A 119,493-nucleotide genomic window follows, 5' to 3' on the forward strand; every position below is an offset into this window, starting at 1 on the left:
TGTAAGGGCTGAAGTTTTCATTCTCTCCCTGTCACTGGGGAGAATAAAAGCATCCTCCTTCAACCCCTCTCTGTCCTCACACTCCACGCATCGCTCCGTGCGACCCCACCACGGTTTTAGGCCCGCAGAGGCGAAGCTGAGGGAGGGGGGGTGGTTCAACCCGGCCGTCGCAGCCACCAGCTCCCCTCACTTGGCTGATCTTGCGCTGAGGGTTATGGAACAGCCACCCCCCTCCAGCCGCTGCTCCCGCCACCGAGAGTCCTCGCCCGCTCCCAGGTGCTCCCCTGGGGTCTGCAGCGCAGGGGGGAGCCCCAGGGGAAGGGGGCACCAGCTCTTCCTGCACCCCGGCGGAGATTTCATCTGCTCCTGCTGCACCGATTGCCAGGAATCCATCCTTGTCCTGAGAACAGCAACGGCGCGAAGCACGGGGGGAGAAGGGATTCGGAGGCTGCGAAGGCCCAACTGCAGTTGGCTCCCTGCAAAATGGCTGCCGGGGCATCGGGGGCACATTCCCAGGCAGAGAGCTGAGGAAGAAGAGGGCTGGAACACCGCACTGCAGGGGAGGAACGCCTTCAGGAAACACTCCAGGAGACGCCATGCTTCGCTCCCAGGAAGGGGTCAAGGAATTGGCACTCGGCTGCCGCAAACATTCACAACTCCCCTTCGGAAGCACCGACTCGTACCTCAGAAACAAGATGGCAGAGGCTGGAGCAGAGCAACGCAATTCCTCTTACAAGGGAAAAACTCCATGTCCAGTGGACAGCAAAGCTTCCAGCACAGCATTGAGCCAGGGCAACTCCACTTTCATCCTGCTGGACCCACACTCTGTCCTCAAGCACCCAGCAAAGCGTTGAGAAGCAGGACTCAAACAGGAGAGCCCCTCTTTTTCCAAGTTTTACACACCCAGCACCAGCTTTCTGGACAACAGGAGCTTCTCGAGATGGGAGGGAAAGGAAAAACTGGAATTTGTGAAGTAATACAGGTTTGGGGTTTTTTTGTTTGTTTCTTTTTTAGGAGGAGGACTAGTTTTTACACATCTGAACTACATCACATACCAAGTTTCTGCTGTGTGTTTTACAGTATTTTTATTTTGGGGCAAAAGTCTTACAAGAGAAAGTCGGGTAAGGCAGATCTAGAATGCACATTTTATTTAAGTAAAAAAAAAAAAGACAACAGGGATAAGGTAGACAAGAACTTTTTATATTCTGACTATACAATAATATTCCTCTTTTTTATCCACTGCCACACTACTATAATGGATCTGTTCTAGTCTAATTTTAAGGTTGTCCAGTTAAGTTGTCTGAAGATTCTTTAAACAAGTTGACCTTTACCTATTTAGAGTTTCTTCTCAGAAACATTCATATATTATACAGGATATACAGATTTTGAAACAAGACACTTAAAAACACACAAAACTATAGCCGCAACACTATCATAGCTGCATTGTAGTGATTACGTTGTTCAGCCAGCTGTAGACTCTGTATGTACAATTAGTTTTTATAGTGTTATTTACATAGATGGACTAAACGCTATCTTTAATCTAAAAGGTAAAGGCTCTTGTGTTTAAGTATGTGCAGTTTCATAGCCCTGTGAAAAAAAACCACGACAATTATATACACTGTAAACAGCACAAGGCATGAGAATCTCCTCCTACCCCAAAACAATCTCGCAGGAAAGTGTATGTGCACTAATATTCCTCTTCCACTTCGGCTCCCGCTCCTCTGGTCTTCTTATGAAGAGCACGGTTAAAGCTGTGGCAGGCAGGAACCCAGTGATTGTCATGAAGACCTAACTTACAGCCCGGGATGCCCTTCTGAGACCGGTGACAGCACATCCAGTACCCAGGCCCGTAGGGTAAAGCTTGACAGTAAGGTTTGGGATGCCACCGGCACAGCGATACGTCCCCTTTCACGTATTTTTTCTTGCACTGCTTACACGGATCTTCTCTGTAACGGGGATCACGGACCCAGCGGGAATCTGCTGGCCTGATGTTGTAGTATTCAATGATGAATTTGAAGTAGTAGCAAGTGCATTTTAGGGCAACCAGGCTTCTAGTAGGAAGCAATCCAAAGATCTTCACTATGATGTGGTGAGGCAAGAAGGCCATATACTGCTGAGGCTCCAAAAGCTGCTGAATTTTAAACCTGGTCTCCAGAAAGTCATGCGAAACCTGCCTTTTCAAGCAGGAAGCATCAAGTACTTGCAAAGCCCCTTCTGTCAGAGGAACAGGAAGGGCAGATGGCTCTGTAGGGACACCGCTTCTGACGCATGGTCTGTCAGATGCCAAAGCATCCTCATCCTCATTTTGGGCTACTTCTCCTGGCTTTTCTTGGGTACTTTCCTGTAGTGGCTGTTGCTCGTGAGCAGCAGGCTGGTCAGCTGGGAGAAAAAACAACCTCCCTGGGAGTGGATCTTCACTAGAACTGGAGTTAGAGAGCTTCTCCTTCCTGCATCCTTTCTCGGTCTTGGTGACCGATATACTGATGCATAAGGGCTCCTTCCTAGCAGGATGCTGACTCTGCCTTGGGAAAATTACAGGCTCTTTCAACATACAATCAACAGTCGTGTTCTTGCTCTGCAAGGAATCTGGTGGCAACCTGGCAACTGCCGGACACGCAGACAGCAGAGGTCTGGGAGGCTCAATTCGCGTTTCAGAATCGCTCCTGCCAGCGGTTACCGCCAACACCACGTGAGCAAGTCCTGAATTCACATTCCCCATCCGAGTATCCAGCCCAGAAGGAAAAGGCTGCCGAGCAGAGGCAGCGCCATCCCACAACTCGGTGTCACCCAGAGGACCGCAACGTCCTCCGTATCCAGCCTCTGCCACCCCTGCCTCCTCCAAGCCATCCCCCGGGGCCAGGACCCCCGAGGAGACCTTCCCTCCCGCCTCTCCCTCGGGCTGGGTGCCGTTTGCCAGGAGCACCCTCCCGACGTTTCTGCGGAAGCTGTTGTTCCGCGAGAGGCTCCCGGCCTCCCGCTCGCTCTGGCGCCTCAGGCACTCCGACTCTAGCTTGGCCACCATGTCCAGCACGCGCACAGGCTCGCTCGGCTGCTGCTCGCTATCGCTGCAAGGTCCCCTCTCCGCGTGTACCTCGCACGCCCCAGCCGAGGAAAAAAGGTCTGAGCTGGGAAGCACACCTTTAGGCTGAGCGCTCAGCCTCGTAGTAGAAGCAGGCGTGCAGGTTTTAGCACAGTCTACCAGTAAAGCACTTGCTCGTTGCTCCAGAAAGGCCACCATCTCTATCACCGAGAGGGACCGGCCCGCGAACACACCCTCACCGTTCTCGTTCACGTAATGCACCGAACAGTGCTCGATGCTGCAGGCAAAAGGCTCCGGCTGCGAGCACCTGGCATTCGCCTCCCTCATTCTTTCCAGTTGAATTTTGGCTTTTTTAAGATCTACCGATTTTTTCCTGCGTTTAACTGTTCTTCCATCGATATCCCACGTGCTTTTAATTTTCATGGAGCCTAGCCGGTTGTTGCTGCTGCACTGCTGGGCTGCAAAGAACGCAATCTTCTCCTTTGTGTTGCCAGGTTTCACTACAGCCCAGACATCCAGGGGCCCTTCCCCTTCTTCTCCCTGATGGATCGTTGCAGACAGGGCGTTCTTCTTTTCCCTTGCACTTGGACCATCCGCTGGACCTTTCCCATTCATATTGCACATAGTATTTGGATAAATAATCCCCAGAAGCTTTTGAGATGGAGTCACGAGGGAGGGTTTGGGGAAAACGCTCAGTTTGGTGCAGTTGTTGGTGTATTTTTCTTCTTGTGCTGATCTCTGATGGCTCGTAGGTGAGCCTCTCAGGGAATCCTGGCTTAGTTCTGGAGATCGCTCTTTCTTCTGTAACTTGAGATATGGCTTTAAGTGCATACCAGAAACCCTAGAAAAACAGAAAGGGAAGAAGTTATAGTTGCAAAATATGCCTGCCTGGAATTAGAGAAGGTGGCCCTGAGTAGGCACCAGTGTGCCTCCTGCTCTACGTCCAGCAGCCCGCACCTCAAAAGGGACCACGTGAAAAAGGAAAAGCAGCAACCAAGCTGCAACATCCACCTGTGGAGAACTTCTACTCACGTCTTGCAACAGGATTACAATCTTAAGGATAGCAGAAATCTTCCTGTTAGAGAAATGTGTTTCCAGAACATTTAAGTTCTATCCGTTACGCAAACATAGCTAGAGGTTTATTCTAAGAGTTAGAGCCATCCTTCTGTCCGTTCATTTCTTAATGCAGTTGTAAGGCACGTGTGGGTCCAAGGGTTTATCTTGACATTAGCTACCAGACAGATAGACATATATATATATATATTCTTTTCAGTAGATAAAGTACAGTTAAAGCTGAAAAGGGAAATCAGCGAGTGCAATTATATTCAGAGATCCCAGCAGATATCTGATCTCCTAATACCACCCAAAATGAAACCTACCCTTTAGTATATCAATAATGGCAAATTTGGTGTACTTTCCCATAAGGATCCTTATGCTATACAACAGATTTCCCCCCCCCCCCCCCCCCCAGTGACAGAACTATCACATACAGCTAAGAGAACCGCTTTCAAGGACGTGTTTTTACAGTTAAGAACTTCAGAGCTGTGAAGGAGACACTTGGATGCTGCTGACAGTACAGCAGCAGCACCACTCCTGCAAGTCCCAGGCGCTCGACTCCTCCTTTCTGTTACACCTTCGCAGTAATCTTCAATTCAAAGCTCATAAACACAAAAGCCCAGGGCTCTGCCACCTAGGATTCAATTATCAGGAGACTTCAGGCTCTTCTCCCAGGAGTATCACATAAGCATATTAGAGAACTAACTATAGATTATGTTTCCATGGTAATCTTGGAATTGTTACATTAAAAGGCCTCCTTTTTGAAACAGGGATCATCCATGCTTGCTAGTTTAAGAACAGCAGGTTCAATGCCACATTTATCGTGAGTGGATACGGACACATTCAGACACTGCATGTGTTTCCCTTGACAGCCACCACCAAAGCAGTTGCTTTGGTATTGCGTTTCTAGCCTAAAACCAGCTTTTAATTAAAAACCTCAAGCCATAACATCTATAAAGTGGGACAAATTTACAGCTGTAACACCTGCAGTTGTATGAGGCAGATGCAGCCAGAGTCCAGCTGGGCACCGTACCACAGTGCGATCAGGACACGCACCCACCTCGAGACACCCTCGCCGGTGCCGCGCAGGGTACCCGTGAGGTCAGCACAGGAGGAGGAAGGAATCCAGCACACCCCCACTCCTCGAGCGGACCCGCCAGAGCATGTGGGATGGCTGTGAGGGGGAAGAACGCTCGCGGATGTGCCGTACGACCAACCTGGAGCAGCAGCTTGGGGACCTCCCAGGCAGCCCAGCCCCACACGTCAGCCAGGGCCGTAGACCCCCAGAGGAACGGAGAGCAGAGCAGAGAGCTGAGCCAGAGCACTCTGGAGCCAGCCCAGGGAAGGCTTTGAGAGCAGGATGCTCCACTTCCAGCTGCAAACACCACACACACACGAGAATCACAGAATCATCTTGGTTGGAAAAGCCCTTGAAGATCCTCCAGTCCAACCATGAACCTCACACTGGCCGTTCCCAACTCCACCAGATCCCTCAGCACTGGGTCAACCCGACTCTTCAACCCTCCAGGGATGGGGACTCCCCCCCTGCCCTGGGCAGCCCATTCCAACGCCCAACAACCCCTTCTGCAAAGAAATCCTTCCTAAGAGCCAGTCTGACCCTGCCCTGGCGCAGCTTGAGGCCATTCCCTCTTGTCCTGGCGCTTGTTCCTTGGCTCAAGAGACTCATCCCCCCTCTCTGCACCCTCCTTTCAGGGAGTTGTAGAGGGCCATGAGGTCTCCCCTCAGCCTCCTCTTCTCCAGACTAAACCCCCCCAGTACCCTCAGCTGCTCCTCGAGTACACGAGGGCAACAACGCAGCCAGGCACCACCTGCGCCCATCCAAGCAGAGGAAGCCTCCAGTTTAGCCACTGCTTTCCCCTGAGGTTTTGATTCCTCTCTCTGGCCCCAGCGATAAGTAACGAGGGGATGGGTGACAAGTGAGGGCAGAGAGGTTTTGGGGAGGTACATCAAGAGGAAGGGCTCAGTTCACCTTCCTACGAGCGTGCATGAAAACTAGGGGATCCCTTCGGTCCTGTGCAGCGCTTTGAAGGCCAGGAGGCAGATGCTGCGAAGGATGCTGTTATGTTCTCTCCCCTCCTGATTTTCTAGGAAGATCATCACCTCATCGTTCCACCAGTGCTAAAACTATCTGCAGTTCACCTACAGCCTGTGGGGATAAGAGAGCTCCCATGACTGCAGATACACCCACCTAGTCCCTGGGTTAATTCTCTCCCAGTGCCTTCTGTTCGCTAATTCCAGCTCTTGTTGGAGTTGGGTCACCTCCCAATTTAGTCTTCTACACAAAACGTAACCGAGCTATTTTGTTTGCCTTCTCGGCTGGATGCTAAAAACTAAAATAATCTGATAAAAATAGAACTTCAGGGTGCTGAAATAGATGAATAAAAGAGAATGGGAAATCAAGGCTGCTGCAGTTTGCTTTGGCCTCATTTTCCACAGGGTCTGCCTCATCTCGGTGGCACTTTATAACTAACCAGGATCAGACCACCAATGTGTTCAGCCCAGAGCCCAGCCCCGAGGAGCAGGAGGCAAACCACCGCAGCAAGGTGCTGCAGAGAACTGTGCCTGCAGCCCTCCTGTCCCCATCCAAAGGGTGTTTGGGGGCCGTGCTTTTCAGACAGAAAAGCTCCCACGGCTGCCCACCACTGTACCCCGGGGAGAAGAGGTGAATACAATGAAATACACGATTCTGCCCGCTGAAATCTCATGAGCTAGCAGCAGAAGATCAAGTTTCATTCAGGAGTTTTCATGCCAGGGTGTTTGAAAGATGAGCTGAACGTGTTTTTAAAAGGCTTTCTTCAAGCAGTTTTCAGGAATCCAGCAAGACAATCCATTCAACACCCTTCATTAAGAGAAGCTGCAAACGAAGGTGAGACCAGGTATTATACGACTGAAAACAGGACCAAACTGGTTACCCCAACATGCTCAGAGGACATGTTTAGCCAGCAAAGTTGGTTTAGCTGCTCCCAGCTATTTCTGGTCTATGGAGAAAGACAAAGGACAGAGTTATGCCTCACCTATTACGGATTTCTCGTTTAAGGTTATATTTCCTCCTATGTTGCAGTTAGTCTCTGGCTCAGCCAACAATACCATTTAAGGTTGAAAAGTTATAATTTACATAACAAAATTATGCCTTAGTCAGAAGTTTTACTGCCAGAATAATTGCCTCATTTGAATTCAGCATTCAGTTCGTTGCACTGTTTTAATGGATCCAGATTTAAAGAAAACCTTCATTTAATAATTTCAGACAGCTATAAGGAGTACTGCTAACTCCACCTGACCAGCCCAATTGCAGAGCCACCTGCCTCCCAGGTTTTGGGCAGTGGGGAAGAGAACTTCCATTTTAAAAGGGATGTTAGCAACGGACTTTACTTGAAAGCATCACTTGGAAAAAACAAGCCCCCACCCCACACACACTTTGCCGTGAACGTTAAGAAGAACAAACTTTTAGGCAGATGTAGTTTCTTCCCTGCGCGTCAGCAGCACATCTCATTTCTAGCTCCTAGAATTAGAACAAGGCTTCCCAGCAGAAATTGCTTTGAAGATGAACCAGAGCCCAGTCCCCACCCACAGACTACCTTATTTCTGCAACATTTCAGTGCTGGCAAGCAGAGAATTGCGGCAGCTGCAGGTAAGTTTTTCAATGTTTAAAAACACCAAAAATAGTTGTTAAAAGGTGAAGTCACTGACAATTTCCCATGATACTTAATTCCAGAATAATTCTGTTTGCTTTCCTCCACCCTTTAAGTTATCAAGCTTTCTAATTTTATCTTTAGAGACAACAACTCTTCAGAAGTTCATGGAGTAAGCATAAAAGGTTTTCAGTCCCAAATGTGCAGTTCTGAATTGCTGATAAGAGATAATTCTGCCAGGAATGATCAGCACTGAAACAACTAGCAGTGCTGCCTTTATACTGTTATTCCGTCCTTAAGCTGATGAAATAAAAGGGCCAGTTTTTCTATTTCTAATCAGCCGTGTCTGAAAAACAGGATACTTACACTTCTGGAATGACACTGCTGTTTTTACAAGTCATAACTACAGCTTGTTTCCACTACAGTTTTATCAAGTTAGTTGCTACACAGGATTGATACAGAAATGTATGCCTTTATACACGCACAGACACGCACGCACCCCTCCTCTCCCTACTGAAGGCAAGACCCATAAGCTCCTGTGCCAAGCTGGCCAGAATCCTTCTGCATCCTTTTGTATTTATACATCATCTAAATCACAGCAGTCTAAAAAACTAATGTATTTGCTTTAGTGGAAGCTCCGAAGTTGGAGGAAAAACTGGTAGAAAATGCTCAATTTTCACAACTCCTTTCTAAGGTCTGCAGAGAGCCTAGATGCCCCTCGCTGCACCCAGGTCAGGGACTCTCACGATACCCTGTGAAGCCAAAAGATTTCCTCTGGCCAGCAAGAGCAACAACAACAACAGTGTAATCTGCTCAAACAGCATATTCACGCTGCAAGTTTTCTGGGCAAAGCACCGGAAGGTTTTATTAGGGCGAAAATTTCAATCAAAACCCCAAAGTTTCCTGTGGATTTCTTTTTGTAAACACTAAATCCAGTCGACAAAAGTTCCTAGCGTTGCTGACTGCACACGCAGTGCCAACTACAACTCTGAAAAAACCCTCAGGACATCCTAACGCAAGGCAGAAGCCAAAAAAAAAAAAAAAAAGAAAAAACCCAACAACAATAAAAACCCACACCAAGCATAACCTCTGGCAAGGCATTTCTCTTCCCTGGCATCCCATTTCTCTGTCTGTAGAGCTTAGCTCCTCTGTAAGGGACACTAACAATTAGGAAGGACTAAGTACTGAATGCAAGTTAAACTACGGTCAACCACTTGTTATTTCTGGAAGGACTTGGTGGGTCCTTTGGGCTCAATCTCCAGTACCATTTCCATCCCCTTTGCACTGCTGGGGCAAGGCAAAGCAGACGGAGAGCTGCTTCAAAGGCATTCCACGGATTCTGCCGGGGCGGGAAAGTCCCGGCCGAGCAGCCGGGATGGAAGACGCTCTGCTACTCACTGGAGCTTGTTCTGGCGCGTGGCAAGTGTCCAAGCTGGGAGAAAGGCGGGTTGGGAAGCACAATGCTCCAGACCAGGGGTGGGTTCGACTTCAGCAGCTGTGGAGGCATCCAATTTCTAGAAAACCCACTCCTCCCTTGCAGCAGTAACTTCACATTAAAGCAATGGCTCCTGACCCACCTCCCAACGCCTGCGCCACTGCCTCTTGCATCAATCGGAGAGCAAGCGAGGATTATTGTGGGCTTTGAAGGCAAACAGAAGGTACCAGAAGGTTCTCTGCTTGAGCAGCCAGCCTGGGGAGAAACAGGAGCAAGCTGAGCACGTGGGGCAGAGCTGGCCCAAAGAGCTGAGGAGCTAAATGCAAAGCAGGCACCTAACTCTTACCACTGGATCCCTCACCACTTGTTCACCCACGTCAGGTGTTCAAATAACTCTACTTTGGGGGAAATGACATCCAAATATAGCTGCACACTGGAGCAGCTATAAAACCCATCACATAGAATTCATCATCTTCACCAAGCAGAGGTTTCAGGGCACAGATTGCACAACCAAGCTCAACGCACAGACCAGTTTGAGGGCTCCCACCCATTAATAAGTTCTGAACACATTTTAAAGTAAACGCACACACATATACACCCCCCAGCATAAAGCACAGTAGCCTCAGCTACTTTCTAAATTTTACCCAGGAAGAAGTGCCATTGCTTTGCCAGTCTTTTGTAGAAAAGCACTTACCATGAAGTGAGTGACGTAGAAGCAATTCTTTGTGGAGCCTGAGGAAGCTCAAACCCATGCTCCCTGCTTCCCAACCATACTACAGATGACACAGGGATGACATAAAGCAGAAGGGAACAAAATAAACTGAAATATTTACTATTCGAGGTTATAAGCTGCTCCAGAAACATGTAATTCAGAGATGATGGGACAGCACACATGCCTGTGGTGGAATAGGCTAAGATGAGAAGAAATCACAGAAGGACAGTAAGAAAAAAGTGGTGTTTTATATGGCTTCTGCTGAAAGCTGCCCAGCGCAGCACAAATAAGTGACATGTTTCCTTCTGGAAATGTTTTGTCTTTCATGATTTGTTTTTTAATTTATTAACTGTAAGAGGACCAAGACCTTTCTTAATATCATGGCGCAACAAATTTCTTTAAACAGTTAACGAACCAACACGAAGTGATGTTATTTAGTCTTCATTTTTATGCGTGCATAATGAGAACACATGAAAGGTTCTAGAAATTAACCTTGGACTGCACTATCTTTAAGACTCAGAGTTCAACAGAAAAAATAAGTAACTGTAGGTCTGAAGGCAAGTTATCAGGTTGTTCTTTTGAAACTCAAGACTGAAAGGAATGGGTTCGTGAAGTCAGCTGCACTGTGGTGCAGAGGATTTCACTGCAGACAGTGCAACCCAGCAGGCATTTCCAGGAGTCAAAAGGTGTTTTTATTATTAAGAGCACATTCCAAACAAGAACAGAAGCAGCTCCAACTGAACACGTTCCTTCTTCGGGAAGGATGCAAGAAGCAGACAAGTTTCAAGTCACCAGGTCACATCACTTGGAAACTTGTACCCTAGAGATCAAAAAGTCTAGTAATAGATGTGAGAACTGATGCAGCATTAAGTCATTGCAAAGATATTTAAAAACAAAGAAATAGTAAAAGGTTCCTCAGTTTGTGAGAAAGGACAGGGCGAGAAACAGGGCTGGCAAGCAAGGTCAGGGTAGGGATTAAGAGCATCTAGGTACAGCACAAAATACCAAATCTGACTTTGCATCATTTTTAAAGAGGAGTGGTAAGGGTGATCATGAGGGCAAAAACCCTGGGGATTAATTTGAACAAGAACATTGGCGGGGGAAGATTAAAAAGCTTCATGAAAATGGTGAGGATTGGCTCATCTCAGTTTTAGAATTCAAAATAGACAGGCTCATAAACTGCAGGCCAAGAACCAAGATTTATAAATCTCTTGAAAGGCAACAATGTGAGTTAATAAAACATGTGGCACACTGAAGGTGGCACTGAAGGGGAGAAAGAGAAGGGAGAGAGATCGCAGCCTCTCCAGGGCTGGTAGTCTGACTTCAATATAAAGGTGCTTTGCAAGCAAAGAGGATTAGGAAAAAGGGGGAAGAGGGAATGGTTCAATATGCCAGACTAACCAGAAGGTTCTCCAAAAAGTGATCTTTTTAGACCAATGTACTACATCTTACTCACATGGACTTCCAAAGGCACAAGGAGATTTACTAGTTAAGACAGACTGGCAGAGGAATGGGAAAACGGACAAAGGAGCTGGCTTAGCAGCAGACAACCCCAGGTGACGCTGAATAAGAACACACCAGCCTGGAAACCAAAGACATGCCTCAAGAATCAGCCATGGGAACATCTGATTTTATTAGGAACGACCTCAGCACAACTACTACAGGTGCACCCACAGAAACAAAGGCATTTCCAAACCAGCAGAGGCACAAAGCCCCGAGCAACAGAAGCTAGGAGAGTTTTGAAACACAGATGGTGATGCACAAGCAAGCTGAACACCAAGAAGTTTTGGAGGTAACTGATATATTCAAGGCAGCAATGAACAGCCCTCCTGCCAGATCTGCTCTGGAGGGCAGCACACGCTTTTTGTCATGACTCAGAGGAGATTCACCCAGACTGAGAATGACGATGACAGTCGTTATTTGAGAAGCTACTATCTAACATTTGGGTCATTTAGCACAGCGAAACCACAGGTGAGGGTACACCACCACATTTTACAGAATACAGGAAAAGAGGTAAGCCACTGAAAATAAGAAGCAGCCCCTATGCAAAAAAAAAAAAGGAACACAAGCTCAAACAAGTTTATAAGCTGGCATTAATGTTCAGCATGGGAATCCAAAGAAGGTTCCTAATAGCACAGCTAGATCTGTCATCTTCAGTAATGGCTTAATCTACAGGAAGAGAGAAGAAAACGTAATTGCTTTTAGGCTAGACTTTTAAATTTACAAAGGGATTATGAGATACTGCTTGGGAAAGCAAGGAGCTGGGTCACCCAGGAAGTCTTTTCCAGCACTAAATTACCAAGAGACTAACAGAGCAAGTATATGCTGTCTACACAACCACAGAGAACAAAGGTTAAAGTTTGCTTTAAACCCACACAGCTTTCGGAAACCAGAAAGTTGGCGCTCTTCCTCCAGATTGAGGAAGCTTGAGAGTCTTGGTTTCAGAAAAAGAAAAAAAAAAGAGATACATATATTTTCGAGTAGCTTGAACTCAAACAAACTGCCATGTTCTTGCATTTGCATAAGGACAAGTTGTTCTGTACGGTGTTCCTATAACGAGACACAGTGAGAGGCGTTCACTTAATTGTCACATAAGCACAAGTGTTTGAAATCAATCGTGCATTTCTTCTTAATAAAGAGACACAGGAGAGCGAGCAATACAAAATCTGAGCTTAAACTAATCTAATTACTTACTCCGTAGTAAGACAAACCGCAACAGTGATTGCCAGTATTTCCACTTGCTTTAAGCTGACTGCATGTTTTAAAGCCTACTATGACAAGCCATTCTCCAATTAAGTTTTACTTCAAAGCCACGTTCCCAAATTAATTTGCAGCTGTTGCTAAAGCACCCAAAGATTTCTTCAAGTACAGTACCAGCTGTAGTGAATCTGCAGTTGTCATTATCAAATAAAAACGTCAAAGAACATTTCTACCCTTAAGCCATTACAACATTTCACTTAAACACTATCCAAAAGTAAGAATTTAGACCAAACGTTTGAGTGACACACAAGGCAACAGGAAAGTAAGAAGGCTAAATTGGTGCTAAATACTTAACTCTCAGCAGACCAGCTGGTCTGTTCATACCGTTTGACTTGATGGAAGGTGGAGGATGTGGAATTCAGCGGTTCCCTGTGGAGGCCAGCTCTGCAGGAACTCTTCATCGTAACTCTCTCCAGCTAAGGCACGCCGTCACAGCCAGTCCATCCTGGGTTATGCGCAAGGCTCCCCCATCAGCTTTCCTTGCCCCACACAGAGCTTCACCCTGTCTCTGCCACCTAGAAACTGAACAAACAAGAGGGAAATATTAATAATATTAATATTAAAAATAATATCACGTTCGAGTACAGCAGCAATCAAAGCACAGATGATCAGGACAAGGACTCTTCCCCAAGAGAGAGAAAATAAATATATATACACACATAGACATGCATATACATATATATAAATACATAAATATAAAAGAACTTAACATTAAGCCCTTACTGCAGCTGGAGTTTCTGAACACCATTAAAATACAAATAATCACCCCCCTCAACAGCCTGTCTGCTCATACAATGCTTCTGCACCTTATATACGACTGCAGCACCACCTTGGCACCTCCCGTGGAACACGCTGTCCTCCAAGCTCCGTGCAAACAGGACACACAAGATCTTTCTGCTTGTTAGCACCGCATCAGGCTTTGGAAGGAAATCGCTGCTAGCAGTAAGATTTGAAGCTGCCAGGAGTTACGTTAGCGTTCTAATCAAAATAACGTGGCAGATTTCATAAAGGACAAAAAACATGCCACCACGCAGCCTCAAGCTTTGTGAAAAATGCCCTGTCTTTGCATCACACACAGATAAGCCGGCAGATTTCACCAAAACAAAACTGTTCTGCAGTATCTCTTGTTCGCACTAGGCTGCCGCCTTCTACACCTTGTCCTTGGAGGAGACACAATTACCAGCGTAATTTAATGTACTTTGATGGTGAAAAAACAACCACCTTCGAGTGGGAATATAAAAGGAAAGAGTGACACAGCAGAAAAGCCCTGGAAAAACTCAAATACTCAAGCCTGAGTTGCCAGCAGATTGTTTTAAAGATCGTTTGCTTCCTCTCTAGAGGACCATGGACAATGATGCTGTAATAAAGGAATGCCATTTGAAGAGGCTAACTATAGAGCTGCGTCCCCAGGGGATTTCTGATTTAGTACAGCAGGTTGTTCTCTCCTTTTCAGCAGCTCTGCCCAGCGCTCCTACCGCTGCCCTGTTCCTACAGCAGCATTTCACTGTGCAGCCTGGCAGAGGCACTCGTTGGGAGGTTTGTGCTTGCCGGCAGCCAAGCTCTGGCAGAGATGGAGCCTCTCGCATCACCCCTTTCACAACACCTGCCAAAGAAAAAACTCCCACACAGCAGAGCACCTACCTATGCACGGCTCAGTTCATCAGTGCTGGACCAATGTAGTTTACAACTCAGAGCTGCCACTAAACACTCCTGGCCTGGAAAGCCCACTCTAACTTGGTAGCCACGCTCGCCAAGAAAGTGATGAAGGATGACTTTTCAGGCAGAGAAAACAGAAGCTGGTTTAGATCCAGTTGACTTGACATCTGCTACATCAATTTCACGATTCCTCTAGCAATGGTGAATGAGAGGTTAATCATTTGCCTACATTTGAGTAAGCAGGAGCCTAAAATAATATATAAAATGTTATATAAACACATTCCAGTCTTCATGAATAAATCTCTGCTGAGCTCTACACAAGGCAGAGAAACGTGTTGGATGGAGAAGATGGAGGCACTGCACCAGCAGAGCGGGAGGATGAGAGTATGCCCTCTACTCCTTGAATTCAGAAAGACAAGGAACTAGGCTGCCATGGTTAACAGCAGCAGAAATTGAAGCTTTGTAGTTAAACACCATTTTCATTAGACTACCCAGAGCCTGTAACAAGGACCTACCTGCAAAAGTGAAACCTAGGCACAAAAATCAGCCATTTCTGATGTTTTGTGGGCTGTAAAAATATATATTCACCAGCAACAATTCACAGAGAAAAAAGCATATGCCTAGTGCTTTATGAAAAACGAAAGTTAAACAAAATCATTACTTTCCCATGAACCATCAGTAAGAGGCACTGAAATTCTGACTTTTATCCAAGCTTTTGTCTGGCTTTCCTTCTGGCTTTACTGACACTAACATTTCAGACGCAGCAGGAATTGTATCACAGAAACATGATTATATCCACACCCAAATAAATGGAGCCGTACCATTTAAAGAATGCCAGTCACTTTTTTAATAGCTGAAACTCTTTCCACATATTCCTGGTCAGGAACACCAGATGTTTTGTCCTAGTCCTACTCCTTTGCAGATCAGTTGAGGAGTAAAGGATAAAAAGTCAGACAAAAAAAAAAATGGAAACCAAAAGATCGTCTTGTTTGCAGTAAAGAGCTCAAGAAGCAAAACCATCAAGCGAACCGGTTGAGATCAGGGGCAGCCACAACCCCGATCCAAGCACAGGCATTGTATGGCGGGATGTCATGCGTTTAAGGAGGGACTAGCACCTACTAGAGAGAAGCAAAAGCTGACAAAATAGACACAGACAAGTTCAGATGGGCACTGCAGCACAGCTCCAAACACAGCTCCATACAAAGCATGCTTTTTCCCCTCCTCCAGCTGCTGGGCTATAGAAAAGAGCTGAAATACACTATTAATGCCAGCAAGCTACTGACAAATTCCTACTGTGTAAGTAGTAAAAAACTGTGCTTGTGAATTTAAGAAAAAAAAAAAGACAAAAAAAATCACCATCCAAGCTAGCACAGAGATACTTACTGCCTTTTAACTACCACGGTGTGTTTCTTTACCAAGGCTGATCCTTATCAGTAGGTGCTTCAGCTGATTTGTTAGTTTTGCACAGAGTTGGGTACAGCCTGAAAACTGAAATACAGATGCACAGAGAAACAAAAAAGAAAGAGGAAGTTAGAAACCTAATCGTGTTTTTCTCCCTTTCTGAAACCACCCCCAAACATATGCCTTTATGCATAAGATGTGGGAAGGACTCAGATTTTTGGCAGCAGTAAGCATCATGTCCTCCCAGCAACGGACAGCAGGTCACCGAGTGGTCCCACAAATTCCCCATCTTAACAGTTCTGAACGCTGCTGCAGTTTAGGAAAACAAACGTATTAACTGGTGTGGATAAGCGGGGGGTCAAGGTCTCTTCATCTGTGCAGCTTTTGATATTTTGATAGGGAAAGCTTTACTGCAAGAGCAAGTGGGTTTTAAACAGTAGCAACAGTAACAGATAAACGAGTTTAGATGATGGGCACATCCTTTCAGAAAATTTGCTTTCTAGGAAGGAGGCCGTGGCCTCAGGACTGGTTCTGAGCAGCTATCACACTGCTGGTAAAAACACATTTGAGCACCCCACCTCCACACAGGGCCACTGCACTGGGTCAGTTGGGCAAAGAGCATCAGCACACCCCAGAAGAAAGCAATGGCAAGTATTTCAGAGGGGAACTTGGAAGAGTTAATACCAAAAAACAGTCATCACGAGGAACAGGTAATCCTTAAAAAAGAAAAGTGCCAGTGCTAAGGCCTTATAACAGATACCTCCATGTGGGTTTTTGTTTTCTTGTAGGAACAGGGTTGCCTGTCCATTCCCCCACCTCAAGTTTAAGTTGTTACATGATACTTGCCTCTAGAAGCGTGTTTCACCAGACATCAATTCTGCCACTTCCCAGCCCAGCCCGCCCTCCCTCCCTCCCTCCCCAAACACCCCCCAGGACACCTATAACAGTACCAGGCTCTCCTGAGCAAGAAAGAGGCTTTTGCAGAAAGCCTTCCCTACTCCCAACGTTCACACTTCATGGTAACAACCAGTTATCTGCGGCAGCTCCCAGACTAGGTCAGACCGCGAGACAATACGCCAGGTCCTCATACTCAGCCACTTAAAACACCTACGGGAACACAACCCTTTCTTTTTAACTGTTCTTCCTGTAATATCCACCCATTTTAAACACCTTAAAGAACTACCTTTTAACACTAAGTTCACCAGCTAGGTTTTACTGCTTTATTTAGAACAGTCTTAGGCAAAATAAGAGAAAACAAGCACATTTTATCTAAAGCTATCTTGGAGTTTCAGAGTGACCTCACATTTGGTTTCCATCCACCTGCAGCTGGCAACAAACCCTCACATAAAACTAGGTAGTTAGTAAACACACCATATCCAGCTTAGGAGCATTAAGAGATGCAGATTAATAACTGCAATCAGATGAGATTCTCCGAGTCCTGCTGAACTGCAGTTTGGCCTTTTCACCTGCAGCAGAAGGCTACAGGAGCCACCACAGACATCATTTGCCTTGTGAAACCTCGTGTGCTCAGCCTCCCCCCTGCTCAATGGTCAAAAGGTGTAACTTTGCATAGATCAGACATTATCTGACCTAAAAGCAATAAAGCTGCCATAGGGAATCCAGCTGGAATAAGCGAGGGGCAGCTTCCTGTGTCTACTTACACACCAAAACCTGCTGATGCCACTTCTAGGCACTGGGAATCGGAGCTGGCCAAGCAGCAGGACCTCATTACCATCACCCCTGGCTCATTTCCCCACCAAATTCACTCCAGCCCTTCTCAAAGCTCCACCGAGCTCCCAATTCATACCCTGTACCCTGGATAACACCAGATGGAGCAGTTAACTGAAATCTGAAGATTCCCACATAAATTTGAGCCTGGGCATCCGTGTCAGCAGGGAGCATGTGGATGCTCTAAAACACTGCACAGTCCCACAGCCATTCAGTTGCTGTAACTCCTGCCATGCTGGGCTCTCACCCCTCTCTTCCTCCCGGCCCTTTCACATTTTCCCCTTTATATCAGCACTGGTTCCTGTCTGATTTCTCACCTGAAGCAGGTCAAGGAGCTGAAATGGGAGAAAATGAACCCAGAAGGGGTCAGCTCCCTGAACCCACTTACCCCCAGACGTGGCAGGCACTAGCAAAGCCCGGCGGGACGAGGTTCTCAGCAACTCAGACTGGACTCAGCTGTCTTGAATCCACACCTTGAATCATGTCAGGAAAGGTGTCTGCCACAAAGTGATTTTTTTGCTTTTTTCCAAGTCAGCAGAAAGGAACACTTCTGAATGCACAGTGTGCAAAATACAGAGTGTTTCGGAAGCAGGGAATTGAGCGTGTAGGGCTCCAAGGCAACGTTTGACTCCTTACTGCTGTCAAACAGCGCTACTGGCTGTACCAATAAGCATACGAAACGCTTATTCTAATGAAGCACTACAGGGAGAACCTGTCTTCCTTCCAAGATCACATCAATAAAGAATGAAAGGCTTCGAATTCGTAGCTCTCATGCTTTCTCTATAGGTGTGGTTAGCATTGGAAGGACTAAGTCGTCCCACTCCCCTCAGAAGGAAAATCTCAGAAGGGAAAAAGAAAATAAAGAAAAAGTAAGCTCAGCTGCACCTTGTTAACCCTGTATTTTAATACTGGAAAAAAAGAATATTACAAATGTTTCCTTTGTTCAGTTATTCCTGAAAGGTTTCAGCTGTCTTGCACAATTTGGGTAAGGACATCATCCGTTGCTCAACCGGGAAGAAGTTAAGAACTGGCTCATTAGATTTGTTCTGCTTGATCCAAGAGGAAAACAAAAGCAGTAAATCCCTTACTCGCCAATGCTGCTGCAGCGCTGGTGACAAACGCGCCCAGATCGCACATTACTCTGCTTTCTAGAAAGCTACCACCTACTTTGGCTCTCCTTGTCACCACATAATCTATGGTGTGCCCCGAATGATAAATAGGGGGTAGCTGAACACCCCTGAGCGGGGCTACAGCTGCTGCATCCTGGGGTTACGGGGTGAAGATACTGTAACGCTGCTCATTCAAGGCCACGTGTTCATGAGCCACGTCTGAATTATTTAATGTATAAAACTAGATTTGTTTTGCCATGCAGATTCTGAATTGATGAAAGCTCGGCTGAAAGGCTACTTTCTTGGGGCGAGGGGAAGGAGAAAGCTTCCAGAAGCCTTCCTATTATAGAAGCAATAGAGCTGGTTCCAAAAATAGTAGAGAAGCACTCCCAGAGCTCTGGAAACGTTGTGCCCTCGTTTTGTAAGGCTGAGGTCTCGCTGGATTGCTCCTGTACATGCAAAGAACGGTAGAAACAACTGCAAGATGCAGAACTGACGTTAAAGGGGAGTTTTAGGACAAACACCAGAGACAGAAATCCAGACAGCCTACAGAGAGAAAGAGATCAGCTTGAATGCCAATAGAGAGCCAACCTGCCCCACTTTAGAGAAAGCCAGTTAAAACCAGCCACAAGAAGCAGCCCATCTTTTTCAAGAACGCAACGTTAGTTTGCTAAAGAAGATCCTGATTATTATTACAACACTGACGTGGCAGATTAGAATTGTCAACAATAATTTCATCACACTGTTTCGCCTGCGGATGTCAGGGATCCTGGCTGGAGAGGTCCACTTGACTCATTTTGGCACACATTTGGTAGATGGTTTTTGCTGTGACAGCTAATAAATTGACCATCACATGGCCTGCCTGACAATAATTACTCACTAGTTTGCCCGTAACAGTTTGTTAGTGATCCAGCAGCACGGCATAACAACCCGCTCTAATTCTTAAAATTAAAGTTTCCCGTGCCTGTTTTGTGGCAACTCTTCACACAGTGAAAATAAACCCATTTGCAATACTCCTCTGATTACAAGCATATCTTTGAAACTATGTACTCCAGCATAGGACTGGCTATTTTATTGGCATGTACCAACAAAGTAAAAAGTCATCAGGGAACCAAAAAGCTCATACTTGACACTATAAGGGCAAGAAACCCCCCTGCACCATGGCACACAATGCACAGCAATAACTGCTTCTGTACATCTCTCCATGGAGTATTAAATGGCTTCTAAAGTAGAAGAGCAAACATACAGCTAACTTCTAGATATCTAGTAAATAAATAAATACAGTTCCTTCTTTAGAACTTTGATTATAAGGAAAACCCCGCAGCAGGTGAGCCATGTTAAACACTAAGTTTAATCAGCTTTGAAACTTAACTCACAGGATTAAATATGGCTTTAGCTGATTTATATGGCTCTAACTGGTTTGGACCAGCCTTTGGGCCGATAGTTCTCCTTCCACAGAGACCACACCACACACCCTGATCATTTAGGTCCAGCCCTAAATAGTTTAGCAGAATAAAGGGTAATTCATTTTTATTTACTTCTGTGGAATCTTACCCTTTAACCAAAAGCTTATGTTGTGGATTTCTCTGTCCCATACAACTGTGGATACCTTATCAACAAAATGCAGGCATAAAACCAAACAAAAAAACCGTAACACACAACACACCCAAAAACCAACCAAACAGAAACTATACATACATAAAAAAAGACTCAGAACATCATCATTTTGTTCACATGGATTCATTTTGCCAATCCACTGCAGAGCTGAGAGGTTACAACGTTCACTAAGCATCTTTAAAGCATCCAAATTTTTCTTAAGGGTCTTCCCAAAACCAAATTCAGCAAACAAAAATCTTGCTCAGCAACACAAACACTAGATTAAATATAATGGTACTCAAAAAAGAAGTTTTAGAAGAAACTGTGCCATTAGTCACAAGTATTTCTGTAATTCAAAATGCCCAAATTTTTCTATCACACTCCTGAGTCCACCCTGTTTTCACATACTAGCATCTTCCACAATGTTTTACACCAATGTCTCATGGTTTGCATGGAATCTTGTAATCCTTTCAAATTTTTGTTTAAAACTAGGACACTGCTGATGCCCCAACATCACGCTTTCCACACAAAACTATCTTTCATCTTGCAAGGATAATGTCAAAATGCTGAACTCTGAAATTTCAAGTTTATAGGTCAGCAGTTTACAAAAAATTTCTGGTCTGTAAACTCAGGAAAACAGTCATACTAAGTATACCCAACTTCAGGACAGATTTCATGTAAACTATTTTTCACAGAACATTTTATTACAAAGTACATCATTATATCTGCTGAGGACAGAAAACTTCCAACAGAACAGATTCATTAGGAGCCTCTAAAAACAACCCACCCACCAACAAACAAGACACACCACCACCCACACCCTCTCAACAAGCTTTAGATTCACTGGTCTTTCCAGTGGTATCTTATAAAATAAAAAGCCCCCAAAGGACAGGCTACAATCTAAGACCAAAAAAAATCACTAATTAGTGTCAGGTTCTAACACAGCCTCTGCAAGAGGAGGTCATGCCTGCCCCAGGCCCTTTCCAGCCAGCTCCACCATGACCCATGGCAGGACACAGCTGAGCCCATCAGCCAAGCAAGTGGCACCGCTGCAGAAACGTATTTAAGAAAGAGCAAAAAACACCTGAGAAAGGACAAAAAACCCCTGCTGAGATCAGAGAAGGATAGAGAGAAGGTGCTCCATGGCAGGGCAGGTAATCCCCTGCAGCAAAATGGGAAAGGTGTTGGCATAATGTTTATCTTTGTTTCTCGCTACTCAAATCTATTTTAACTGGCAATAATTTTTTTTGTTTTGTCCGCAACAGTAATCAGTAATCTCCTTGATTTATCTTGACCTTTAAGCTCTCTAAGCCTATTGCACCCGGTGCCACTGAGGAGGGGGAGCGAGCAAGCAGCTGGGTGGGCGCTTGGCTGTTGGCCAAGGCTAACTCACCACACAACTTTGCACAAAATCTAAACAAATTAAAGTTCTTCTGCCTTTGCCATTAAGTGCTGGTGCTGTTTAACTGACACCACACACAAGAATCATACATTGTCAATTAGACTGCACATCAAAGGCTGCCAATCTTCACTCTTCGTTAGAAGATTAATCTGTCATGGTGCCGGAGACATTGCTCACTACAGGCAGGACGAGGCCCCATCATTTCAATCCAGCAGCATATTTTTTGCCTACCGTCGTGCACCACGCTATCATCTCTCCGACAGTTCCAGGCCTGCAGGATGAAGTCATACACGCGCATGGCAAGGAAACAGGACAGCAGGGTGTCAAAGCCAGCAAAATAAAGATGTAATCCAAGCCAGCGACAGAAGGACTAACACAGCAATGCAGATGAGACTCACAACAGCCCTTGGCACACCGCCGCCAGCAAAGCAGACCCCCTAGTTATCCATCACACAGAACTAGGCCCTTGCAGCCATCACACAGCAGAGATCGTCCAAGCATACACAGCTCAGCAGGAGCAGGCCCAGGGAGGAGACAGTGCATCGATGAGCAGAGCTGGGGCCACACAAATGCAGGTGAACCATCCAGGAAACAGCATCTGGATGCGGAGGATGTTTCTCGCCACTGAACTGCTTTGCAGTTTGCAACCTACAGAACCTGCTCAGAGAGACCCAGAAAGGGTTTTGAACACTCAAGCACAGGGCACAGGCATGTGACCAGCGGCATGCTCTGGCTGGATTGCCTAAGATGAAGACAGAAGGCAAGCAAGAGTACACACTAAGAAAATCTTTCCCAGCCAAAATATCTGCTTGGTTTTATACAAATTTTTAGAAGCACATCATACACAGAACATCTTCTGATGAACTAAGCTACAGATAAGCTTGGGGTTTTGGCCGATAAACTGCAGCAGAGACCAACATTAAATACAGTATCTTTTTACATGATGGTTTCAAAAGACTGTTTAAAATCTAAGCTAATGTTGAAACCTACCAATTCTGTGGATCTTTTGTCTTTTTTTGGCTACATTTTTAAAGATTTTTTTTTCCATTAATAACTCAAGAGTTACTTGAAGTAAAAATAGTTTTATATTTTCAAAGAGCTTTGTAGCTGATACGCCTAGCAACTAACACAATTAAATGTTCAGAAATTCCAAGCATAGGATGAATTCTGCTATAATTCATTCTTAAAAAGAAAAAAAAGAAAGGCCCCAAAATAGCATCAAAATTTAAGTAAAGGATAACAAGGCACTTCAGCATGCAGAAGCTAACTGTGAGAGCTTTCCCTTTTCATGTTTCATCTTCAAAATTCAGTAGCATGGACCTACAACAGGACACCAGAAATAATTCTGGCTCAGTTCTTTCCAGGTTAATGACCGTTTTAGAAGTATCAACTTTTAGAAAAGTTCAGCTGAAAGTATCACATTTGGGTTTGCTTCATAACACTTTCAGACTTATTAACGCAAAAACAGCTTTATAAGCAAGACAGAAAAGGAAAAATATATGTATTGCTATCTCAGAATTCCCCACTGCTCCCCCACAGTACAATCAATATTCTCTTTTCAGGGTTTCCTCCTCTTGGACAAAATGGAGAAAATATGAATAAGAAACACCAAATCACCAGGAAACTAAGCAGAAAATAAGGTACCCACAACTGTGTTTTAAAAAGGATAATTTAAGTGAACCAGATTTTGAGCTGGGGATTGTTACTTTACTGTGAAAATACTCAGCACATTTTTAGGCTCCCCAGCGGAGCAGCTGGTGTGAGCACACCATCCAGCAGAAGACCATAACCTTACAAATCAAACATGAGAGCTCCAGAGCTCCTACTCACCACACTGGCTTTCGTCAAGAAATTGCTACCAAATCCCTCTCCCAAAAGCCAGCTGAAGTTTGCTAGCCTGAAAAATAAATGACTGAAGTAATCACCAAGCCCCATCAGCTTGTTCTCTCACCATTTAACATCTCTTACTAATTCTCTCTGAGCTTGCAGGAAATAGTTTCAAACAGCTCCCTCAAGAAAATGAGTTTCAAGCCTTAGTTTTTCCATTCCGAGCCATCCCTGCACTATTTCATAGCTCTGATAATTGTACCACTGACTAACCTCCAACTGGGAATAGCTGTTTTTATCATCACTATTAAAAACAGTCCCTCACACTGTTAGGAATCTGGAAACTTATTGTAGCCGCATCCCACCCTTCGGCCTCTCAAAACACTACAGAGCGATGAAACTATGTGCTGAAACCAGAGGATCCCCGCGCTGAACAACTCCTGTAATTCTGGGTAATCACAACTGCTTCCTAAGCAAAAGCAGCCATGAGGTTTGGTTATTGATTTTTGAGAGGCAAGTGGCATGAGACCTTAGAAAGTCAAAGCAAACATACTGGACTAGGAAAGTTAAAATTATTTTTAGAAACGTAGCAGTGATGTGCATGTTAAAAAGCCTCACGCATTCACCTAGTTTTTAGCCTTTGTGTTTTGTTTTTTTGAAAAGTAACAAGATTCATCTGCAGTTTTCCTTTCCTAAAACCACATTGTCTTGGTTTTTACACCTTAGCCAGAAGAATGACTGATGGCTCTCAGAGAAGTAACAAGATGCAAAAAAATAAGACCTGAAAGAAGAATGGATTTAAAAAACAGCTTTTAATTATCTGAAGGTACAGTTGCCAAGTAGACAGCAAAGAGGCTGTGCACCACATACAGATGGGAAAATTCCCCCAGGTTTATTTCACAGTCAATTACAGTGGATTAAGCTATTAGTAAGAGCAAAATATATTTTTTTTGGATGCAAGTTTCAACAACTTGAAAAATCACTGCCACTCATACTTTGATACATGGGATCAGCAATCTCTTATCACACTTCCAGTCATCACAGTCCATAAACACACCCTACAAGCAACCTCTCCCTCTTTTTTAATGCATCTTCTGTCATTATTTCCTTCTCAGGGAACGGTATCCCTCTTGGCTTCCTGCTTTAATTAGCATTTCATACATCCATGAAGATTTTTTTTTTTTATTGTTGTTAAAGAGAAGTATCTAACACCTCAAAACTCTTTTACACGGACCTTTGCACAAACTCACAGGTGCTTATATTACTCACCTCTGCGAGATGTCACCATACGAGGTATTTGTCAAACAGAAAAGCGTCGCGGCACTGAAGAGCGGCTTTCCAGGATCCCTGTCCTAAATACTGGGTATGCCTACTTTTGTTTGGTATTGTTTTGCTGATTAAGGGTACCAATTAAACTCAGACACCAGAGTGAAAAGAGTAGGTGTGTTTTACTGGTGATAAATAATGTAACAGAGTAATACAGAAAACATACAGTAAGAAAATACAGAATAGTGCACTTAAACCAAACAAATAGGAAAATACAGGGTAATGCATCAAATCATTACTACAGGAGAGAATAATGATTAAGAAAGACCCATCACCACTTGCACCCGTCACCATCATCCAGACCCGCAGGCACTGGGCAGCCCCGGTTGCAGCGAGGATTTGGAGAGCCTGTCCTGGCAAGTGGGAAGTCCTACACAGTGCATCCACCCATAGGTGAGGCTTCCAAAGTCACTGCAAGTGGGTCCAGCCCTATCTGCTAGAAATCAGCAAGCCAGAATAACTGGCACCTTTGTTTTGAGCAGAAAATATCTGGTTTCATTCTTCTGTTGGATTCCACCCAAAGCCTGGCCAGGGCTCGGGGTGGGAAAACCAAGGGAGTTTCTAACAAGACCGAATACTTGGGTTCTCAGCCTTGAACAAGGATGAGAAAGGAAAGTTGGATACATTCTCTCAGCATTTCATCCTCACTACTGATTATATTCTGTCTAAGCTGCATCTTTCACTAGTGAACATACATACTTCGTTAATGACTACATGCTAAGTTAGCAGCTTCAGCTCGGGGCCTGTTGTTCAGGCTTCAGTACTTCCAACACTTTAGCACTTTTTACATCAGCAAAGGTGGTTTGTTATAACCTAGCACAATACCTACTAGCACAATGGTTATCAGTTATAAAATATACAGGATTCATCTATAAGTCAACTCTGGCTTGGGCCTGTTGTCCAAGCCTTAGCACTTCAGGTACCAAGTTCCTTCTGCTGGCTGCGCTGCAAGAGCAAACTACGTGGATAGTCAAGTTTTTCCCCACCTCCAAAAACATCTGTTCCTTTTCTAAGTTCTCCCGACTTCCTTCCCCTTTACCGTATCACAAAGTCTCTCTTTTTAGCAAGGCTGCCTTCTTGATAGTCCATCACCAGTATCTTCTTGTCCGCTGCAGAGCAGCGTGAATCACTGAATCTTGCACAGCTTCCAGTCCTTTCAGCTCAAGGCCAGGCACTGAATCCAAGCATCCTGATTTAGAGAGCAGGTTGTTAAACTCCCTCCCTGCCTCTTTTTTAACACTCTACAGCTTCCTGTCCTGGGAGGCAACCAAACTGCTATAAGAAATGCCAGTTTCTGTTAAATATCCTCAATTCCTGTGACACTGAACATTTAAAACAATAACATTACTTCCAGATCTTGTGCTATAACTGCTTTTATTCCACAAAGTGCAGAGATGAGCAAAAATTACTTCAGCACGAAGGAGTTTTAGTTGGTTATTTGCTGAATCCCACAGCATTTCAAGTTAACATTCAGGCTTGGCACGACCAACCATCCGCTCAAACACACAGCACAATGTCACCCCTCAAAACCCCACTGTTCAACCTAAAGGCACTTTTTTTTTTTTTATTTTAAGGGTGCGTCAGCTGCTAACTGAAAGTGGGAATGCTTCATTTAGCACACACACTTGTTAAACTGCTCACAGCATGCAAATAAAATACCGCATTGTGCAAAAGTCATTCAGTCTCCTCATCCGTAGATATGAGCAATGGAACCGCGTCCAGGAAAGAGAAACTTGGAACAACATGCAAATATTTCAGTCCCTTATTCCCAATATTCACATACTATGCTAAAGCCCACATCCCTATCATGCTGAGGGGTGACCATGTTGAGACTCTGCTGTACGTAAGGGGGGGGGGGGGGGGGGGGGAAACAACCATTATCTGTCTTGCCCCTGTACTGCACCCTTTTATTTGTAGTTATTACTGCAAACTGCTTTTTTTTCCAGACAATGGTTGTGTTATTATAGGTACCTTCATGCCGTGCCAAAGCACATACACACAGCAATTCTGAACAATCAGCCTTGTTTTCATGGGAGCAAAGGTTGCAGCCAAATGAAATGGGTGGAGATCACATTAAACAATCTTGGAATCTGCTAATAGGATATAGGAAAATGTGACCATAATGCAGATGCAGAGTTCCCCTTTCACCCTCCAATGTTATGGATAAAATAAAAGCTTTGGAAAACCAATTAAACTGTTTGAACAACATTAAGCAAGTCGAAGTGTTCTCAGCATGCTTACAAGACCACTGAGAAGTTCTTTAAAATTAAAACAAGTGCCCTTTCAAAGCTCTGAAACCAAAGAGCAAGTTTCCCCTCCCCAGAACACCACCTGTTTAAAAGATATAGGATACCTGCAAGACGTCTGCTTATCCGTGGTAAAGAGAAGCTCACCACGACGACTGTTCCTGTCTTAAAAGACATGATCAGCCCCTCCTCTGCCTAAGAGGGGAATTTTCATACCAAAGCACCTTGCTTGGTCAGCTGTAACCTGCATTCCCCTTGTTTGCTTTTGAGATGTGCATTAGTCAGCTTTCTCCTTCACAAATGTGATCGTGCCTCTGCATGATCATACACTGAAGTCATGTCCTTGAGTCTGTGACATCAGTCTGTTGCCACGGTAACGTACAGGGCAGTCCAAAATTCAGTATTATGGCATCACTGCGGGATCAGACAGCAGAGCAAGCCAACACCTGAGAGCTGGTTAATGCAGCACAAACAGCCAAGGCATTTCAATCTAATGTTAAAGTGTAACTGCACTTTATCCTGATGTTCTTCATAAATACAGCTAGAACGCTCTCGACAAAAGAGACGATCCAGAAGGTCATTAAGTTGAAGACAAACAGGCAAGCCATCATGCGTCACTAAAAAAGAAGGTCAATATGTTTCCAAAGATGGCCACCAAGTACGAAGAAAGCTTAGTTCGGCTCTGAATAGAAACCACCATCTGTTCCTAAGACAACACCAGACCTGCCTGAAGAGATCGTTCCCAGAGAAACAGGGATGGCCCCTTGGCACCCCAGATCAAGTGCTGGGTTGCACATGGTTTTTCTGGAAATCAGAGACCGGAGTGTCACAGCACTGTCACCCTTTTGGAAGAGATAGCATTACATAACACATGGTTCTTCAATTTCGAGCTTAGAAGCAAAGATCAGTGCAACATTCACCCAACCTATAGCAAAGCCATGTAGTGAAAAAAGGGTGGTACCTTCAAAGAGCTGTTATTCCATGTAGGGTTAGACATTACAGTTCTGTAGGTTCCTTGTACACTCATGAGAATGGCATTTCTGAAGAGCAAAAGGGAAGGAAAAAGGAAATTAGTTACACATTAACGGTGTCACAACTACCAACCAGCTCTTAAAACCCAAAAGATCCGGTTTGCCCAGTGCAAAGGGCAGGCAGGAACAACAATCAATGTGTTGCTGACATGTGGAGCACCACCAATTCAAGCAGGTCTTCAGTGCCAACTGACCAAGTACACCCCAAAAAGACTCCAGCAAACTACAGTCGAAGGCGGCTGCTCCGCCACAAGGAAAAGTCCTGCTGGGTGGCTGGGCAGAAGCTGCTTTGTCATCGCAGCAGCCCAGGCTGCAGGGACAGCAAAAAGGAGAGACCACAAAGCTCTCCATCGCCGTGATGGACCCCCTTCTTTACCCGTTCCTCCATTCTCATCAAGCACACACATTTAGGGGTCTGCGTGTGGATTCCCAGTCGCTGCTCTAACACCCAAATTCCTCAAGACCCTCGAGTGCCATCACTTTTGCATGTTAAGCTTCCGTGTGAACCCAGCCACTCCCTGTACACTTGACTAGTTTCAGTTCACCTCCTTCCGCTTTCTCTTATGAATCCACGCGTCTCCTATAACTCACTCAACACTTCCTTCTGCAAAGCTGACCTCCATCCTTCCTATAACCTCAGACGCACCCACAATTTCTTAACAGTGCCATTAACAAGCTGCAGGCACAACAAGGAACATTTCATGTTCTCCACACAGATGTAACCCTCACCCTCTCCTAACCCCTCCACCCAGGTCCCTGGCTATAATTACCCCATCCCTCGTTATCTAATACCCAACACAAGCCTCAGGGCTGGGAACCACTGTTTATTTCTCTGCAATGCCACACACCCCAGTGGTATTGTATAAATAAATTCCACAACCTGTTTGAGCCTGAGCTTGATTCAGACCTGAATTAGACCAGTTTCTAAATGACTGCTGCAGATACCTTCACTTGTTCCCTGCTCACTTTCGCAACACCAGCTTACGCAATCAGTCACCACAGGCAGCTCCAGCACCAAACATCACGACAGCTAATTGCTTCTGTGGACCACAACTGCAGAGAAAACAAAATTTAAATCCCTCTGCTTTTAAATACAAATTGCAAATTATAGAGGGAAGAAGAGACAGGCAAGAGGCACACTGCTCTCAGCATGAGGACACCTGAATGACAAGTTCCACGTGCCAATGTCACCTCTCAGCCACCAAAGCATCCTGGCTTTGCCCCAGCCTCAGCTCTTAAACACCCAGCAGTTGTAAGCCTGAAGTACCGTGGGGGCTGAGATTCTGGAGGCAATTTTAAGCCAAACAGATTTCAGAGCAAAATAAAGCCAGCAGGCTTCATCTCCATGGAGCTCCTGCAACATAACATAGGCTGAACAAGTTACTCAGGGCAGAGGTCTTTCTTATTAACTACCTAGTAAATTCAGATTAAAGTCGGACAGCTTTTTCCCCTCCCTCGCATAAAGATCAGATGCTATCCAGCCCCGAGGAATCAATCCAGCTTCTGCAATAAGGAAAACTTGCTCACAGCTACATGACACCACACACAATCTACAGGATTGCAGCCCTTCAGGTACTCATTAAACTTTTTCCCTAGAAAAAGTCTCCAGTACTGGATCATTTGCCTTCAATACATTTTCTACAGTCAAAATGGACCATAACTGAGCACTGGATATTGAAGCACACGAGTAGCTCCAGTGTACCCATCCCAGCTCACGAAGACCTGTGGACACTCATCAACTACCCTCCCAGTCACGTGTGCTGATTCAAGCAACCGTACGTTGCTTCAGAGGGGCGATCAAACCCCCAAGCCAGACACAACAAAGAGAGGAAGGAAGTACTGAGGCACACTTCAACCATTAAGAGGTAAATAAAGGCCAGAGAAGAGCCAAGGCTGGGTGGCTGTCGTGGAAGCTTGTTAACTAATTCAAGAGGAGAAGCGGAGCGTGGGGAAGGCAACTTCACCATCCCAAATAGCCACAAGAGCCTCGTCAACTTGCGCAGACCCAAGGGCAATTCCAAAATACTAGAGCGCAGCGCTGGGAAGGCAAGTAGACCATTTTGAGATGTAGGATTAGCTTTTTTTACTGGAGAAATGGAACACAACCACACACAACCATTCAGCAACTAACAAAGCAGAACCCAGCACTGTGGGTTTGAGACATCTGTGAGAGACACCATTTTGTCAGCCAGCAGTCCGCCTCAGCACAAAAGATGCAAAGCTCTTGCTCTAAGCAACAGTGCTTGCCTTCCCCACAAGCATACGGGTTGGAGGAGCTTTGCCCACTCGAAGGAAGGAGCTGTGCTTTGCAGACCCTTCCTCTGACCAGCTACATATTTTCACAGGAATAAAGTGTTTTTCCCTCTATACGAATAAATACCTCCTTAAAAAAAGGTGATGCAGTTCATCTCATTAAAAGAACCCATATTGTTCTTATCAAAGCATGGATCCACTCCAGTGCACGATGCACAGGCTAGTTTGCAAAGCATGTTTGGGTCTTTCCCTCTGAAAGTCACTCTATAAATGCAAGACCCAACTAAGGGGCCTCAGACTCTTTAATTCTTTGAAATTCACCATCACTTCACCTGAAGTTATTCCAAGAGCTTAATGCTGCAATTGGATCCATACTGAATCGCTCTACATGATCAACCCCACTGGCCCAGTTACAACCAACACAACCAAGCCCAAACGCACAAAAACTATCAACATTTTAAAAGTGTATCGTATTTTCTTTCCCCAAGACGTTTTACCTGTCAACAACTATCTGTCTTAGTGGGTTACCATCCTCCCATCACCCTGACTTGAGTTACTGTGCTTACAGCAAAAAGCAGCGAGAGCCAAGAGCACTCTGCCTGGAGTCCAAGCAGAGCCTGCAAGAACAGACCCCCTTTGGGGCAGTGACAGTTGAGATCGATTTAATGCAAAAACAAACTACTTTTCCATTCAAGTCAAAATAAGAGACAAAGAATTGCATGTGGCTCAGACTGCAGAGTCAGCTGTCTTTTTAGGAATAGATCAGATTTAACAGTTCTATGGCAGCCCAGAAAAAGTTTGCCTGACAAGAGTTTAAGTTTTGCCCAGTACTATGCTACACAAAATCCAGACACTTGTCTACGGTGCTCACACGGCCTTAAGCCAGTACCTCACAATCAGCATCTTTCAGAAACATCAGTTCCAAGAAGGCATTTTATCAGGATTCAGCCTGATGTATGAATGAGCTTTTATTCCATTTCAAAGAAAGACAAAAACCCGATCTGAAGCTCTGCCCAATAATTCTCTTCAGCATCATATGGGTTGCATATAACACCATTTCTACACTGGGGAACCAAAACTACGCAAATCTGCTACAGCCTCATCAACGTGACCACTCTCACCACAGGGACTCGTACGCTGAAGCAGCAGACGTGGTAGCAGAGGTGTGCTCAGGCTGTTTTACTTGACTATTCAGGGCCTAATGCAGACAGAGAAACTAATTAACATGTATCACTACGGAAAGGAAATACAATCTAAACGTTCATTGGTTTATATCTAAACCCTTTGAGACACCTAACGTCAAAGCTAAACAGATCTTCACCTGGCAAAGCACTTGGAAAACCTTCAACTGAAGTTGCCAGTTAAGGGAATGCAGTATTTTAGGGTATTTTTGCTACATACGCTGGGGACACGCCTCTAACACGCACAAAGCCCAGAGAAGCATCATGACAACTGCAAAAACAACTCTATCCTGGCTAACATTCATGTAACAAAATTACAGTTTCACTCCAGGGAAAAAGGAAAAAGCACTTAAGTTTTGTTTAGATTAAAGTGCTGCAAGCCACGCCACTTATCTGCTATCAGAGCAGATTGCAGGGCTGCTCCAATGATTATTCAGTAATGAAGTAACTGAAATTGGAAGGTATGCAATTAGTCCCATCTCCTCCTCCTCTAAAAAGGAAAAAAACAGCACAGACGTTATCACCTCTCCCTCTAGCTCTGCTACCCTCATCACTTAAAATACCTACAAAGCAAAGTAGGGCTGTCGCTTACAAGCTGCTAATAAGCCTGGCTTGGCCCTGACTGGCAGCAAAGGTGATATTCTCAGCATCTCCCCAGAAGAAAGTTACTAGTTTACTTAATGGGATGTTTTCTCAAGTACCCACACAGGCATATATTAAGCTTAACAACATGCCTGCATTTAGCTTATTCCAGTAAAAGCACACCACTTTTCAGAGGAAAAAAGCACTGCTGTTCCTACTAGCTTTAAGTTAAAGCATCTCTCACTAATCCTCCTGGGCACCACTGTGAATATATTAAACTCAGGACACAGGTATCACTTGCTGGCACTGTCTAGTTTTACTGACTTCAGCTTGAAAACACTGGCTCATTTTACCTGAGCAATTTGCACCCTACCTTCCCTTAAAGAATTGCACTTTATGTTTGTAAACTGATATATGCAGCTTCTTCCATAACTGTGGCCAATATATGGAAGACACAGAAAGGTCCCCAGACACCCCAAAGCCAAATGGCACCTCACAGTATATCCCTGCTTCCAAACTGCAATTCTGATAAAATATACGTTGATGTTTATTCATGTGCAAAAGCTCACTCATCCTCCCCTCCACCCCAGCGATACCAGTTGGTCTAATTAAAGACATGCCTTCTCCCAACAGCCTCTGCCTCGCATATACCCCAGTAAAGTTTCTCTCTCTGTGATCACAGGCTTCTACATTTACTTTAAAAAAAATAATCTCTAGGCTTCTGCAAATGGAAAGCAGCCTGACAAGACTCCTCCGTCCTTAACTGCCTTTGTTCTGCCCAGACAGCCACCTGAAAAAAAACAATTCCTCACTGGTATGCTGTGACCCAAGTAACACAAGGGAGGGCTCGGGGACAGGGGGGATTCCCCTAGACCTAGAAAGAGTTTCAAAAAAACCCACAAACTTACAACCAATATTAATGCAACTAGCAACATCAACGAACTTGCTCTGTATAGCTCCACTACAGATGCAACAATTTTACACTCAGAATCTAAGTTCCTTGACTTTTTTCTGAGTTAAATTCTTCCCAACCTCTTAAAAATGTTTTCCCAAAGATGACTGGACACTCTGGTGCCTTTGCTTCCTTGGATTCAGTCAGGCCAGGGCTGAAGCTGTGTAAACTTCACAAAATCCATACACAACCCTTCCCTCACTGGCTACATCTACAGATCCAAGAGAGGAAAAAGGGGGGGGGGGGAAACAAACACTTTTAAGGTGAGAAGAGTATGCAGAATGCTGCAGAGGCATTTGCTACAAAGGTATGTGAACTACTACCATTTAGCCCACAGCCTACAGCTGACACATCAGCGGACACCATTTTAACAATCCCATAAGCTGTTAAGGCCTAATAAAGCAATCATAAGGAAAACTGGTTTAGTCCACTGTTGGTGGCATCCCATGCACCATCCACGGAGAGAGCGTGACTCAAACTGCTCTGAGCTCCCATTTGCAGCACAGGCTGCAAAGCTGCATTAAAAGAGAATTCCCAGTAACTTGTACCAAAGCCACGTCTCCAACTGCTTCTGCTGGGAGACCAATTCAAAGCGCGTTATTATACATTTTAATATGACTACATCTGCAGTCCCACTGCATCTAAAAAAAAATCCATAAGCATTCTAAGAGAAACACAGGGATTTTTTTTTTTTTTAACACCACCATGGAAGATGGATTCGTTGCTATCAGTAATCCTCCCACAGCCCGAATTTCAGAAGTGATGGCAGATTTACTTAGATTTGAGACGCATAAACAAGCACTCGTTGCATCACTTCATTCATGTGTTTATTAAGATAAAGTTTACCTCTTTTTTTTAATGAGGTGAGTGCCATCCTTCTTTAGAGAGGAAATTAAATGAAAACAAAAAAAAGGCAAGAAAAGCCTGTCCCACACTCAATGGCAAGCTCTGGTGCTGGGATGGTTAAATTGAGGTCTAGAACCCCATTTCCAGAGGACAGGCTTTCCTTAAAGGGTGTTTTTAGAGTTCATTTACCAAGTCTCTGACATTTGTCTCAAGCTACCATGCCTTGCACGCCCTGACTGTTCAGCAGTGGATTGCCGAGGGCACACACGTCCTGCACAGGGACAGCTCTCCTCTCCCCAGGACAGGACATGTGCAGGCACTCAGGAAGGGAAATGAGTGAGAAAAGTCGCAGTCAGCGTGACAGGCAGCACAATACCAAAGCAAGCGCAGCCTAACAGCAGGAGAATAAGGGGTAGTTTTGCATATATGTTTACAGGGAGCTTCTCTCGACCTCAGGAGTCAAGACAGGAGGAAGCACAAAAGGTTTGAAGACATAAATACATTAAGACCACAGTCCCAACGCCAGAGTGGAGGCTTCATGATGGAAAAGATTTTTACGCTTCGCAGTAAAGGCTTACGTGAGGCAAAGTTCAGAACAAAGACCTCAATGAAGAGCTTTATAAATCAAAAGGGAACTGGGTTGCCTCTGGAAGCACATGAGCTGGTGAACCCCATGTCCAAACTCTTTTTTAAAATATAGCCTCCAGTATGACACATTGCAGAAAGCCAAACCACAGGCACAAGCCATGAGTTAGTCTTTGAAGTTTAGATACAACAGAAAAGTGTTTCACCTACCTAGATGCAGAGGGATAGCTGCTGCCTTTGATGGTACAAGAAATTTTGGTCTTAAACTGCCCAAGGACTTCAAATTGCTTGCTGGGCTGCAGAGTGGTAACGCTCAAGCCTACACATACACACAAACATAATTATGCCTGGTCTAGACTTAGGAGGGGAAAAAAAAAATAAAAATCTTTTCAGTGATGCTAGCATGCAAAGAAAAGAATAGCATGTACAAAGAAATCTCCAGAGTGATTATGAACAAGACTTTATGCTTGGCTTTCTGCCAATTAGAGAGGAATTAAAAAGCCCAGCAATATAACCCCGTTCATCCCAAGGAAGAAACTGCATTCTTAAGTGATCAACGGAGAAAGAAGGAGGAGGAAAGAGGGACAAAGACACGGGACTGCAGTTGCCCACAGCAAAATAGGAAGTTTCTGATCGTACTGAGACAGAACGCGGGCTAACACCGTAACGCAGAAAGAATAGTTCAGATTAAGTTAATCCAGTCTATTGCGTCCAAAAGAAAATTAGCTGGTAAATAATAGCATTCCAATAAAGCAGACAGTATTTTTACTATAAAATTCCAACCGTTTTAATATTTTACAGATTATACGCCTCCACTGACTGCCAACCAGCAAAATCAGTAAAAGGAGGAGGTCACAAGTAAAGCAAACCAAGTGGAAAAAGCATTACTAAAGACCTTGAGAAGCTGAAAATGTGTCAAAACCCAGCCTTTTACTTAGAGAGAACATTCAGTAGCTATCAGCAATGATGATTTTATATCCAACATCTTTGGAAGTTAAGAATTCATACCATGAGAGCAGCTTTTAGCAGAATCAGGACCAGACTTGACATGCCCCAGTTTCCCCAAGGTTACTTTGTGAAAACCATCTACACTTAAAGTATTTCAAGTGCTCTTCTCACACTGCAGAAGAGTGACCAAAACCTAACTTCTCATTTTACTGGTTTAGCATTCGTTTTACAAGAATTTAATTTCAACACTTTGTTTGAATGACAGAAGGAATTTTGTGTAAGATTGCAGGTTGAAAGCTGCTGGAAATGGCAGAAAGCTGCTGATATAGATATAGATATATAAAGTCATTACAAGGAAAGGAAAAAAAAAAGTTACAGAAGCTCACTAAATCAAAGCTTGTAAAACACCAAAACCACAAAATGAACTAGAAGTAGCTTAGGAGTTGCTAGGGATGTTTAAAGTTAATAAAATGCTAAATTAAATGGCTGCCGCTTTGGTTTGCCAAAAAATTATGCAAATTTCCAAAGTTCATACATAGTAATTAGCACAGCAAAAAGCAGGTCCCAAATAAGCGATGAAGTTAGCCTCGCTCTTATTTTTCCAGCAGATGGAATTAGCTGCGTGTGAAGTTATTTTTTGCAATTGGAGATTAAACATATTATCCTGAATATCAATTCTGCAAGTACAGCACATTGGATACATGCATACATGATATCAGGAATATGCAAAAGCCAGTCCGAATCCTCTTCTTCCATCATTCTAAACAGGACACTAAAGAGGCTGGGGGAGGGTTTACATATTTAAGACTTCATTTTTCAAACCGATTGACTATCAGCTGACAATTTAGCTGAAACAAGTTCTCTCAAAGTACATTAGTGTTAATAGTCCAAACAGGTTTTTCCAAAGAAAAATGTCTGCCTTGACTAAAAATACATCCTCTTGATGTGCTAATTGAGAGATCACAAAAAGTCATCCCAATTGCAAGTTCAAACAACGTGCCTAAACTGAAAGTCTCCAGTTTTTGCCCATTACTTCCCCAAAACCTGGTTTACAGGCGTATCCATCGCATATTGTGTATCACTTACTGACACACAAATCCGCCTTTTCCATTCCTATTACTGATTTACCACTTCATGCTTTAAAAGATACAGCCTTCTCCTAAACCCTGCAATTCTTAAGCTACCTGCAGCAATGCGCTGAGCGACGGCTGAACCTCACGCGTGCCCTTGACCAAAATCCTCCACCTGCGTTCCACATACTGAATTTAGTTTCTCTTAAGCACTCGAGCCAAGAGCTGCCCCAGTATAGCAAGTTAGTCTCAAAGACATTGAAAGACCCAGTAACTTTTCTCAGTTGTTTGCCTGCCTTAACTTTGGTATTCATACCATGCTTATAGAAGCATGATACATAAAGATGTATGTCAGTGCATGCACCCAGTTTAGGGGGCACCCACCTCGGAGCATCCAACCTCCTACTGCGAGCATCAACAGATGTGAGTCCTGAGAAGGTGCAGGGAGGTCAACCAAAACCACGTTACTGCACTGATCATGAAGAGAGAGGATAGGTTTCTTCTTGTGCAGTACAGGCACCAGCTTCCAAACACAAAACTGCTGAAAGAAGTGAAAACAAGCCACAAGTCTTGCTACACAAACATTGCTTTATAGCTCCAAGTAGCCCAGAAAAGGTTTCCAGAACCTGTGTGTGCTACAAAAAGCACCCAAAAACTACATAATCAAAAGGAACATAGCAAGAGGAAAGTAAAGTTTAACTTTAATTTAAAAGTCAAGTAACACATTTAATACTATTAACCAAAGTTGTGGAAATTAAAAGTAGATGTACTGAAAGCAGTAGAAACCCTGCCCGAAACAAAATGAGAATTCTCATACAAAAATACTTCTGTGGCCAAATGAAATACTGAGTTTAAGTAAGAAAGCAAGCACTTACACCTATCGTGCTCTTTTTTTCCCCCCGCTTCTCAACTAGGGAGTCTCCTTTATCTCAAAGCAATCAAAAGAAAACACTTCGATTTTTAAAGCGAGAAAAGCTGCAGAAATGAAAACCCTGTCTGGCACGAACAAATAATATTTGAGAAATCAAAAGAAGATTCTCCAAGTTAGAGGAAGGATGAAAACAGTTCTGAATAATTTACTTTGCATAGCCCAGTTCCTGCCAAAACATTTCCGTAAACCCCATGGTAGTTCAGATAATTTCCATTCTTAGAACAAAAAAAGCTAGATTGAACATTAGCAACATTAATTGTGTGATATGACCTGAATGATGCAAGAACAAGTAGTTAAGTGAACCACAACATCTGCTGAATTTTTAATCACTAGTTGTTTTGCTGCAAGGCAGAAGAACATTGTATATTAGGTTCCAAGCACTGTATGGAATGGCACATTAGGACAGCAAGGTTTGAACTGTCAAAAATTCAGCCTCCGTGCTACCTAAATGCCACTACTTTGCTATGAACTGTAGACACAGCAGCTTCTAAAGCAGGGGTTTTTTTTAATCACATGGAAAAGAGCACCATTTCCTGCACCCCAAGATACCAGTCAGCCATTTCTGAATACGGTATTTATTTTTTAAAAGCTGACGTTTTCTTAACAGCCGTTTACACGTCCCTCTGTAGTGCATTTTCACTCTCAAAACAGCATTAAGTAGTCATGTGGCCACCCAGCAGCAACTCACCACGAAAAGAGGTAGTTGAACCTCCAACGTGTAGGAAGGTGATCTGTGTAAACGTTCATATTACCGCTGTACTGCAACAGGAGGTGCAACTGCACCTGAGCCCTATTTAATCCCTCTGCCTCTGATACCCATCGCAAAGACACTGCAGACACCCAGGTTTTACCAGGAACTGGCTGCCCAAGCGAGTATCCTTGATGCGAGTTGCACAAGCCCACCCTATACCTGTATCAGCCAGTCCTGCTGGGATTTCTCTCCATTTGATACTCAAAATAGCTAGATTAAAACCAACCACCATGCTGGCAGTGGTAAATACATCTCCAGTTACGCTTTAGGCATAAGACTGCAACAGCAGGATTAGCAAGTGATACAGCAGATATTCCCCTTTCACAACAACACAAAAAAGGGAAGTTATTTGGGGAATAAACACTAATTCCACAACTACACATGCAAACTCCAAATACAAATCCCACAACTACAGCCAGAATCAGCACCACGGGCAACTATCCTGATGCGTATTTCAGGAGTGAAAAGAAAGACATTAAAAAAAAGGACAACATTCATACATTAAAAGAAGTCTGTCATACTGACTTTAATAGATTCTAACTTTAATAAGCTAATAGAATCAAAACAGCTTAGAAAACAAAACCAGTAAAATATGGTACAAATAAAGACTGAGCAGCCACACATACCAAAACAGCATTCCTGTGCCCTCCTTACTGCAGAGCTTACAAAGCTGGGAAGTTGATCTCTAACCAGCAACTTCCACTAAACTAACATCGCCTTCAAAAGCCTAAATGTATGGATAGGAACATCTAGTAATAGATCTGATGACCAAACAGGCCACAAGAGCCAAAAAAAGCAGCAGACAGGGATGAGAGAGATGCATGCTTCCAAGGCTACATTATCTTTAATCATAGGCTTAGGACCAGTCCTATGTTTTCCTTAGAGACTCAACTATCGGTTGCGAGAAAAGCTGCTATCTTCTCTGAAACCAGGTATCAAACCTGCAGCGAGAATAATGAAATACGCCGATTCTGCTGGTAATAAAGCAACTGGCATTTGAGGATTATACCAAATTGCTTGTTTTGTTACGCTACAGGGCAGCAAGAAGTGAAAATAACATGTTATAACAAATGCGTTGATACCTGGAACCTCCGGGACAGTTAGTACCTAGGTAGTACCGTGTGTCCACTACACAGTATTCAACTTCACAGCACCAGGAATCGACCTTGGCACCTCTGTACCCCAAAACCGAAGCCCCTCCTGGCACAGGAACCACAAGCAGGTCTCTATGAACACAAGCTCTTGCTGCTATTCAAGCCAGTGGAGAGTTCACCAGCACTGTGGTACACATCTGCAGCACTCTACGAGACGAGCTTCCAATTTTAAGGAACACAGAAAGATGTTTTATACGCCTGTAAGAAAATGAGTTGCAGCTTAGTGCTTGACAAGTCACTCAGACTTCTTCACGATCCTTATCTAAATGGAGAAAAGATTTTAAAGAGCATTTAGTGCAAGTGAAACGTACACAGATTCCTCCTCAACCTCTGCTCATTCTCCAATTAAATATGAAAGAGACAACTTAGTCATACGGAGCGTGCAAGATGATTTTAAGACACTGGCATTAAATCAAATCCCACAACTTTTCACACCTATTAAAATGAAACTTTGTCATTAGAAGGGGAGATTTTGATAAGCGTAGTGCAATTAACAGACACCGTCTTTGTTACCAGGCTGCTCGTGATGAAGCCCAGGCTCCTTGACATTCCATTTCTTTCCCTCAAAGGCTCTGTGCTACAGCAAATTTATGGGTTTTTAGCATGTAAGAGGAGAATTGGGCACGTTACCTTCAAAACCAGTCAATAAGGCTCTTTCAGTCAGGCCCAGGGAAGGCGGGTGGCTGCTGGAAAGCAATACAAGGCGCTCCCTTCCCCCTCCCCTCAGGACCCAAAACCGCTGCATTCAAAACACTCCCATCCCCTGCAGCAAGGGATTAGCCATTTATTAAAAAGGAATCAAAACACTGTAAAAAGCTTCCAGTTAAGATTTCAAGGGGGAGACGAGACAAAAAAAAAAAAAACAAACCAACCCACAACCCCGCAACGCTGGTGCAACTGGAGTTGCATTAGGAATTTTTCTGGGCACTGAAGAACAAGTAGCTCAAACGTAAGCAGGATGTCATTTGTCTGGACGATGCTGATCAAACGGCTCAAAAGGAGAACAGAACTAGATTATTTTTTTTAGTCAGTCATTTTGCTGCCTCCACGCTAAGTAGTAGCAACATTAACTCCCTACAGGCATTTATGGGTTTAGACTTTGGACTTCCAAAACAACTGCCTATCTCCACACTTTTTTTTTTTTTTTGGCTCTTCTCTAGGGGTGACAGACAATTATAATGGCCAATTATGTAAAACCTTTCATCCGAGAAAACACGAAGCACTACGCAAACACTCATTAAGACTCACGACTCAAGCCTACGCCGGCGCTTAGCTGGTTCAAAGCTAGCTTGGATATCTCGAGCTACCAAAACTGGATAGCGAGAGCTATGGCATAGCCGAGATAGCATGCAGCACAGCAGGGTTAACCACTTGAGTATTTACACAGCTTCGCAGGCGGGTTTTACAGCCCGCAACAAACCCCGAGCTGCTGTCGTTGAGCTTTACAGCCCCATCCAACCTGGTTATTTAAAAGCAGAGCAGAGAGACGAACGCTGCAGTTGGGCGTTGTACAAAGCACCTCACAGGACAAGCGTTAGACCCGCTTGTCCAGCTGATACAGGGAGATTTTTTCCAACTGGAAGCCACGCAGCGCAAGTCAGTAACTTCAGCTTGCTGAAGAAATTAAAAGCTACGCTTATTGTTTCAAGTAAGGCCTTGGAGGAAGTAATTTTGAGAAGAAATCACTTCCACCGCAACTGTACTTTTAACCTTTCCTTAGGTTCTTACACCATCCCCACGTGAACACGTTATTAGAAGCGTTATCTACAATATCTAAGACGGAATAACGCTTTCTTCTCGGATCCCTCTTTATGTTTACCGAGCTTCACAATCCGTCTCTCTGAAAGGCACGGGGTAAGCCGTGCAGAAAAACACGATCAGGAAGCGACAGTACTCAGAAGATCAAAATTTGGGGGAAAATACGTGGATATTTTAAAGAAAAACCTTATGTGCTTGCCCACAGGCCCCCAAAGAGACCTCAAAAAGCAGGGGAATTAGGACGCCCCCCGCCCCTCAGCCACGCGTGGGCCGATCGCGTTATGCAACCGCTGGGGAGGAGAGATGCTCCGCGACCCGCGCGCCTGACCTCGGCCGTGGGGGGGGGCCGGGACCCAGCACCCACGGGGCGGTCCTGCCCCCCCCCCTCCCTCCCCAGCACGGGCTCACGCTGTCAGGCCCGCTGGGAGGCGGGAAGGCCACGGGAGCGCTGCCAGGGGAGCGGGTACAACGGGGAAAGCGCAATAACCCCCCACCCCTGGGCCGCCTCCGACACCCACGGGAGAAGGGTGCCGGCGCTTGAGGGGAAACACCGGGAATACAATCAAATAAACCCGAGAAGCGGCGGCCGGCGGCGGGGAGGCGCCGCACCGGGGGAGCGAGGAGGCCCGGGGCCCGGCGCCGCGCAGCCCCGTCCGGCGGGCGGCCAGCGGCCCCTCGGCGGCCCCCGAAGCCGCCATGGCCGGCCGGAGAGCGGGCGGTGGGTGCGGGGCCTGCTCGCCGCCCACCTGCCCGCCGCGGCGCCGAACCGAGCAGCCGCGCCCCCCCCCTCACCTCCCGGTCCCGGCCCCGGCCCCGGCCCCACCGCGAGAAGCCTACCCGGAGCGGGGCCGGCCGCGCTCCCGCGGGGCGGAGGGGCAGTCCCGGCGGCGGCGGGGAGCTCCGCGGAGCCGCCAGGCTGGGCTCGGCGCGGCCGGATCCCGCCTCCCGCGCCGCCCCCCCCCCGCACTCTGCTCCCAGCCGCGGCGGCGGGAGGGGCCGCGCCGGCAGCGCCAATCCGCGCCCGGGGCGGGGCGGGGCGGGACGGGCCCGGGCCCGCCGGGGAGGGCCGGGGTCCCGCCAGCCGCCCCCGCGCCGTGCCAGGCACCGGCCGCCCCGGGAGGGCACCGCCGAGCGCAGGGGCTCGGGGGCCCGACCTGGGGCCTCTCGGGTCTCCTCAGGGCTCGGACTTCTGCTCGCGGCCTCAGGCCCTGCCCGGGCCCGGAGCTCTCCGCAGGGCCTCCGCCGTCTCCTCAGATCGGGGCCAGGCCCGTGGGGTCCCGGCCGGCAGGTTCGAGGCCGGGGCCGTTTCGGGGCAGAGCCCGGTGCTGGGGACCGGCAGGGTCGAGGCCTCTCCGTAGTCCCCAGCGCAGCCTTGCTGGCCCCGGGCTTGGACCTTAGAGCTGGTGACTGTGAGGTTTAGTGACCAGCGTGGCACTGGAAGCAACAGGGGTGCCAGCTCCCAGCCCGCTGCATGGCACCAGCACCAATTTAATACAGTGATCACAGGCTAAAAATCTATACAGTCCTCTGCAGGAGGTCAAATAAACTCCATTTGATAGACCTTCTGGCTTTAAAATCTACTTAACTCCTGACCCCAGGGCCAAAAGAGCTGCTGGGAGGTTACTGGGAGTGGGAAGGGGTAGCCCTTCAGGGTAACTGGAACCCCACCAGCGCGGTGCCAGCCTTGACACCAAGCCTGTTTTGGCAGCGCTGCCTCCCCGGCATGATCATTAAATACCCTTTGCCGTCATATGTGCAGATGCTGCTCTCGACAGAGGAAAACATGAGTTCCTGGTGTAGATGTATCCTAGGAGGCACAGCTGCGCAGACCCTGGGCAACGGTTCGTCGGGCAAGCATCACCCCAGACATCATCTCTGGGCCGTCCTCACGAAGCCCTCAGCCTGCAGGGAGAAAGACAGGCACCAGAGAAATCCTCCAAAACCAAAGTTATTCAGAAGAAGAGGGAAATGCAAAGGGAAGGCGTTGGGAAAAGGGGAATTAAGCGCTGGTACCAGATGGTAGCTTGAGCCTAAGGGGTTCCTGCACGAAGGAGCCTTCCCCCTCCTCAAAAGAAGGTTTCAGGAGTTTGTTTCTGCTTAGAGGGAAGCAGGGGGGGATGCAGGTCCCCGTGGGGGAGCACAGGGTGACCAGGGTGAGAGCAGGGCTAGCAAACCGAAAATGCCTGGTTTCTCTGACCTACAGGAGGGCAGCAGCAAAGACAGTACTTACTCTGTGTAATGCAATACTCTGAGAAGATCCTTGAAACCGTTCTCAAGCTAAAAAGCAGTGTAAGTGTGTCAGCACAGCACTGTGCTGCAGCAGTCCTGACGAGGGGCAGAGCTAATTAGCCAAGGCACAGGATCACATTAACATGGCATCTCAGATGGCCGAGATGAATCTCCCAAAGTCTCTGGAGTCCTGGTTGACTACGGCCGTTATATACAAAGATGAAGAGAGGACTGGAGGGAAGACACAGGTAAAATGAGTTGCTGAAGGTCAAATATTGGATCAGTGACAGGATGGAAAACAGAACCTACAGTTCCTCATCCCTCCAGTACTTTCTCCTCTGGGCCGTAACAAAACCTCAGAACAACGGGATTTAGCTTGCTGCTGACACAGAAGCTTCATGTGTTCCAGGGGAAAATTCTGTATTTTGGTGTAGGACCATGGTGATTCGGTTGTGCACGTGGAAAAAAAAGCTATTTACTAGCATGGTACCACAGTCCAGTGACATACGCTGACACACAGGATAACGCTGGATGACTTAAAGGGGAGTGAAGTATGTGCCCTGTCATATTAGAAAAAGGCCCCACAATGGTACAGACCCAATCTTTTGTTTTAAGTCGATAAAGACAGCTAAATGCCATTTGCTGCTAAGTGACTTCTAATGATTAAATAACCTTTCTTCCCTCACCCCCCCAGGGCATTTAGTGATAATATAAGAAAGATTTTGCACATTGTTTAGCTTACATGGCCATCTGGCACTTTTGCATTTCAGGAGCCTTGAACATTAAAAAAAACAATAGATAAAGAAAACCAGTCCTATCTTATCAGAGACCTGGAGAAGTTTAACTCTGTCAGAGTACACAGGATTAACCAAGTTGTTACAGCTCTTTTATTGTTTCCATCTTAATTAACGGTCATATTCCTCAAAGCTTTCCGTTGTTGTACTCTCTAAACCAGGCTGTTCCTTATCACCTTTATATTTGCTTTAGCTGTGAAACACTTAACTCCAGCAGTTGCATCCAACTTCCATACGAGATGTTCTGCTTCTGGGCAATGGAGACAAAAAGGAGACTCAGGCTGAGAAAAAATACATATAGGTTTTAACCCACCCACCGCCCCAAAATAAAAAATTACTAGAAGTCTTGTCTAAGCTAGGGAAAAGGATGCCCCTTTTCAAATGAAAACACAATGGTCCTGGCCTAACTCAATTAGAAACCTACTTCACGCTGCTGAATCATCTGATACCACCAGACTAAGTGGTTTCTTCATCTGCTTTCGCTAAAAGGCATAAAAGTACAATTCACCCAAAGAAACCCTCTCCAGAAACCCTGGAAACAACAAAAAGTTTGGTCTCAACTCAGCAGTGGCTTATGGTTGAATCCAGCATTTGTTCTTGGGTTAATTCCTGCTCCCCTCTTCCCCATGGAAGAAAACCAAGGTGGTTTGAGTGTGTTTGGAAAGAAATGTAATTTCCTTAAGAATGTGGCTTCGGGCCTTGGAGGATGAAACCAGCTGCAGGATGCTTTCACCTGTAGTGCTAGAGCAGGTTTTTGACTGAAATCTGTTAACAGCATGGAACATTCGGTCTAAACGCACCGTAAATAACAGAGGATGTAAAGATATGCTGAGATAAAAACTACTCAGGCTTTGTTTCCAACTGTACTTTGCATTATAAGATTGCTAGTTTGCATTTTAGGCTACCTCCAGTGAAAGCTGGGAGCTTATAGATGTGTTACAACATCTTGCTGTTAGGTATCAGGCTGCCAGGGTGCAACAGAATACCCAGCGTCGGGTACCTCGCCTTTCTATTTATAGCCCCGAGAGTGTTAGACACCTCCCAAGGGCGAGTGGAAACTCCCACCTACCAAGCAGAGACCAGACCCGGTTGCAGGAAACATCAAACAAGGGGTGTATGAGACTTGCTTTGCATAGCCAGCGTGAGGTGTTTCCATCAGCTCTGGATCCTGGGCCCACACATCTGGGGTTTAGGAGTCTATAAGTGCTCTTTGAAGGAACAGAGCAAGGTTACCAATTTCTTTTTAACACCGTGGGCTGACGGGGTTGTGTTTGATGTTGTTTGTTGTATGTGCTAATCTAGGGGGTAGAGCAAATACCCAGGAAAGGGAGGATGCTCTCCAAGATCATCCTGGTGAGAGTCCAAATATCCATCTCTCATACCTGCTCAGGCCATACCCTCCTCCCAGCGTGCAGGCTGAGGCACTGGGGGTTTGGTGGGTGGCTGTTTCACACTCCTGTTAAAAATGTGCTGCTGTGCAAAGTGAAACCCAAAAAACAGAGCGAGAAAATGCAGCAGAAGGCTTAACCATCTTTCCTAGTTGTTGTAAGACAGGAATTTAGCTTGAATTTTCTGCTCCCAGAATTTGTTCTGTTTTTTAAACAAACTAGTGACCACTTCAGATGAAAAGAATAAGCGGAAGTGGAAATAACAGCCAATGTATCATAATAGTTTTGCTGCACAATACTTAAGAGGTTATCAATTAAATTTGGCAGAAGGACTACTCTGTGCCCTCTGCAGCATCATGCTGTGCTCCACAGACAGTAGTTTGTCTACAGAGGCTTTTCTTTGACTCCATGCAAGTGGCAAGTATGTCTCTCTGTGGGCTACAGCTTTAGAACGCCATTTGCCTGAACTTTCACCAAAAATATATTCAGAAATTGTAATTATTTCAGGGCTAAATTTGGGAATAGGTTTCCCTACGTGCTGCATACTTCAGTAAGGTGCATTTATGCAAGGCTGGGAAGAATGACCCTCACAAAGAACAATATCCCATGCGAACGAAGGAGGAGTAGAAAGAGCAAGTTAGCGGATTTCCACCTAATGATCTCCTTGGTACAAAATGTATCCGATAATGACAGTTATATTGTCTAGAAATAGGTAAATTCAAATTGGTTCTCAAAGCTTCAATGGCTAAAATGTCAGCATATTACCATAAAACCATCAGGACTGTATGAGAATGGCAGGTTTAACCTTTCACGCGTGTATAATATCTGTACAGGATAATATATTTTATATTCATATATATAAAGTTTATATATTCATATTGCTTGTTTATCTCTTTTAAATGGTAATGTGTTTATTCCTCTTAACACAATAAAATCAGTAGCAATCAGGAATTTGGTTGAAAAACACCTGATTACCGTGTTTTATCTTAAAGTGACATTGCAATACTTCAAAATCATGGCATTATTCAAATACATCAAGACCCTTGTGGTGACCTAGATATTGTTAGTGGAAGGTGTCACTGCAGCGTGTTAAGGAAACCCATTCTGGCTTTAACCTAACTAGCTCAGGTGACAACCAGCAAAGGTGCACGGCAGAGCCTGAGCCTGCCAAGGACCCGTTAGGTACTCGGGTTACTAGTTGCCTTGAAGGGCGTACCGCTGCTTTATCACCGATGTTATTTGAGCTAGTCAGATTAAAGCCCTGGCTGTAGTGCAGCAACGCTTCTTAAATTCAATATCAACATCCACAGGAGTGGGAATTAGCAAATGCGCCAGTCTGGATGCTCCGAGGAGCAAACAAGTAGTGTTTCAGCATGAAGGAATCCTTCAGATGCAAGTTTGCAATTAAAAAAAAAAGATTTTTGGTTGGAACGAAGATGCTCCTAAACTCATTTTTTCCCTAAAACTTGTGGTTCAGCATGGCTCATATCATTGGACTGTATCCTGACGTCACAAGGTAGAACTGCTGAATGCCCACAAATTCCACTAATTTGGGAGAAAAAGGGGAGTAACAAAAATCAGCAAACACCGAGGACTGCATTGGATTGGAGTCTGTGGGGAGACTACAAATATGAATTCCTGTTGCTCTGGTGTTTAACTGGATCATTTTCATACCATTGGGGAACCTGGCAGCAGTCGATAACCTCCATACTTATTATCTTATAGTAAATCAATGATTTTAGGATTAGTCTGGATGTTTGAAGTTTGCAAATCTTTGCTGTCACCCCTGTCAATCTATACAAGGAACCAGGGGGTGACCTTTCTCTGACTCCTACAATCTTCCAGGCACAGAGCCGCTCTCCACTGATCCACGACTGATCGCTACTGTGGGCGACAGCTCTGCGCTCTGCCCGAATGGTCTTTAATCCACTTATTGCTGTCTTCATCCACTGTAATCCCTTCATATAAACATTTAGCGACATTTTACTGTCGTGCCGTATGGAGGTCCTACATTTTTAGGCTGTTTGTAAGTGAAAGAGCTCAAACAAGTGAATTCATGACAGTCCTTGATTAGGACTAAACTGTGATAAAGCTTTGCTTGTGTTTTTCTTCATTTGTATCTTTGTTTCCCCAAGACTCCCTAACTGTTTCCCTAGGCCTCTTTGTCTGTTTAGGTAAGATTAAGATGCTCGTTAGGCTTCCTACGTAAATCACTGATAACTGAGACTCAAGACCTTCAATGGACACTTGGACAGTTCCTGGAATGTGCAAAGTAAGATAGGAAGGACTCAAACAAAAGGATACAGAGACCCTGTAACGAGGAGGATGATTTTTGCTCATTTAGGAAGAAGACACCTGGACTTTACTTCACAGCGCATGCTCTGGAAAGAAGGTCAACTACCGAACACTGTGAGGAAGACTACTTACTTCTTCCCTCGACCACTGAAGACCCCCAATAGAACTTAGGACGTGTGCTCAACGGGGCGTCAATTTATGTAAATGCATTCCAAGAACTCCTTATCATAAGACAACCCTTCCCAGAAAATCTAATGAACATGCGTGATTTTTATGTATGTAAACTGATGTCCCTCACTAACTCGGGGGAGCCTTATGGTGGAGAATCCTCAGGGCGACCCCAGCGCTGCTAATAAAGAATACCTGCTTAACAGTAAAAAACTTTACTCTTGAGTCAGTGTCTTTGTTTCACAAGGTAAGGTTGTCCTCCGCTATTTACCATCACGCCTGCTGCTCAGCGGTTTCCTGGTTGGCAACACTCTTTTCTCAAATGCCGTCTACATTTTTGCAGTGCCACCAAGTGGCTGGTCTCTTCCTTAGCATTTTTGCATTTTAATTTTGCAGATTTTTCCTAAACAAACGCAGAACAAATTGCCGTGCAGATGGGAATCGGATTAAAAACAATCCAGCTCAGCAAACCGGAGGCACGATGCAAACACAGGAGAGAATATGGGGGCAGGAAAGGCTCGGCACAACCCCAGGCCACTTAAAGCCCATGTAAACGCGGCCGCGGTTCCTCAGGAAGCAGCACGGACAGGTCACTGAGGTACGGCCATACACCTGGAAGGGCGATGTGCGGCCCGCGGGTCCCTCACGCTGCCTCCAAGTCCCCGTGGGGCGTGAGGACGCCGCGGCCTGAGCCGTCCCCCGCCCGCAGCCAGGCAACCGCTCCGCCATCTTAGAGCAGCGCCCCCAGGGCGGGCGGGCGGGCCGCCAGGAGAAGGCCTCACCCCCACACGGCCCTCAGCGCCCAGCAGGACCCGCCTCCCGTACCCCACCGACCAATGAGCGGCAAGTGCGGAGGGGAAAAAAAAAATGCTCAGCGCAGCCAATGAGGATCAAGCATGGCGATCAGGGGCGACCAATAAACAGCCCGCTCCGGGATTTCGGTTCTGCCCACCAACGGTCGGCCGTGAGCGGGCCAATGAGAGCTTGAGGGCGGGCCGCGACTGGCCAATGAGCGTTGTCATGTGAGATTTGAAAGTGAGCCGAGGCGGGCCGCGCTGTGGGGGCTGAGGGGAGCGTGGCGTTGGGGGTCGGCACAGGTATGGCGGGGCTGGCGGCGCGGTTTTTTTTGGGGGTGGGGATGGGTCTTGTAAGGGGTCCCGGGGCGGGGGTGTTGTCCTGGGGTCCTGGCAGCGGTGTCCCTTCTGAGCTGCTCTGAGAACAGGGCGAGGCGGGACGGAGAAGGGGCTGAGGGGAAAAGCCTGTGGCGGCCCTTCAGAGCCGCCATGGGAAGCAGGGGACTGGAAGATGGTGTTCAGGAGGGGCCCCGTCTCGAAACCATTGAGTCTAGACTTTATTCAGCCCCTAAACTTGCGGGGTTCCCGCTTTAAAAGTAGCGATGTCTGCCCTTCCTGCTTTGTCGTTATTCAGGCTAAAAATGCTAACGGTGCACCTAAATGTTTTTCATATCCGTATTTTCATATCCTTGGGTTCTTGTGGTGTTGCTGATCAAAAGTGGCTCTTTTCCCTCTTTTTTTTTTTTTTTTAAGTCAATTCTCTAAATTTTCAACTTTAATTTTGGTAGTATGTGCTGGCTGGTCACAAATCTTTTCTTTTGTATAAGCCCTTTGTCACTTTCCTACTAGTAGTTTTTACTTGAGTTTATGACAACTTAAATTCCAGTTAATCTTTGAGACTCCTGTTTGGGCAAGGTACTACTCAGAAACCATAACCTGGAAAGAAAAGGAAACAGGTGTTTTTGTCCTAAGTTGATGTATGGCATGCTCAATGTCCTAAACGTTTTTAATGAGCCCAAGCAGGTCATGGGTAATCTATTGCTTTTGCTGACCTGGGATGCGAGTTGATAATACCTTTGTGGGAAGCTCTCTGTGTATCTCTGCTTATATTATGTCTTCTTCAAGTTTCAGATGAATTCTGCAGGATTACTTACTGAAATGTAGATGACTTGCTCTTGAGGCTTATTCAAGGGAGAAGGCCTTAAGTGGATTTATACTACAATAACTAGGAAAATATTGTTCAAAGTAGAAGGTAGAGCATAAAAAAAACCTTTAAATGTGTTAAGTATTTATCAGTGGTTAAGGCAAACGCAGCTTTCTGTAAGCTTGCTTGATAAATAACAATGTATATTCTGTGGGTATAGGTTATGTTACCTTCCATCAAGGCACTGATTTAAAAAGTGTGTGTGCACTTTGAAAGGATTGCTGTTGTACTTAAAGAACATGTTAAAGGTAAATTTAGGGAATTTGTCCTGAAAGTCCACAAAGGATGTGTATAGATACTTGGTGCTAGCTGCTGCCTTCAGGAATGATTTTCATCCACTAGGCTCAAAAAGCCTGCTTCTTCTAGGAGGTAGCTAGTAGAGATATATTCCCATTAACTGTTTTCTTCATGGCTTTCTGTAATACCGTGGGAATTACTAACAGGATCCATTCAGAGGTGATTATTGGAGATGCTCATGAATTAACCTTCCTTAACAACTTAAATGTAAAGGAAGGCAAGTATGACCTGTCAACTAGAGTAGAGTTAGTCTGATCATTTGCAATTATTATTAATTAACTGACATCTTTAATCAAATTCTGAAAGTTAGGACGTAAGATATTCACAAATCGGGTGGCACTGACATGCACCAGCACTTCCAGGATTATGTGGAAGAGATTCAGTCTCTGATTTGAGTGCTTTGAACTGAGTTTTGATTTTTTTTATTCCTTTTTGCTCATTTAACTTCCATTGACCATTTCATTCTCCTGCAGCACTGAATGTATTGAAAAAAAAAGATGCAAAATATACCCATTTAGACTTCTGATTCATACATTATCTCCAGCATCTATTCCAAGCACTCCCATATGGTTGTGCAGGTACTGCTGGTGCTGTGCAAGTTACTTGGTACATGAATGCTGCCATAATGTGGGACATAAGGAGCTGCCACTGCCAGCAGTGATGGTATCAAACAGACTTTGTATTCCTTCTTGTAATAGCTTAGATTCTCTCCTTGCTTGCTTTTTCCATAAGTATATACAGTTTAAGAGTATGTTGTTTATTTCTGTACTCTTTCTGTTTGTTTTGGTACTCTTCTGACATTGGGGTTTTCAGTTAGGCTGCTGGTGTTGTTTTTGGCTTTTGGTAGCAAATGGAGGGGGAGGGAATTGACTTTAAGAAATTCTGTACACCCATAGTCAAGGCTGATCGTTTCTGTCCAGTTCACTGATGATTCCTTTAGCCTGATCAAAGCTTGCTGTCTTGAAATTAAGAACCTTAGTAAATGACCAATTTACTGGTAAATGAATAACTGCTGGCTATTTAGTTTAGCTGTGTCACCCTCCTTACTGTAAAGCTGTTCTCTGTAAGTAATGGAGGATGAGATTTCTAACGCACCCTGTTTGAGGTGGCAGATGGAGTAAGGCCGATTGCAAGAACCGATCCTGACCTCTGGCCAGGAAGAAAGCATGAAATCCTCAACAAGACAGGCTGCAGGGGATGGAGCTTTTTACACTGCTGTTAGCACAGCATGTACAGACCAACCAACATTTCACAGAATCATCTCGGTTGGAAAAGCCCTTGAAGATCCTCCAGTCCAACCATGAACCTCACACTGACCGTTCCCAACTCCACCAGATCCCTCAGCACTGGGTCAACCCGACTCTTCAACCCCTCCAGGGATGGGGACTCCCCCCCTGCCCTGGGCAGCCCATTCCAATGCCTCACAACCCGTTCTGTAAAGATTAAGTTGCATTAAGTCTTCCTCAGGTTAAAAAAGTAGGGAGAAATCCTGCTTGAAATGAACGCTATTGTATTGCAGTTGCATCCTGGAAACTCGGTTGGGAAGTGTTGCTAAGTATTCTGCTGCATGACAAAAATGCCTTGCCATCAGATAGGGTATAATCTAAATGCTCAGTGGCAATGTTGCTTCCAAGTATTGTCCTACAACCTTGTCATTTACTTGCTTGTCTCCTTAACATGAAAAACATCTGTGTCGAAAACAGACCCTGGCAGTGACACAGTGTCCCCTACTAATTCTGTGTCAGACTTGTTGACTGCTTAACAAACTAGCCCCTTGAATGCATAAAATAAAGAAAAATAATGAAGAATCATTACTGAAATTGTCATTAGAGTTTTCTCTGGTACACATACAGAAACGAAGAACCTAGGGCTTTGTTTGGAACATGCAAACTAATGAAAAGGGCAAAACAAAATGTGACAGCTTTTTTCCTAATCATTATGATTTTTGTCTAGGGTCATCAAGATGGCTGCTACCTCCCAGTTTGCCAGTCGATACAAAAAGGATTTGAGTACAGAAACCCTCAGAACAAAAGTTGCACGCAGAAAATCAATGCTTCAGAAGGAGAACAGACACAAGTTGTTTGAAAAGGGCAGGCAGTTTGGATTGGCAGATGTCAATGTTCAGCTCTCAAAAGAGAGGGGAATTTCTCAACTCAACGAGACAAGTGAAATGTGCTCTCAAGAGAACAGTGTAAAACAGAGTAAGTAAAGACTTGTTATAAAGCTTTTTTTAAATTATTAAAAATGTCTTTAAGTAGCTTTAGTAACATTATCACAGGAACCTCACTGAAGTCAATGTTTTAATTTGAAGAAAAGGTTTAAGAATGTCTACCAGTTCTTCTAACTGTTAAGAAAATCAAGAAAAGCCTTAATACAGTTTTATCCTCCTCACTGCCCCGGTGATATGATTGAGGCTTTGCTCTGATTTGTCTGCAGCAGCTAAAGGAAGAATGCATTTTGCTATTAATAGTCAATGGGAAGTCTCTTAATGATTGCTTTGTCGTTGAAGTGAAAACCCCTGATCTAAACTCTCGTCTAACATATAACTGGTGTCTGTCATGTGCTTAAAGTATGCTTAGAAATGGGTAACTGTATATTGTAATTGGGTATATATAATTATAAATGGGTAGATGCATAGTATAATTTTATTTTTAAAATTGCTGGGTTTTGACAACTTATCTTTCCTCCCAGAAAATGGGGCCTGGATGTATACTGAATTCTGCCTCCCTGGCTCTCCTGGATGCTTATGGTCTAAGGAACTAAGTTAATCTTTAAAAATCTTAACAGATTTCTTTAGAAATGTTTTCACCTTCAGCATCTTGCTGGCAGAATATTATTGGAGGAAGGAGTGCAATCCCTATGTAATCATGTCAAATATGAAATTTAAGAAATTTTAATCTTGATTCTATTCAATAAATTTTAACTTCTAAGTAGATAAGAATTTTTCACATAGACATGTGATTCAAATTTGTCATTATTTTATGGTTTTATTCTTTCATATAACTTCTGCCTCATTTTATTCTCAGCCTAAGGCAGCCTTTGGTATCTAAAGCTGACCTAAACTTCAGCTTTCAATGACATTACAAGTGTTTGAATAGAGAAACTGGTAGAAATAAACTAAATAAGTAGTTAAACTGTTAACTTTAATACTAGTAACCTTGCAGGAACAGCCTGTACACTGTAAACTGGATATGAATTTACAGTATCCCTCAGGTGCAGATTTGGGGAAGTGCTTTTGTAAGTTGAAATTTGCCGCTGAATATGCTTTTAGTGGGAATGGTGAAAACAATTAAGAGAATCTAAGCTTTTAGCAAGCTAATAGATCACAGGTACTTGCACTGTAAGACTTTAATTGAAACTTGCAGACACAGATTCCAGACAGTCTTCTGCTCTTTGACTTAGTATGTCCCTCTTCTAGCTTGGAGAAGGTTTTTTTAAATTTCCTGACTTGCTTATTGTTGGCTTAAAAATATCTTCAAGGTTTTGTAATATGTCTGTCTTCCATCTTTGCTTTAGAACGACCCACAAATGCAGCCACCAAGAAGATTAATGAGCGCAAGGAAATGCTCCAGCGCTATAAAGAAGAAAAGGAACTTCGAAAACTGAGAGAGCAGAGAGAGAAAGCAAAAAAGGGTGTGTTTAAAGTTGGCTTATATAGACCAACTGCTCCTGGATTTCTTTCACTTGTACCTGAAGTTCCAGTGATAGTGAAGCCAAGAGAAAAGGTAATAAGAGTAATATTAAATACCTAAATTAAGTATATGCAGTATACTATATTCAACTTTATATTTGCATACAAAATTGTGTATGTTATGCCAAAGAAACAGTTTATTTTGTAAATAATTTATAAATATTTATTCTATAATAAGAAACAGTAATGGAGTAATTTGTCTCATTTTTTTAAAACAAAGCTGGAAATAGTACTAGCAATATGTTGATTTTTGTATTTATGAAAATGTTCTCAGTTCAAAAACTGGAATGATTCATCCACAAATGAAACAGCTAAGTCATTTTAGAACTGGTAACTTGTTCCTATTTAGTCCACTTGACTTTGAAAGTTTTTCAGATTACACACTTGACCCATTTTGCCCCAGCATGTTGCTTTTCACACTTAGGCTTCTTGCCCACTCTAACAGTGACAGGGGAAAAGGAGTATGTTAACTCTTGTCTCCTTGGGGATGTTTCCAGGCAGCTCCTGATTTCTCTGCGAGGATTACTCGTTCAAAGGCCAAGAACCAAGAAGAAAAAACTGTGATACCAACTGCATCTAAGCACTCTACGGTTTGTGTTTTATATAAACTTTAGTGAATATATTTAGAGAAAAGGATGCAATTATCCTTCAGACCATAACTTAGGGTTGTATGCTTACAAGTTGGGTGCTGTCTCTGAGGTGGCTTTCCTGGTGAGAAAGACAAATTAGATCAGAAAAGCTTTTGGCAAGCTGATAGACTGCAACGTGCTCAACTGAACTACAGAGAGTTTGATTAGGTCAGTGCAAACAGAAAAGTGCACAGATCTTCTGCATCAGTTTTTCAGTGCAAAATATTGTAGTCATCAGGGACTGCAAATACGAATAGAGGTAGCAGTGAGACTGAAGTTACGTACTTTGGTTTTGGCTTGGAGAACCAGTGCATCTGCCTTGAATGCAGAAAGTCTGTCATGAATGCAGATTATGAAGAGTCAGTTCATTCTTCACTCAAAAATCACTTCAATGTTAGCATATTTTTACTGTGAGTCTTGGCAGTCCCTTCTGCTATTACTTGTATAAAAAAAGTAGGTTTTGCTGAGGAATTTCACCAGCAGTAATCTGTAAAAAGCTATCTTTTGAATCTGGCAATTTTGCCTTACAAAACTTGAATGCGTTTGAACAATTTCCAGTCATAACTTTGCAAAGGGACAACTGAGTTAATATTGATTTTTTTTTTTTTTTCCTGAAAACTGAATTTTAAAGTAAGTAATGTGTACTCAGATGCGGCAGTATTTGTAACTAGATTGACAGTAAACTGAAACTTTCTGAAATATTTTTCTTCATTCTTTTTCTGACAAATCCTTGATTAGTTGGATAATGCATGTTAACACATGTCTAAACTGAGCTATTTTAGTTATCATTAATTTCTCTTTACTTTTTAAAGCCTTTTGTGCCAAATTATTTGACGATTTGTTTTACTGGAGCCTAGGATAGAAAGATGAGGAAAGAAATTAGCCTGCTTAATTTCTGGAAACTTGACACTTCACACAAAATTATCTTCTCTTGTAGGTATCTGCCAATGGACATAGTGTGCGCCCTACACAAGCAGGACGTAAACAGATGAGTACAGCCAAAGCGGCTGAAAAAGAGAAAGGTATGAAACTAGTATGATCCTTACATCTGAATCTGAAAGGATGTGGCTGTTTTGGGGGGTTTTTTGTTGTTTGGTTTTTTTTTTTCCCCTGGGTCAGTAGTTGTGACATTATGGAAAGGAGGCAAGGAACATCTCTGGGAGAGATCGCAGTACATTTTTAGGTGTAGGAAACAAGGAGGAGTTTTTAGGACGGCTGTTCCTACAAACTATGACAAGGGCAGCAGCTGGCAGATTATCAAACCTGTGGCTCTAGGTATCGCATAAACTCCTTGCCTCCAGGCTGGGGGAAATGGAATGCAGGATATGAGCCGTCCTGGTTACTGATTGTTCACCCGAGGAAAGGGAAAAGAAAAAGGTCAGTAGGCAGAATCGCATGACTGCAAGCAGCCTTAGCATCTGGGGCTGTGCAGAGCTTTCAGGGTGTCTTGAAGAAGAATTATCTGCTGTTACAGAAGAGCAAGTGGAAAGATGAAGAATAGCTGACAAGTAAAATGTGAATTTTCCTTGGTATTGTGAGTAGCCTGAAAAATAGCTGGTTGTAGGAGCTGTAAATATTTTCAGTGAAGTCTTTTTTCTGTCTGTACAGAAAATATGCTGCTGTCTGTGGTCTCTAAATGAAACTGCTTGTGTAACTCAGCATTGAGAAAGGTTTGTAAAAGGATAGCCTACTGGTAAAGCACATTAGCACGTAATGTTGGAGACAGGAGCCCAACCTTCTGATGCACACTAGAGCAACTGAGTAAATGTGTGATTGTCTTCTTCAGTAAATGACAAGTGCAATCTTAGGTTTTCATATTTTACAACAGCCCCTTCTGTATCTGTCACTTCCTATGTGACAGTTACATATATTTCTTAAGAAAACAACAACGAAAAAGAAACCAACCCATGACACCTTTAAGGGAGTAGAATGCTTTTGATTAGAAATTCTTCCCAACAGTAGTGATGTCCGGTGCCTTAAGTAGATAAGGTTAAGTCATGTGGAATATTGATGTTAATGCAAGATATTCACTAATTCAGAGTGAAATGACTTTCACGTCACTAACTTAATGAAATCAGCAAGCAGCAGACCTTTATTTAAATAAATTTCAGTAGTGCATTCAGTGAATACTGAAAAGGTGTTATCAGTGTTTGATATAACAATTAAAACATTTAATTTTTGAAAAATTGTTATCCACTAGACTTGATTATTCCTTCTGTGCTGAATCAAGAATATGCATTACATGTATTTAAACACTAGTATAAAAGTGTTGGGAAAGTGAATGTTTGGATAAATTAAATGGTGTAGTTAGTTATCTAGTATTTTCTTTCCCAACTTGTCATTCTAGCTTTCACAGAATTGCATCTTGATGTTAAAAACATGAATAGCATTAATGGTAACCAAGTGGGGCTACTAGATTTCAGGCAGATGTAGAAAGGGAGGGTATGAAATAAAGAACTCCTGTTAAATTTTTCTGTGCTGGAGAATGCTATCATTTTTGAAATATTAGAAACAGTATTAAATACAAAGATGAAAATTATTAAGGTGGGTAATAGAGTGCACGAACTTGTCATATTTTAGAAAATATTTCAGGGACAATTTGTCTTAAGAATACTTTGTTAAATTACATTAAATTCAATCATTAGAATACTTTGATATAATGACCAGGGCATCACTTTGTTACACGGATGGTTTGCTTAAGCTTCCAGCTGTGCAAATAACCACGGCAAGTTATGACTCTAGAAAGCTTCATCTGTAAAATGGGGATGATGTTGACTCTGATTGAAGGGAACGTTGAGAAGGGTTCTTTAAGCTTTGTACGTGGCATCTAGCACGCTGGTACCTTGATGCTCCTGGAGGTACTACTGTACAACAAACCCATCTTCCATCAGGATCCTTCAGAGCATTGCCGTGATGCCAAGGCTGAGCTGTGCTGTCCATGTTTAGCACTGCTTTGCACTGAACTGACAAAAAAAAACCCCAAAAACCAGACCCTGTTGATTCTGCTTGACTAATGCAACTGATAATTGCTAGGTTTTGATTTCTGCAAAATGTAAACTAGTTATATAATTTGAGTGCAGCTCCTTTTTAAGCTTCCAATCTCTGGAATTCATGTTTCTTACAGTGTTGCAGACTGCAACCCAGACAGCCTCAGATGTAAGAATCACCAGAGCAGCCGCCTCTGCAGCTAGGCAGGTGCTGAAAACAGCTACTGCTGCTACTGCTGGTAAGTGTGGTAGTGAATATAGCCCTGCTTGTGTAGCTGAAGTCTGATATATAAGTATTTGGAATAGTGTGCTGTAAAGAGATACCATCTAGTACTGGATAAGTGAGCACTGGAAACAGCATACGTATGTGTATATGCTGCTGTTAGACTCATTGTCAAATGATATACTAAGACAGCTCTGTTGTCTTTAAGATCTTGCTCAGGTGCTCTGTTGTGCTGTAGAGATATGTTATCAGCTTGTCCCGAACTGTCTTAACACACTACATTCTGCTGTGTAACTACCTCCCTTGAACAGATAAACTGTATGTAAATCATGCCAAATTGTCAGGTAAGAAAAGGACTATATCACTTAGACTCTCATATACACTATATCACTTAGACTCTCATCTGGAATTCTGTTGCAATATTTAAATCAAGATGTTGAAACCAACATTGGACAGTTTCCCATAAAATCTGTCAGTGTGGAGCATCAATATCCATATGGTAATTATAAACTGAAGGAACAAAACCAGAACTGGTAAAGATTTGCCAGTTTGGTGTACCACTGTTTAAGGACATGTGATTATTAAGTCTGGGATCAGGAACGCTCTGGAAGAGATGAGAGCCTGTGTTCTTCAGGTCAGGAATTTCTCTTTGTCCGCGTTTGCCTGTTTACTAGAACAGAGGAACATGATGAAGGGGGAATTTTCAGTATATGTTCTTGTTCTCAGGATATTCTCTAGAATGTTCTGCAGTGTCCCTTGTATTATATATGACGGAAGTTAACCCCTAGGCTGAAAGCACAGCTTTGCTAGTGTCAGTCTCAATTCACCAACAGGAATCATATGCCATATAGCAATTAAAAATCTGAACTCAAATTGGCTTGACAATATCTCTTCAGCCTTTAAGGAAATAAGGTGACTTTTATTTTTAGTATATGACATCATCTAAAGACTAATGACTTCATGAATCTGTTTTCCTTTCTAGGTGATATATCTCTTAATAGGCTGTTAGATCCTAGGCCAGGTTTTCTTTTGAATGAACTTCTGCAATTAGGTGTTTGCCCTCTAGCCACCTCCCACTCAAGAAACAAATCTCTCCCTGCCTTTAGCCACTGGACTTTTATGGCAATCTTTTGGGGAAAGATTATCTTAATCGGATGCCTCTGTGACCTTCGGGGCGTTTCTCTCATTCTAGGTAACCAGTCACAGAGAAAGACGGCAAATGTAGGAAAGCAGAAGAAAGCCATCAAACCTGACATCATGGAGGTAGGTCATTTAATATTTGAAATGGAAAAGCAATAAAACCAGTTTAAGATCCAATAACAGTGTAATTGTAGCTTAAATATACTTATGTTCAAGCACAGAAGTAGTAAGTTCACTAATCTAGATTTTGGGAAGAAGCTGTATGTATTTATATTGCCATATTTTTAAAATTAAGATCAAATTTAGTGCCTATATGGATGACTTACTAGTCAAGATCTGGACAATGATTTAAATTAAGACAGGAAGTTCTTACATGACATATCTCATGTCTGATGTTTTAACTAGTAAAAAAAAAAGGCCTGTTCTTCTGGTTTTATCTAGCATTTGTAATTTTTGTGCAGTTCATTCCTTTTTAAACATGCTCTGAATGTATCCTTTTCCTGCTCAGGTAATGATAAGAGACCTAGAAGCTAAGAAATAAATGCATTTTTAGGTTTTGAACCACAAAAAAATAAAGCTGAAAATGTTATTCTCTGCAAGGTAGACATGATTTATCATAATTAAAGACAGTCATTGTGGTTCTTAGTGTCACTGCTAGAAGAAAACTTTTCTGCCCCTGCATAGATTCAGCACTGTGAATTCATCGTAGCCCTCCAACGAGGCTCCCAAACAATTTGTGTAGGCATTTGTGTTCTGACAGTCCTGTGTGAGAACTATCAATGATTTTTCTCCTTCTTTGCACTCTGGTCTTCCCTCTCACCTTGTGTCTCCCTCACGCCTCCCATCTCTACTCCTGTTTCCATAACTGCAGCTGTGCTCTCGTATTGTCTTGAAACTGTTTCAGTCACGCACAAACACTGGCAGGAGGTAAAAGGCACTTGCATCTTCGCTTGGGTAAGTACCTCTTTGCAGGCAGGAGTTGGTTGGTGCTGCCAGTGGGTAAACTCTTGCTGTAACCTCAGTCATCTCGTTACAAGAAGTGTGTTAAAAGTTGAATTCAAGGCTTACATTCCAAGCAGGGCTGTCTAAAGTATAACAAGAATTTCATGGATTGAAGATGCATATTTTAGTGAAAAACAATCTCTTGGCTGGTTTGAGCTAACAGTATCTCAATATAGGTATCTCAGAAATGTGTTCTGTATGACTATCTGGTCACTCGTAGGAGTGTGACTTCAACTTATTAACTTTTTCCTCCTCTTTTAATGACATTCTGTGGTCCTAACTGCACTTGTCTTGGGCTGCATTCCTCAGCTATCAGCTTATTTTAGCTTATTCTTCAGTCTTTGGATTAGAGTATGTGTAGAAACTGTGATTATTCAAGAGGCCTAGTTGGATTTGGAGCCAGTAATTCTGCTCTCGAGATGCTTATCACCTTAAAGCATTTTTTTCTAGCAGTGAGAGCAAGCATTTGCTAATTTGAATTACTGTTTTGGTAGGTGAGGTGTTTTGCTACTTTAGCCCCTTCAGTGGATTGTTGCGTTCCTCGTAGTGAAGTGCCACCCCTGTTGCTAGAATGATTTGCAGGTGTCAAAACCCGTTGGGCCTGTTGGTAAATCATGACTTCTATACACTTATAGTATTGTAGAAAGCAACTTGCCTGAAACTCTTCCCTTCCAGATGGCTTTCAGACAGTCACCCATGCCTGTAGTAAACACTTAATTGATTTGATAATGGAGTTGTTTGCTTTGTCTGTTTGTGCTGTTCTAGATAATTCCTTCTAAACTTGAAGTGGATAAAAAAGCTCAGCTGGATCCAGCAATGAAAAGTTCTGCAGCTGATTCTAAACATTCAGTGTCAGTAGAACTTCAACAGGAACAAACCTCAGAGGAAAACAAAAACAATTCAGCTCCAGGGAGACCCAGAACACGCTCTTTTGCACCTCAAAACTTTGTGTTTCAGCCATTAAATGGATTAGCGACCTACAAAGTTACGCCCATGAGTCCTTCTAGGGCAAGTGCATTTTTGACACCTGTTGCCTTCTGGGATTTTTCTAAATCTCCAGTGTAAGTGTCTTTCTTCTAAGGGCCTAAAATGCAAGTGAACCTCTCTGTGATGACAGAGAAACCATCATCTTGCTATAGCGATTCCCTGTGTAACAAATTGTGATGTTGAAACACCTGATCTTCATGGTTGCTATCATTGCTTAAATGTGGACTTAATAACAACACCAGAGAAAACAATGTCATCCAGAATTCTGCCTATGCTTTAGAAGTAGAGCAGCTCCATATATTGGAGACTGTGCCATATATATCTCTGCACAGATTTATTCATTTCAATAGTATTTGCTTGAGTTCTCTAGCATTGTGTGTAGGATTGCCTTCTAGATTGTGCATTTCTGTATATTTGGCCATATTTGATGTCCGTTTCTCAGTGTCTCTTAACTCTAAATGTACTTTTTGTTTGTTTCCAGTAATATAACTGAAAAATCCAGTGAAACTGAGGCACAAGAGCCTAATTTAAAAAGTCAAGTTTCACGTGCTGATAAAGGCATTCAAGAACAGCAAACCACGACAAGTTTGAAAGAAGAAAAAGGTAGGAGGTTCACATTTAGTTTATTGTTCTAATGTTTCTAGGTTTTACTAGATTCTGAACAAATGCCTTTCGTATTTTTCAGCAAGTGAATCAGATGAGAAAACTTCCGTTCAGAGATCAAATGAAAGAATTCCTGTCTCTCCAGATACAACAGCACTTGAAATGAAGTCAGATGATGTAAGAGAGGAAGAGCACGGTGTGCCCTATTTCAGGTTTGTGTTCATCTCTTTTGCTTCCCTGTTGTCTGTTCGGAGGCCCTTCATCTGAGTGACGAGACATCTCGTGAAGATTAGTTTATGGTGGTTGGTGCCTGTCGGCAGTGACCTGAGTAGGCACGCATTCCTATCTCCCCTCTTGTGTTAGTGCAAGTAAAGAATATAGAATTTTGGAGACTTATACCTTGTCTTAAGGAACACAAGCTTGAAAGCTGTAGAATAAAAGTTGCATCTCAGCCAGTCAGCAAACTGAAATAATGTAATGGCCTCTGCTCAAAGACAGTGTAGCTTCTCTGAAAGCAGAAAGGTAGTAACCATGAACAGTCACAAGTAGTGACAGCAGTTAGAAAATTCTTCAAAAACATTATTTTTTCACTATGCCTTTATTTTTAGAAACATTCTTCGGTCTGAGACAGAGAGGCTGATGTCTCAGTGCCTCCAGTGGGATGGAAAATTTGAGCTGGATATTCCAGAGGATGGTAAGTCTAAACTGTAATAGGCACTAGAAGGGGTGTTATGGCAGCTGAAGGGGACAGAGGGAAGTACATGTATCTGACCATATTTGCAAAATAGCACTGTCTACAGCACTTAGTAAAAGTTGTGTTAGATAAAGTTTAGAGCTGTATCTGCCTCAAGACAAAGGCATGCTTTATCTCCTAATGCTAAAACTTATGTGTAGTACTTGACTTCATAGTGGCTGACAGTAAAGTGAGCAAAGTGCATATTAAAATAGCTTTTCTGTCGTCAGTTTAAAGTGTATTTAAATGTATGAACTTTAACCAAGCTGATTTTTTTTTAAAATAAAATTAGGTTTTAATGTAGAATAAGTGTCCTTGTCTGGGAAAATGAGATGACTTATCAATGTTTATCTTAAAGACTTAGAGATAATAACTTTTTTTGAAAGCAGCCAGTTTAGAGCAGTTCAGTGGATAGCTATACTTCATCTGAATCGTATTGCAGGCCTGCAATAGATGAACGATAAACAGATTCCAGGCTCTTTAAATACTTATTTAAATCAATTGTGAAATAATGGATTATTCTAAAATGAACTTCATTTATTGTTTTCTTGTTGCTATCAGCTAAAGATCTAATTCGCACCACAGTTGGTCAGACAAGGCTACTCATAGCAGAAAGGTTTAAACAGTTTGAAGGACTGGTGGATAATTGTGAATTTAAACGAGGGGAAAAAGAAACGACGTGTGCAGACTTGGATGGATTTTGGGATATGGTTAATTTTCAGGTATGTACTTGCATGTTAACCTACTAGAATAAAGTTGATGTTATTTACAAACAATGGATTGAAACTATTTATTTGTTTTTTGATTATTTGGATTCTGATTTTTTTTAATAAATGTAAAAAATGTAGGTCCTTGTTTAACACTTTCTGACAGTGAATAGTACCAGTTGGTATGCTATGATTTATAATTCATAGACGAGTTCATCTGTAGTGTCTTCTTGTGGGCTGTGTATTTTGTTTTTCTCTGGAATGAAGGCCTGTAGCCAAGTCTTATTCTGGTTAGGAGTGAGGATACAGTCACGATGTCTACCTGGACCAAAAGCTGGGAGCTTTTGGAAAATTTCTGGAGCTCACCTGAAAAATAGGGGTTCCATGCTTCAGTATGATAATAATGCAGAAACTACAATCACCTTATTTAGGGGTGAGCTTAGGTGGTAGAAAACATTCATCTCTCTTTCTCAGTTGATGCTTCCATTGGTTTCAGAATGAAATATAACATTCTAAATTATCAAAAGGGCTCTTGACAGTATTTGTAAATCAGATTCAACAAAGGTACTTGTAACTAGTTAAATTAAATGCAAAGATGGATTTATTGTTAAGGTCATAGTCATAGGTCTTGAATTCCCTCCAGAAAGCAGAAGGGATTGATCTGCTGCTTCAGAGATATTTGAAGGCAACTTTGTTAGAACCAGTAACTTGAAAAACAGTGTTTACCTATGCTTACTAGGTATCAGCTCAAGTTTCTCCTGAGCCTCCCCACCTTTTCCTTTAGATAAACTTCAAGTTACAGAATTGCTCACTCTGTCCCTGTTTGCATTTGGTTTTTGTTTGTGTCCTCTGAGTTTCAGGGAGGATGTAAAGGAGTTGTCACTTCAGTGACTGATCTGCTGTACGTAAATAAGCCTTGTGTGGCCTTACTAGCAAATGAGGCAAGTGCCTCCCTTACAGAGCCTGTTGTATTGAGCATCAGTCAGGGAGGAGGTGATGCTGCAGAGCTCGTTTGTCACGAGCAAGCAGGGATTGCGTCAGGAAGCTGTTCAGGCCAGCAGTTTAAAAGAGCAAACAAGCTTGCATGGTGTGTTTCCTACATAATGGAAGACTCGTGCTTGTTTGGATAAAGACTGTTATGCAATGTGTTCTTTTACATTCCTTAAATGTGACCATTGTCCAAGTGCTTAAGTTCAGTACAAGAACAGGTTGTAAACCAGCTCCTTCATTTTAGATGTTAGATCTTACTGAACAATTCCACGCTTCCCCTACTAACTACAGAAATGAGACCAGTCTTGTCACCTAATCTGAAGCTTGTGTATGGTAGTGTAACCTTCATGTCAACTGTATGAGAACATTGAATACTTTATATCAGTTGGTGGCTTAATTTGCTTCTGTATTTAAAGCAAAAGTACTTAAATGCATAACTATGCTTAAATTTTTATGAAACGCTGTTCTATTGTGAATCTACTAAGTCTTGAAAATTAAACTCGGACTTTTCTCGGCTTTCCAATAGATCAAAGATGTGAACAAAAAATTTGATAATCTGAAGAAGCTTCAAGACAATGAGTGGCAACCACTTGATGTCCCAACCAAAGCAATTGTCAAGGTATGAATAGCCCTTAAAGTGTGTCTCTCAAGGCATCGAGATGCAACAGAGTTATCTAGAATAACTAGTAAGCTGCTATTGCAGTAATGAATACTCTTCTTAAATGGAAGTTCGTTCTAAAGTCCTACTCATCTGTCTGCTTTAGATGTTAATGTGTAAAAATTCAGTGAAATTCCTCTCAAGATGCGCCCTTCTCCCTTGCATCTCTCAAGTGCACTTGTATTAGTTGCTGTTGGTAATGCTAGTTGCCTCTTTTGGCTCAGAAGATTAGAACTAAGAATTAACAATTGACTCTTTTGGAGTCGTTGGACTCTGTGCTAGTAAGGCAAATCTATTAAATTTAGAATAGAAATTTACCCTTAAGATGAAGAACACTGTCTGGGCTACTGGCGTTGGCACTAACTTGACTGAAAAGGAAACCACACAGAAGTTTGGCAGTGACTGACAGTTTTGAACAGTGAGTGCTAAATTATAATGGCGTCCCATTAAGACAGCACCATGGGTAGCATTAAACTAGTAGTTTAAGCACAGATGGATCTGACACTATCCAAAATAAGTTATTGCTTTAATAAAAGCTATTTTAACTACTCTTTGGTTTGGAATACGTAATTGCTTCTAATGACTGAACATCAGGTCATATTCACGTTGCCAAAACTGCATCCAGTTCCTTGAGACTGCTCAACTAATCACGAAAATCATGAGCTTCAACAAGGCCAAGTGCCAGGTCCTGCACTTGGGCCACAACAACCCCCTGCATGGCTACAGGCTTGGGGAGGTGTGGCTGGAGCTGTCTGGAAGAAAAGAATCTGGGGGTTCTAATTGACAAGCAGCTGAACAGGAGCCAGCAGTGTGCCCAGGTGGCCAAGAAAGCCAACGGCATCCTGGCTTGTATTAGAAATAGTGTGACCAGCAGAAGTAGGGAGGTGATAGTCCCCCTGTGCTCTGCACTGGTGAGGCCACACCTGGAGTATTGGGTCCAGTTTTGGGCACCTCAATACGAGAGAGATCTCAAGGTGCTGGAGTGAGTGCAGAGGAGGGCAACAAAGCTGGTGAAGGGCCTGGAGAATAAATCCTGTGAGGAGCGATTGAAGGAGCTGGGACTGTTGAGTGTGAGGAGGAGAAGGCTGAGGGGAGACCTCATCACTCTCTCCAGCTCCCTGAAAGGACATTGTAGAGAGGTTGGTGCTGGTCTCTCCTCACAGGTGATTAGTGACAGAACAAGAGAGAACGGCTTTAAACTGCAACAGGGGAGGTTCAGACTGGACATGAGGAACAAATGTTTCCCAGAAAGTGTGGTCAGACAGTGGAATAGGCTGCGCAGGGAGGGGGTGGAGTCACCATCCCTGGATGTGTTTAAGGGTCGTTGGATGAGATGCTGGGGGATGTGGTGTAGGGGAGAACTTTGTAGAGTAGGGCTGATGGTTGGACTCGATGATCCCAAGGGGCTTTTCCAACCTGAATGATTCTGTGAAAACGATATGAAGGTTGGTGAGAAACTCCAGGCACAGGAAACTGGAGGGAATGTAGTCTGTGTGAGCTGCTGGTAAATGTCAGAACCCTACAGATGGTACAAGACACAAAACTTCCTTTGAAAAATTGAAAGCCAGGAGAGTCTTCACTGGCTGACTGGTGTCTGTCCTGCAGTTACTTTATCTCCCTGCCACTAGGAGTCCCTGTATCCCACTGTTTTTAACTGGAGTTGTTAAAAAAAGTTGTGCTGAGTATTTCTGAACTGTAGACTCAGTAGGAAAAATCCTTAACATTGTCATCACAAACTAACCTTAATAGCTGAATGGCAGTCCAGGACATTCTGGAGATGAATGGGGACTTTGCCTCCAGCATGTCTCTTGCCTGTTGCGGTCTCTGTGTGTGACCAGCAGCTCTGTAGATGTTCATGTGCAATTGCTTCTGTCCGAAGCTTCCAGATGTGACCGAGACTTTCTTACCATTTCAGAAGACGACTATTCCAAATGGGGTGTCCAAACCAAAGCTGGGAGCAGCTGGAAGAACTGCTGCCCGAAACCGGCTCGCTGCTGTAAAAGCAGCTATGAGGGCTAAAATGAATCATGACGGTGCTGCTGATGGTCCACATCAGGAGAAGCTGCCAGAAGTAGAAACAGTGGTTTTTGAAGCAGGATTTTTCAGAATTGAAAGCCCTGTGAAAACCTTTCCAGGTGGGTGAAGCTTAATCATGATTTCTGTGACCTGAAAGTACTGAAGAGAGTTTAACCAGTTGCACTGGGGAGAAGAATGATGATGTTTATACTGGATACAACTTCAGTACCGGACACAATATTTAACTAGTGGTTAATTACATCAGGGGTCCAAAGGAAACCGTTCTGCATGAATGTACTGGTTTGAGTGATTATGGCAACATGAAATCACTGCTCAGACAGAGGTAAAAGCAGTTGCTTCATGTTTTTTCAGCACGTGTTTAACAATGAAGTTTTTAATCTGAGTGTTCCCAGACTTAGTTGATGAACCTGTTCATCAAAGTCAATGCAGGCTAATGTCCTCTATTTGTACCACAGGAATTGGATTTTTTTTTTAAACTAAATCTCTTGCAGTGCTGCCTTTAAAGCTGCAAAAAAAGTATACTCTTAATCTGTATTCATACTCCACAAGATTGTAACATATTCCAGTCTGTTATAAAAGCTGTTTAATAGGTTTTCTGAGCAGATGCTCAAAATACAACTTTATTTTCAGTATCTGTCTTATCACAATCTATGTGAAGCCAGTATTTTCAGTAATCCTTGATTCTTTGGGAACCATTCTGCTTCTCTCTTATTTCTAGCTCATAAATTGACTTTGAATTTCCCAGTAGATCTCTTTCCTCATCTCAAGACTAGCAATTTTTTCATATGCCTCTTGTTAGTAGAGAAGACCTTCTGAAAAGCTTTGAGCATCGCTGGGTTTAAGCAAGCTCTAGCAGAGAATCTGTTATAAAAAATCGATTCTGAATCTGTCTTCTTCATTCTATTAAAATTACCTACTGTGAAAGATGGAAATTAATGACAGCTTTCACCAGATGGACTTGTTAAGAACAGCAAGTCTCATTATTTCAGGTTCTTAGTGAAGGGATAGTCATTACTAAGTCACTTAGCTGGAGTTAAAGTAGTTTTGTACTTACTGACCTACTCTTGTCAGCTTTTTTCAATTTCTTCTTTCAGTGTATATAAGATTTCAATGTAATATTTGTATAAGACAATTCACCAAGCAGAAAACAACAGTGTTCCTAGCTAGAATCCAAGCAAACATTTAATTTCATCTTCTGGAAACTGCTGTAGTAATGAAACATTAAACACACTTTTTCAGGTTTGCTTTCAAAGACACCTCTTGGATCTTCCCCACGCACTTCTGGAAAACTGGCCACCCCAAGATCATCCAGTAGAGCTTTGCTTCGGAGCATCCCTTCTGTTCTTCATAACCCTGAGGATACAACTGCAAAACAAACACCAGTGCTCAAAGGCTTCCACCCAGCACAAAATTTGGAAATGCACCAATTTCCCACTGGAAAAACTCCCTTACTGGAAGAACTTCCTGGTGGTTTTCTTGAACAAAGGTAGACAAGTTAAGGCAGCTTTTAATTAACTTTGTACAAACAATTTTATAGTTTTAACTGAAAGAATTAATATAATACCCATTAAATGTTACCTTCCAATTTAGCAGTGGTAAAGGTTGCAAAGTCCTTGTGACTTTTCCTTCCCTCAAGCAAATACTCAGAGCTTTGCCCAAATCTAATCTCACTGCTGAGGTAGAAGTTTGTTTTTTGCCCAGAAAATTTGATAGAGTTGACCAGCGCCAAACAAGCATAACTGCAGAATTGTAAGGTTGGTTGGGTAAGTCGAAAGGTGATTGAAGATGATTGAGAAGAATGAAAACATTTTGGTTTCTCTTTCAGTGTTTCTGCAGTTGAACAACACCACTGTCCTGCTGCTGGCACAGCAGAGGGGACTGAGGTAAGTCATGCACAGTTCACGTGCAAAAAAAATAAACTTTATTAGCCCCAGACACTTGGATTTCTGATCAAATCCTCATCGAGATACCTTCTGTATTCCTCAGGCTGGTGCTTTTTCCGTCTCAGTGTGGACATAGGTGGCGACTGCTGCAGTTTGGGGACCTTGTCCAGCTCTCTGGGAGCCACCTTTTGTTGGCTGCTGTATGATGACACTTGCCGCTTGGGCAAGCAATGTTCCTTGAATCCACTACCTGTTTTCTGGTGTGATTTTTTTTTTTTTTTTCTTTTTTTAAATGTTTTTGCATTTGGGCACCATGACTAAAGGCAACAGTGGTATTTAGCCCTCTGGGTCCTCATGCTGCTGTAGCAGAGCACTGGGCTGTTTAAAGTTTATTGTATATTGTTTAAATTTATAGCAAGAGCAGTGTTACTAATACCAGTATCAGAGTTCAGAAGTCCATGCCCTGAAAATGTCTGAGGACCTGGTGACTTGCCTACATTTAAGTAGCCTTAAAAAACAAGGAATGCTGACTTCATAGTTTAGATAATACTGTGCTACTCAGTGAAGGCCAGTGCTTTGCAGTTAATCATCCTTCAGTACCTTTCATTGGAAAAGAAGTATCTTGATTTTATTTATTACTGTTTAGATCTGTGCATGACTACAGCAGTTCCCGCCCCCACACACACCTTGTGTGTGTATATATTTTTTTTCTTTTTAAATCTTGATTACTAATTTGTTCTTATGCCTTTTACTTCAACCTTTCCCTATCAAATGAGAAATCACTTGTTGGTGATGTCGCTCTCTGAGGAAAACTGTGGTAATCTTTAACTTTCATTGTTGCTGATCGGTTTTTCTTCAGGTAAAGTCTCCTCAGAAGAGAACATCCTCAGAATGTTTTGGGAAGTTGAAGCTGAAGTTCAAAATCTTCCATGTGGAAGAACTTCCTTTATACTAAGAGATTATCAAGCTTACAATGGTGTTTGGGAAATAGTTCATGTGTTAAGCTGCGAGCCTTGTCCTGCCTGTGCTTTGTACTGTGCCTGGAGTTAAAATCTGTCTCTCCTGAATTGTCCATAAAAACTACAGATTAGGTGTATGGACTTGGTGTGACATGACAGGAACATGCTGCTTGCTGTAAATGCAGATCCCTTGAATGTCCTGGCTACTTTTTCACCTTCATGCTTTCTGCATCAAAAGCTGGCAAACTTTCTTTTATTGCAGACAAAACAGAAAATAAGAAAGCTTCCTCATGTCATCGGTGCTGCCTCATGTCTGATTTCACTGATGCTTTCCTTTTGGCTACTGCAGACATCTTAGCGTCTCAGAGAGCATGGAACAGTTAAAATTCCTCTTTTCCAGGTGCTGGAAAATTCTAGCAGTGAATTAAAAGTAACGGATGACATGGAAGAGATGGAACTATCTGCTGCAGAACAACAAGGACAAGATATTGTCATGTGCAGCCCAGAGAAGGAGACCTGCCCAGAAACTAACTTTAATCACTCTGGAGAACCAAAAATACATCCAACAGGTGCCTATCTTAAAGCTGCTTAGTACAGTTTGTGTGGTATTGCTGGGGCCTTATGTTTATTCTAAAGTTTTATGGAGGTCTAAATATTACTCTTTGAAATCGCTGTCATTGTAGCCTGGTTAATCTCTGTATGCTGTTAGCAAAACCTCCTTTAGTAGGACTTGCACGTGAGCAAACAGTGCCCCTTGGGCTTTTCTGTAGAGTTTCCATGTGATATGTGAAGGAGAAAGCTAATGTAAAAGGCTTCAAGTAGAAGTAAATACAGTTTAGGGTTTGGTTTTTTCAGTAAATGCAGAAAACAATACCTGTTTTTCAAAAAATTGAAATATTCTTGTTTTTCAGATGTTTCATGTAGTGATTTGACATCCATTGGCAGAAATCCTTTGGTAAGTTGACCTTCAGGTTTATTTGACTAAGACAATCAGCCTGTTACAGTACTGTTAAGCTTTCCTACAGAATCACTTACTGCACGAAGTAAACTAAACTCTGCAAGATGTTATCAAGCCGGTTCATATAACTTACTTTAAATACAAGCCACGATTCCTGTCTCCCTGCTCAGGCTCACACTGTTATTCCTCACGAGTGTAGGATGAATTGAGACATCTTCATTGAAATAGAAGAATGTCTGATTCTTAACAGATTGATCCTTTAAATAATATTTCTTGTGGATTTTCTTGTATTTACCAACATAATGAAAGGCCTGGTCTTTTTCCTCCACTTCCTTGGAATTTTTCAGGTCTGTCCCATCCCTTTTTTTATAGCTTTAACTTGTAGAGCTGGAAGTAAGATTTAACAGGGAAAAGCAGGTGTGCAAAAACTTTCAAATTGTTAAAAGAATTTGGATGTAGAGTTTCTTGGGTCTTGTGAAAAAGCCTTTTTAAAATATGGATTACTTACTTAGTGATGAGCGTCTTCAAAATGGACCACATATCCACTTCTTATTTTATTTCTGGAAACAAGCTTGCAAAATGTCTGTTGGGAGAGCCACAGTATTTACAGTGGTACATGATTTTGACCTGCAGCCATTGCTTTGAAAGAGTATCTTACATAAGCAAGCACATTTTAGTATACTTGCATCTACTGAATCGCTGCAGGCTTCAGCTCTGCCCCCCAGATCGGTGCTTTGCTTATTCTAAAGCTGCGGTGTGTCCGCAGAACTGAGTGAGAGGCAGGAGAATTGCACGCTCCTCCTGTCCCCTTGTCAAGAGCATTTTCTGCTAGTTTTTGTCCCACAAAAGTGAAGCAGGCAGGCACCTACAATACCTAAGCAGTTGCCCGACAGTAATTACCGTTGGTCTGGTGGTGAGACAGATGTCGTTAGAGAAAGGGGAATTTGCCATTAGCTGCTTTTGTGTGTCATCCCAGTGCTGTTTTGCAGAGCAGATAACTGTTCCTCAAACAAATACTTCACACTCTGATCTCTCCCCCGCAGCCCATGCTGGATGCTGAGCTTCCCTTCACTCCAGTCAAGAGCAAAGCCCAGAAGTTTGCAGCAGCTGAAGCATTCAGTGACCTTATTGTATTTTCTCCCCTTTCTCCTTCTGGGGAGAAATGAAGAGTGACTTGAAATTCAAAATGTGTAAATTATATTAACAAAAAACCCACGGAGGATATCTGGAATACACTGCTACCCTGGAACTGTGTTCTGAATGAATGAATACCTTTATTATTTTGTAGTGGAGCTTATTAAAATATTTTGTAACTTTATGGGGCAGTTGTGCACTGCACTAATGTACTGCTGTACATTAGTAGCAGGGTGTTTGGTTATACCTGCTATATCCAGATTGCGTATTTTAACTACAGCCTGAAATATTTTTATTTTTGTATAATTTCATGGTTTTCCTGTCTACTCCAAGTTGTAAAACTATTCCTCTTTAAGCTTTTCTGTCCTGACCTTACCACAGGAATTATTATTAGAAGGTGCCTCCCAGAGTAGCTGTACCTGTGCACTGTTTCTGATGCAGGGCACCTCTGGGGACACAGCTGGGCCTGCTGCCTCCCCCAGAGCACGGTTCCATACTCGGTGCTGCCATCAGGGGCCTGTTGCACCCTTAGGCTCTGGCATTCTGTGCATTAACAACTGCTAATTGGCATCTGCTCGGGATTTGATGCAGGCCATTCTTTCCTGTGCTGGGTGTTTAACAACCACTTGCTTTGTTAATAGTAGAAACTATCTCAGAACAAGGATTTCTGAGTCAGATAATATCTTTTCCTGGCAGCGTATTAAAATAGGGCATTGATTATTATTTCCTTCAAGGACACAGTTATCTGTTGAGTATCTTGAGCCAAACTCTATTCTCTCTGCTTTTTCATGTGAAAATCTCTCAGCCTCTTTGAACACTTGACTTGTAAACCTCAGCCTCTTCTCACATCTTGTTCCTTATGCATTCTCTTGTCTGGACTGTAATATATTTATTCACAAGAGCACACCAGTTATACTCTATATTTGAGTAATAGTATTAGAGTACTTCTAGTTGCTATATTTTTAAGTGATACCTAACTGGGCTGCTTCTTGTAATGGTGACCTTGGTGTAATACACACATTCTTCCACTAGCCTTTATTTTAAAGCAAAAACAATTCAAATCCCTCAGCAGCAAGTGTTGCCACTACAGCTGGGGGAGCTCGTCTGACGAAGTTTTAACCTGGAAGCTGTGTACTGATTACACTGAAATAAATAGAGGAAGCTGATGTGATTTGGTGTTACTGTGCTGGAACCAACATCCTCCTTCCTAAACTCCAGTTATACGGATAGTTTCAAAGAGAGCAGGCACATCTTAATGATGTGCCTTCTCTGTTCAGTCAATGCTGTGCTCCGAGTGCTGGTGACGAGGGATTTCTGACATCTGCTGTGTACCCTTAAGCCAGTGTTAGCGGTGTGCTGGTCTAGGCTACTGCATCTGCTGGAAATTTCAACCTTGTGCTTGTTGGGACGTGACATCTCCAAGTATAAATGACACAACTGTTATAAAAGAGTATGAGACAGAGATCCTTGAAAACTTCAGTCCTGGCTATTGCGCTGTTCTTGTTTTGCAGACGAGACCAGGAGAATGACTCACAGAGAAGGGAACATACTTTACTCTTTTTTTTTTTTTTTTTTTACCATTCTGACTCATGAGGTGAACTTGCCAATAAACCTCCCCACCCTTAAAACCAGTCTTGACTCACACAGAAGTGATGAGGGGAGAGAAGCAGGAGGCTCGTGACCCCTTCCACGGAGCACGTAGCGCTTGTATAAATCGGATCTCCCTTGTCAGGGAAGCACGCTCAGGACCCCCAAAGGGATAGAACAGGCCTTTAAAATGAAGGAGAGGGGTAGCTTTTCTAGCTGTGGTCTGGGAGAGAGATTTTGCTGCTTCCAGCTCCAAACCCCCTCGTGAAACACCTCATTCTAGTCAGGATCAGACTCGAGTTTTCCAGTGTTTCCTGGTGGACAGAATCAGTGAGGCAACGCAGTTGTGAATTACGGATGACCCATTCGCAGCCTGATCGCCCCCCTCCTCCTCCCCTGGGGGAGCTTCAGTCCTTCACTGTGCTATTTTGAGTCCTTTCATGAAAAAGGAATGACTGCTCTACCTAGCAGACTGAGGCTAAACATACCAAGTTCCTACCTGCTGCCTCTACTTAGAGAAGATGGGGTTGGCGGTTGCTGCCCCCATTTGCAGGACCAGCAGCAGGATGCTGCGGCTGCTTTCCCAATTGGGCAACGAAGCTGGTGCAGGGTCTGGAGCACAGGTCTGATGGGGAGCGGCTGAGGGAACTGGGGGGGTTTAGTCTGGAGAAGAGGAGGCTGAGAGGAGACCTCATGGCCCTCTACAACTCCCTGAAAGGAGGGTGCAGAGAGGGGGGATGAGTCTCTTGAGCCAAGGAACAAGCGCCAGGACAAGAGGGAATGGCCTCAAGCTGCGCCAGGGCAGGGTCAGACTGGCTCTTAGGAAGTATTTCTTTGCAGAAGGGGTGGTTGGGCGTTGGAATGGGCTGCCCAGGGCAGGGGGGGAGTCCCCATCCCTGGAGGGGTTGAAGAGTCGGGTTGACCCAGCGCTGAGGGATCTGGTGGAGTTGGGAACGGTCAGTGTGAGGTTCATGGTTGGACTGGAGGAGCTTCAAGGTCTTTTCCAACTGAGATGATTCTGTGAAGTCCTCCTCTCCATACAACTCAACCAGCTCCTCCTCATCCTTTGTCAAAAAGATTCTCTGTCTCTACAGCAAGAATTCAGATGCACCCACATCTGAACTCAGCTCAGAGGATATTGTGTCTTCTGAGATATTACTGAAACGGAGTTTTACTTGTGAAAGCGTGTTTTATTACCTCAAAGTACTCATGTAAGAAGGCACTTTTGTTACAGCCATATTCCAAGCGTTAAGTTTGCATTAAAATGGCATCGCTGTCATTATATCATGGTGGGCGTGACGCTGGTGAGGGTGATGTCCCCAGCAATGCAGAGTTTGGTGATCTCGTTCAGCCTCTTCTCGCGGAAGCCGTACTGCAGCAAGTGAGCGTCATCCACTGCCACCTTGAAGTGATCCACCTCGCAAAGGATCTGGAGCTGAAATAGAAACCCCAAATCAGCCAAAAAGATAACCATCGGGTTTGTTCAAGGAAGTTTTAAGCCACAGCCATGAGCAGGCTGGCACCGGCTGAAGGCTGCTGCCAGCGGAGTCCAGCCCGGTGGCATGTGGACGAGCTGGTGTGGCAACTCCCAGCTGCAAAAACACCGGTGACCTTTGCCTCCCCCAAAGTCCTGCTGTGCTCTTCCTCCTTCGTGTTTTAGCCCAGTTTCTGTCTTCTCGTGACTATGACAGTGTTTGCAAGAAGCAGGACCCTGCAGTTCACACTGTGTTCTCACCAAATCTGAACCTTGTTTGCAGGAGAAAAAGCTGGCGAAGAGAGCACGGGGAAAATACTCCCTAGAAACCTGCCTGACACCTGCTGCAGAACGACAGCGTAAATAAGAAGGATTTAATAATAAATGGGAATAACGGAAGCTGGGGAGAAGTTACACCCTGGGCATGCAGGAGGGGTAAGAAGACCAGGGAAGGACCTCGGGGAGCCAAGGCCTGTGCTAAATCAGCGAGGTCCTTACGCTGAGCCCTGACTCAACCCTCCCAGCACGTGGTGCTGGTGCTACTGGCACAGAGACTGAGTTTTGGGGCGGGGTTTGTTACCTTGAAGGGTTTTCCAGCTTCAAACGGAAACCTAGGAGCTGTCCTGTCCTCCTTTCCCCAGTTATTCTGGAACATTGAATTGCAGACGATGACTTTCCTGTTGTCCTCCTTAAAGCGGGGATTAAAGTGGAAGGCGACATCATTCCCTTTCTTGAAATCCAGCGAAAACCTGCAAAGACAATAACAGACTGGCTGCTTTTTCTACAGAGTTTCATATAATATTTGATTACACCAGGCAGGTGTTATTCAGGAAGAGAAAGCAGATTCCTGCACCCCATGGAACCCCCCCGCTCTCGGTGCTGGACACTGCTGGTACCTGTTGGGGTTGGGGTTGACGGTCCCCGTGATGGTTATGAGCATCCGAGGGACAAGTCCTGTCTGCAGCGGCAGCTCGAAGGGCACTTTCTGGGAGACAACGGGGATTTGGTGTTAGAAAACCACAGCCAAAGCCAAGCGCTCAGGCACAGGCTGGCTCTCGATGTGACAACGCACCAGGGCAGCCCCGTGACACTGTGGGGGCTGACACGCTTGTCACCCTCCCCTGGGGACAGCCGGCCCCACATCCCTCCCATGGCCAAGCAACATCAGGCACTGAAGACGCCAAAACCCTTATAATAAGAGCTGTTACCAGCGGAGGAGCCGGTCCCCCCTGCGGAGGAGGGGGCCCAAATCCAGGGCCACTGGGCGGTTGTCCTGGGGCAGAATAGGGCCCTGGTCCTGCTGGTGCTCCAGGGAATGCTCCAGGTGCTCCGGGATACGCTCCCTGTCCTGCTGGTCCTCCTGGATATGCTCCCGGTGCTCCTGGATACGCTCCCGGTGCTCCGGGATATGCTCCGGGTGCTCCAGGATATGCTCCTGGTGCTCCAGGATAGGTCCCCGGTGCTGCTGGTGAGCCAGGATAGGTCCCGGGAGGGCCAGGGTACGCTGGGAACCCCCCAGGACCTGGCTGGTTCCCCCAGGAGGGCCAGCCTTGGGGTGGGGGGGCAGAGGGGTTCGGGTTGTTGCCGGTGGACAAGGCGTCAGATAACTGGGGACAGAAAGGAGAGGAGAGGGTTAGGTGGGTGACAGTAATGCTGGGGGCAGGTTGAGGCCTCCAACACCCAACTTCTGTAGCCTACAGCGTGCGCTGAGGGCAGGAGCTCAACTGCTCCCCAGCAGCAGGGGGGGGTTGTGTGTCTGGGCTGAGGTTTCCAGAAAACCAGTAAATCCCGATGTGATGGAGCAGATCTGGGGAGTTACGCAGGTCTCGAAGCTGCGCTCCCACCCCTTCTGAAGGTCCCTGCTTCAGGGCAATTAAATAATCACAGTGCCTGCTCTTTTTTTTTTTTTTTTTTAAAGAAAGCCATACTTACAGAGAAGCCGTCTGACATCTTTCCTAAAACAAAAAGACAAAGTACGCTTAAGTCATTTTTAACATACAGCAGCTGAAATATAGAGATTTTTGAGAAGAGTTACAGTTTACAGCATCAACAGGCTGGAAATTGATAAGTCCCATCACGTACCTGCCAGGCAGAGCCGACAACTCCGGTACCGCAGAACAAAACCTCGTCAGACCTGTGGGAGAAATCGAGGGTCATGGCCTGGAGCAGCCTGAACAGCTCTGGGGGTGAATCCAGCCCAAACACCCTCCGGATGAAATCGGCCGCTGGGGGGTTGGTGTCAAGGCAACACCATGGCTGACCTCACAACGCTGCGGAGAGGGGACACCAGACTGAAAGGACCTGGTGCTGCTCTGCCCCGAGAGCTCTCGGCTCCCTCCGGCCTCTCGAGTTTTGCTCTTTGCTCGCAGGGAAGCACCGCACAGCATCACAAACCGCTCCCTCCAGGAGCACCCTCCTCCCCCCAGAACCACGGGGCAATGTGGAGCTCGGCATCTGATCCACCATAAAAATGCCCGTGCCAGTCTGCTGTGCTCAGAAGTCAGGAAGATTTATTCCAGCCTCCAAACTCTTTTTAGAAAGAAAAAAAAAAAAAAAACCCAAAACAAAAGGGCAGTGCTCACTGTTCTTTCTGCCTCCAGCAAACCCCGCTGTGCAGCACCGTGGGGGGACACGGCCACCTCCCTGCCCTGGCTATGGGGTGTTCGCTGTCTGTGTGTGACTCCGGGGAAGGCGCCCGGTGACAACGCTCTGTCCCCCGCGAAGGCGTGAGAAGGAGCAGAGCTACTCGCTGGGATGAGTAACACGGCCTCGACGCCCACCCGTGTCACGGGAGCAGTTTTGTCCTGCACGCCAGCTGCAGCCAGCGTTACTCACTTCCCCGTCTCCCTGAGGCATCCTCCTGGAGAAGATTTCAATCAAAAAAAAAAAAAAATCCCTGCAGGGGGGCGGCCGCAGCAGCAAACACAAGCTGCATGGGGAGCTACAAATCCACCGCAGAACACTGGGGGACACGCAGCCACCCCACGACACGTGGGACGGATGCTTGCAGCAGGCCTGAAAGGGCGAGAGGAGCGCAGGCACCCATGGGTGGAGGTCCCCTTTCTCCCCCCACGCATCCCCCCTCGCCCCACGCCGGCCAGAGGGCACCACAGGAAGGACACATGTCCCACCGGCCGCTCCGGGCCAGCGGATAAAAGCTGCTTTACAAGTTTTATGAGTCCACACTGAGCCGCTCTGCTGCAGCAGGGCCAAACACATACCTGCCTGCGTGCAGGAATAGCTGCGGCCCTGAGCTGGATTCCTCCCATCAAAGAGAACATTCATAAAGGAACAGGGGAAAGAAAAAAAAAAAAAAAAAGGGAGAGGCAGAAACACGGAAAGAAAAGGAAAATTCCAAATTGAAAACAGAAGGAAAAGTCTCTTTGAAAGACACGTTCGGGTGCACAGCGGTCACAGCAAATCTGGCTGGCTTGCCTTAGGAATAACAAAACCCTCAAGTTTTCACAACCAACAAATAACCCCTTTCCCTGCAAAACTTCCTGGTTTTTTTCCCTGCTAAACATCCTCATCCTGCGTGATTTTTGAGCCAGTCTTTCCACCAGCATCCAGAAGCCCAGACTGCTTGAAGAGCCCATATCTCGCAAAGCTTTTATTTGCCTTTGGGGTGGTTTTTTTTTGAAGCCCTTGGGTTTTCCATTTGTTTGCAGGGTGAAGCTGAGGGTGCTCACACAGCTCCTGCGGAACCCCCGGGGTTGGATCCAGCTGGGTCGGCTTTGGTCGAGCTGCAGGGATGTGGCTGCTGATGGCTTGTGCTGCTCCAGTGAGGGGGTCCCGCCTGCTCCCCGCTTTAATACCTTGAGGAGAAGCAATTTTGCTCCCTTGTATAGATTTCTTATTACTTCGGCCCCCATGGGACAGCGTGGCAGGAGCCTCATGTCTCCCCACCGGGATTGGAATGGCCGATTTGATATTTGTAACCAAAATTTTCAAAAAACACTATTCCTCTGCCACCAAACGGTGCCACGGGGCTCGAAGCCTGGCCGTCACCCTCTCCTCTCTCCGTCACTGCAGCGTGGTAGCTCTTGGGCCCATCTCTTGCTGGAAATGCTCCAGTGGGTTATTCACCCGTGACACGGCTGTCATGGGCGTGGAAAGGAGATTTCTCCCCTTCGGCGGTGCCCCGAAGGCACATTTCCGACACCATTTGGGCTGCCAGACTTGAGCCCCAGCGATCTGTCCCCAGCGGCTCCCTGAGCTCTCACCGACCTGACGGAGGATCGGCTGCAGGGAACGTGTCTCTAAAGCCCCCCAAGGTTTTCCTGTATTCACTGGAAGCAGAAAAACTTCTCTTTGGGAAAAAACCCCAGAAGTTTTCCTCCCTTCGGCGCTATTTCTGCAGTGACTTTCCCGCGTGTCTTTCACCCCCCACGCACCGACACTCACTCCCACCTCTCCGTGTGGTTTTGGGGACACAGGCAGGGCTACCCCGACACCCTGCGAGTTCCAAACTGCCTTAGAGCTCCTTAATATTCAACACACACACAACCCCCCCGCCGTTACCCCACGCATCCCCTACTGTTATTAACCGCAGAGCCCCATGTCCCACCTCCCACCCCCACGCACAAGGGGGACCCCTCCTTCGCAAGGCGATACGTGTTTTATCCCCCTGCTCCCACTCAGGACCCCCCACGGGTGATGCGCTGAACCCCCCCCCCCCTCCCCGTGGGGACAAGCGCAGCCTTAACCCTTTCTTTGCAAGGCAATCTCTTAACCCCGCCGCTGCTCCCACTCGGGACCCCTGTGGGGGGGTGCAGCCACTCACCCGCCGTGCGGTGGCTCCCGGTGGCGGCTCCCGGCGCTGGGATCCCCCGGTAGCCGGGTGGCCCGGGCACGGCAGCGGGGACCCGCCTGTTCGGGGCGGGGACAGGGCGGGGACCCCGCGGATGCGCCGCGACCTGCCGCCCACGGGGCTCCCCACGCTGGGAAAGTCGCTGGCAGCACAAACCCAGCATTTGATTTCTCTTTATCAAGCGGTGACAGCGCCAACGGGCAGAAGACGGGAAAAAAAATTGGGGTTTCTCGTGGTTTATGTCTCGAGTGGGGCTATGTCCACGCATCGGAGGTTTCCATTTTCCTGCCCCCACCATGAGTCACCGGCAAGATGTAACCCCTGCAAGAGATTTGTCTGCAGCTCTCCCGGCTCCACCCCCCCAGCTTAGTGCCCCTCGGTAAAACACAAATTTGCTCTGAAATTTTAAACGTTTTCTGCTTCTCTCCGAAGACTGCCAAGAAAAAAAACCAAAACGACACAGCAAAGCTTTGGTTTTCACCCCATGCAGCAAGGGCGGCAGAGGAGCGGCGCTGGATGCTGTGAGCTATCACTTCAGCAAGCACAGTTTTACTGCAGGTTGAGGGTGAATCATCTCCTCTGCTCAACGGGCTTCACAGCTTAAAGCAATAAAAAAGAAAAAGGCATGTTTTCGTGCTGAAATGCTGATCTGCTGCACGGCGCTGCTGGTAGAATAGAATAGAGTAGAAACTGTTAGAATAGAAATTAGAATAGAAATAAAAATTAGAATAGAAATAAAAATTAGAATAGAAATAAAAATTAGAATAGAAATAAAAATTAGAATAGAAGATAGAATAGGATTAGAACAGAATAGAATTAGAATAGAATTAGGCTAGAATAGAAATAGAATAGAATAAGAATTAGAATATTTCAGTTGGAAGAGACCCACAGTGATCATCTAGTCCAGCTGCCTGACCACTTCAGGACTGACTAAAAGTTATTAAGGGAAACACACTTTAATTGGTGTCATTAAAGATGTAGAAACCACTTTAAGGCAGTGGCTGAACTCAATGGCTTGGCTGATACTGCAGCTGATACCAAAAAAAGGCAAAAACCTGTTGAGTTTGGTTTTAATGAACTTTAGAATAATTTCTTCTTGTTCATCTCTGCTTATCTAAAAGACTGGGCTTTAAAAGAGGGCAGCCTGCTCTCTACCAGAGCACCAGCCTGGATTTTAGCATCCTTCAGCTTCGTTTAATACTTGCCACAGGGATTCAGACAGAACTTAAGCCTTAGGCTGATGAGAGAGGTCAGGGATGCTCGAGGGGGTAGGACGCTCCACTCAGAGAAATATTTAAACAGGGAGTTCTGCTTCACTTGCCTTTCACAGCACCCAAACCTCACCTCAGTAAACACACACTGTGATGTCTTTGGGCTGGTTTAGGGCACAACATTAAGCCAGTGATGTTGAAGGCTCCCTGATCTGTTGCATGAATGTCTGGAGCTTCCTGAGCCTGGAACACAAGCAGGAGATCGCTGCTCTTCAGAACAACCCTCCGAGTCCTTACTCCAGCGTCTAAAACAGCCTTTCTGAGAGTGGATTAATCAAGAGGTGCACACATGCAGTCATAAAGTTGATTAAAGGGACACAGACTAAGTGTTTTTAAGGGTACTGCTGACTTCTGCCTTCCCGGATAAGGCTGTATTAACTCGTTAGTGCACTGCTTTTTCCCTTCCTCCCTAAGACCCCTCAAATGTCTTTGGCAAGAGATATTTTCCTGAAAAACCTGTATTGCTATTATTTTCAGGATTTCATTCCAAACATTTAGCAAAAAGGTTTGCCTGTTTTTTTCCAGCACCAATACCATAAGCCTCGCGCTTCCAGTTATGCGACAGCCAGCATTAAAAAAATGTTTGACCGAAAGGGAAAACACGAATCAAAATCTGAGCTAATTTCTTCACTTAAATAAACCAAGCAGCAGCGAGGATGATGAGCGAGCATCCCTTCAACATTCACAGGGTGGGTGCTGAGAGCCCTTTGCACGAGCGAGCTATGAAGTCCGCATTTCACTTTGCTCCACATCATCTGAGTCATCCCGCCGTGACTCACACGGAGGTGTGGCGACTGGTTTTCAAGCTTTGCCTCTCGGGATAGAGAAAAAGAGAGCAGCTGGGTTTACTGCCAGAGCTCTAAGCAAGCGAGGGAGCGCACGAAGGCGCCAGCTCTGTAGGAGAGGTAAGTCACGGCAAGCGCGTCTCTCGCTTGCGGCGTTGCAACGCCTTGTGATGCAGGGCCTTGCAACCCAGGGCTGGCTGCTTTTCAAAAGTGGGTAAAAAAAGTAGACATTTCTCAAAAACAGGCATATGCTTGGGTTTGGGATTTTTTTTTTAAGCACTCGTAAGTATCCTGTTTGCTTTAGAAACTCTTAATGTAAAACACAACCCTGCTTTGTACCACATACAATTTACAGCCACAGAATTGCAGACACAAGGGGTGGGAGAGATGAGGTGGAGGACCCAGGCAGAGACAGAGGACCCAGGCAGGCGGCTCGGCCGTCAGATCACGCCATTTCTTCGGGATGTACTCTCCGACGTGCCCTTCGCTGCAGCCAAACACGTTCTCTAAACACAATTAACCTTCCCCATTTGAAAATGCCCAGCGTTTATCTGATCGCATGCAAGAGCCAAGTGATGCTTAATGGCCATCAGCAATAAGGCTAGAGATGAGCTAATTAGCTCAATTCCACAGTGGGCTCAGGGTCAGTCGGGGCCTGGGAGTAGCTCACCCACCAACTCTGGGTTCCCAAGACACTCAGGCACCATTACCCTATACAGCAACATCATACATTATTAAACATTCTCCTCTAGCAAAAACCTTTGACAAAATGCTCTGCAAGAGTTTCAGTCTATCAAGTGCTGTTTATTGAGGGGCTTGCCTGCCATTGTGTCCCGGCAATGTTTGCCATCGAGTTAATTAACTACATACTGTGGTAGTTTAAAAGAAGCCATTTAAGCTGAAGAACTGCACAAGACTGAGCAGACAGATAGATAAAAAATTAATTAATGGAGACTGGATGCTAGAAGCCAGGAGAAGAGGTGATAGGAGAGCAGGGGGCTGGAGCAGCAGCTGCCTCGTGCCACCGCAGGGGCAGGGACTGAAGGAGGCAGGCAGCTGTGCCATGCCAGCAGTGCAGGCAGTCCCTGTCCTCTTCAGGGAATCACAGAATCATCTCAGGTGGAAAAGCCCTTGAAGATCCTCCAGTCCAACCATGAACCTCACACTGACCGTTCCCAACTCCACCAGATCCCTCAGCGCTGGGTCAACCCGACTCTTCAACCCCTCCAGGGATGGGGACTCCCCCCCTGCCCTGGGCAGCCCATTCCAACGCCCAACAACCCCTTCTGCAAAGAAATACTTCCTAAGAGCCAGTCTGACCCTGCCCTGGCACAGCTTGAAGCCATTCCCTCTTGTCCTGGCGCTTGTTCCTTGGCTCAAGAGACTCATCCCCCCTCTCTGCACCCTCCTTTCAGGGAGTTGTAGAGGGCCATGAGGTCTCCCCTCAGGCTCCTCTTCTCCAGACTAAACCCCCCCAGTTCCCTCAGCCGCTCCCCATCAGACCTGTGCTCCAGACCCTGCACCAGCTCCGTTGCCCTTCTCTGGACACGCTCGAGTCATTCAATGGCCTTTTTGGAGTGAGGGGCCCAAAACTGAACCCAGGAATCGAGGTGTGGCCTCACCAGTGCCGAGTCCAGGGGTAAGATCCCTTCCATGTCTCTGCTGGAAGGGAAGGGGGGAGGATGCTGAGTTCAGTTGCTTAAGGCTTGAAGGTTGGTTTGTTTTGAAGACAGTTTAAAAAAATATACACATTTTTATACATAATATATATACATACACACATTAAAATATATATACACATAAAAAAATATATAGCTAGGTGACAGTTTACAATTACAACTCAGAATTATCAACCCTTTACTTGATCCCAGTATGCTTTATTTTACACTGACATAGGTCAGGAGTTAATGTCTTCTGCATCTTCTATTCTTGGGGATACTGAGTCTCCCAGAGGCAAAAGACCCCACCCCGATGGGTAATCTATCTCTATAAAGTTAAATAACTTCAAAGCAGTAATTTCAAACTGCTTATAGGAAATTAATAAACAGAAAGTGGCTTCTCTCTTGTCTTAGAATCACAGAATCATGGGATGGTTTGGTTGGAAGGGACCTTAAAGATCATCCAGTCCCACCCCCCTGCCACGGGCAGGGGCCCTTCCACTAGCCCAGGTTGCCCAAAGCCCTGTCCAACCTGGCGTTAAACACTTCCTCAAACTTTCTTGATGGTAAATTAATGGGAAGGATATCAATCTAGAGGGCAAGAAGCTCAATTGCACAAGAGATCCACTCCCCTTTTCAGAGCAGAACAACGCACATCCACATGACTATCAGTCTCATGATTTCTGTGGCCTGACTTGTGTGTGGGGTCAGCAGGAACCGTCATGTGCAGCTTTTGGGCTTCAGATCCACCACCAAGGCCGTGCTCGGCACAACCCCAAGGTGCTAAATTCAACCAGCATCTCTCCTTCCTCCCCCTGCAACCTCCCAGGCTGGCGAACGGGAACCGCGACCACGTCACCTCCTTTCTCAGACACAGGAATGAGGTTCTGAGTGTCACAGACGCCTTTGCGGAGCCCCACGCTGCACCTCCCCGAGGTGTCACTTCAGTTTCAGCCCTGCATGCCAGTGGCTGAGTCACCTCCAACTCCCCACCCCTCCGCAGCAATAAAAAAGGGCATCACAGGAAAAGCAGGCAACGGGACTCTTCGCCGTGGCCTGCCAGGCTTTATGCAATACCCTCCCAGGACTTCTGAAAACAGCCTCCTGCAGAGAATCCAACAGCCCCACTCCTCCTCATTTTTTGGGGAGATGGCTCATTCAAGAGCTTCCTTGGCTGCATTACTCACCCCCTCCCTCCGCCCAACATAGCCTTGCTCTGGTGCTAGTGAAAAATTAAATGGGGAGGAAGGTTGAGAACTTCGGTAACTCAAGTTTGATGGTAAAGAAAGCAAAAGCAGCAGATAAATAGCACTGATGCTAGCAGCACCATCCCTGCTGCTCACATGTACAAGCAAGTCCGGACTTGCTCTTTATCCAGTAGCAGCTCCCTTCTATTCTCTCTTTATAAAACACAAAGCAAAACTCCTGCCTTGGCAGCTTCCTTCTCCTAGAAAACCGAGTACCGGCGCGAAATCGCAGCTCATCCAGTTCCCTCTTGCTCTGACAGTGCCAGGATGAACAGCAAGTCCACCCCCAGAAAGCTCCGCACAGCCTCTAATGCTGATGCTGTAGATGAGCAAAACCACGCCACAGTTTGAAGCTTTTATATTATTAAAGATGAATAAATGAGAAGCACTTTGCACTTGACGTGCAGATCTGAGCATTGAGTGTCTTTCCAAGGATTAAACGAGCCTTGTAGCAATTTGTGTCAATAGAGATTTACAAAAGTCTTCAAAACCCCCGTGGCTTCAAACTTAACAGTAACTGCCGCCTCCTCCTCTGCGCAGCACGCTGCCCAGGGGCCCTTAAGGAAGGTCCTTTGTCCTAACGTTATTAAATAAATGGATGGAAAATCCCTACAGCGATCCCAAATGCCTGTGCAGATGGGGTGAAAGACCCCCATGGCTTGTTGCCATCAGAAAAACAAGGTCCTGGTGCTTTTCTTGGCCATACTCTGTGCTTGCCCAAACCTGCAGCCAACTCATTCATTCAGCCTTACAGAAAGCTCATCCAGCCTAAAAAGCCAAAAGGAATAGCGCTGTGTTGCAGGAGGGGGTTGAATCAGTTCAAGCCCACCCCCACCAAAGCTGGGGGGTTTCCCTGTTGGGGTGCAGCACCCACAGATCCAGGAGGCCAGTGGAGGGCTCACACAGTCAGCCTGGCCCCGGGGCTTCTTGACTCCAGTTGGCCCCAACACAGCTTTGCCTCGATAAGGAGGGTGGAAGCCCCGTGTGATATCACACCGAATATCCATGGAAATAAAACGTGAAGGCTAAAGAAAGGCAGGAGAGTTGAGCCTGATCCAGCAGAAAGCCAGCTGCAATGCCAACCACTCTAAAAATTTTACCTTAAAATAACTGTATTACAACAGCAATCATAAATTTAGGTTGGAAAAGACATTTAAGATCATCGAGTCTAAGTGCAATGGGTGGCTTTTACCATAGCTCAGGAAACTAGGAGAGAGAGGAAAGGGAAGAGCTTTTTAAGAGTCCCTGGCAGGTGAGCAGACTTTCCTTCTTTGCTGCACTGCTTTTGATGCTAGATTTTTGCAGAGCACAGAAATTCATTCTCCTCTGAAACCTTACACTAAACAGGGCTCAGATTTAAATCTCACGTACAGTGTCTGTTCTTCCTGTAGAAGTCAAATCTAACGCAGTGTAATACAAGCCTGTGCAAAGACACAAGTTATAACGACATCTCCCAAACAGCACTGTAAGTTACTACAGTGTTGTCGGTCGTCTTACCCATTTTTTATGAAGTTCAACGTTAAAAATAATCGGCAGCCGATCGAGCTCTCTGCCAGGGAGGATTTGCCGAGGAGAGGCGAGGCAGGAGGGCTGGGAGCAGCACCAGTGCCCTCTGCTGATGGCAGTGGGATGGTGGATGGGCAGCTCGAAGAGCAAAAAAACCAGGGGGACAACACCAGGCTTTGATTTACACAACAGCATGAGCTCATTTTTCCAGCATCTGGCTTTTCTTCGAGCCACTCGGAATGGTTTTTGCTCGGTGTCACTCCACAGACACTCGCTTTTGTGCGACTACATACTCTGACAGCCGTTACAGACCAAGAGAAGAGCATCAAGAGGAGGAGGATGGTGGCGGCAGCTCGGACCTACCCATGCGATTACCCCCATGTCCCAGATTACACGGTGTCGCTCACGCTCGGCTTTCTGAGCAGGAAAACGGGGACAGCATCAAGGTTGAAATCCAAACATGAAAGCGTGAGGTAAAGCTGCTAAGATGTTGAAGGGCCTGTATTAAAGTTTTCAAGATAATCAACTCTCGGTGAGTTCCTTGAGGAGCACCAACGAACTCCAGCTTTACACAGCTCAACACACAGCGAGAAGCACCAGGATTAAAGCAGTAATTCTTCCCACTTTTAAGCAAACTTAAAAATAGGTTATTCTGCCACTTTCTCCGTGCTGGAGGGTCTTGCCCTATAACTGAAGGGAATACAGGCAAATGGGAACAGGATTCAAAACCCCTTTGAACAATTGTATCATACAAAGCACTATATAAAGCTTTTCACATTGTGCAGATTAGGCACATTCTTGTGAAAAAGCACCATAATACAGTTTTACTTTTCATTATCCTTTAACAGCTTCATAAAAGGGGAGTATCCTGACAGATCACCCCTTGTTAGCACACACTGGGTTCCCACCAGAAGCACAGATCTACCCCAGAACACCACCTCATTAATTAGCCCGAGTAAACCCAGCAAGTCACAAATGAAATCTGCAGTCATTTGTCACCTTCTGAATTTGTTTCAAGAACAGATAAATTCCATGTTTGCTTTTAATCAGACATGGAACAGTGTGAATTTCTGGAGTCATGGGGTGATTCTGGTGGGAAGGGACATCAGGAGGTTCTTAATCCCCACTCGGAGCAGAGCCAGCTCCGAGGTCAGCCCAGGGCTTTATCCAGGCCAGCCTTCAAAACCTCCAAGGATGGAGATTGCACCACTGCTTTGGGCAACGCGCTCCAACGCTTGACTGGCCTCATGGTGACAAAGTTTCTCCTTGTTGCTGGTCTGACTCTATTCCACCGCCAGCAGGAAGTTTTTCTCTTTAAACTTTAACTAATTCCCCCCATTTCACACCGAGGATGCCAGCTCCAGCCTAAATGTCACTCAGAAACAGTAACAGGATGAGGCACAGCAGGGTACCCGACTTCCACCCAACCTCTCCCCAAGATAATTTAAATAGCTCACCCTCCCTAGGACCCCTCTCTAGCTCAGAGAAAGGAGTTCCTCTGCAGGGCCTGAAATTAAATGCTTACAGTGGACGTGTGCTCCAGCTCCTCTTCTGGGTGACCTTCCTCCCGCTGCCAGGTGGCCTAATGAAGTGTCTCCTCACCAAGGCCTCAGCCCTTTACACCAGCTTTTTGCTCTGCCCCATCAGCAGAACACTTTGCGGGATGTATGTGGGGTTACATCAGAGGAGTTATCTGGTTTGAAGATAACTGGGGTGGTGGCAGAGGAGGAAGAGATAAGGAGCTGTATGTTAAACCATCATTACTGCCAAGCAAAAGAAACGCGCTGATTGATGGTACAGCTTGATGCAAGAGTTTAAGGGTTAAGTGCTGCATGAATTCCCTCCCTTGGTTACATGAATCTGCAAGAGCAGGTAAGATCTTGTGCAGACAACAGAACTAGGACCTGAAATTAAACCCACAGGTGTGCCGAGTGACTCCTGAGCACAGACCTTCCCTGTCGAGTGTCATGAGAAAGTTGGAAAGAGGACAGAAACACAGGTATTGTTATTTTCTCTCTCCCATCTCTCATTTAACAGGGAGGGTACCCTTTGGAAAGTGATACCACAGAACTGAAGTGCTTGTAGCATTACACTGACTAGCCCTTTTTACTTATCTAGGTGTAACTTGTAACTTAACTTTACCATAACTCAGCTGCTGCACAGGGGATACAAAGTCCCCATTCTTCCATCTTCACTGTCATCAAATGGATCAACTTGGACAACCAGCAGATCTCTGAAACAAAAGTACTCGCTTTCAACAGCGCCTTGGTGCACACAGCTTTTAACATCAGATTTCCCACATACCTGAGATTCTGCCAAGAGTGACCAAAAAAAAAAAAAATTTTACCTTGCTGTTACCAACTTAACGGGTGTGTGCATGCATGCGTGTTTTTAGATCGAGTTACCTCAAATTCTGCTGAATTGGGAAAGCAGAGAAGTTAGAGTTGATCCTGCCACGACAACTACCCTGAATTTGGGAAAACGGGGCCAACACGAGATGAAATTTACCACGGCCATGTCTATCTAGCCCGTGTCCCTCGTCAGACGAGGACCTTTAGCACGGCGAGCCCAGCACCTGCACCCAGGTACGGGTGAGTGGTGGGTGGAGCCCAGCCTGCCAGCGCAGAGCTCCCACCTCCCAGCGTCACAAATACCTCTCTATCCACCCGCAGAGCGCGTCTGGATCCAAGTCCACTCGAGGTCTTTCTCCAGATGTCTCGGGGGAAAGCACACGACGTTGTGTAACGCAGCCACAGTTTCTCTTGCAGCATGCGCTAGTCGCTTCGAAGCTTATATTAAAGTTGAAACTTGCATTTCTTGATTTGCCAGATGGCACTTAACCCAGTAATCTTTGTGTCTGGTGAATAACGGCTGTTTGAAGTGTACAGAACTGCTTTCTAATAAATGGCATTTTGTGCTTAACTTCAGAAATAGGAAAGCTGCTCAAGAAAAACACGTATGAAGAGTTTTGTCCTTAGATGCCTAAGGGCTCTTGCTACACAGAGGCTAAAGACCACGATCCTATCACCACTCCACCCTTCAGACAGCGTGGAGGCTGGTCAGCGAATCGATGCCTGGGCATAGAAATGAGCCTAAACTTGCCTGGAGAGCGTTTAGGCGTTTGCCTCGACAACAGCAGGCCAGAACTATCACATCCTGTATCGTGGATCTAACCACACACCCACGCACCACTTTGCAAGACCCCTGGAATAGCTTTCCAAAACTAGCTACTCCCCTAAGAGTTATGTAGATTTGACACTTGTCAAATCCCCCCCTCAATTTGATTAAAGTTTTTTTGAGTTTTTTAATCAGCCATTAACAAAACTGGGTCAGCATACCCCCATCCACCAATGCATAAGAGTTGCGAGAGAATTCATTTGAGGAATCCAGAGGAGGAGACAACCCCACAGCTGAGCTCTGTGAAGACAGAACAATGCTTTATTAACAGATATAAGGATTACATACACTGCATGGTCTAAGACGAGCTTGTTTTCCAATCCTTAAAGTGGTTAATTACTTTTGTTTCCACTCGTTACTGCTTGCTGCTGCCATTTTTACCTTCCTGAAAGGGTGAAGGTGTGGACAAAGGTAGCAGCAGCACTGGCCAGCTCAGTGTGAACCGTTCTACAAGCCACTATAAAGGAAAAATGTAAATGTAGTGATGAGTGATGCCCAAACTTTGTAGTTCACACTACTGCCAAGCCCTGGAGTTTCTCAGTTATCCACCCTATCCCATAAAACTCCTGATAAACACATAAGAACATTGGTTTGCGGGTCACTTACCACATCCACATGTGTCAATCTAGCCTAGGAGTTGTTCAGAGCCAGGAAAAAACTCACACCATATTCTTCACAGGTAAAAAAATTCCTCCCATTCCTCCTCTAGAACAAGCAAGATCAGATAGTTTTTCTCTTAATTAACAAGGCAGTTTGTGAAGAGGCAATACCCGAGGCTGACAGGCTACAATACAGCAACGGCCACATCCACACTTAATACGCCTTATGCACAGGCTGCAAAAAAAAAAAAATCACAAAAGGAAGAGGAAAAACACTCACAGAAGTCAAGTAATTCTGATTTTATATTCAGTCTTTGCAAATCAAGGATGTCCTATTTTTACTATTCAAGGCAAAAGTCTACACAAGCATGTCAAAAGCAGTAATTGAAAAACAGTAAACACAACAGTCTTGAAAATACGTTTAATGTCTAATCTTATACAAAAGTGACAGCATTTTCAAAAAAATATCAAATCCTGTATTTATAGCTTCTCACTATCATACAGCAATATTTGTTTCATCTAAAGAAAATACAGCAGCAGGTGATAATCTATACTTTAAAGATGTGATTGCTTATATTTCATATTGTAAACAAATGCAGTATGTCAATCTCAAAGCACAAGTCAAAACGAACTTCTCAGCAATTTAACTCAAATGATGCATAGAAATGTACAAATTCCATTGCAAAAGCTTCAGGCCAGAAGTTGCTCACACTTGACATAACATGTGATAAAGTTACTACACGGTATATAGTGACAACTTGAGTTTTTTTTACACAATAGATTAACAGGTATACCCTTTTCACTGCTATGCAAAGAACTTTGCTCACAAAAACAAAGGGGTTATGAAACAGTTTTCATGACCTCAAGAAATACGAATATACATTGAAAAACATCCCATATATACTGAATTTTAGCCTAAGTGTTCCAGTAATAAATCCTGCCTATTTCAGGAAGAACCTAGAAGTCTAGTTACTTTTACAAATCCCCTGTCCAAAAATCATTACTTGCTACGCTTGCTTTATCCTTTCCTACCTCTTCCCATTCCCTGCAAAGTCACCCGGCCAGTGCAATTTCAAACTGGAGTGCTGCTACCGTATGATCCATTCATTTGGAATAAATGTTTTTTCATTACATTGATTTATAATCTAAGGCTGCAGGTATCAAAGAAGCACTTGAGCAAATGTAGTCAGTGTTCTCCTATGTTAATTTTTAATTAGTCTTGCCAAGATCTAAGCCAAGTCTGTTGGGGGGGCAACTGGGGCTTAAGGTTAGCGAAGGCTCGCACTTCTGGTTCCTATTCCTAGAGCTACAGACGCTAGGTTTTAAGCTGAAATGTTAAGTATTTTTGTTCAGCTCCAGTATTGTCTTCCTAAAACAAAAAATACACATACCTTTGCTATTAGCTCTCATGACATTAGATTAAAACAGTCACAGCTAAGCTGACCGCCGCCTTCTGCAAAAACATTGCAGGGTTTTGCCGTAAAGACTAAGACTACTAACAAGCATCACCACCAGGTCACCCCATTTGTTCTTAAGAAGTCCGTCACATGCATGCAGGAAGCCACGATAAGGTACTGGAAGAGAATGAACTCGTTTTCACAGTTCCATGACACAAAGACTCCCTAATGAGCTACCATGTTAAGCAAAATTTGTTCCTAGTTCTACCTACAGAGGCTAAGTTAGGATATCCCCAGCTGGGGATGAAACAAACAGTCCATGGTCAAAGTTTAGGCTATGAAGTACCACGAAGAGTGCCAGAACTCCTCACTGACACGTGGCTGTGTGTCTTGGTAACGCTGAACTAGCATTGCAGCAAACCCCTTGCATGCTCTTTGCACGGATATGGCAAGAATATGAAAACTGACTGCAGCGTCCCTTCAGAGGGGGCGTGGGGACAGCTACACAGCAGTGCACAGGCTTCCGAACATTCAATTACTCCCAAATTACACTTACTCAGTGAGGTATGCAGACACCCAGCTGAGAACAGAGGACTTCTCCCTGTCACAACATTCAGCAGAGCCTCAACGAGACCTCCTCGTTCTCAACTGTGGCAATAAGGATCTTTGTGGCCGATAGAACTAAATGCCATGCCAAAAACTGCCGGGAAGGGAATTGTCCAGTTGTTTTTTTGTTTTTTTCATCTTTTAAGCTCAAGTTCAATTTCCAGGGACTCTGAAAAAGCCTGCCGAGCTTACACAACCCAGCAGCAAAGCCAAATTTTAAATGACTAGAACCCAGGTTAGAAATAGGGAAGTACCTTACCTAAGTGGGAATCAGTTTCTCTTTACATAGACCAAGCCAAACTTCGAACCACCACAGAATGAGAACTGGCAAAATGATGTCCTCATTTGCATGCATAAAACTCACATTTGTTGATTCAAAGTTAACTGCACATCCAGGTTATTTAATTTGCACATAAATGCCTGTTTGTGAACACGAACAGTGTGCTGACAAGTCAGACCAAGCATTTCAAATGCGTGTCTTCTCTTTCGTAGTCCCAGACTGAGCAATTGTTTTGAGTATATACAAAATGCTGAGAAAACCTTCAAGTTCACATGCTCTGTCTCTTTAGTTTGAATTACTGTAGCATGTTCAAAAATTAGATTTCTTGACAAAAATCTTGAAACACCTTTTATTGACATTTTAGAACAACCTGAAAATAGACAAAATATGACTATCCATCCATTCAGTGACCAGCACAAGTCTGGCAACAAGACTTAAAGCATTCATGGAAATTTAAGAATTAACTTTTTTAAGTCCTTGGGCCTGATTCTTTATAATCCTTACTTGGCAACTCCCACTTTTCCAAGGAATACTTGCCAACATAAGAACCACAGATGTTAGTTTTATTTCCGCTCTTTGTAATTCATTTTATTAAACCAAACAATTATACCAGCATATGAGCAAGGTAAATTTATGCAAACTGCTCCTTCATACCTCAAATGCGTATACAAGAGGCAAGTATTCTTCATAGCCCCACACATTACTGAAACAAAAACTGTAAAAATCTCTAAGTAGTGGATGAAGGTGGAAAGCTACAGTATTTTGTTGCCCAGAATGTATTCAACGGTAAGGCTGCAAGAGACAATAATTCAGGGTCAATACAGGCTTTTCACAAAGCAAGTAATTCACAGTTACAAAAAATTCTTAATTAAAACAAATTCATCCTTATAATTTGTTATTCCCTCCCTCTGTGCCCTAGAAGCAGTCACTCTAGATTAGAGAGACTAAAGTTATCTTCTCTTTCAGAAATTATTACAAGGCTTTCCCCCCCTTTTTGCCTTTTAGAGGAGGCTTTCCAAGTAGCGGAAGACCTCTGCGATGTGATGCTTAGACACACTCTGACTTGATATAATTTTACCGCCCTAGTATATTTAGTTTAGCGTTTAAGAAGTTGGGTATTGTTCCACTGACTACAGAAATAAGACAGATGTGCTGAAATTCCTTACCTGCACTAACAGGTCTTACGCTACTGAACTTCCACACTTAAAAATGTTAACATTTTAGAGTAATTCAGGACCAAAATCGAATACTCACATGGGGACCACCAGGCATTGATGGAGCACCAGCAGGACCAGATGGCACTTGAAAAGGATTAGGGGGCGTAGGATAGAGTCCTGGAGCTGGATATGATCCTGCGGGTGGAGGAAATGGACCTGGCGGTGAAGGTCCCCACGTTCCAGGTGGGACCGTACCCCATGGTACTGTTGGCGCAGCCCCTGGAGTCTGGGTAGGAGCGGAATATGGCCCTGGGGGTGGATATGGCATGCTAGGTGCAGGATACTGCCCTCCCATTGTTGGTCCCCATGCTCCAGAGGGCATGGATCCCCATGGCCCAACGGGAGCAGGAGGTGCAGCTGGCTCTGTTGGACCACCATAAGGTCTTGGAAGCTCTGGAAAGGGCATATTTGGTGGAGGATATTGCCCTGGTGGGACAGGACCTGGCACAGTTGGGGGTGGATATGGACCACCAGGAGGAGGGCAGGAGGGTCCAGTAGGAGGAGGAGGAAATGGAGCAGGCGGTCCCGGGGGCATTGAAGGATACATTCCCGTTGGCGGAGGTCCGAATGGCACGCTGGAAGCGGACGTATTGGGTGGCAGTCCGGTTGGCGCCGCGGGGGGAGCGCTTGGGTTGTTCCACGGATTCGAAGCTGCTGGCCAACCCTGCGGTGGCTGGCCAGGCTGTTGACCAGGTTTTGTGCTGCTCACTTTGGAGGTTTTAGCAGGCGACTGATCTGGTAAAGCATCTGCCAACTAAAAGATAAAGCAGCGGTGAGAATGTAAAGTGCCTACTGGACTCACGAGTTGCAGACATTCACCCACTACGTGTATACGTTTCAGTTGCCAAAATGGGAGGAGAAGAGCTCTTTGTTGCTGCACAGAGGTGATTACATTCATTTTTGTGCAGCTTCTATCATTAAGGTAGAAGAGGCATTCTGACATGCTGCGGTTAGAAAACCAGAGATAAAAGGCGACCTACCACACATAGCAATAAGCAAATTCAGCGCAAATCTGAAAAGAAAAGATTTTTCATTGATTTCCATTATGGCTATTCTGACACTATTAAAGCACAACTCCTTTGTTAATGTCACAGCGGAAGAGAACCCACAAGGCACCTCGCAGCTTCATATGTTTAGTCCACAGGCTGCTACATCTGCCCAGAAGGAAAACACCACAACTGCAATACAGAGGAAATCGCCTCTCTGCTGTAAGCTCCCCTTCTTCTCGGGAAAGCATGTCAACTTTTAGAATGAAGTAACACAACTGGCTGATCTTCAGGAAAGAAAAACTGTTACTTACCGAAAAATCATCAGTTCCAGACATTTTGCTGAAAAGTAAGGTAAGATAAAGTGAAATTTGTTGAAAATAAAAGTATTTCAAGCAAGAGTTCATGAGACAAACTCTACCTTTGTCTCATTCAAACCACAGTGTTGAACTGGCAGCGTCTCTTAGCAGTGACTTTAATGACTCTGGCCCATACAGGTATGTGCTACCCAAATCCTTTCCTCTCAATAAAGTTCTCATTAAAACGAAAGTCTTCAGCCTCTACCTGTCTTACCTCAGACAGGACCGACACATAATGTAAATGGGTCACATTACACTAAAAAAATATTCCAAGTATTCATACCGAGCAGGCAGCCTACCCAGACAGCGATGCCTGTAAAGTGTTCAAGGTCTTTTCTAAACTGGGACTCGGAAAAGGTATGGCAGGCTGCTTGCAGGTGGAGTTAATGCATCTAAACCAAATCATGATTAAATCCCCACACGGATCTTACTGTCAGAAATAAAAGAACTATAGTTTGCTGATGCTTTACCTTCTAATGTGGGCATGGCAAAGGTGGCATTAATGCGTTACCTAACTTCTGACCCCTCAACATTTCCAGGAAGCATTGAAAATGGGGACCTACGAGCCACATGCTATCTTTTCATGAAGGCAACTACTGCACTTAGAGCTTTCCAGAGCTTCAGCACAATGCACGCTGACTGGCTTTGTCAATCTTGATTAGCCATACAAAAAGGCAGCTGAAGGCACATTCAGTTTGACTGACAACAAATACTGACTAGCAGTGAAGAACTGTTAAAAACATGACCAAGAGTGGGCAAAATAGTTGGACACAGCCCAGTGCAGCCAGGTTTTAGGGGAGAGTGTAGGAGATCAAGAGGAACACCGGAGGAGGAAAAATGCAAAATATAAGAGTATAAATACAACTGCCAACCTGACCCGCCCCCCCAAAAAAACAATCCTTGTTTTTCCTTGTTGATGGTGAAGACCTGACTTTTAACACAGAGACTGGTCTCAGGGACAGAGGTCTGTACAGGTAGCCTATGACAAATACGTTTATAAGCTTCATTAGATTACAAATTACATAACACAAGTAACGAGCATATAAACTAGAGTCTTCTCAGAAACTGTATTGTAAGTTTATTACTATCTACACAATTTCCTAACCTTAGGACAGTACTGGATCAGAACAAGGGTCCATTTAACTCTGCATCCCATTTTATCTTCAACAATGACCAGTAGGGAAGAACAAGAACAGAGACGACACTCACCCCAATACTTCAAGCATTCCAAGCTCAGAGAATTCCTAAGTTGTAGGCAATTTCGAAGAAATAACAACCCTCACATAATTTCTTTTCCACAAACACATCTACTTTCCCCACTTGTACCTACAACGTCCACCGGCAAGGAACTCCACAGCGCTGCTATCTGTTACACAAAAAAGGTACCTTCTTTTTTGTTCTAAACATGGATTTTACTAATTTCAGTTGTTGCTCCTTCATTCTTGCAGCCGAGGAAATCAGTAAGTCTATTCTTACCCACCCTGCCCATGCTGATCATTATTCTACAGATTTTTATCATCTTCTTTAAACTGTTCCCTCTCCAGGCTGAGCTCTAGCTTATTCCATTGACCCCTGTGCAGCAGCTATTCCATACCTGTGATTATTCTCACTGCCTCTCTTTGAGGCTTTTCCAATTTTTTTGTATCTTTTGAGATGAATGACAAGAACAAACCACACAGAATTCAAGATGTGGGATAACCATTGATTTATACAGTTTCATAATTATGTTCTGGTTTGTCTTCTATTTCCTTCCTAATACTTCTTAATGTTTCATCTGCTTTTTGATCCCTACGGAACTGACACTTCTGTGGCAATATTCCATTCCTCAGTGTTAAGGGTCAGCCCATCATTTTATATATGAAATTATATGCACCGCTCTACATTTATCTACTCTGAATTACATGAGATTTATTGACATTGAATTATATCTGCCATTTTATTACCTAATCCTTACTTTCCTGAATGGCTTCATATCAACAAGACACTGCTCATCGCATTTCCCAAGTTATTTATGACCACACCAAGCAACCCAGACCCCTGTGGAAACACAGTGAACTTCTCAAGTTACACCTAATAATTTAAATAAACCTTTTAAGAAATACGTATCTACAAAGTTAGTACCCTGGTGGAAATCAGTGCCTAACTGCATGAATCTAAAGGTTTGGTAAAGCTCCAACATTAGCTTGTAACAGCAGCAGTTCTTCAGGTAAGTACAAATATCTGAATCTTTGTATCGATGAGGTACACTGTGTTCAGATCAATGACTATTTGTTTAAAGATGAGAAACCAACTGAACTACATCAGGAAAATGGTTTCTGCTCCTGTTAACAGCTCAGCTATTCGAGAGACATCTATCAGAAAAAGCTCGATTTCTCTTCAGTATATACCTCTTACGTTAAAAGCGTTCATTAGTTTTTACAGTGAACCATGCTCAATAATAATCAGAAGTTGGTATGTGCTTTTTAGTGGCACTGAGTTCAATTTACCTGTACAGACAGAGAAGCTATTTAATATAACCCACAAAAGAGATCAATCCTTAATATAGAGACAAGCACAAAAATAACTTTTCACATAAGCAAAACCCCCGCCCCCCAAAAAGAACAGGTTAACAAAAAGCCACACCAAAACAGGCCAAGAGAATCATCCTTTCTTCAGGCAGATGGAGAGATGGAATAAGACTAATTGAAAAACAGAACTACAAGAGATTGAAGAAAAACTCATAGAAGAAGTTAGAACATATGCTGCAGGGGAAAGAAGGAAGAGAGGAAACAGACCTAAAGGAGAACTCAGAAGAAAATCCCATGATTTGTCACTAAAGTGACAGAGAGTAGTAAATTCAAGTCAAAGCAGTGGATGAATAGAGTTGAAACAGGCCTGCTTACAAAATATCAACAGATATCCCCAATATTGGTCAGCAGGTAATTTCCAAATATTTCTGTGCCATGAAAATTAAGGAAACAATTCTGCTGCATGACTTATGAAAAAAAAAAAGTGTAGTTAAGCATAGCTTATAATGAGAGTTAGTGGCTTTTTTACTTTGGCAAGCAGACAAGAGCAACATTTGTTGGCAACATTTAGCATAACTGAGTCAATGCCAAGCATGTCAAGGATCCTCTTGCAGACAGGATGGCCTACTTCAGGGACGTTTTTTAAACATACACTTAATCTGGGTACTGCCACCTTCATTTAATAAAAAAGAAGCCAAAATTACCATTAGACATGTTCAGACAACATATGAACTAATCTATACTTAAACCTAGAATCTATATTCCATTCAAGTCGTTCAACACTAGCACAAAGAATTTCAATCAAAACCTTACAGAAATACTGATTATATTTGTAAGAGTATTGCCCAAGGCATTCACACACTCACAAATTAGCCTCAGAGACACTGTCAGACAGAAGACCTCCGAGTAGCTCCATGTTCAAGTCCCCATGCGTGGGCTCAAGATTTTAGAAAAATGTACTGAATGGTGTCTTAACTAGATTTTTAGTCAGTAGAGTTAACAAATGGACTCTCATTTTGTCTTGAAGCTTTTCTAGAAGAGCACTGCACAAGCACTGATATAGCAGAGAAAAGCTGATTCATGTCATAGACGTCCGTTCTGCCACATTTAAACTCTACTTCAAATTATTCTTTCGGGGGGGGGGGTGGGGGGGGGGGGGGGTGGGCGCGAGGAAGAAAGAGTGAGTGGAAGAAGGAGGATTCAGGAGTTTAAGTAACTTGTCAGGGAGTGGAAAGACTACAGAACTGGCAGCATTCAAACTGAAGTCTTGCTCGCATCCACTGTGCTGTAAGATAAGATTTCTTTTGTTTTCTGAAGGCCACCGCCCCTGGACACATCCCCTGCTTTCCAGAAGCACAGAGCCTGCCAGCTCCAGATCGGCTGGTCAGGGCACCACTTCTCAGCCACCTCTGAGAACACACATGTCTGAAGTGCCAAACTAAAGCGAAGGAAAGCGAGAGGTGACTGATGTCTGCAAAAAAATGCATCTACGAGCAGAATCTCTCTCATCTTTTATGCTGAAGAGAGGGCATGAAGGATTTTCACTGCACCTACTCAGAAACCATACACCCCAAAATCCTGGACTGCAGTCCAAGCCCTCCTGGACACCCACGAGGTGAAAATTAACAGCAGGTAGGAGAGACAAGCGAGCCTGCCGGACTCCATGCCACAGGCTAGAGAAACGCTGGGAAGCCCCACTCCGACATGGCACCAGCAGGCCAGCTCTACCAACAGCACTCAAGCCCAACTGGTGATTTTCAGAGAGGTCTGTGAAAACCCTGTTTCTGGAAGCATAGTGCTACGTGTGGCATACTAAATCCATCCTACTAAATAGCTTCCACAATAAAACAGCTCCCCAGTGTTTTTTAAGCTCTAAACCCTCTCTGGTCACATCCAGCCCAACTGAAACTGATGGATGTAGTAGCATTTTTTCCCCGTGCTCTTGCCTTTCCTGGCTTTTCTCCATCATCAGCCCTTAGGGACCCTCATTAGAAAGAGCTGTCCAAAACACTTTATCTTTCTTTTACTAAAGCTATCCAAAACTAAGCATCAACTGCCTTCATTTTTTAAATTTTTTTTTTTGAGTTGCATGACATTTTTCGAACACTTGATGTGCCAGATTTAGTTCCTGTCTCCAAGATCATCTTTCAAACACAGAAAAATGCTTTCTAGATGCAACAGGCTCTGCTGCATTTCCACTGGGTGGCATGGCTCGATCAGCAAAGAGGTTCTTTTGTCACTGTAACATGACTAATACCTACCAGCATAACCTCATCTACAACAAGATTTCTGCCCACATAAGTAAAACTACCCAACATAGCTATACAGATAAAATGGAAGAGAGACCAAATCTTTGACAGCTTCTAAATGTTTTCGAAAATATGCAAATTTCTGCAGCTTCTACCTTCAGGCATTAAGCATCAACATTTTACAGCTGGCCTTTCCCTATCTTTAATGCCTCCTCGGCAGCCGCACTGATGCGCTGATGTACTGTGCAATCACTTAGTCTGACCTGCATGTTTATTCCTTGGAAGAATAAAGACAATGGGTAAACAGACAGAAGGAAAAAAACCAACAGTTGCATCAGAAGTAGCTACATGAGATTTGGTGATCTTACTGCCCCATCCCATGTCTGTTTTGACTGACGAAGAGGACTGAAGTTGGATTTTTAGTTTTCAGATTTTCAGGACAGATTTAATTAAGATCGACGACCAAAACGTTGCATTTGCTACAAATTATCAACTACCGGAAAACACAATTCTTCAAAACAGAGGTCTTACCAGTTTCTAAGACCTCTTATATAAAGCCATAAGGAATTGTAATCTGTTCCAGTTTTCCACCCATGACAGGCCACTGAGTTTCACAGCTGCCTCCCCACCAAGACCAGACCTAATCACTTCAGATGGTCACCACATCACAAGCAGATGGCTCCAAACCCGGCAGACATTTATCACTTCTGAGGTGGCTTGTTTGCGTGCCAGCTGCGATACAAAAACCAGTGGAGAACAGCAAGTCCCCACTGCCAAAGATTACTCCTGTCCACGCCATCCCACTCTGTGACTATTGCAGAAGACACATTAGTGCACCAGCTCAGAATAATTAGAACAGATCTTCCACAGCTGCCTCTAAACTTTCTTGAGAGCTATGGAGCCCACTCTCATCCTGTTATCCTCAGTTTTAAAAGTGTGTTTTATTTCTTATTCATAGCTTTAGCTTCCAATTATCAATTCCTCAGAAGTCTTCCTGAACTGCTGTAAAAGCCATTTAAAGAATACTTGTGTTCTCCTCTTACTGAAGCTATATACTCAGGAGTCATCAGTTTAGTTATTTGTTTTGGATTAAATAAACATACTGATCCTGAGTGTGACTATTAAATATCTTCACTGCAGGGTTTTGGTGTGTCATGTCCCCTCTCCCCCCAGTAAAATATCAAAACTCTGCACTGTATTCCTGTTCTAGCCTCAACAGTTGCAAACAAAACCATGCTCCTGCTCCTCATCAGAGGCTCTTTTCCAGGATAACTGCTTTTCAGGATACAATCTCACTGCATGGATACAGCTGGCATCTTTCACACCTTGATCTGGCACTGTTAAAACGTACTTACGTGAACTCAAGTTTCAAGAATATCAAAAGTGCTTTCTAGGACTGACTCGCTATTTACCACAAATTTTTGCATCACCCACTGGCCTCCACAGGTCCTCGGAAAGGTAGTTTCAGGGTGTGTTGGTTTTGTTTAAAAAAACCCCCAGCTACCTTTGTTCTTACATTCACTGACAATAAGGTTGAATGGCATCAGATCAACGCTGTTTTCCATAGAATTCACCTAGAAACAAGTTGTCTCTCAGAGATGAAACCTGTCAGATCAGTAGTTCTCTCTCCAGGCAATGTGCCCTTTGATACTACACAGGGCTCGCTTTCCCAGCAAGTCAGGTACCTTAGGTATATTAACATTTGATAAAATGAATCAACTTCTCACAAACCGTGAGAAATTGCCTGAGGCCTTCTTTAGCGAAGAACCTGCGAGTTGAACAGCCACTTATACGCGATCCACATTCATTTACATAGTCATCTATAGATTACGACCACATAGCATAAATACAAGCCGACAATATATTTTACCCAGCAGCCACCACCGTTACTCAGAGCAAACCAGGATCCGCTACAAAGGAGCCTCCTCTGCCGTGCAGACATCAGCAAAGCCAGCCCCACCTAACCGAAAGCGGAGCAGCCATTAGGCCGCCACCGGCCCCCCGAAGCGGTCCGCCCTCCCCAAGCGGCGGGTCTCCGGGCGGGGGAGGCTGCCTCCTGCCACTCCCTCACGGCCAGCGACCCCCGGTACCACCCCTCCGCAGCTCGCCGGGGATGCGAGAGGCGGCGGCGCCTATCCCGGGGTGGGGGACTGAGGCGCGAGGTGGAGGGGAAGGGGGGAAGAGCCAGCTGCGGCCCGGCGGCCCCCGGGGGCGGTGTGGGATGGAACCCCCTCCCCTTCCCCCGGCCCGGGCAGGGCAGGCGCTCCCTCCCGCTGGCTAACGGGCGGCAGGGCCGCCGCTGGGCCCGGCGGCGGGTACCTGGGCGGGCGGGAGGCGCGGAGCGGAGCGCAGCGCGGCGCAGGCCCGGAGCGAGGCAGCAGGCGGCGGCCCGCAGCACCACCGCCACCCCGACGCCCAGGCGGAAGCGGAACTGACGTCACACGACCCCGCCCACCGGAAGGTCACGGGCTCCGCCCCGCCCACACCCCCGCGGGGGCACGTGACAGCGCCCCCTCCCCAACCGCCCCGCGCGGCCTCGCGGTCACGTGGCGCCTTCCCGCCACTCCCCATGGCCGCCGCGCGCCGGCTGAGGCGCTGAGGGGATCCGCCCGCCCTCGGCCCCTCCCGCGGCCCCGGCGGGGCGGGAGGGGGATCCCCGGCCGATCCCCGGCCGACCCTCGGCCCCGGCGCTGCGGGAGGCGCCAGTGCGCGGCAACCTTCCTTCCGCCGCCCACCGCGGGGTGTTTTTCAGCGGCGGGAGGGGGATCTGTATCCCTTTGCCGTCTCAGCTGGCGGGTTCCCCCTCAGCTAGCACAAAACCCCACCGAATTGTCCTTAAAAATACCCAAAACGCCCAGTTTTCACATTTCGGACCCGAAGGATGGGCGGTGCACCTGAGAACTTGGCAGGTTTCCTCATAAAACGTAAAGACCTCTCCCTGCGTACGTTCATACCCTCGCGGTAAGGAGGACTAAATATATAGCATCGTTTTCCTGCCCTGCCCCTCCGAGCTATGACACTAATCCTGCAAGCGTCTGCATACACAGATAATTCCGTTAAACTCAGCAGAAACGCGGGCGCAGGCGATGCCAAGCACACGCCAACAGTTGTATCCCATGTGCTGGTGCCCTTCCCCTTGCAAGCGGGCATCTGTTTACACTTCTCAAGGTCATTATTTGGTCGTTTCTGAACCAACTGGGAAAAATCACCAGCAGGAGCAAACCCCAGGTGCTCCGATAGCTGCAACAGACATGAAACTGCAGTATTTTTACTGATTTATTTGCCTAAATCATTACTACTAAAACTAAAAGGCTGTTTGCTACAGACCCAGTCCCATGATGGCATGATAACTTGGTTAATCTGCTCCCTCCGAATTTAATGAAACACCGTGAAAAATTTAGACTGACTTCACAGTTCTTTCGCAATTGCCTTTCCGAGCGTGGCGATCACTGGGGGTTTGTGTAGAAACAGCACTTCTGGCGCAGCCTCGTTGAGACAAATAAGAGAGAAATCAGTCTTCCTCCCAGCTGTGCGCCGGGCGCAGCGGTTCAGCTCACCTTCGCTTTTCCACCCTCAAAAGGCCTCGCCGTGGGCGATTGCTGCCACGTCCTGGACTGCCCGCGGTGACAGCAGGAGTCCCCAGAGCATGGCGTTTCATCCTGAGCAATCTGGTAGTTAGAAACCTTAATTAATGAGCAAACATGCGGCGGTGATGATGTCTCACTTTAAATATCAAACTGGGACTGCGATAACACTTTTAATCAATAACTTTACCAGCCAACCTCGCCAACCTTGACGTTAGGATCGCCCAATGCGTCATAAATGTACCCCCCTTTCTGCAGAAGCAGAAAGGATGATGAATTTTTGTACAAATATTTATTTGTACACACAGCTTTCCCCTCCTTCAGGCAAACGTAGCTATCTGTGTGTGTGTATATGCTGAAGGTTGTAAAAAGAGCTGCAGGCGTGACTTTACATAATCAGTGTGCAGTTGATCCATCTCAGTGCCAGGAATAGGGCTCAGGGGGGACTAACACCGAGCCCCGGCCATATCCTATTGGAAGACGTTACTTGCACTCGAAATTATGTAATGGAAAAAAAGTTGGGTTGAAATTGCAAAATTAGAGCTTGTGTGCAGCTCCTAAGGAACACAATGGAAGCTGTGTGAAAGAAATTTGGCTCCCAGTTTGTAAGAGGCATTATTTTCCATGCCTCCATTGTAGGACCTGCTATGGTATTATTTAAATTATTCAGCAAGGCTGTTTGGTATAATAATGTGAGGGCAGTTCTTTTATTACAAGTCCAGGTTGCAGGGCCTGTGCTGTTGCTTCTATGTTACAAGTATGGGCCGCTTTGTTTTTTCTTCAGCATCACATAAATATTTGTGTTGGAAAGAAGCTCTGGTCTAACCTCAGGCTCAAAACAGGGCTAGCTTCGAACCTTGTCTGCTTGAGTTTTGAGTGTCTCCAAAGACAGAGATTGCACAACCTCTCTGGAGGTTCAGTGTCGTTCCTAAATACGGCCACTGTGAGTACTACCGTTACTCCCCGCATCTCGTCAGACTTTCCCTTGCTGCGACTTGTGACTGTTGCTGCGTGTCCTTTCGCCATGTACCTCTGCGAAGCATTTGCCTGCTCTGTAACCCCGCTCTGGGTGGCTGGAGACTGCAGTGAGATCTCTCCTCCTCTCTCTCCTGGCTCAAAAATATAATTTCCAAAGCCTCTCTTCATATGTTGTATGCTCTGGCCCTCCCAACCGTGCCAGTGGCCCCCTCTGAACTCCCTCCAGTTTGCCAACATCTCTCTTGTCTTTCAGTGGCAAAATTGGGCATAATTGCCTGCCTTAGCCTTTATTTTGGGGTAAAAGACCAACAGACAATACTTAAATTGTCTGATTTAGTACTTTTCAGGGACAATAACGCAGATCTTGAAATGTGACAGGCATCAGAGTCAGGAAACTTTATCGCACCCAGAGGGCTGTGCATGCCACAAACAATTAAATTCAGAGGAACAATAACAGTATCTTTTTTGTACCTCCTGCTTTTACATCAGCTAGTCAGAAGGAAGAACCGAGACACAGTGGAGGCATCCCTTTTCTATCCAACCAGAAAATAAAAGGATTCATGGGGGGCGTTTTTTAAACAAGTTTAAAATTATGGAATGTAACATCAATTATAGTTAGGGAAATGCCAATGTCTGATGATGGACTAGAACAGTGAGATATAAGATATTAAGCTTCAGTTACAGTATTGATTCTTGCTGGGCGATGTCACTCGGCTTTTATATTCATGCCTCACTGTGCACTGTGAACATTATGCGCTCTGAAGAATTAGCTGAGCCACCCTGAAGCTAGATTTTAAAGGATACCAGATGGTATGTTCAATGCATGTGGTAAGCTTTTATATGCTTTTCCCCTATGGCCAATCACTGACTGATCATTTCTTTCAAAACCCTCATAAAATAAATCACTTTGAAAATGACACTGTCTCTAGTTAATAAGTGCTCTTTCTTAAAGCAGAGGCTTGTTGCCATGAAGATAAAATCATAAAACTGGTTCAAAGTGCATTGGGATGGCAAATGCACCCTATTGAGTAGATGAGATAAACTGGATTGAACTGGAAAGGAAGCACTGCTGTCTGCTTGTTGTGAAATTATGAGCAGGTGAACTGTCATTAAAGACACTTCGACAGTCACTTGGGTACTAACACACGGATCTTCTGTGACAAGGAGTGAATTTTTTGCGTACATTTTCTTTCCACAGTGGTGGATATGTAGAGCCTTGATCACATGTCAAGCTACTGTGTGAGTTTGTTTTCAGATTTTGGAGCTAGTGATTATGTCTGGCAGCAGAAGACAGAGCTCTCTTCACTTTTTCTTGTTCTTCAGTGAATAGGACGCAGAAAATTCCTCTCTGTGTGACACCAACGAAACCCACCTCATCATCTGTCCTCTCAGAGAGGCGCCCACCTTCTCCCCATCCCCACAGAGAGAGACACGGTTCCCCCGAGGGATCCAAACCTCTATCAGTCCCCTTTCTGTCCTCCCCTTCGCTCTTCCTCTGCGTGCCCGGTCCCAGACTGTGGTTCCTGGTGCGGTGTTGCAATCCTCACAGCCTCTCAATGAGTTTTGTGAATTTGCCGTTTGGCTTTCAGCCACGGCTCCGACAGGCAGATGATAATAGGAAATGATGGCCCTTCGTTCTCTGAAGGATCATGTTTTTAAGTGCTCACTGCTGTGGAGACAAGCTGGAAAATTTCTTTTTGCAAAAGCTTGAAAAGCAAATGAAAGGACCCTTTATTTTATTTCTCTCTACTTTTGCAATTGTAAATGAAGCTCTTTTTTTCGGAGAGGGAGAAAGAGGTGAGGAGTAGCTGGTTTGCGGAGGCTTTGGCCTGGCAACGAGGGCAGAGCTGATTTTCCTCGTGGCCCAGATTCTCTAATGGCTGTAAACACACAGAGGCACACGCACACATCCCTGGTGGAGAAACTTAAGAATAGTCACAGTGTGACAGACCAAAGGTCCAGCTGGCCTCGAGTCCTGTGTGACTGTGGGCAACACCAGATCCTTAGGAAAAGGAGAAAGACAAGAAATGTGGAATGATCCTCCCCTCACCAAGCCTCTGAGCCCCTGGCAAGAGGCAGTCTGGGGTTACACCTGCATCACCAACCGCTGGGGACCCACCGAGGGCAAGGCCAGCACTGTATGATGGTATCATCCGTGCCAGGGAGTGCCTGCTGGTTGTCTCTGCTGTCGTGGGAGCAGCTCCCAGCAGAAGCAACATGCCCAGATCGCTAAATCTCAAACACTATTTTTCATCACTTCCCGATGCCGCCATTTGTGGCTGTATCTTTGTGTCTCACTTTCTCTTTCTGTGCAAAGGAGTTCTTCTTTCTGTGCAAAGGAGTTCTTTCTGGAAGAAAAGGATCTGGGGGTTCTAATTGACAAGCAGCTGAACAGGAGCCAGCAGTGTGCCCAGGTGGCCAAGAAAGCCAACGGCATCCTGGCTTGTATTAGAAATAGTGTGACCAGCAGAAGTAGGGAGGTGATAGTCCCCCTGTGCTCTGCACTGGTGAGGCCACACCTGGAGTATTGGGTCCAGTTTTGGGCACCTCAATACGAGAGAGATCTCGAGGTGCTGGAGTGAGTGCAGAGGAGGGCAACAAAGCTGGTGAAGGGCCTGGAGAATAAATCCTGTGAGGAGCGATTGAAGGAGCTGGGACTGTTGAGTGTGAGGAGGAGAAGGCTGAGGGGAGACCGCATCACTCTCTCCAGCTCCCTGAAAGGACGTTGTAGAGAGGTTGGTGCTGGTCTCTCCTCACAGGTGATTAGTGACAGAACAAGAGAGAACGGCTTTAAACTGCAACAGGGGAGGTTCAGACTGGACATGAGGAACAAATGTTTCCCAGAAAGTGTGGTCAGACAGTGGAATAGGCTGCGCAGGGAGGGGGTGGAGTCACCATCCCTGGATGTGTTTAAGGGTCGTTGGATGAGATGCTGGGGGATGTGGTGTAGGGGAGAACTTTGTAGAGTAGGGCTGATGGTTGGACTCGATGATCCCAAGGGTCTTTTCCAACCTGAATGATTCTGTGATTCTCTGAGTTGGGATCTGTTTGTTCATTGAGAGATGCTTCTGTGCTTGGGCACTTCTCCCTGCAAACCTGCCGAGGGCATCTGAGATCTCCAGTTTTGCAGTATATGTGAAATTAATTGTTCAATACCAAGTTGCTCATGTCTCTACTTCAGATGTATATTGATGGTGTAGCCATACTACGAAGGTCAATGATCCACTGATTGGTGCCAAAGAACACATTTACAGTCAAATGGCTTGTAGTAATTCAGGGAACGATGCACGTAAAGATCATTTGAGCTCGTGAAGGATCTGTAAGTCACTGATATGACAAATGTGCTGCTGAAGGATGTGTGATGAATTATTGACATGAGTATTCAGTATAAAACAGTGTGGAAAGTGCTACATCCAGAGCTGAGCCAGGGCTGTGTGGCAGCATGGGCTGAGCTACCTTTTCTGCTTGCATGAGGTTTGGTGGAGAGCCTGACTCCAGGGACTCTCGTTTTACTCACACATCTGGGAGGTTCGTAGCAGCTGAGCAGAAGCTACCATCTGACCCAAAATCCTCCCGATGAAGTCCGAGTCGATGCTCACCTGTGAATTTCATTAGTTTTAGGAGTCTCTTGGAGGGGGGGTATTTTGCCCCAACATTTCTATGCTGAGCTGGGACAGATATTTACCAGGTACCTGGTGCAGCTGAGGGAGTTTACTCCATTCCAGGACTAAGGGTTTGTATCTTACCTTTACCCTCCCTGCTCCAGGCAGGGACTTGGTGACTGCAAGTGCCTTGTCAGATTTGGGCTACCCCATTAAAAGAGCACGAATTTCCTCCACTGCAACTTTAATACAGTAAAATCTTGTCACATCAGCTAATAGTCATTTAATGCTCTGAGAAAATCTGTGGGAATAACACCCATGTCATTCCTCCTCCTTCTCTTCAGCTTTCAGGCCCTGATTCAGCAAATAGCTTAAGTGCCGTGCTGAAGCCGTGCCTTTTAGTTGCTAATGCCATGCAAAAATGCCCTGAGAATAAAGCAGTGTTCATGACCACTGTTAAGAATCCGCTTCCTTCTTTGGGTCTTATTTTTCCATCAGCCTGCTGGAAGAGTACAGCCGGAAAACAGATTAGCCCAGGAAAGACTTTTCAACTGATAAACATACCACAAATACACTGCTTAGTCATATTTTAGGTCAAATGGATTTGTCAAGTCTATAGTCACCCAAGTATGAAGGATTCCTATAAATAAATGAGACAAATATTTTTAATATCTGTCTGACAGAGCTCCTTTAAAGTGCAAATGTAGCTGGAATTAACCAAAGTCAGGATCATTTCAAGCAAGAGTCATTAAAAAAAAAACCCCAACCATGTGACCTTTCTAACCTTGGGGTTGTTTCCAGCCAGATCGCTAGCAATGATAATACATTCGGAAGATTCCATGAAAATCACTATTCTTTGGACTCTTGAGGCATTTAGCATAATGTTCTCAGTTCCTCTTCTCTCTTATGAAAACAGGAAGAAATTATGCAGGGTACTAGCTGTTTAAATACTAGAAAGTCTCCCTGGGGAGAATTACAGACATTTCAGTGATAAATTGCAAGTGAGATAACGGAAGGTTTGGAATGAGCCTGATCCAAAGTTTATTTCAAAGCTTCCTTATTAATTTCAGGGCTTTTTGTAAGAGGTTTGAGACGAGAAAGTCTCAGCCCACCTGAGTTTGGGTGACAGGTTTGTCTTTGTGCAGGTTTACCCTGGGGAGTTCCCATTGAAGCGGGGCAAAAAAATATTAATCCAGCACTGGATTTTTTTAATGGAAGTCCTACATCCGAACTTCATCCCGAGTCTTCCCAGCAGCCAGGCTGCTCTTCTCCCCACCAGACCAGAGTCTTACAGCTCCAGGCTGTATGAATGAGCATTATTTGTTATCTTGGTTCTCCCTGCCTGGGGGCAAGCGCTACTCCTCCCTGTAAATGTTTGTAATATTGTCTGAAGAAACAGATTTCAAATCCCCACTGTAAGCTCTTTCTCCCCCGCCAGGGGTGAATGAATCCTAATTAATTAGCAGAAATACTCCTCGTATACAGCCATTTAGAAAGAAAAGGAACTGACTATTGTGATGAAGTACATTGCAAAACATGCTGGGCTCCACTCTAACAATATCACAGGGATCTGAGGACATAATTGCCTTGTTATTTTGTGATCCCCAGGGCTGTGCTGGAGGCAGTTTAGCAGAATGGGCATTTAAAAACTGCCTCCAGCAAACTCCGCTCCCCTGCTGCTGCTGCTGCCTGCTTTCCCAGGTCTCCCGTTGCCTTGGCTCAGCTTGGCAGGAGCTCCTTCTCCTCCTCCTCCGGGAAATTCCCGTCTTTTGACTCCCCATCCCACGGCTGCTGCCCTGGACTTGGTTAATACCACTGCTGCAGAGCCCGCTCCCCTCCACCACCTCTCCTATATTCATGTATTTTTTCCCATTTTATGCTTAGACTTGAAATTCTTTGGGACACGGAGCATCTCCTTGTTTTAGTTTTGAGGTTAGCAGTATCGACCTACTGTTGCAATACAAATAATGAACACGAATAACACTTCCTTGGTAATATTTCAGCCCAGCGTCACAGGGTCGAGGCTGGTTGGTGACCTGAGAAAACCAGTCTCGTTCTGGACCGTGTCAGACTCCTTCCTCGGCGCTACTTTAGCTAAACACGCTCTGGGAAAACAACAAGATATGCTGCCAAAATAGCAGAAAGAACCAACTCCCCAAACAGGAGGCCTTCCCCTTGCTCCACTATTTGAACCGCAGGTTTAATGAAGTAACAGGAGGTAAAACCAACAAGCATGATGTTATTTAAACTTATGACTAGCTCCTAATCACACAAATTGTTCCTAAGGAACAAGTAGGTAGCAAGGATTGCAGGATCAGACTCCAAAACAATTATGCTGAAGTGCAGTAAAAATGAATGGACTCTTTCCTTTCCCTCGTAGCAAAGATTAAATAGCCAGCACTGTAGCTAGGTCTGATACCGCTAGAAATTACTTTTCTTTTAGACAAAGTATATGTTACGTGCCTGGTAAAATGTATTTTCATCATTAAAAATGAACTGTAATTGGCAGATGAATCAGGTCTACGTTTGTGGAGATTTACTCTCATTCATTCACTGATTTACAGTCAGTTGTTTGCAACGAATCTCCCTACTGTTAGAAATTAAGACACGCTATCATATTTAGACTGTAAAAACACCATCATACAGCCATTTAGCGCTGCATTCAAAATAACTTAATATAGTAATGCTTATTTTGACTTCGAGACAAGTAAAGCACTCACTGCTGAGCCGGGCTGGCCACTGTCTGAGCTACTCTTCCTTAAGCCTTCACTTGTGGCCACTGTTGGGGATGACTTGGCTAGGTGGACTTTGGCCCAGCCTGGCATGGCCATTCACATGTTCTGCTTTTATATAAAACTAGATAAGTTAGTGTGAAGGTCTTGTATTAGAGTACAAATACGATGAAGCCGAAGCTGGCAGAAGCAGTGAAAGAAAGAATTTTGGATGCTTGTGATGGTACTCCAGCCAACGTGAGATGGAGGGGGGGGTACATCTTTTTGCGTTACTTCCCACCACCGTGCATTTCAGGTTCAGGTGGTTAAACTACACTTGGGATTTCAGCTGCTACAATATTAAATTTTATTTGCTAATGCCATATGTTATTTGTGTGGTAACAAATGTGCCATTTTTAGCTCATAAAGCATTGAATGAATTTATTTGGAATAATTTCTACCCTAACGTGGCCAAACATTTGACAGACATGGTTCCAAAATGTGCTTTTGGGAGTGCTATTTGATTACAGCATGAGGGTATCAAAGCAGTCAGGAGTACAATCTGGGGGAAGAAGGCCAGGAGATTAAAGAGCAGGGGCACAACGCTTGGCTTGGGAAGCCCTTGGAAAGAGGCGACTCCGGTTCCCCAGTTTCCCTGCCTCCCTCTTCCTTCCCTTTAGGTCTTCTCCATCCTCTCCCTTCCCTTCGCCCTCAATAATCCTGTCTGCCTGGAATCACAATAAAGGAGCACGCCAAATAAAGCAAGGGATTATTTACTTGCGCTTTTGCTATTAAATGAAGCACAATATCAAAGGATTCAGCACATCCCCCTGGTTCATGTGAAAGAAAGGATCCTTTTATTCCTTGGCTAGTCTTTTGTCTAGCCAAGAATCTGTCGCCCACTCAGGTAATTTGTACGAACAGATCTCATACCTGTGGTAGCAGAAGATCCTGTCAGGAGGGAATACCCAGCAGAAACCAAGCGCTGCTCACGTGTGAGAAAGGCTGTCTGGGAAGGGATGAGAGCTGATTTTTTTTTTGACTCCCTTGGAGGAGAGGACAACTTGGGAAGAGGCATTTGCTCAAACAGGGAATGTTTTATTTTTTGGCTTATCTTAATAAATGCATGTGTTCTTAGTGAATCAACAAAGGGCAAGTGCCTCATCTGGCTGGCGTACTCAAACTCACACCCTCCCACTCTGCCACCTTTGAATATATCTTCCCCAATAAAATGTTCTCTTATTTCCCCTTCAATTTACCCTCTCTTTGGGCACGGGACCAAGATTCCTTGTGTACAAGGATACCAGAGCCAGCAGCATCACACCAAGATATAATTTGGCTTGGAGACTATAAAAATGACAGGAGTATAAAAATGACAGGATGTCCCCCTCGCCAATCCTGTGTTACCTTGGCGGCAGTGAGATCTCAGGCATCTTCTAGTCTCATGCCAGCATTTTTGCTGTAAAGAGATGGACAATAGAAGTCTTCAGCTTGCCCTCAGCCTCCAGACAGGTCAAAGATCTCCTGAAAAATTAGGAATTTCTGGGGAGCCTGAAGATCACACAGAGCTATTACTTGCCAAAACCACCAGGGTGGAGATTTCCCATTCCTCCTGATGTGAGGTCATAGCCAGCCACACAGAGAAAAGTCTCTGTTGCACCCTGGTACTGGGTTCATCTGTCACCCCAAATTCCCCTTTCTTGCTGCACTTCCCCACTCAGGTTATCCCTCAGGCTGATGGCACCCTTTGCCTGTGTGAAGCATTAGATGCCTCTAAGGTGCTGATAAATCAATTAAGTTTTGGGGGCTGTTCCTTTCTAATGTGCTAAAAACATCAGAAAAATATCCACAAACCTGAAATTATCTAATTTTGCATCTGTGCTGGTGGAGAAAAACACTAAGTCAGATTTAGTAGAGCTATTCCCTTCTCTCCCAGTATTTTCTAGAGACCTTTTTTCCTTCCCCTAAGTTGAAGGACGTGAAGTTTCGGATGGCTCCGAAAAAGTTGTATAACAACACAACCAGTGCTCAGATTGATTTTTCTTGACTAAACTTGCTTGATCTTTTTTTTTGGGGGGCTTTGGATATCAATTAAAAGAACACTACTCTTTTGTCTTGTGTGTTGCTCCCCTACAAAATAATGAACTGTTTAATACACTAGAGGCAATTTCAAATTATCTAGTTTAATGAGGAAGGTTGTGACGGAAGATTTATTACCCTTTCTGATCTGCTAATGTATTTTCCCAACCATCCCAGCAGAACCAATCACCGTATTTTCATTATACACTCTATTTTCAGGGGTTCATTAGTTGTAGACTAAAAATAACAGCGAAGGTCTCAGTCTGAGAGCTAATCCAATTTTTTTTAATTGGAAACAAAATTTGATTAGACAACTTTCTAATCATAACAGCATCAAGCATCAAGGCCTTTACTGGGTGTTTTGTCCAAATTGAAACTTCATGTGACTACACATAAAGACCTGACCTAGAAATACAATCACATAACTGCTACGAAGGACAAACCCAGCCTTTTTCTTAAACAAAGAACCCCAAGTCAGCACAAGCAATGGACTGTAGTCTATTCCAATTGATGCGCATTAAAAAAAAAAGGTCTGGCGATGAACCCGTTCAACTGAGACAAACTCAGAGATACTCTGAGATAGTGACTGAATATGAGACTTAAGAAGTAACTAAGATATTTTTTCACCCCTAAGAATTAAAAAGAAAATAAAGGAGAATAAGATGGAAGACCTCCCAGTCGGCCAACAGGGCCCCCTACCTCAAAGCTGGATTCCAATCTTTCTTAAGTTGGTACTTTCCAGCAATGGCTTTGTGCTGTTGGATTACAGTACGTGACATGAGCCCGCTGTTTTTCCTGCTGCATCATTTTGATATGCAGGATCCACAAGCATAACGAGGGAGGCAGGGAGACAAACAGTTTTGGATTTTACAGGGCATGCCCTTTGCAAAAAGGCGTCACTACCATGTGGGAATGTGGAGATGCGCTGCCCCGCAAGGCTGTCGTCCTCATATCTCTGCACTGGTGGGAGGAAAAGGGACCTGTATTCACAAGGGCCAACTTTAGCAGGGGGACACTGGCTTTGGCCCTCTATAGTGGCCAGACAGCCTTAATGGGCTAATGAGCCGACTATGACTTTTAATTATGCTGTGGCCACTATGGGAGCTGTGCTCTCTGATCCAGATGTCCCTCTGACCGGTCCTAAACACACACCGTTTGAGGGATTCTCCCCAGCAATACCGTAATGAGAGGACCCACAAGAGGACATCCTTAGAGCACTTGGCAGACTTTTTTAACCCTGCCAGGATCCCCGCAGGAAGGTGTTCGTAATGACCTGCCTGTGGGGAGGCTGGGATGAGGACACGTTTTGACCAGATAACGCATCACTCTGACACCCAGGGGATTTTTAAAATGAATGTAGGGAAGAGGGAAGTTATTGCAACTCACGTCAGCCCCAGGCTATAGATTTTAGATGCATAAATTATATATTTACATTCAAAACTCTATTATTCATAGAGTTGAGTAAACAAATATTGATTTTTACACTGTAGCGCAGATGAGTATTTCTAATGATGCAGACAGAGGCTCTTCTTCCATCCTTGGTAACTCTGACCTCATTGGTGCTTCCTGACAGTAGTATTTAACAAGGACGATCAAGTTTAAAACCAGTTAGCTGCTGCTGTGTGCAATGGAAATCAATATGCATTTCTTTCTGAATGGACAACTTCTCCACCCACACCACGTCACGTGTGGCTCGTCCGACGGCTGTTTTAGATGCTGAACCAGACAGATGCAGACTGAAAGCAAGCGAGGAAAGGATGCGTGAAACCATCTTAGCTCTCCTGCCTTAGGGGAAGAGGCAAAGACATACTGGCTGTGTGAATAGAGCAGAAAAAGTAAGCTTCAATGTATTAAAAAAGTGATACAGCTGCACAGCTCCCATTAAACCTTTTGAGAAAGGTCCTACTATCAGTGTGTGAGCTTGTGTCAAGATTTCTCTCTATTAAATATTTCTCTCTATTAAATGTATGATACTACCACGCACATTTAGGGGTGGCAGAAGAAATCCTTTAACTGCATTTTCCAGTACTCCGTTATTTCAGAGGTTAACCAAAATCACTTACTTCATAGCTAACTTTGCTATATTGAATCAATGTACAAGTTCCTTATTGGATTTTTATTGCAGATAAAATTGACAGAGAAAATCACTAGGATATACTTAAAAATGGGAAGGAAATGTACGTTTACAATAAAAAGGTCTCTGAAGGTCTCTTGTTTCATAGGAAGGAAGCTGTCTTTATATTGCATGAACTATAAAAAATGATTAAAACTGAAGAGAGACAGGAAGCTGATAATTTGATTTATCATCTTAATGGCTATGATTCATGAATAAATAATATAATGGTTTATGTCTCTCTTGTAAAAGAAGTAGAGAAGAGCAATTTGTCTAATAAATGACTTCAAAAATTACAGCTGAGTCTTGTTTGCCACATTTGTTCTATTTAAAAAGAATGAGCGAGTATCTTATTTCTTATTACTTACTAGGACATTTGTTGTATTATTTATAAGAGTCAAAAACCTTAACTAAAAGCCACTCATCTCTGACCACAGTCTCCCATTAGCTTTAAATTCAGGAAAGAGAAAGGGATTGATCACTAGATCAATAAATCTAACCTTAGAGCTGACTAAAAGCTTCCTTTAACCTCCTTCCTCCAGCATCCTTTTTCAAAATTGAAGTATCCCCCTTTTTAATTATTTAAGAGCATGTCAATTTAACAGTAAGGCCATGTATGACTGCATCATACAAGGATTTCTTCTTTATATTGGAAACACACCAGCATCTTTAAAAGGAAAGCATTTAAATTATGATCACTTATTTTTAAGTTGGATACGCTACTATAGATACACATACCCTGTTCCAAATGTGCCCTGGATTTCATCAAGACAAGTGCTGAGAATAGGAAAATCGAGAAGAAATGTGTACTCCCAATTATCGGACACACAAACTACCCCAAATCCATCAATGATTCTGATGGAGCTGAAGTCGCTCTGTATTGACAGCACTGGGCCAACAACCAACATTACTATAGAGCTGCAAAAAGTCACTTCAGGCAAAAGCAAACTCCAGAGAACATCATTAACCGAGAGAGTGTTTAATTTTTTTTAAGCCATCCTGTAAAAATAGCCTGTCTATGTAGTTTGCCCGGTGTGTATCAAGAGCCTGACCTTTCTTCTCCCTCTTATATCAAAATAATTTATCAAAAGCAGATCTTTTTTTTACCAGAAGCTCTTCACACTGATTCAGTACGCTGTGTTTCTATTGTCCTCCTATGGAACCGCCTTCAAAACGATACAAACCACATCACGTCGACACAATTCCTGATGCAAAGCTGGCTGGGTGCCCCAAATCAGGGGGGCTGTGGCCAGGGTCACCTCTGGATTATGCCCTCACTCAACCACTGACCTGCTGCGTAGTCCTGAGCACGTGTTTTTCCACACATCTCCATACCTTTCCTTGTTTCACATTTAATCTTCATCCTGAAGAACTTGGGATCTCTGTCTTGCAAGAGCTTGGCCTTAGAAAATGGAAGTTCTTACCCTCTTTCTAATTTTTTAGAGAGCTTTAACACTGAGCTTCGAGGCTTGGTTATCTTTGAATCATACTTCAGATGCAAGGTGTTAATCACAGAATCATCTAGGTTGGAAAAGACCTTGAAGATCATCCAGTTCAACCACTAACCTAACACTGTTATAAAGTATTATTGGAGTGAGCAGCTCCGGTTAGACTGTTAATGACAGCAGCGGGAGAAAAACTTTAGGATGACAATTCTTCGTATATTGTAAAACCAGTTAATTTCTACAATGCTTATTAAAAAAAAAAAAAAGACAAAAAAGGGTACATGGATTTAAGCAAAATAGACCTTTTGAGCTCATGTTTCTGTATTAGGTTTTCCTGGCAAGGTTTTGGTAGCAGGGGGGTTACAGGGGTGGCTTCTGTGAGAAGCTGCTAGAAGGTTCCTCCCTGTCTGATGGAGCCAAAGCCAGTTGGCTCCAAGATGGACCCACCGCTGGCCAAGGCCGAGCCCATCAGTGATGGTGGGAGAGTCTCTGGGATAACATATTTAAGGAGGGAAAAAAGTTGCTGCAACTGCATCCAGAGAGAGAAGCAAGAATATGTGAGAGCAACAACTCAGCGGACACCCAGGGCAGTGAAGGAGGAGGGGAGGAGGTGCTCCAGGCCCGGAGCAGAGATTCCCCTGCAGCCCGTGGGGCAGCCCATGGTGAGGCAGCTGTGCCCCACACCCAGGGAGGCCCACGGGGGAGCAGATTCCACCTGCAGCCCGGGGAGGACCCCACGCCAGAGCAGGGGGATGTGACCCCGTGGGAAGCCCGTGCTGGAGCAGGCTCCTGGCAGGAGCTGTGGCCCCATGGAGAGAGGAGCCCACGCTGGGGCAGGTTTGCTGGCAGGACTTGTGATCCCACAGGGGACCCACGCTGGGGCAGCCTGTGCCTGAAGGGCTGCACCCCGTGGGAGGGACCCACGCTGGAGCAGTTCATGAAGAACTGCAGCCTGTGGGAAGGGCTCACGTTGGAGAAGTTCATGGAGGAGTGTCTGCCGTGGGAGGGACCCCACGCTGGGGCAGGGGAGGAGTGTGATGAGTCCTCCCCCTGAGGAGGAAGGAGCGGCAGAGACAACGTGGATGAACTGACCACAATCCCCATTCCCTGTCCCCCCGCACCACTCAGGGGAAGGAGGTAGAGAAACTGGGAGCGAAGTTGGGCCTGGGAAGAAGGGAGGGGTGGGGGAAAGGTGTTTTAAGATTTAATTTTATTTCTCATTATCCTACTCTGATTTGATTGGTAATGAATTAAATTTGATTGGTAATGAATTAAATCAATTTTTCACCAAGCCGAGTCTGTTTTGCCCATGATAGTAGTAAGTGAATGATCTCTCCCTGTCCTTATCTCGATCCACAAGCCTTTTGTTATCTTTTCTCTCTCCTGTCCAGCTGAGGAGGGGAGTGATAGAGCAGCTTTGGTGGGCACCTGGCATCCAGCCAGGGTCAACCCACCACAGTTTCATAAAAAAAGTATACTTCATGAAATGGATCTTTCTCTCCAGACAGCACATGTACACACAACTCACTGCCATTAGGTACAAATGTCACACAGGTATAAACGATCTGGACAAATAAAACAAGAAAAAAATAGGGTGAACTTCCACAAAAACCCATTCATCAATATTTTCTACATATGATTTCTCTTAAATAAATGCAATTAACTGGCCCACAGTCCAAAGGCACTATTTTTATGTGCTGCATCTTCTTCCCACAACTGCTATATTATATAGGTCTCCTAAAATTGGAGTGCTCAAGACATTTTTGGGGTAAGTGATGCATTGACAAATGTCAAAACAATGTAGGCTGCATGCAGAACACTGAAAACATTGTGTTGGGGAACTATACCCCAAAAAAGGTTCTTTCATGGCCTTTCATTTTGAAAGAACAAATCTTTGCTGATTTTGAAAGAGATGGTGGCCTTCGCTAACTTCCAAAGCAAGACAACTTTTGGTCAAAATCTATTTTTTGTGGTCTTGTGATAAAAATAATGCTAAACTCTACCTAAAATTATGAGCTTTTTGCCCTAATTAAGAGTTTCTGAAAGAGAATTTTAATCCAGCAGACTGCAAGTATCTCTGACGCCACTCTGTGAAGCCAGATTTTGAACCAGAAACTATTATTTTCTGCAGCCACACAAGTCACAGGCCACCATTCCACCATGACAGCCACAGCGTAAAAGAGCCGAGCAAAGATGATCCCTGCTGCTTGCTCACTTTGTATTTGGAAAATGGCAGTGACAGATAGAGGGAAAAATAGATTTACTAGTATGAAGCTGTCCTTGATAAAATACAGTTGAATGGAAGCAGCACAAGGAAAAGATTACAGAAAAAAAATGTAATTTTTCTGACATCAGTCATACAATTACATTTGCATTTGGAGGAGGGAGAATCTCAGCTGGTATAAGCTGTTATAAGCGTATCAATAAAGCCACGCTGATTTATAGCAGCTGAGAGTTTGTCCTGCAGCGTATTCATCCATGTGCGATGCGATAGATTGGTGCGTTAGCATTTTCTCCCTGGAGACTTTGGTTCAAAACCTATTTAAAACACAGCGAAAACAAACGGGCTGGTCTCTAAGCAGATGTCCCTGGAAATCTGTTTACATCATCACAGTGACAGCAGTTTAGTGGAAAGGGTTTTCTCTGCTCGGGGCGGGGGGCAAGGGCACGGCAGCAGGTCCCCAGTGGAGCTGCACAGCAAAGCTTCCTTGGTAACTCCTGAGTACCCAGCTTGCAGGACAGATTTAATGTCCACAAACCCACAGGATTCTGTACAAGGTGAAATTAAAAGATTTAAATAGAAATATTGCTTAGTCTTAGTCTACAATCTCGGAGCAAGACTCTACGGCACTGTGCTCTGCCGCTCCTAGCCTGCACGCAAACACCACCTCACACACGCAGGTAATTGCTGATTTTTGATAAGATCTTTCGCATGCATGAAATTAAACATAGTTGTAATCCTGCAGGCTCGGGGTCACAGTTTCAAAAGCATTTCAAGAAAGTACAAAAGCTCCCTGTGATCAAAGGAGAGGAAACAGTGCTGTGGTTGTAGTTACAATTACATCATCTCACATACTTTTGGCCAAGTAGTTCTGGGCCCAGTTTTGCCAGAGGAGATAAAGCACATACAAGCGAAGACAACTGCAGGTCACTCCTGCACCTCCTGGAGGTGCACCCCGAGGCCAGCCTGGAAAGCAACAGAGTTTCTTGCCTGAACCCAGATCCACTGAGTCTCACTGGGATTTCACCAATAATTCAGCAGCAGATCTGCCTATCCATGTAATGTAAGTAATGCTTTTAGGAGCATTATCCACGCATGGTTTTCCCGTACATGGAATTTGGCAGGAAGCCATTCGACCAAATGCTTCACATTGCAACAAAAATCTGCAGACTTTATTTTTTTTAAAAAAACTATACTTATTAAAAAAAAAATCCCCTCCTACTAACAAAGTAAGAAAGTTATTCATTATCACCTCAGGATCAACCATGCAAGATCAGATAGTTTAATATGCAGATTTTAAAGGAAATATCATCCTTCTCACCCTTCCCTTCTCACCCTTATCATTTCAGAAGCAGCAGCTCCCATAGTGAAAACTGGGTATTTCATATAATGAAATACTAACATAAAAACAGAGTTATCAAGTCCAAGTCCCATCTATCATAAGTAACTATATCATTATCCCTTCCAGACACTGATCAAATCCCAGTTTATGAGTAGTTTGCTTTTTACTGCTATTATACAAAATGAAAAGCTGTTCCAGAGCCTCGTTGCTCTGATGATGACAAGCCT

General features: G+C 44.6%; 4 protein-coding genes across 19 annotated transcripts; 1 reads left to right on the forward strand and 3 right to left on the reverse strand.

Annotated features, from left to right (window-relative positions):
* Positions 1–1,133: 1,133 nt before the first annotated feature.
* On the reverse strand, positions 1,134–41,940 carry FBXO34 (F-box protein 34). Of its 14 annotated transcripts, XM_074869140.1 has the most exons (8): positions 41,824–41,905; positions 34,585–34,693; positions 27,906–27,984; positions 15,693–15,797; positions 12,978–13,175; positions 6,800–6,971; positions 5,314–5,471; positions 1,134–3,881 (listed from the first exon to the last, which is right to left on the reverse strand). In XM_074869140.1, the coding sequence occupies exons 6-8, from the start codon at positions 6,848–6,850 to the stop codon at positions 1,688–1,690; spliced, it is 2,403 nt and encodes an 800-aa protein (XP_074725241.1). In that variant the 5' UTR covers positions 6,851–6,971; positions 12,978–13,175; positions 15,693–15,797; positions 27,906–27,984; positions 34,585–34,693; positions 41,824–41,905; the 3' UTR covers positions 1,134–1,687. The 14 variants fall into 14 exon arrangements, with proteins under 14 accessions (XP_074725241.1, XP_074725240.1, XP_074725255.1 ...); XM_074869139.1 differs by lacking the exon at positions 34,585–34,693 and having other exon boundaries at positions 41,824–41,940; XM_074869154.1 differs by lacking the exon at positions 34,585–34,693 and having other exon boundaries at positions 6,306–6,971; positions 41,824–41,940.
* Positions 41,941–48,946: 7,006 nt separating this feature from the next.
* Positions 48,947–72,642, forward strand: DLGAP5 (DLG associated protein 5). Of its 2 annotated transcripts, none has more exons than XM_074869157.1 (19): positions 48,947–48,957; positions 52,109–52,356; positions 53,672–53,880; positions 54,344–54,436; positions 55,413–55,497; positions 57,600–57,701; positions 58,878–58,948; positions 60,593–60,888; positions 61,296–61,417; positions 61,500–61,629; positions 62,026–62,111; positions 62,712–62,872; positions 64,374–64,466; positions 66,421–66,640; positions 67,782–68,028; positions 68,368–68,425; positions 69,785–69,953; positions 70,296–70,339; positions 71,386–72,642. In XM_074869157.1, the coding sequence occupies exons 2-19, from the start codon at positions 52,119–52,121 to the stop codon at positions 71,506–71,508; spliced, it is 2,547 nt and encodes an 848-aa protein (XP_074725258.1). In that variant the 5' UTR covers positions 48,947–48,957; positions 52,109–52,118; the 3' UTR covers positions 71,509–72,642. The 2 variants fall into 2 exon arrangements, with proteins under 2 accessions (XP_074725258.1, XP_074725257.1); XM_074869156.1 differs by lacking the exon at positions 48,947–48,957 and adding an exon at positions 49,769–49,906.
* A 1,590-nt stretch (positions 72,643–74,232) lies between these two features.
* Positions 74,233–79,396, reverse strand: LGALS3 (galectin 3). Of its 2 annotated transcripts, none has more exons than XM_074869158.1 (7): positions 79,321–79,396; positions 76,620–76,671; positions 76,470–76,492; positions 75,746–76,144; positions 75,434–75,522; positions 75,118–75,286; positions 74,233–74,498 (listed from the first exon to the last, which is right to left on the reverse strand). In XM_074869158.1, the coding sequence occupies exons 3-7, from the start codon at positions 76,485–76,487 to the stop codon at positions 74,343–74,345; spliced, it is 831 nt and encodes a 276-aa protein (XP_074725259.1). In that variant the 5' UTR covers positions 76,488–76,492; positions 76,620–76,671; positions 79,321–79,396; the 3' UTR covers positions 74,233–74,342. The 2 variants fall into 2 exon arrangements, with proteins under 2 accessions (XP_074725259.1, XP_074725260.1); XM_074869159.1 differs by lacking the exon at positions 79,321–79,396 and adding an exon at positions 78,227–78,732.
* A 10,600-nt stretch (positions 79,397–89,996) lies between these two features.
* Positions 89,997–101,610, reverse strand: MAPK1IP1L (mitogen-activated protein kinase 1 interacting protein 1 like). The gene is made up of 4 exons (XM_074869160.1): positions 101,511–101,610; positions 94,391–94,418; positions 93,128–93,844; positions 89,997–92,665 (listed from the first exon to the last, which is right to left on the reverse strand). The coding sequence occupies exons 2-4, from the start codon at positions 94,412–94,414 to the stop codon at positions 92,654–92,656; spliced, it is 753 nt and encodes a 250-aa protein (XP_074725261.1). The 5' UTR covers positions 94,415–94,418; positions 101,511–101,610; the 3' UTR covers positions 89,997–92,653.
* Positions 101,611–119,493: the final 17,883 nt, after the last annotated feature.

This window comes from Strix uralensis, chromosome 4 (genome assembly GCF_047716275.1).
Source record: "Strix uralensis isolate ZFMK-TIS-50842 chromosome 4, bStrUra1, whole genome shotgun sequence".
Lineage (NCBI taxonomy): Eukaryota > Metazoa > Chordata > Aves > Strigiformes > Strigidae > Strix > Strix uralensis.

What these genes read in the sequence shown, in the direction of transcription:
- MAPK1IP1L (XM_074869160.1), bottom strand. Translation starts at nt 94,414, where the DNA reads ATGTCTGGAACTGATGATTTTTCG. An exon ending in CTGGAACTGATGATTTTTCG is followed by an intron (nt 93,845 to 94,390) that starts GTAAGTAACAGT and finishes TTTATCTTTTAG; the next exon opens with TTGGCAGATGCTTTACCAGA.
- DLGAP5 (XM_074869157.1), top strand. Translation starts at nt 52,119, where the DNA reads ATGGCTGCTACCTCCCAGTTTGCCAGTCGATACAAAAAGGATTTGAGT. An exon ending in CCCTGTGAAAACCTTTCCAG is followed by an intron (nt 66,641 to 67,781) that starts GTGGGTGAAGCT and finishes ACACTTTTTCAG; the next exon opens with GTTTGCTTTCAAAGACACCT. An exon ending in GCACAGCAGAGGGGACTGAG is followed by an intron (nt 68,426 to 69,784) that starts GTAAGTCATGCA and finishes CCTCTTTTCCAG; the next exon opens with GTGCTGGAAAATTCTAGCAG.
- LGALS3 (XM_074869158.1), bottom strand. An exon ending in GTCAACCCCAACCCCAACAG is followed by an intron (nt 75,287 to 75,433) that starts GTACCAGCAGTG and finishes TTGTCTTTGCAG; the next exon opens with GTTTTCGCTGGATTTCAAGA. An exon ending in AAGCTGGAAAACCCTTCAAG is followed by an intron (nt 74,499 to 75,117) that starts GTAACAAACCCC and finishes TTTCTATTTCAG; the next exon opens with CTCCAGATCCTTTGCGAGGT.
- FBXO34 (XM_074869144.1), bottom strand. Translation starts at nt 6,850, where the DNA reads ATGAAACTTGATCTTCTGCTGCTAGCTCATGAGATTTCAGCGGGCAGA. An exon ending in AGATTTCAGCGGGCAGAATC is followed by an intron (nt 5,472 to 6,799) that starts GTGTATTTCATT and finishes TGGTGTTTGCAG; the next exon opens with CTGGAAGTGGAGCATCCTGC. An exon ending in TCCCCAAGCTGCTGCTCCAG is followed by an intron (nt 3,882 to 5,313) that starts GTTGGTCGTACG and finishes CTGTTTTTCTAG; the next exon opens with GGTTTCTGGTATGCACTTAA.